At 38.6% G+C, this 120,841-nt stretch overlaps 3 protein-coding genes and 1 pseudogene across 3 annotated transcripts; 2 read left to right on the top strand and 2 right to left on the bottom strand.

Moving 5' to 3' along the window:
- Positions 1-9,282: 9,282 nt before the first annotated feature.
- p4ha3 (prolyl 4-hydroxylase, alpha polypeptide III) lies at positions 9,283-26,455 on the bottom strand. The gene is made up of 13 exons (XM_052107067.1): positions 26,022-26,455; positions 25,490-25,644; positions 25,139-25,362; positions 24,201-24,344; positions 24,056-24,107; positions 23,700-23,854; positions 18,337-18,513; positions 17,034-17,098; positions 14,252-14,411; positions 13,887-13,949; positions 13,673-13,741; positions 12,369-12,465; positions 9,283-11,785 (listed from the first exon to the last, which is right to left on the bottom strand). The coding sequence occupies exons 1-13, from the start codon at positions 26,201-26,203 to the stop codon at positions 11,715-11,717; spliced, it is 1,614 nt and encodes a 537-aa protein (XP_051963027.1). The 5' UTR covers positions 26,204-26,455; the 3' UTR covers positions 9,283-11,714.
- Positions 26,456-33,332: 6,877 nt separating this feature from the next.
- On the bottom strand, positions 33,333-38,580 carry LOC127629525 (odorant receptor 131-2-like; annotated as a pseudogene).
- Positions 38,581-46,241: 7,661 nt separating this feature from the next.
- On the top strand, positions 46,242-49,540 carry LOC127629440 (diablo IAP-binding mitochondrial protein-like). Its single transcript, XM_052106532.1, has 6 exons — positions 46,242-46,478; positions 46,583-46,709; positions 46,982-47,107; positions 47,749-47,859; positions 48,516-48,612; positions 48,711-49,540. The coding sequence occupies exons 1-6, from the start codon at positions 46,351-46,353 to the stop codon at positions 48,914-48,916; spliced, it is 795 nt and encodes a 264-aa protein (XP_051962492.1). The 5' UTR covers positions 46,242-46,350; the 3' UTR covers positions 48,917-49,540.
- A 2,726-nt stretch (positions 49,541-52,266) lies between these two features.
- LOC127630155 (nectin-3-like protein) lies at positions 52,267-111,399 on the top strand. Its single transcript, XM_052107618.1, has 6 exons — positions 52,267-52,540; positions 82,250-82,597; positions 99,786-100,085; positions 104,323-104,440; positions 105,290-105,441; positions 110,267-111,399. The coding sequence occupies exons 1-6, from the start codon at positions 52,450-52,452 to the stop codon at positions 110,896-110,898; spliced, it is 1,641 nt and encodes a 546-aa protein (XP_051963578.1). The 5' UTR covers positions 52,267-52,449; the 3' UTR covers positions 110,899-111,399.
- The last annotated feature ends 9,442 nt before the right edge of the window (positions 111,400-120,841 follow it).

Raw genomic sequence — 120,841 nt, 5'->3', positions numbered from 1 at the left:
CTTTGGAGAAAAACAATTTGTCCAGTTTGTCAAAGGGTCAGTTCTCATAATTTATCATTATTTAATAGTAATATATTTATTTAATAATTTCTTAATTTACTATGGAGAAACCCTCAAGCCTTTTTTCAAACCAAATTCGATGATGGATATTTCTGGTTCCAGCTGACCTAACTAAAGCAGCCTAATTGTGAGTTAATGGATAAATTGGCTAAATGCCTGGCTGAAAAGATCAGCTGAATAGAACTGAGTGAGTGTGTCTGTATCCTGAACACTGTTAGGGAGACTATTCCATGGTTTAGGTGCCAAATATGAAAGGGATCTACATCCTTTTGTGGATATTGATCAGTGGCGGCTGCTGGTCTTTCAAAGAGGGGAAGCTCATTTTCGGCCTACATTATAAACTTATTTAAAAGTAAATTCTGCCCTACTTGTTTGACTGTTTCATTATGTTTAGTCACTTGAATGCGAGCACCTTCATTGATTGCATGCTCAACCTTGATCCTGCCCATGCAACTTAATCTTGCACATGCACTCGCATGTTCATTGCTCTTTTCATGTCTTTTATATGCCCTGTCAAAGTTAGACAGACCTCCAAACCCCACTTTTGACCAAACAACACATCCGTGAGATGGTTTCATCAAGAGGCATGGCCAGCAGTACATTTTATTTGTCACAGCACTTCCAGTCAGCCAGCTAACTTTGTCATACCAGGAGAGCTGAAAAGACATGTTATTTTTCCCTATTTTTTGCACTAAATCAGTCTTAGGTGTTGATCTACCCTGCTGTTTAATTCTAATTTTTTCCTCGTAAGGAAGACTTTCAAATGGCTTCGCCAAAATCAGGTCGACAATATTAGCACCGTCTGCCATCGTGCGCAGTTTCACCCGTACGACGCTAGCCTAGCCTACTGTATGAATGAATGAATGAATGAACGAACGAACGCTCTAAAACAAAATATATTAAACTTGGTAAAACTGAAACAAGGAATGTGGTGTATAATTGTGTGAAATGTATTATGCAAATTGACTAGCAATTTCACCAAACAAATATAAAGAAATAGGTTGCAGCAGTTTGTCTTTCGACTACACTTGAGAAATCCGCGATGGGACTGAGCACGAAATAGCTTCAGTGATTTCTTATAGTACAGATTCGCTGTCAATCAAAAGGAGATGCAGTCTTTCGACAGATCCTCCAATCATCACGCTGAAGCCCGAGTCGGGCCAGCCCACTCCTCATTCACCCCCAGAGACGCTGAGTGTCCGTGGGCGGGACATAATCGCAGCATTTATCCAATGACCGTCTATTTTCGGAGCACTGAAAAGAACTGTTCAGAGCAGCCCCATTGAAGTCAATGGACGCTCGGCTTCAACAGGGAAATGCACTGACGCTACGGGAATGTATGAGAAGTAAATCGAGTCAGCCGACCTGCTATATGTAATGTAGCTCGTCAACTCGTCTTCGAGATGAACGTGTTCTAACGCATTTTTAGTCAATAAATTGTTTACACAATAGTACATATTTGACCATTATTTTTTGACATTATAGGGGAAGCTGAGCTTCCCTTGCAGTCTTAAAGAAATCCCCACTGATTTTGATATTCTAGTAACTATTAACAGGCCAGAATTTTGTGATTGTGATGAATGTGATGGAATATAGCATGCCAAGATGTCACTTAAGTACTGTGGAGCTAGATCCTTCCAAGCTTTGTATGTAGTTAACAGAATTTTTTTAATGAATACGAAATTTAACAGGTAGCCAATGTAACGTCGATAAAATTGGGCTAATATGATCATATTTCTTGGTTATAGTCAGCATTCTGGCACCTGCATTTTGAACAAATTGAATTTTATTGAACTTACTGGACATCCTCCCAGTAAAGCATTACAATAATCTAGTATTGAGGTCATGAACACATTAATACATTTTTCAGCATCAGCAACAGAGCATGTGTTGTAATTTAGCAATATTTCTTAGGTGGAAGAATGCTGTCCTACAAACATTGGAAATTAGATTTTCAAAGGACATATTGGTTACAAACATAAAACCTAAGTTCTTTGCAGAATAAGATGATGTAACATTACATTCATTTAGAGTCAAATAATATATTTATCAGCTTATTTTTAGATGTTTTTGGTCAAATCATTAATACCTCTGTTTTGTCTGAATTGAGTAGAAGGACATTTCTGGACATCCAATCTTTAATTTTATTTATACACTGCTACTTTGGAGATTTGTGAATTTTCATTGGATTTAGAAGAAATATAAAGTTGTATATTGTCAGCATAACAGTGGAAACTTATTCCATGATTCCTGATAATATCTCCCAATGGAACCATGTATAAAGAGAAAAGAAGAGGTCCTAAATCTGATCCCTGTGGCACTCCATACTTAACTTTGGTTTGATTTGACAATTCCTCATTTACACATACAAAGTGTTAGCAATCTGATAAATAGGACCTAAACCATGCTAATGCAAGTCCACTAATGCCAACATAATTCTCCAGCTTATTTAAGAGAATGTTGTGATCTATCATGTCAAAGGCAGCACTAAGATCTAAAAGCACTAGAAGAGAAATGCAGCCGTGATCAGATGATAAGAACAAGTAATTTGTAACTCTGATAAGTGCAGTCTCTGTACTGTGATGGGGCCTAAATCTCGACTGAAATTGTTAATATATTCAATTTCTCTGTAGAAACAAATAAAGTTGGAAGGACATTACATTTTCTAGTATTTTCAACATAAATGGTACATTTGAAATTGGTCTGTAATTAGCCAGTTCTCTATGAAGCTGTGGCTTCTTAATAAGCGGTTTGATAACTGCCTGTGACAGGGCAGAGGGCGGGGCCGGGCCGTGATTCTACACACCCGGCCCCTTATCAGAATAATCAAGCCTCCAAGAGGAATAAAGGCCGACAGCGGACGGTGGTGCGACAGAGAGAGAGAGTGTTTACAGGCAGCTGTCCGTCATATGTGTGTGTTTGTGTCTTTTGGTTTAAGTTCTTAATTAAATATAATTTATATTGTCAAGCCGGTTCTCGCATCCTCCTTTCCATTAATACCTTTACACTGGTGCAGAAAATCCGGGAAGAAGGAGGGATATGCTGTAGTGGAGTTCTTGCCGCTACCATCCACACCAACGGAGCAGCCGCGGCCATCTTCCTGGGGACGGAGTGACAGAGAGAGAGTGTTTATGGGCAGCTGTCCCTCATATGTGTGTGTTTGTGTCTTTTGGTTTAAGTTCTTAATTAAATATAATTTATATTGTCAAGCTGGTTCTCGCCTCATCATTTCCATTAATACCTTTACACTGCCATTTTAAAGTTTATTGGGACATCCTAAGGATAGCAAGGAGTTAATAATATTAAGAAGAGGTTCTGAGATTACTGGGAATACCTCTTTTAAGAGCTTAGTTGGTATTGTATCTAACATATATGTTGTGGCTTTTGATTTTTTTTTAAAGTTTTGTTAGCTCTTCATGATCTATGACAGGATTGAAGTTACTCATGAGCAATATTATGAGACACTGTTTTCTGGTGCTGTGACAGTTTATTGCATAGTTCCAAATTTTATTAGTAAAGAAATTCATAAAGTCATTACAATTGTGCTGCTATGGAATATCTGGTTCAGTCGATGCTTTATTCCTAACCAATTTAGGCACAGTACTGAATAAACACCTAGGATAGTTGTGGTTATTTTCTATGAGCATGCTAAAATATGCTGACTTAGTGCCTGTCTGTAGCTACAGAAACTATCCTTCCATGCACCGCGAAAAACCTCTAATTTTTTTATTCTTCCACTTACACTCCATTTTCTGAGCTGATCTCTTGAGAACATGAGTGTGATCATTGTACCATGGTGTGAGGCTGCTTTGGCTCTACAGTCAGAACCAAAGTGTGTGTGCTGGTTGCTGTTCTACCCACATCCGAAAAAGTATCTACCGGCTTCTCTTTCTTACTGACCTCCACTAGCGTTCGGATGCATGTCTCTAGCTCATTAACTTTCTCTGTCAGCCTGACTAATTCTTTACATTTATCACATGTGAATCCCTCACTGCTGATGGAAAAAGCTATAGTAAACATGTGGCATGTAATGCAGAAATAACATGAGCGGATGACATGATTTACCACAATTGTTTGTTGTTGTTGTTATGGCTCTTCTTGAGCAGCAAGAATTTTAGATCGACGTGGTTCCAGTTTGAGACTGATGTAATAATCCATGTAAAACACAAAAGTTAATTGCACTCCTGTCTCCCTTGCAACATAAGTCAAATACGGGACTGTAAAGATATGCTCATAGATGTCGAGGCTTGCAGATGGTTTTTTTCATATGGTGCTACTACTAATCTTTAAAGTCTTATTTTACAATTTGCATTTGAACATGTCATCTTCACGGATTAAATAGTCATAGGAATAGAATAGGAACATGAATAACAAGGAAACATGAAGCTTCCACAGCGCATGCTTCATGTTTCCTTGTTATTCAGACTGAGAGGAAGACATTGGTTTTCGTGTTAACGGCACCCTTGTGTGTATATACATGTTAAACCCATCAACTTAGCTGTGTGTGTCTTTAATTAAACTTTTGGTTAATTTTTAACCAATAGTATTAGTCAAACAAATCCTTAATTCTGGTTAACAATATGTATGCAATATAATATATGCAATTACAAGACATTGTTTTTATTGATGGAATACATGGAAGTTGTACATTTTTAACAATCTAAAATGTGACCAAAATGTAAAAAAACTAATGATAAAATAGCATTTGTAAAATTAATATTTCATAATGTAGCAAATTAAAAGGTCCCCTGTATAATTAACAGTATTAGCAAAGAGATTTTGTCTTTCATATGTAAGCAAAATGGAAATTATAACTAAAATATTCCTGATTTATAATTTATTATTATCATTAATAATAATCAATATTATGTTAAACTATATAATCTTTGGAACACATCTTTGGTTTTTGTGTCAATGGAAGGGTACTTTCAGCCTTACTGATGGTGCTGTGGGGATAATTATATCAACAGCAATAAAATGGTTTGGGAAACACAGATCTAGAATGTGAAAAATGACTTAAATACACCTCATTATTTTGTGGGTGTTATCTAATAGTTGACATATTAACCTTAAGGTATTTGTCCTGGTTTGGATATTTAGTCATATTTCTTTATCTTTTATTTTGGTTACTGGAAAATGTAAATTCTCAATAATTTGTTCTCCCTTACCTTCATTCATTAGATATGTTACAACATTCTGCATATATGTCTAAAAGAACTGTTTGACTTCAGCTTCATACAGACAGATCCTAACTGCATATGTAGATTCAGATGTATTTGAACTGATAATTTTAACCTTTCTTTACCGGAGTGGCTATATGAACTCAGGTACAAAATAGTCTGGTAGATCCAGACAAATCACAAACTTTTATAATTTGTTTCATTACATATTTCTGTTGGACTTTGGAGCCTGTAGAGATTATCCAGAGTCATCCACAGATGATTATATAGAAGTGCGTAATATTTGTTGCATTACACCTTATAGTCGTGTGTAGTCAAGGGATATGGCCGGAGAACAATGGCCTTTAGAGTTTTGCTATTAAAGGAACAGTTCAGCCCAAAATTTTAATTCTCTCATCATTTACTCTCCCTCATGCCATCCCAGATGCGTATGACTTTCTTTCTTCTGCGGAACACAAACAAAGATTTTTTAGAAGAATAGTTAAGCTCTGTAGGTCCAGGTGGCCAGAATTTGAAGCTCCAAAAAAGCATATAAAGACAGCATAAAAGAAATCCTTATGACTCCAGTGGTTAAATCAGTGTCATCAGAAGTAATCCATATATATTTATCGGTTGACCCTTTATGTCATCGCCATGATATATATTGTAATTTTGTTCAGCCCTAGCCTTTACTATGAGCTGAATCAATACATGAATGAATTATCGTTAAGATATTAGCTTTTATTTACCTTGGAGCAAATGTAGGTATTCTTGTAGATGTTATACATGTTTATTTGGTAATGAGGGCTGACACGGTTTAATCCATAGCATGTTTTTATTAAGATTCATTTAAAGATTTAAAAAAGAAAAAAGAAAATCTCTCCAAGCACCTCGTGTCACTATTACAAGTGTCCCTTCACTCCTGTCTCTTTTGACTATTGTTGAGTTGAATGAAATCAATCGTTAGAATCAAAAAGTAATCGAAGCATTTTAATCATGTGCGTTTATTCAGGTTATGTTATAATTTATGAATAGTACAGGTCATTCATGTATTTGTCCTCTGAGCTGTGACTGAGGGTCTAAGTTACATCAGGAATGCTGGAAACAGATATACATGTACATGTGAGTTGTAATTAATTAAATTGATCATAGATCAAAATTAAGCAAGAGTTTTATTGTATTTAAGTTTTGGTAAAGAATAAACCTTCTGCACCATTTCATCTAGAAATATTCAGGCCCTAAAAAGTGTGTACGTGGGAGCTGTATGTTATCAATGTTTTGTTCTAGCAGAAAAAAAAATAACATTCAGCATGGGTCTCGATGACATTCAACACTAAGAAGATGAGTCTAATCTTCCTCTTAAGATGCACTATTTTCTTTTTCCTTATTTGTATTCCTCAAGCTCTCCTATAGTGTTTATCTAAATCGATTACAGGAATTGTTGAAGTGATCGGGTGAAAATTATCAGTCACCCACTGGCCCCTTGGGTCTAAAAGAAGGAAAGTCCTGTCGGATATACAATTACATTTGACCCTTATTTGCAGACCAACAGAGACTTTGTGATTCCGGCTAATAAATGTTATGTTTCTAAATAGCATCTGCGTAAATCAACAGTTCACCATAATTGGATAGTTTCTGTGAATATATGGTTAACACAGAAGGCTGTAAAGATGACAACAAATCATTTGCATATGCCTATACTTATGGTTGTCTCTGTAATCCAAGTTAGTTCAAGGTTTGAGCCTCAACTCATTTTCTGTTTCTGTCTTTGGAAATCTGGAGAACTTTATCTTCAGTAAACTATCTATTTATTGAAACTTCAACTTTGACTCCTGGGTCCTGATGTATAAACGTTGCATATGCACAAATGGGCATTGAAATGTGCATGAGCAATTTCCCACGAACACATAGTGATTTCTAAAAAATAAACTTCCCGTAAATATCTGTGCACCGTCCGGACACTCTTGACTGTGCGTACACAATCTTTTACTGCTGTGTGTGAATTGGCGACTTCAGCTGGACAAATAATGATCTAAACAGACTGATTATAAACTCTGATTTTGATTTAATTCACATTTAGAATAAAAAAGTATGAAGTTAATCACTTGAAACTAATTGTAAATAATTGAAAAGGCATTCAAATAGAAGCTGTAAAAGGGAAATATTGGTTTGGGAATCGCTGCGTTTGGAAAACATTCGAGAAGGAACATATAGTAACTATAAATGACAGTGAAGATTTCTTAGTTTGAGATATTTTCTGTTCTATTACAATCATGTACTGAGCTAAGTACAGCTTTTGAATAAAGATGATCTGTAATGCAATGTGCACTTGACTCTGACTGACGTGAAATGGCGGACAGTAACTAAAAGACAGTCAGTAGTAGAATAGACCATTGGAGAGACATGTCTCATCAGAAACAGGATTGCACAATCCTGTACAATCCTGCGGGAAGTAATGCATTTTTTAGGCATGGTAGGATATTATAGTAGTTTTTGTTCAAACTTTTCATCAGTTGTAGCTCCTTTAATTGATTTGCTGAAAATGAAAGTCAAATTTGAGTGGTCCTTATTGTGACAACAGGCATTTGAAAATGTTAAGAGATTGCTTAACACTGCACCTGTCCTTGATGCCCCATGCTTTGGGTCACCTTTTCAGATCCAGGCTGGTTCGATGGTCTCTCTTTTTACAGCCTTACGGTTTAGACATTCGGCATATACGGGGGCGTGGATAATGTCCTGGCTGACACCTTGTCCCGTGCTCCTTGTGATTCTTTCTGGGGTTGATAGCCTTAGAAGCTTGGATTTCCCTCACCTTAAATGTTGCTTTTCTTAGGTGCTTTTTCAAGCACTGCAAGAGAGGGAGATACAGGTGTGAGTTGGGAGAGTTGACTCCGACTCTTACGGAGTTATTTTGAACACCTGGTTTGGATGGGCTGTGGGTATTTAAATGCCTGTTTGTCACCTGTGTAGGCCCAGATGCTCTGTTATTTTCTGTCTGTTTACAGGAATGGTGAGGTGGCAGGGGCCATTGGAACTCTACCATCATGAGATCTTCATTTAGTCTCATCTACCTCATAGCCATAGATGATCTGATCAGCGTTTGAATGTCTTGTTTTTGTTCATTTCTTTATGCTTTTCCCCTAGAGTTTTGTAATAAATACATACTTTGTAACCGTATCTATTTTGTAATCGCCTTTTTTGTTGCAGTTACGAGCCGAACTGTAACAAAATATTTTGAACAAGATGTTTCCATTCCCATTCCCGATGAACAGTATTGGGGAAGAGGGGAGAAACACTGTGTTCTTCCCTCAGAATGACGTCAATCCTAGAGCGCAACTTCCAAAGATTCATACCCTCGTAGTGAGGGCAGTCTGTCTCCATGAGAGCTGCTTGTGCAGCTGTCGTGCTCATCAGGCATTGGGATGTAATGTTTGCAAAGAGAACACTTGTGGAATGACATCTTTAAAAAGACATGTATCATGCAAGCAGCTCTAAAGTTAATATTGTATATACGTAGCCTATATATGTAAAGGATATAGCAACTCCAGACGGAGCGCTGTGTGAAGCAGTTAGGGGTTTTGCTGAAGTGCTGCGTTGATCAATGATGAGCATTTGAAGCGAAGAACCACTTCATCAAGAGCGTCTTCAATTTTGATGTGGAGAACTTGTCACCGGAACACACAGGGGAGCAGTAAGTCTCTTGGTGCAGGCACTGAGCATAGGCGACGAGTTGTCCCGTTCGCGTCTTGCCGAGAACTGTCCACTGTAAGTGTATCTCAATGGTGAAGCAGAGAGAGTTCCAAGACGAAGACTAACTTCCCAGTCTTGAAGAAAATTATGAAGAAATGTTGACTGAGCCCACATATATAGGCAGACTGAGCACCTAAATTACTCATTGCCAATCAGAGGACTGGCATGATTGTATAAGGGTTTCAACAAGGTTGTGTAGAAGGACACTCCCTATAGTGCTTACAGCAATGTCGAGTGAACTGATTAAGGAACTGCTTTGGAACACAAGGTGAAGTAAATTATTCAAACAGGTTTCCGGCCAAGAGCTTTATCTTAAGTAATATCTGTTACTAAACAGCGCAGAACATTTTTTATTTGTGGTTCTGCTTGCCACTTACCAACTCAGTAGGGAAAGACAGAAGATAAAAGCTGCTTTAATATATAAAAAATATAATTTATTTTATAATCACAATTACAATAACAACAAGAGAAACTGGAGAGTTTCAGAAAGCAAGGCATGTAACTCTGGGTAGCATATTGAGGAATCTCCAGAGGTGGGAGCAAGTCACCCACGTGCATAGAAGCCCATACCTTGAAGTCCAGAGTCAAGTCTCAAGTAAGCACTGCATACAGTCAAAGAAGAGAAGTCTGTCAGTGGTTCACCTCAAGCAAAACAGTCATGCTAATAGTCGAGTTAAGTCAGTACAAAACAGAATCAAGTATAGAGGTAATACAACTTATGTATTTTCCCCAAAGGACTTGTGGATTCCCTCTATTATACTGTTGTGACGAGGAGGAGGGCGTGGCCGGGCCGTGATGGAGCACGGCCAGTGCTGAATCACCTGATCAGCGGGAGAACGAAATAAAGGGCAGCCGGAGACGCCGGTTCGAGAGAGAAAGACGCATGTGGCCACGTCGCATGTGTATCTGTGTTTGTTTATGTTTGTTTTAAGTTTGACATTGAAACTTTGTTCAGCCGGTTCCTGCCTCCTCCTTGCCCATCCTTGAACTGTTAGAGTGGATCAAACACAGGCACACATGCAACGCGGCCGCATGCACCTCAATCTCACAAACCAGCATCTCTGGCTTCCCTTTATCTCACTCTCCTGCTGATAAACTGATTCAGCGCCGGCTGTGTTCCATCACGGCCCGGCCACGCCCTCCTCATAGTCACAACTGTACATACATATCTTATAACTATATTAATATTTGAAAATGGTTGAAGTGTACCAAATTAACTTTTCTCCCAAAATGCTTGCTGGTTTAATTTTGTACAACATTCCATAAATTGCATCAAAAATTCAGTCTACATTAACATCTACAAAAATTGTATTCTAAATTGTTTTGCTTTTACAGAAGATCAAGTTTGACAAAATGATGTCACCTGAGTTTCCGCTAGAAAAAAACTTCATCCGTCACTATATGACTTAAGTGTTATTTGTTTTCAAATACAGGTTTACTGTTTGGTGGACATGATTTTCCATAGTGTAAAATTACAGGCATTTGTATTTACTATAGATGTACTATGAACATCAGGCTGGACCAGGGTTGGACACCATGCAGGACAAGAGCTGGATCTGGCAGGCTCTTGAAACCTCAGGATATGTATCCCAAATTAAGACAGGGAAACTAACAGAATATTATTAGCACAGATGCCATTCACTTTAAAACAGGATTATAGAATATGAGATGTGTTTCCGGTTCCGACAGACCTGACTAATGCAGCATAACTATGAGTTGATAGATAAATTCAGATAAGGCAAGTGTATGTCTGGCTGAAAAATTAGTCTTTAGTCTAGACTTAAACTGAGAGTGTGTGTCTGAGTCCCGAACCATCTTTGGAAGACTGTTCCATAGTTTAGGAGCCAAATAGGAAAAGGATCCACCTAATTTTGCGAATTGTTAGTGAACGTGATGGAATATAGCGTGATAGAAGTTCACATAAGTACTGTGGAGCCAGACCATCCAAGGCTATGTAAGTAGTTAGAATTATTTTAAAATGAATATGAAATTTAACAGGTAGCCATTGTAGCGACACTAAGATTGGGCTGATATGATCAATGCACTTTGCATGCCATTTTTAAAGATATAATTATCAAGTTGCATCCTGACATTGTGAAAAGGCTGACTCAGAATGAATTATTGCTGATTTTAATTTTGTTTGCTTGCACAGCCACATGTGTAGAATTTTTCTGAGTCAAAAGATACTACAGGATACATACAAGTATACAAACCGCTACACAAATGCTCAAGTGGATGAATTATTGTCTTTTTTCTAAGTTGTATTGTAATTGTAATTATAAGAACAGATTTTAAATAGTTTGTTGTCAGAACACCCGTTCTCTAAAACTACATCAAACAAATCAACATTACACAGTCATGTAAACATCTGTATTATCCATATTCATCATATATCTGGGCACCTGGAAAGAAGGAAAAAGTGGTCAGCTTGCCTTTAGGGCTACTTGCTAAAGGAATCCCCAACACACACACACACACACACACACACACACACACACACACACACACACACACACACACACACACACACACACACACACACACTCCCTCTTTTTCCCAGTGCTCTTTAGACCTCCATGAAAATTATCCATGTAGGGTCTAAAATCACTTATGAAGGACAGTGGCAGCTCTCGACTGCTTTCCCCTTTCATTGTCAGCTTTTAATTCCCCCTCTAGCCTCTGTTGTTCCTTTATGGTGATTGATTCTTGTATTCCAAGTGGTTCAAGACCCTTCTTTTATTCCCTTCACTCCTCAGGATTGAGGCTACAACGTCGCCGGAACTCCTGCCCATACTCATGAACCCACTTATTGGCAACTGTTGGGAAAAACATGGTTGTGTATCAGAATAAAATTTTGGTTTGTAACTTAAGTCACATGTAACACCATGCACAAGGTACAAATGCTAACAATAACACATCAGAGGATTATGCAACAATTCTAATTTGTGATCCACAATATCTTATCCCTACTTGACATTGGATAACAATTGAGCAACAAAAAACATAATCACGTTAATAATTGTGACTTAAAAACAGCAATGTTGAGCAGACTCAAGCTGGGGAAATACAAAACTGAACACACTTCTCCCGAATAAACAGAGATAATGTAAATTTGAATAAAAATGTTTAATATGCCCTGCTTATCTAACTCATTGAGAAAAACTAGGGTAACCAATGAGGGAAAGAATAAGGCAGTTGCAATTTAAAAGTAAATAATTAGTAATGATTTAAAGTTGTTGTTAATGAAAAACTGCGAATTCATTGAAGGTTAAAAATTGTCTGCCAGAATTTCATTGAAATTCATCTCTTTTTAATAATACCCAAATACTAAAAACACTTATTAGCTCAATTCTTTCTTTGGGTTGATAAATAAGAAATCATATAGTACAACAATCATACCCCACTTATCGCCAACAATGACTGGACAGCCAGCATGAAGAGTGTCCTGATTTCCTTGTCCATTTCTATAAAGATTCCACCAGAAGAGAGCAGCATTCTGGGATGGAGGCAGAGGTGATATGGTTAAAAAGAAATCTACCAAAATACAGAAGTACCCTTACAAGATAATTTGGATACTGTGTCAGTAGCTGACACTATGGGAGCACCTCCCAGGGGCAGTGACCTGGAAATCCCATACTATCATGTCAGTTTGATTGCCTGGTTACACCTGACGCTCCGCCCCATGTTTACATCATCATGGGCATAGAAACCAGAGCCCAGCTACACACCATCAGAATTTTCCTCTTTCAAGACATCTGTAGACATCTCTTGTGCTCTGGAACCCTTAACCAGCTTCACTGTTTGTTCTCAGAAAGAACAAGTTTATTCATCTCCCTGCATGCTCCAGCAAAGAAGCACCACTTCGAAAGCACTTCCTTGTTTGCAGTGTGTATACATTGCACTCCAAAATGAGCAAATTGAAGCAAACTAAAAGAGTCACTTGCTGAAACAATGTCTTTTTAAAGACGGCACATATTTTGCAAGTGTTTTCAACCTTCTGAGCGATACATCCCTGTGTCCGATGGACACAAGCTCAGTTTTTTTTATTCTTGGTCCTAGCTCACACTGAAGTGATGTCTGATTGTGTTCATTGCGAAAGCATGAAGCTCAGGACGATGTGCTCGCAGCTCGCTTTCATTAAGAAAGCGAAAGCTGATCCCTCTCCCCCCAATTTTTCTCCTTCTGTGTCTCCCGAGGGACCACATAAAAGAGGGGAGCTTTGAGGAGAATTTTGTCACCGGCTCAAGCCTTGCGCACCTCTGTTACTCATTTAGAGCTTTTTCTCCCATGCAGCTTCCCTTGATGAACTTTGCCTAAAGATTGATGTGCATGGTTTGAGATATATACATATATTCATACACAAACGCACGCACGCACACACACGCACGCGCACATATATATGTGATAATTTTATGTTATTAAAGCAGTAACACACTCAAGGATAGCAGAAAGGGGCATGACATACTGTAATTATCTGTTGGGTACTATTTACATGAAGCAAACTCCGGTCACAGGAATTATGTCAGTAATGTATATCCAGAAGTGGATCCACACCTAGAAAAGTATTGGTACTTCAACTTTAACAAATATATCCCTTTGGAATACTGGTCCCATAGACTTCTATTCTGCACGATTTTGGCTTTAAAAAAAAAATACCCAGGGATGAGAGAAACTTGAGAAGAATAATGTATGGTATCCTCTACCTCCACTACAGGAACACTGAAGTTGGCATAAATAAAGGCTGTGCATCCTCCTGCTTCCACAGAGCTCAGCTATAGAGGATAAGGAAATAGTAATTAAGTTATGAAGCAATGTATTCAAATTACATATCTGTGCTTTCTCTCACACTATACGATAAAGGTGTTCTCTTTGGATTAAGAAAGCCAGCAAGCAAAAGCTGAACTATTATTCACTTACATATAGCATGAACGTAGCCACTCGATTTCCAGTTTTTAGTTTGTACAATGGGCTGGAGTCAGACTGCCAAAAAATAAAATAATAATATTATAAGATTTTTAAAATTACTCTGAATAAAAACAAAAAAGAATGTTTCTGGAATGTTCTGAAAGTTTTGGAAAAATCATAGTGAAAGAAAATCCAATGGGACATTTACTAATGTCACCCTGTTTTTTCATATTTACAGTTGAAAGTATTTTTTTTATCGATTATTAATGAAGATGTATTTAAAAGCATACAAAGAATTCAAGAATCTGACATCACATTGTGCTTGTTACGGTCATACTCTCACTTTTGAGTTTTAAAGAGCAATTAACTGTACTCACTGTGGCATGGTCAAAATGAGGTTCATAGTGTCCCCCAATGCCGTAGTTAACAACTTGGAGGTATTCAGCATAAGGAGGCTGCACATTCAACCCAGTGACCATAGTAATGCGCTGGTCCAACTTGCCCACAACTGCATGAGTTGTCTCTTTAAGCCAAGCACTGAAAGATTATAAACGAAAAATATAATGTGACAGCCACCTCACAATCAAACTAAAGCACAGATAGAGGACAATTTATGTCATGCCATTACTCAAACCTTTTTCCTGCTAAAGAATAACTAATACCTAATATGCTATTTTATTATACAGTCATTTTATAAGTAAACAATGAAATTGTATAGATATTCCAAAGTGTGCTTTCATACATAAATAATAATAAAAAGGTGTTTTTATTGGTGGTCTAAAAAAAAAATAAAAAAATACTTTAGAGGTTAAGTAATTAACGTTTTTCAGGATGAAATAAACAATTAAGAAACAGATAAAGCACGATTTGAAGAAGAGTTACAGTGTTTTCTTACATTTCATCGAAGGAAAATTCACCCAAAAATAAAAATTCTGTCACAATTAACTCAAGAACTTGCATTGTTTTTAGCGATAAACAAACACATTTTTGCTTGAACACGCAAACCTCTGTAAACAAGCTTCTCTCACAGCGCTCATTAACACAACGGAAGTCATGATTTATGCTGGAAAACAACTAACATTTTATGTTCATCATTTGCTTTCGGAAGATTTGGAATATAATGCATGAGTCCCACAGACTACATTTGTGATACTTTTGGGTTCTTTTTTTTTTTTTTACTTAAGTGCAACATGATCACATGGGAACTCAACATGTTGCATCTTAATGTTCCAGTACCCAACCATTGACCATATTCTGCTGAGTTACTGACAAGTGCCACCTCACAGACATATTTGCAGCAACTCATGTGTGTTTACCTTTTCCTGAGGTGCAATTGATAGCATGTTGCGAGTATCCTCAAAGACACAGGTTCTGATCCCATGGACACCATGAATAATTAAGTTCACATGATCAGTGATTAATGTGAGGTTGCATTTTCCCTCTAAGATTACATTTTATCCACTGACAGGTAAGTTTAGTGTTGGGGATTGGATTGGGTTATGGAGTATAGTTAATACAATATCTGTTCTTGTTGCCAGTATTACATAATTTATAACAAAAAACATTGCTTTAGTGCCACTCTATTGACATTTCACCAGGAAACTGGACCTCACATGTGCCCTTACTTTCAACAAAACTTCCCGATTTGGCCACCGGGGATGAGTGGCTTGAATATCGGAAAGTACAGCCCGATTTCAGTTGAACAACTTTTGATCTAACGTCAACTGTGTCGGGGTTCCGGCATTTGTGCCGGCTCATACTGTTGTTTGTTTTTCTCTCTCCCTCGTGTCTCACAGTTGGAGCCCGAACGCTTGATCGCCATTTCCACGGGAACACGGATCATTCCTGGGGAGGTGCTGATCATGGCAATGATGTACTCGCCCATTCCTCCTGCTTCTCTCTGATTGCACTCCCTAATTATTCCTTGTGTTTCCTCTCTTTCTTTGCCAGTTTATTGTTTGCGGTCAAGTGTATGGTGCTCTCTTGTTTAGTTGGAGCTTGCCTAGTTGGAGTGTCTGTTGGTTGCCTGTCTCTAGAGGTGTGGTTACCTTCCCATTTACCGTCGCCTTCACCTGTACTGTTGCCCAATTCCTGTGGAGGAGGATTCCTCTATCTCTGCCCACGTCTCAGGGGAGAATCTCGTCTGGGCTTTGCTTCGCACCACACCAGCTTCAACGGTGCTCACACTTATCATACTAACACACTCTTTCCTTAGCCCATTGAGCTGCTTATGTTTGACTCTGATCTCTGCAGCCAGTGCACCGGCAGTGCAAATGAGGACTGCGCCTGTCCTTATTTGAGTGACTGTCATTAATAAATTAATTGAACTGCTTCCCTCTGCGTTTGGGTCCCTTTGTCTCCCCTCACACTCTGACAGACTGAATTATATTATTTACTATTCATTGAATGAATTATAGTATCTATATATATATATAATTAAAATGTATCTCGCTTTGTCCACTCATCACAATGCATTCTGGGATCGCTTACCCAGGGAAGGATACATATGATGCTCCCTTAGAATTTGCCCAAAATTAGGAATCTTATTAGGCAGAATAAATAAGATTCCATTTTCCCATAAGGGCCACCTATGGACGTTCTTTACCGTGTTCCGTGTCATCTCGCAGTCAGCCTTTCAAAGTATACTCTGCTGACTGAGAGCAAATATGAGCACGTTCGGTGCATTACGACTTCTTTATGATACTCTGATAGTACAGTCAACAGCAAGTGCATTGTGCACAGATGAGGACTGTCTGCGTGTCGAGAAAGTCTGGGCTATACATGGGCTATACGTGTCACGCACGTTCCGATTAAAACACGGGCAACCAAGGTATACTTTGGTCTTAAGTAAGTAAACATGGGTTTAATTCACTTGAAGGTAATATGACAGAATTTACATTCAAATGAATTTCATCAACTCTATGATTGTACTACAGAGTTTCATTTGCCACACTAAATCAACAATCATCATAATCAGTGAGGCAAACAAATTTAAAATTAAAGTGTGGGGCAATACACGTAATTAAGGGGAAAATTTTCCCCCTTTTCTTTTGTCAGCTTTTAGGAGTACACAAGCACATAGATGGCTTCAAAGCAAACATATAAGGAGGACTAAAAGCAAATTTGAATTGAATGGGTCTTTAATACAATTAATTGTACCTCTTGCTGATGCGATATTCTGCAGTTGCCTGATTTACTCCTGATGCCACTACTGATCTTCTTAGCTGAGAGAAATGTGAGGAAATGCAAAAGAAACATGTTCTTTATATTTAATCACAACTGTACACATTTGAAGGGACATACAGTGAGAGACCCAGGTAAAACAAAAAAAAAATATATATATATATATATATATATATATATAAAGATCAAAACAAAATCTCAAAGTTTTTTTAATGAGGGAATTTCATTTGGAAGAACAAAATGAAAGAACTTAACTACTGGCAAGGACAAAGACTTTTAATCCTGCAAAAAATAAAGCAATGATGGAACATATGATTTAATGTTCAGACTTCCCCCACAAAAACAACACTCTGGGTGGAATAACTGACGAGCTGAGAGCACAGCTGATCCTGACCACATTACTTATTCACAAAATGTGCTCTTCATCTTCTTCTCCTTCCAACTCTGTTTTAAGCTGTATTAAATTGTGTGGTTAAATATGTCTGGAAAACAAGCAAAGGCTAGCCCACAAAATTTTGGGACTCTCTCAAGAACATCACTTGATACAGACAATTTGAAGAGTCTCTCCATGTTGTGGCCAGTCAGTAACTGGCAAGCTTAGTTTCCATGAGTTTTAGCAACATGAGATCTGAAAATATGTCTACAGAGGACACACAAAAAAAAAACACTGAAAGCACAACAACCTCAGCCAAGAACTGTCAACAAGAGCTCAAGTCTTTGCCTTTTTTAGCCTTTGCCTTAGTATTTTTTCTTCAATATTTTGTACTTAATTAAATCCAAATCTTACCAAAACAGTCACAGTTATTTGGAGAGTTCTTGTCCAATTTCACACACTCCTGCTTGTTAAAGAAAATTATATGATTCATGCTATGTTGCATTATTTAATCGATTGATTATCAATCATATGAGTCATAAGTCACATTCACACCGCAGCGGTGTGACTTACTCTTCTTTCTCCATAGAGATTTACTCTACCCTACAAAGCCACAACACAGTAACTATGCCAAGACTAAAACGAATGGCTTAATAGTTTTTTTTATTATTATCATTTTTGTGGAGCCAAATGTGGATTACCAAATATTCTTGCTCTATTTTCTCAGAATCTAAGCATAGCTGAGCCAAACCCATCTGTCACAGGACATATCATAGTCTAAGGGACACTTTTCCTGTCATAAATTTGACAAAAAAGTGTAGTTACAGTATTTTACCTGTGCACAGCAGTATCACATTTCCAATTCCATATTTCCACATAAAGGTTTAATGAGAACAGTACACTTACCCCTGGCACTGCAGAGTCTCTGATGCTTTTTGCCTCAGCATGGGTGACAAAACCATGGAAAAGCACAACATAGGGGTCCAGACTGATCAGCTCTCGCTTTATTGGTTGCAGAAGGAGACCAGGATTGCCATTGGTTAAATAGTCACAGAACAACCTGGGGTTCTCATAATGTTTTGGCTGTGAGAAAAAGTGCATCTGAATTGTATTACATTTTTACTCTAACAGAGAAAAACTACACCATCTATCTCCTGTTCTGCAGCAAATCCGTCATAACTGCCAAGCTTATACATGTGTATATGCCATTAAACATGTTACATACTGTAGGTAATGATACTTTATTTTTAAGGATCTAAAACATGTACATATTCCAAAATGGGTATAGAGCATGACTCAGGGCTGAAACAAACACTCTCACAGGACTCCTTAAAAGGATAGTTCACCCAAAAATAAAAATAGTCTCATTTCCTCACCCTCAAGCCATGCCATCAGATGTTTATGACTTTCTTTCTTCTGCAGAACACAGACAAAGATATTTAGAAGAATATCTCAGCTCTGTAGGTCCATACAAAGCAAGTTCATGGTGATCAGCACTTTAAAGCTCCAAAAAGCACAAACAGTCATAGTAAAAGCAATCCATATGACTCAAGTGGTTAAATGATTTCTTCTAAAGCTAAACAAACGATTTAGGTGAAAAAGGTTTAGGGGGGTGAGTGTAACGGGAGCCAGCTGGTAGATAGCTGTGCAGTGTGTAAACCTCACTCTCCTGACCTCAAGAGGTGCACTAGCGACTGAAGCTAGAGGCTGCAGCCTTTAGCCTCCTTGTTAGCGCACCCGCCTCCCACGCCGGAGACGTCGGTTCGAGTCCCGTTCTGAGTGGGGCGATTAGGACCTGTTACACATAGTCCACAGATTTATTTGTAAGGTGTTGTGGACAGTATTTTTATAGAGTCTGTAACTGGTTCTTTATGTTGGGGGTGTCTGACAGAACATTGGATTGCTTTAAAAAACTGATGCAGAAGAGGAAACTGTTGAATGCCGTGAACTACATGTTGCGCACCCACAATAATCTTACATGTACACTTAGGAAGCACTTCGGTTACACTGAATCACATTACTGTGCTCAGGATGAGCATACGTGGTGTCGTGCCCAAGACCGTCTCTTATGAAAGAATATATATGAAGAAGAATTCCAGCAACATGATTTGAATCTATGGAAAAACCCATTCTTTCAGTCTGGAATGTGTCAACATCAAAAATGACAGGCCATCAGCCGGAACCCCCACACAGTTAAACCAGGCTGTTCTGTGTAAGGTTACAAGGACCATCAGATTTGCACAACTCTAAGACATTCCTTAATCCAGAAACATCTCATACAAAGTCACAGTACTTTGCTGAATCAACCTTCCAAAATGTACAGAATGCATTTAAATCCACAGATCATACAATACCTAGTTTTGCAAGGCATTCAGACTATTGCTTTGAACTATGGTAACTTGTATAACTGACAAATTAATGATTATAGCCTGATGTACCCCTTTAAAATGTGTGTAATGTTTCATCCATGTTGTAAAACCCATGAATTAACCAGTATTACTTTGTAACCAGGGATTTTCATGTTTTGTTACATACACATATAACATCCATGAAAATCATGTCATGTTTAGTATGCAAGCGTTTGCTGGAGTATGCAGAGAAATCTGATGACAACGAATATCATGTCTCTTGTACCATTCTCAAGATATATATGATTATGATTAAATATGCACTATTTTTTAGCTGGAAATGTTTAAGACTCTGGAACCATAAATCGACTGTCGGAAAAGACAGTCCAGTTGACCATGTGACTCTGAAAAGTCACTTCTGATTGCCGCAGGACACCTTTGGGGATGCGTCCAATTTCAGTTCAAATATTTCCTAACAGGAATTACACGCTCTTCTCTCTTGCCTCTGCTCCTTGCTCTTCTCTCTTCTGCCTGCACGTGCTGGTCCCTCCGCTGACTGCCAGATCCGTGCCATGTGAGGCCCAAGGAAGCTCGGGACTCGACGTCCCAAGAAAGCTCATCAATCTCTATGGTCTACAAACCCATGAGAAAGCCTCGCTTCAAAGCTAACCCCATAATTCATACAGACAATAACTTAGATCATACAAAGATTAAAAACATTGACGAAACAAACTTTCAACCAAGCGCCAAGAACCAAACAACACAAAGAATGCAAGGAAACACCACAAAGACATGCAAGTACATCTCCAATAATATGCTCGATGTGCTGGTGTATTAATTCAATAATTTGGTAATCCAATAGCAAATCGATGTAGACACAAAGAAGGATGAAATGGTTCTTAAGGTATTGTCAACAGACTCCATAAAGTTCATTTTCACTGTACGGATCATTTATTTCAAATTCTGTCACTTTTCACCATCCTGTCTTATGTATTGGATTAGATTTATGTTTAGAATAGTAATAAAGTTTGCCTGTGTTCAAAGATGACTTGACTGTGGTATATTTTGATAAATAATCTCATCCCTGTTTCTGAAAGATTTAGCTTCAAAGCTGTACCTAAATATGTGTGATATTATTCTCAATAAACCATGAGAATAATATCACTTCTATAAGTTAATTAATCATAATTCACTTATTAAAAGTGAATTCCTTACAGTAGAAATTGTGAGTGGATAATCGTAATGGTGGAGAATCTATTAAGAAAAATAATCTAGTTATTTGTCATTTATCTCATTTATAATGGTTGTCGAAACGACTAATTCTGTTATACATTTCATTACCTAATAAGGTACAATAAGGACAGTTTAATTTAGTCCATAGCTCACATACTTCAAGACCCTAAATTCCATTCTAAATTTAGCCTACCAAATATCCTTACATATAATGGCGTGAGAATGAGGGCAATTTAAATTCACTTCTAAATGTCACATTTCCTTTATTCTCTACACTTATTACCTCCTTTTTTTATTTGTATTTATTTTTTGTGTGATTTTTAATTACAGTTTTCTTATTATAGGGCTTTCCTTAGTGTCCCCATATCCCCAAAAATATGTCTACTTAAGTGTAACGATGCTGGCAATGACAGGCAGATGAAGACGATGATGATGTGAAGAACCAGTGAAGTGCAGTTTATTTATGAATGAATGATCGATCCAAACAATGTGAAATCCAAACGTGAACAAAAACAAAATATGAACTTGACTTGACTAGAAAACTAAACAATTTTACATTAACACACAATACTTGACAAGAGGCATTGGCAAACATGAGGGCTTAAATACATGGACAAGGGTAACATGACAACCAATCAACAGACAAAACTATAAACAAGATAACAAGACTAATAAACTTAAACCAATGAAAATACAAGACTGCTAACAAGATACTTAAATAATGAACCAATGAAAACAAGATGCATGAAAAGTTCACATGAGGGAACAGGAAATCACATGACAAAAAAACAGGAACTAACTTCCTAAATAAATTTTTCTCAGAAGGTAATCTAACCGTCAAAAACTCCATCCCTAGAAGGCGCGATGTGAAGCAGGAGGAGAATTTATGTACCAAAAAGTATTTTGCATATGATGTTCCTGTGCTTCCTCACTCTATCGTACATGGAAAGCTCCCTCTGTCCTCCATCCTCACCTTGTTGTGGTGCATTTAGATAATTAATACGTCCTTAATGATGGCGGACTTTGATCGGTTTCCGAGTCACAGGCTCGAAGACGGAGGAGCGAGGTAACGAGGATGAACAATTTAAGAAATGAGAAGCATCCAAGAGAGCGCTGTTCACAAGCTTCATTGGTTTTGGTTTCATTTAAACATACAGCATGCTTGCATCACGCAAGAGTCCCCTCGTGGACTAGCATTGGAGAGCATCCAGAAGTAAACAATTATAGTGAAAAGGACTTTATATTGATCTGTTTTTCACCCAAAGTGATTGTTTTGCTTTAGAAGACATTCATTTAACTGGAGTCTTATGGATTACTTTTACAATGATTCTTGGTGCTTTTTGGAGCTTTAAAGTGCTGATCACCATCAGCTTGCATTGTATGGACTTACAGAGCTGAGACATTCTTCTAAAAATCTTCATTTTTGTTCTGCTGAAGAAAGAAAGTCACACATCTGGGATGGCATGACGGTGAGTAAATGATGAGATAATTGTTTTTATTTTTGGGTGAATTATCACTTTAAACAAAAGGAGTCCGTACAAACAACTGATATGGCTTTTCGAGTCTATGGCATCAAATTATCATTAAATAAGTTGTTAATAACCACAAGAAATGATCTGACTTATAAAAAATAACTACAGGAGTTTAAAGAGAGGATTAAATTGTTCCTCAATGTCCCTGAATGCAAGTTACTCTAATCAGCAAACAGAACTAATCAGCCAAAGAGGAGGTATGGGGCGATTCACAGTACTTTTCTAAAAAGTCTAAAGCAACCTAAGAAGATTGTTTGTGTGCTTGTAAAAAAACAAAATTATATAACAGAGCAAATGCAAATAAAGTCTCCCTAATTTAATAAACTCAAAATCAACCTAAAAAAAATTTATTAAAACCAATTTATCTGTCCAGTGTGTCCTTATGCTGTAAAACTTTATTTAACATTACAACAAATACGAATACAATTTCCCTTTGTCCTATTTACAGCAGGACATATTTCTGTGTTTTTCTCTATGATCCAAAACTGAAGCATTTTCCTTTTTACACTTCTATGTATTTCTTTTTTTTTTTGTCAGTCCTAGGTGAAATTCTACTAAGCATCATACATGATTGCCACAACCTTTTTTTTTTTTTTTGCATTTTCTCTGATTCCACACACATTCAATTATATTTTTGCACAAAACCGTCCATCTGCCTGACCTCAATGTTTAGAGAAGCTCTCTGAATTGGTCTGAGCATAAACTCAGATATGCTTCAATGACTCATATTCGTTTTAGAAGCCCTCTTTGTGGATGGAGGAATATAATAACGTTCATGTGCTGTCCCACTATAATGCTTTAGAAATGTATTAAGGTAGCCAATTGATTGTGCTTTTATTTTAAGGTTGATCAGATTATTTTACGTAAAATATTTCTGCACTGTTTTAATGCAGTGTAATGATGGTATCCATTTAGGATTAAATGCAGAGGCCAGTGTCTTTGGTTGTGGTTTACTCCATTTAGGATTTGAAATCATACTTACTTTTGAGTGTCAATATCTGAATACTTTACTTTTATACTAACATATAATATTTGTAGAACAAATTATACTAACATCTGCCACAGATAGCATTGAACATCAAAATAAAGCAAAAGATTAAATACTGGTGAATACTACATTGATCATGCTAAGTAGCGTAGCATACTGGTACAGTACCTGAGATCCTTTTGTTTGGCAAAGTTTTTCATAGACAGTCCTGGTTCTGAGATAGGTGGTGTTGGGCCTGTGTGTTGGGCTAGTGATGAGGGGACTTTCAACAAGGAGCTTTTCATACTTGTTGACATTTAAAAGTATCCTTCTGTTCGTGGGATCTTGAAAAAAAGATTGAAAAATTCATTAGGATTAAAAAAAAAATGCTTGAATGTTGTTCTAAAAACAAACTTAATTCGAAATATATTGTAGATAAATTCATCTTTCTTTATCCATCAAAAATAAATGATTCTGTTTAGCAAAGTAAGTTTCTCTCATTGTCTTATTGATGTTGGCTGGTAGTTTTGAATACAGAGGTTTACCATGAAGCAATAGTTCCTGGGAGAGACTGAGGGCGGATGATATGTTTCCTGTCTAAAAAAACATTGAAAAGTTAGCCAACAATTTCACGTTCTACACCAAATTTACCAGATCATGAAAATCTATTCTTTTTAAGAGGTACTAAACCTTGAAATGGGAGAAAGCTAAATGGTCAAGGGCATTTTCAAGTGTCCCTTCATGTTCTGGACTCCATTTAGTTCCTCGTAACTGCTGAACAGCCTCCTCAAACCACTGCGCAGAATGGTAGTAATCTTCCAGATCATACGCCACCTACAAAAGATTTTCATGACATGAGCAATCCACAGCCAAAACATTTAAAGGGATAGTTCACACAGAACTGAAAATTCTGTCATCCTTTAGTCACCCTTAAGTTGTGCCAAACCTATATGACTTTCTTCTGTGGAACACAAAAAAGCTAGCCTCAGACACAATTCTCGCAAAAAAGATGCAATACAAGTGAATGGAGACTGAGAATGAACATTCCGTTTTAAACTACTCTCCATTTGTTGAAGAATAAAAGTCATATTGGTTTGGAACGACTTGAGGGTGACTAAATAATAACAAAATTATCATCAGGCATGATCAGATGTGATCCTTGCCAAATGGTTTAAGCCATTTGGTAGTCGTTAGCCCATTCATTATTCACCACAAAAGAGGGACCAGTAACTAAACAAATTGAGCAGTATGGAATCTCCATCAGGAAGTAAAAGTGTGCTCAAGAGGGAACACACTCTTTATACATTTTTCCAGAGGCTTTCCCAGAAACCTTTGAGAGCATGTGCAGGGTTACTTATCCTCTCATGGAGTCAAGCTTGTGACAAACTAGATTGCTAGAAATCACTATTTTTCATGCTGCATCATTATCTGCACACATATTTATGAGCAGACTTGGATGTGATTAATAAGTGATTAATTCCTATGAGATGAAGATCCAGCCCTTTCAGTCTTCTAGTAAAAGCTGTTTTATTCTACATGTAGGTGCACCTTAATAGCACAGTGTTAAAATAACACATGAAAAAAATACAATGTGCACCTTTAAATAAAATTGTGTACATGCGTCCTACCTTTCCAATCAGGAAGCAATCGTCCCCAGAGAGTGTGTCAGACAAAAGGGGGTTGTAAACGTCAACAGCATTTCCATTTTTCATTTGCTGGAAATGACCTCTCACGAGCCCCTCTACACGAAGATCATACACATCCTGAAGTCGCATCAGCCCCTGTGCTGCTCCCTGAAGGTCCTCCAGCTTGGGTAAGCTGCCTTCCATCGTACTGTAGCCATCCCTAAGGGCTGCAGTAAAACAATAAAATGGGGGTTGCGAAGGGCAGAGACATAAGCACACAGAAGAAAAGTGGATGAAAATCTTGAGAATCTTGAGGCTTGAGATGAAGGTTTTTCTTGAAGATTTACAAATTACCTTGAAGGTTTTCTTTGGCTTCATTGCTGTAAACCACATTGAACCATTCAGACTGAAGTCTTTTGACCACTTTGAATGCAGCAACAGGATTAGCTATTGTAGATGATGGTCCACTGTATATCCCAGTATGTAATGCTGTAACTCTTGAAAAGAACCTGTAAGATTTAATAGAATGGATTATTATTACATTTGTTGGAGTAAGAGCATGTTTTTACATGCTTTAAATGTGACTCAGGTGACACTTAAATGCCCCTTGCAACAACAATTTACTATAGTTGAAGACACAATCCCATACAGTTATTGTATGGCTATAAGGCTACCATTAAGCCTTACAATTATATAAGATATCCTTCAAAGTTTCAGAAGATTAAATACATTATGTTTTCGATATGCTTGTGTCAGTAAAAAAGTTTTCACCGCTTTGGAGTAATAATAATAACTGCAGTAAAGAGATCCTGATTCAAGCTTTTTGGCATCTAACAATAAACGTGGTAAACCGATTATATCAATAGATCATATTCCGTTCTCTTACCTTTTAATATCGTTAAGTCTTCGCTTTTCGTGATCTATATATATTTGTAAAAGATCGACGAGTTGTCTTTCTGAGAAAACAGCTTGATTCACGCTCATCATCGAAGTGAACATTTCACCGAATGATTGGTCAGATAGACTGATTGTGTACAAAAATACAAACAGACTAAAATATGAAGACATTTTCTGTCTAAGTTATTCCACAATATTCATACATCAGCATAGCGCAACACGTTCCCACAGTTCATGATGACTCATTAGCATTAAAGCCTAGCTGAGAGTGTGTGTGTGAGAGAGAGAGAGAGCGAGAGAGAGTGAAAGTGAGTGAGTGAGTGAAAGAGAGAGAGAGAGAGAGAGTGAGAGACAGAGTGAGTGAGAGAGTGAGTGAAAGAGAGAGAGTGAGTGAGTGAGAGAGTGAGTGAGAGACAGAGTGAGTGAGTGAGTGAGTGAGTGAGTGAGTGAGTGAGAGAGAGAGTGAGAGAGTGAGTGAGAGACAGAGTGAGTGAGTGAGTGAGTGAGAGAGCAGAGTGAGTGAGTGAGTGAGTGAGTGAGTGAGTGAGTGAGTGAGTGAGTGAGAGAGAGAGTGAGAGAGTGAGTGAGAGACAGAGTGAGTGAGTGAGTGAGTGAGAGAGAGAGTGCTTGCTTTGTAGATTTTATGAAAGCGTTTGATTCAATCAGGCATGAAATATTATACTTTACATTTATTGACAGTGGTGTGGGGGGTTTTGTTTTTGTAAAGAATTTGTTTTTAAAACATTTTTGCAAAAGCCTTTAGATCAAAATGTTTATAAATAATAGGAAATATGTACCTCCACACATACTGTACTGGTTGAACAGGTTTCCTTACATTTCAGACCCCTGTAGCAATCTAGGTTAGGTATTATGGTCAAGAAATTAAATATAAGATCTGAATAGTAAAAAATCCAATATTAGTTCATCAACAGTGTCCACAAAATATCAGAGTATCCCCACCTAGTGGTAAAACAAGGTATGACAATGTTTGGTGTTTGTTAATCACTTTGATTATGTGTCTTTATTGAAATGGATTGTCATACATAAACTATAGTCAAACTTTAAAGTAAGGCTCTATTTTTCAACATTATTTAACATGAACTAACAATGAACAATACTTGTACAGCATTTAATAATCTTGCTTTATGCTAATTTCAACATAGAGTAATACATTTTTTAAATCAAAAGTTATATATGTTAACATCAGTTAATGCACTATAAACTAACCAACAATGAAACATAGTTTTTTATTAACTAACTTTAACAAATTTTAATAAACGCTGTAAAAAATATATTGTTCATTATTAACTTATGTTAACGAATGGACACATATTGTAAAGAGTTTCAAAAATATTTTGGAATCTTGCTTTCCAAAAGTCTTTAAAAAAAAGATTTTTTTTTAGACATAAATATCACAGAGAAGCCTTTCTTTAATACGGCTGCACTTTTTTTTTTCCAAACTGCACTTATTCATCTCACAAAAATTAAACTGAAATCTGTTTGTAATTGTCCACTGTGTCACAAATGTGGAATCATGGTGCTGGTGATCAGGGGCGTGAAACCTTTGGGCCCCAGGCACAGAATTATTTTAGGGCCACCTGACCAATGTGGGTTTGTGATGGGGATAATATCCACTATAAACATTTTAGATGGATATTTAACAGTGCTAATTCATAATATTGTTTTTTTTTTTCAAACACAAATATTATTTGGATCAAGCAATACATTATTAAAATATATATATATATATATATATATATACAGAGCCTCCTAACAAAATAAATTATACATGTATAAATATGAGATTTCTTGTTGGCAAAGTCACCAAAACATTTCTGAAATGAGAAGAGTGTCAGGTTGTTCAGTCTATCCTGAGACAACTGCTCTCAGGTAGATTTAGAAAGTCTTAACTTGCTAACTGATATTTGTGTTACAATGTCCATGTAACTTAAATATGAACTAAATACTTTCTCAGCTTGTGCTGATAATTATGAAAGGACCTTCTAACCTTCTAGGTCTGTGTTTCCCAACCACTGTGCCACGGAACACTGGTGTGTCATGAAAGATTGTCAGGTGGAAAATTATAAAATTCCACAAAATAAATTAAGTGCATGAATTTTTTTTTTTAAAATAATTTCAGGGATCCAAACTCCTCACCTTTCTGAGAATTTTGCAGTTTTGAATCCGTAATCAGTCACTTGTGATTATGAAGAACAATTATGAATGTGCAAAAGTGAGTGATATTTATACACGTTAAGGGTCTTTCACATGACTCGCTTCACTGCAGAATACATTGAAGTCTATGAAGTGATGTCACTTCACACCACAGTGTTTTTCTTCACCAATAATGTCTTTGAGAGTACTAAGCAACAATATGTTTAAAAACTGCCCACATTTGTGAAGAGACATTGAATGTCTCATAATTTCTTTTAATTAAATATTACCTTATCGTTTACGAATATCAGAGACCCCAGTTATTTAACTAATTTAAATTCACCAAGAAAATGCTTAGACCTAAACATAAACGAGTCCTTTTATTACTTTCTGCTATCAAAGCAACATATATTCTTTTTTTTCTCTCTTCCAAACGTTTTCAATGTTTATTGTGCACACTTCCCACTTTTTTACGGCAGACTCGTAAAATCGCCCCTGTGATGCTTTCTGCAACTCATGTCACGTGGTGGGCGATGCGGCACTTGATGCGGGCGTTGAAGCCTATACTCGACTCATGTGACATGTGCTTTACAATTACGAAAGAACATTATTGAAACTCAAAATTATTATTATTTGTCTATTATTGGGGTCTTTTCTGATAAAAGCCATGCTAAGAAGTTTAAAGAGGCTACTGTAGGAAAATGATACCGTAGATCTGCTTTGTGTTTATAATTCTACTGAAGTCAGTAGATTTGTAGCCATGCAAGATTGAATAAAGGAAAAGGTAAGGACGTTATTGAAACTCACTATATTGTTGTCTTTTTGGATGACAAATAATGCTCAGACTGAAGGAAGACTATAGATCTGTTCTTTTAATGCTTAAACACTATAAAGTCTCTTGGTAGATTTCTACCATGAACGACTCAATATGATTCACTGACTCACTCATAGCACACAAGACTCTCATTTGTCACCACCCAGTGACATATCCACAAGGGGTCACTAAACTAATCAGTTAATAAAATCGAAAACATTTGTGAAACAGAAGCAAGTCTCACCAAAATATTCTTTATTTTGCAGCTAATTCTGCACAATTGTAAACTTGAATCACAAAAATAGCTGGAATTGGTGCTTTTAGCTTTTTCTTTTAAAAAAAAAATCCCAAGAATTTTTTTTTTTTGTGGACCAGTGATTGTCTTACCTTTTTCGGCCCTCATGAGTTTGCATCCCGGTAATTTGTTGTGGCATTGCAAGAACTACAAATTAGAAAATAAGCAAATTAGTTGTTTTTTCATTACCCACTAGTGCTCTTGCCACCTGTGACCTCACACAGTTTAGTCTACCTATATGACTTTTTTTTTTTGTTGTTGTTGTTGTTGATTTTTTTCCATAGCCGAATTTCAAACATTATAAGTAAACACGCTACTAAGATGGACAGAAAACATGAATAAGTTCTTGAAAAAAAAAATATTGACGATGGTTAGCCTATGTGGGATAGTGTTGTGCCGTATAATTGTTTAGTCGTAAAAGTGGCAGAAAAAATGTTCCCCTTCTGTCACTCACTCAAGGTTGTGTTGATTGTAGTGACACAAGGGGTCTCTTCTGAGAGCCTCACATACCTCTGAACTTGAAAAAAGCCAATGTCAAATTGGAAGACAGAATTTGCATGCCCCGCCCCAGACATACGGGTATAAAGGGGAACGGGTGAGCATCTGTCAGACAGATTTTTTCTTTGGAGCCGAACGGTTGTGTGATCAGCCAGCTGTGTGTCACGACTGCTTCACCCACCTATGCAAGAGAGCATTCTGTTTGATCAGACGGCGCATTCCAGCGGCTTTCTCCTCTCTGTAAGCTGTGCAGACTCTGCCCCTGGGCACTTTGAGAGCGCTTCTCTCCTAAAAAAGTTGATTTCTCTAAAATAGTTTTTTCTGGTAAAAGAGCAACATACACATGCGAGTGTTGAAAGTCCTTTTCAGGACGCATCTTTTTAAAGATGTCCTTCCGCCGCTGTGTAGTTCCTGGATGTGGACATTATCTCTCCAGATCCGATGGTCATAGATGCGGCCTCATGCTTGCTCGCTTCATGCCAGGCACAGTGGTTCCTCTCATACAGTTCCAGAGGCTCATGGGTCATATGGCATCCTCGGCCACGGTCTTCCTGGAAATGCATGACGAGCTGACGAGTTTGTGTAGGGCACCTTTCACTGCCTGAAACCAACCTCCTCGTTGGATGGCGGAGCGGTCCACGGGTACACGGAGGTACCTCAGGTGGACAGGGCGGTTGCAATCCACCTGTGTCCCGAGAACTCCACCCACCTGGCGGGACCGGCCAATACTCCCCTCCAAGGCCTGTAGGACAATGTGGTCACTGACTGCGAAAGTCTACAGTTCCACTGGGCAAGCCGCCTCCGCCTTGCATGCCATGGCTCTCCTGCAGGTACACCAAGCCAGGGCACTCAAAGATCTGCATCATGGAAGTCCCGATCCCAATGTGCTGCAGGAACTGCGCAAGCACTGGGGCGAGTTATGGCCACCCACGTGGTCCAGGAACACCACCTGTGGTTGAACTTGGTCAAGATGCACGACATTGACAAAGCCCACTTTCTCAACACCCCCATCTCCCAGATCGGTCTCTTCGGCTACACTGTCGACGAATTGGTCCCGGAAGTTTTCGGCAGTGAAGAAACAGACGGAGGCCATCTCTCACATAATGCCGCGCCGTCGTAGCGCAGGCCGTTCCCCGTCTGCACGCCGTGGGCATCCCCCTGCGAAGAAACCAACACCAGCTCCGCCTCAACCTAGGCCCAGCTCTCAGCCCCAGCACTGAGAGCCCCGCAGGCGACGTACGCCCCCCGTCTCCAGGACATCTTCTAGGGCCCGCAAGACCCTAGAAGACGGTGCACCCAGAAAGCCAGATGTTTGCTTCGGAGCTGGTAGCAAGACCACTCCGTCCTCCGGTGGGCTGGGAGGAGAATCCTCAGTTCTCCCTTTTTCTTTCGCCGCACCCCCTTTAGGCTGCGGTACCCAAATTATCAATAAAAGAGCAATTTCCTCACTTCCTGGGTCATCAGACTGGTGCACGCTGTTCTCACAGGACCCTGGCAGCAAAACTTTGCAGTCCCAGCTCCCCGGATGCGGCCACCTCGTCTCCGGACCCACGACAGGCCAGCCCAGGCAGGCCAGCGCTGATGAGTCTCGAAGACGTCCCTACAGGACCTCATCCTCTGTCTATATCCCGCCCCCTGCCGGGTGCGCGGAGCAACGTAAGTGCTTTAAGTTTTTTCTCAGCACCCAAGCCTCAGGACATGCTTTTACCTCCCAACACACTATTACCTGCTCTGCCAGCAGCGAAGCCCCACCCGGTACATCTAAAACGATTGTCCCGTTAGTGCCCCTCGCACGGAGCTTAAACACATGGCTTGCACTTTCCAGCCCGTCGCGATGGCTGGCCAGGACCATCCGACTCGGCTACGCAATTCAATTCACCAGGCTCCGGCCTCGTTTCAGCGGTATTTGTTCCACCCCATTGCGCGGCAAACACGCCAGCACTTTACAAGCAGAGATTGCCACTCTTCTACTCAAAGATGCGATAGAGCCTGTCCCTCCAGCCGAGATGAAGAAGGGTTTCTACAGCCCTTATTTCATATTACCCAAAAAAGGCAGTGGGTTGTGGCCAATCTTGGACTTGTGAGATCTCAACAGGACTTTACACAGACTCCCATTCAAAATGCTCATGCAGAGGCGAATTCTAACCTGCGTTCGGCATAAAGATTGGTTCGCGGCGGTAGACCTGAAGGACGCGTACTTCCACGTCTCCATTCTGCCTCGACACCATCCCTATTCCCTCGCGTCTTCACCAGCTGGCCCCGGGGGGCTGCGCAAGTATGCATTTCCCCCCAGTGAGCGTTCTTGCACTGGTACTGTTCAAGGTAAGGGAGGACGAGGAACAGGTCACCTTGGTGGCTCCTTATTGGCCCACCCACTCCTCACGACAGCACCTCCCTGTCAAATTCCACCTGAGGAAGGACCTTCTTTCTCAGGCACGGAGCACCCTCTGGCACCTGCGCCCAGACCTCTGGAATCTCCACATCTGGCCCCTGGACAGGACGCAGAAGACCTGCAGTCGTAAACATGATCAACCAAGCCAGAGCTTCCTCTACCAGGCAGCTTTACGCCCTCAAGTAGCGTCTGTTCGCAAATTGGTGTTCTTCCAGATCTGAAGACCCGCAGAGATGCGCAGTTTGGTCATTGCTTTCATTCCTGAAGGAGAGGCTGGAGGGGAGGCTGTCCCCCTCCACCTTGAAGGTGTATGTCACTGGTATCGCAGCCCACTATGATGTAGTAGATGGCAAGTCCCTTGGTAAGCATGACTTGATTATCAGGTTCCTTAGAGGCGCCCGGAGATTGAACCCTTCCCGGCCAAGCCTCTTCCCCTCCTGGGATCTCTCAGTGATCCTCTCAGACCTTCAGAGACCCCCCTTCGAGCCGCTTGATTCAGTCGAGCTCAAAGCCCTCTCCTTGAAGACGGCCCTCCTGATCACGCTCGCTTCCATCAAGAGGGTCGGGGACCTGCAAGCGTTCTCTGTCTGCGACACTTGCCTGGAGTTCGGTCCGGCAGATGCTCACGTCATCCTAAGACCGCCAGGTCATGAACCTGCAAACGCTGCCCCAGAGAGGAGGCAGACCCAGCCTATTCGTTGCTGTGTCCGGCAAGTGCTTTGCGTATCTACATGGACCACACGCATGGGCTTTAGATGTTCTGAGCAGCTCTTTGTCTGCTTTGGCGGATGGCGAAAGGGAACGCCGTCTCCAAACAGAGGTTAGCTTATTGGGTTGTTGATGCTATTTCCCTAGCCTATCACTCCCAGGCTGTGCCCCTTGTGGGTTCGAGCACACTGTTGCATTTCACAAAAAATTCTGTCTCACCCATGGTGGACAATTAAAACTTTTTGATATATACTTATCCATTCAGACATATAAATATGAAACTCTTCACATTGTCTTTTATGTAACACAGTGTACGTGTCAAATATACAACAGAATGCACAATGTTAATAAATGTTTGAGATTCTGTTAAAAATAACACAAAAATCTCTTTGTTGCTGCATTATTATTATGTTGTTTTAACCTCTTTATGTGGGTATATTCATGGACCATTACAAGGTATGGCTTTCTTCATATAGCTTCTGAGGCTTTCATCTCTAAGGCCATAAATGAGTGGACTCAGAAAGCGAGGAAGCAGAAGTAGTAGATAAAAGACATATCTGCTTGAGACAAACTGACACACTGGAGAAGGAAGAGCTCTGTGACAGGCTGGATGAAGGCAATCATGCTGAGGAGCAACTGGAATCCATGAAGCAGCATGGTTTGCAGAGACTTCCTCACTGACGCCTGGTCCTGCCACATCTGACGGGTCTCCAGCAAAATCTGAATGTATGTGAAAAGGATCACAACAGCAACCACAGCAAAGATGATCCCTTTGAGGCTCAGCTTGAACAGAGCCTGAATGGGTGAGGCATTGACTAATGCGGTCTTGCAGAGCACATGGGTAGATTGGACATCTACACCTGGCTTGAGTCACATTAAGATAAAGTCAACATTGGGCAGGATGCAACTGATTACCCACAGACTTTGAATGATGACCCAAATCCAGTCAGGTCTCCAGATGGCAGGGCGATGCCATCTGGAGACTTGACTGGATTTGGATTGAAGATAGCCACGTAACGCTCCAGAAACATGGTGGAAAGGATGAGTGGGCTGTTCAGGAATGTTGCGGTAGACACAAAGAGCAGCGGAGCACAGTAGACAATTGCAAATTGTACACTGCCCATTGCTAACAAGAAAAGGGACACAGAGGACAGCAGCTGCAGGGTGTCGTTTATTAGCATAACTGTAGAGGATATATTGAGACTTATCAAACAACAGCCTGAGAGAAGCAAAGGTGTACAGTGTCAGGAGGATGAAGCACAGGAAGGCAATGAAGAATGGGATGACCACACACACATTCACAATGACAGAGAGATCGGTGCTGGATGTTGTGTTCACTGGGAGCTCTGTCAGATTCTGCATGGTTTCAAGCCCTCTGCAAGGCCATGATACATACAAAGGCTGAAAATAAGTTTGTGTCAAATAATCACAAGGCATTCACAGAATTGAGAAATGTTCATATTAAATATGTGCCCCATGTGGTAACAGCCAAACAAACTGATTTTGTTAAAGTCAATCATATTATTTAACATAATATACAGTACCGCCAAATACGTAAATGTAAAATGATGTGTGAACTAACCTGCATCTGGTTCAATTTCTATTCAAAATATCCAGAAACACTTTCCGGTACAATCACAACATATTTACAGTTCACTCACCAATTTGCATTCGTTAGAAGGGAAATTAAAAGATGAGTAATGATGGGTAGCCCACTTTTATAAAAAAAAATAAATAAATAAAAAAAAAATTGGCAGAAGAGGAATTAACCATTTTTGAGTCTTATGGGACTTGATTCTCATAGGACAGATTAATTTCATGCTATAGTCAGAATGCATCAATATAGTAATTAACAGCCTTGTCCAAGAGCACTTATGATTGGTCAAGTATGCTGTCATTTATCCAGAAATAAATATTTAAATTGATACATTTTTAAGGGTACAAACTTTCAAAGGGTTTTTATAATATATTGTGCAAGATCTTATATCCCTGATATCACATGTACATCTCCCAGATGTCTATATGATGTGTGTATTTAAATCTTTCTTTATTTTTTTGCTGTTTGCTCATCTGCAATCTCATCTGCTCATCAATAAGTATGTCTTCAATATCAATATGTCATTCAGCAGATGTCTATGAAACGTCTTTGATTTAGAATGTTTGTAAAACTGATCTTTTAAAGATGTTTACCAGATGTTTATTAGATTGTGATGGTTTTCAGATGAAAATATCGAAAACAGACATCTCAGAGATGTACGTGTGCTATATGGGATGTAGGCCTACTTTCTTCATCGTGCTAACAACAAACTATGGCAAATCTACTAAACTATCTAATGAGGAAAAAGATATGTAGTTACAAATGAAGTATACTGAAGTACAGTCTAGATACACTTTCTTTTACAGTGATCAATTCTATGTAATATTGTGTAATTTTATTGTTATTATGAAGCTATAACATTAATTCAGCTGTGCAATAGTGAATTCGTTTAAACTAAAGCACAGCTTGTTAAGGGATGTAGTTAAACATGAAGTACACTTAAGTACAGTCAAGATACACTTTAATTTACAGTAATGAATTCTATGTAATATTGTGTAATCTGAGGCTTGAAATGTAATTATGATGATATTACATGTAAAAAGATTTGTCTATTCCATGTATGTAACAAGACTGGCCTGTTAAACATATGTAATAATACTTGTCTATTACATATACATAATTACAATGTGTAAGTACATGCTGTACATAACTTAATTACATATTAAATACATGTTGTTTCAGGCTGTTACATTTTTCAGTACTCTGTACTTACTTGGGTAATTACACTGTAACAGGGACACAGCAAAACAAGTGTTGCCAAAAGTCTTTAAACTGGTTATTTTCTCTGAGTAGGCCTATTTTTCAGATTCTTTCAACTCTTTGTACTTTGGTTACATAAGTTGTCAAATATTCACAACTGAAAATCTTCATGTTATCATTAACAGAGCTATCAATTATTGACTGTGGTGCTCTGCCTCATTTCACCATATTGTTTACTCTGCGGTGTGGCAGACAAAGTTGTACTAAGAGGCGAAAGTACATTGTCAGCTTAATCTAGTGTCATCTGCGTCACTTATAAGGTCCATGAAACACGTAGACCAAAACTGCAGTTCTTTGACCTGGAAATGGTGAGGGAAGAGGAAAACATCAAACAGTAAATAGCAAAGATAACAGCAAGCATACTTTATCAATAAGAACATATGCAGCAGGGGATTAGAAAGACCAGCTGTCTTCTGTCTGCATGTCCAGCAGCTCTCTGGCACTCTTAGTTGGCTTGAATTATGTTCAAAAGACATTAATAAAACAGATGAAACTTTGCTATATTGGCTTGAATATGGAAAGACGATGGCATATTTATTTGCAGGATCATTTTCCCCCTTTTTGTTCAGACATTTATATTTTAATTTATGGTGAAGTCAGTGATTTTTAATTGTTCGATATGGCAGTCGTCTTGGGATTACACTGAAACCTAGCAGAGTGGACTAGTGTCACGGTCCTGTCACTCTGTCAGTCTAGGTTTTGGTCTTACAGGACCTTGGTATTATCATCCCATGTCTGTCTATTGTTTTGTTGTCTGTCTGTATGAGTGTGTGGTTTCGGTTATATTCCCTGTTGAGCACTATTCTTGTCGGGAGCACGGTGTCTGGATTTTTATTGTATTTTTTGGTGGCAAATGGTTCTCTAAAACTGTAGCTTGCACCAATGCACCTCATATGGACAAACCAAATGCCCAATATTAATGCAGCTAAAGAGGACTGATTTTTTTATTTATTTACAAAACATATCAATGATAATGATAATGCCATTTTCTTCAGCTCTTCTTTATGCACTGAGGAGAATATGTCCTAATGCTATCTCCATGTAACTAATTTAGATATAACAATTCAGAAGAGCATAACTAAATCATATAGAAGCATATGTTTATTAGATATGTTTACAAAAAATTGCATAAATGCCCAATCCATTAAAAATGTCCAATCATTTTGTAAAACTATGCAATACAAGTACTAATAGTCCTAATTAATTGCCTCTAAACACATTGATAGAACTAAGAACCTCATCAGACCAGTCTGACCATTTTACACACTGATCTACCACACGATAGATACTGTATGTTATCAGTAAGCCAGTAGTATAGCTTTGTTTGAGGTCAGTTCAATTAGTCTATCAATAGCTTAGGTAAACATGTAACTCTCTGCAAGATATCTGCAAGTTAATATATATATTAAAAACATACTAATTAACACATATCCCCTGTGCTGTACATAAATTCCATGATAAGGACATTTTCTAAATCTGAGAAATTCAAGATTGCATTGAACACTAGCATGTTTATGTGAGTCAGCATTCAGCGTCTTACAGAGAGTGTGAGTTATTGACAAAGAAGCTAGGGTTTTAAGATGTGTTTCTAAAAGCTGAACTACTTTTAACTAGACACAGTGTCTCAAAAACACTTCTCATTTTGCAAGACATTTTCAGTAAAACAACAAAGTTGACCTCAGACCAACTGATTCAATTGCAAAATGGATTGCAGTGGACTATAGTCCAATAATAAGCTAATGTTCAGTGATTATTAGATTATTGATTATTAGATTACAGTAACTAATTACTTTGTATTTGGATTAAACCCAACAGTGTTTACAAAGTTTCTTGCAATTTTGAGTTACTAATTATGTGTTGTGAACGGCCTGGTGCTCTGATTAGGCCCCAGAGTACGACAGTGTTTTAGGGGCAAGAAAAGGAAATCTAAGACCAAGAATAAAGTTATAATATTTTGATAATAAAGTTAAAATTACAAGATTAAAGTCATAATATTTTGAGAATAAATGTAAAATTACAAGATTAAAGTTGTAATATTTTTAGAATAAAGTCACAATTTCGAGAATAAAGTCATAGCATTACGAGATTAAAGTCGTAACATTTCGAGAATAAAGTCCAAATTACCAGAAACAGTGCGTCAATATCACAATGATAGAACGAAGAGCCAGCAGCTTCATCAATGCAAGAAATGGATGTGGATGATTTTGTTAAATCAGACTTTAGTTTAGGATTTATCAACAAATAAATCCTTTTTCATCTTTTGGCACATCAGCACAAGTTATTATTGGGTTCCGGACACTGCAGCAGTTATGAATTGAATTTATTCTGGAGAAAGAACCAAACAGACGTTCGTGCAGTCCCGCTCGGTGTGAGTGATGCTTGGGCTGAGTTTCCCGAAGCTCTAACATAAGTAGCACTTAAATTGTTCTTACTACAGCACGTTTCTAAAAGCATCATTATCTAAGTAGCACATAAAAACACTTATAAATGAACTAGAGCTGTGAACCGCTCTTCAACACATTAAGTGCAACTATGTGTATTGTTCTCAAATCTTTCACAGTTTATCAGGGTTTTATATTTTCAAAATATTATGACTTTATTCTAAAAATCTTAGATTGTTTTTTTTTTTTTTTACATGTCACCAAAACGGCATCGTATCAGGGAGATAACTTCAGCCCACCTCGCATAAAACCTCATTATGGCCAAAAGAGAGAACAACATCCATGGACACTTCCATGGTTTCGTGAAACTTTCTATTTGAAAATTGAAAAAAGTTACAAAATTGCAATGGTTTCTGGACATCACTGGCAAATGAAATGTGTTAAAATTACAGATATAATGAACAGTGGTCAAATTGCAAATATGTGAGCGACATTTGTGGTCCATTTTATCCAGTTTAGTCTGTGCTGTGATATTAACTGCATCTACATTCAGACAAACACATTATTCACATAATGCTTTATGTGAATAATTTAATGCAACTGGAACATTAAAAAGGCATGTTACTGTATGTTTTAAAAATATATCCATCATATTTGCACTGATTTGATTTATATTATGAATTTCTAATTCATATTGAAAGGTTTGGAATCACTAATTCATATATTATTATTATTATTTTAAGTAATAGACACTTTCATTCGCCAGGTGTGCAGATTTTAGCATTCTGTCAGTTTATTAAGATCTTCATCTGAAGATTCATTCCATGTTTTTCACTTCCCATAGGTGTGATTGGCACTTCTCAGTGACCTAACAATGAAAAAATGTTCAATGTTTCCACAACAGCTCATCACATAAAACTTCGATTCATCTGTCCATAATACTTTTTTCTAATCATTTACCATCAGACCATGTGCATTTGCCTATTTTAAAACGTTCTTCTTATTTTCAGGCTTTGAAACTTTAACGGTCTTTGATCCACAGAGTCTTCAGTGTTGCTGAAAAACTGGGGTTTAGTTTACTTAATTAAAAGTTTAGTATAGTTTAGTTAATTGAAATGGCCAGTTTAGGACCTGAAAGTTGGTTAGTTCATCAAACTAGAGATTTTACTCATCCTCTTGCTGTGGCTTTTTTCCCTCAAGACAAGTAGTGCACACTTACATGAGGAACAGCTCTATATCTCCAGTGAAAAATAGACAGATGCATTTCTAGACAAAACTATTTCTTTATACTTTGCAACATTAATGGTGTTTTGAGTTGTATTTAGGGTTAATTAAATGCTACTCCTGTAAACATAAACCATTTTGTTACCATATAAATGTTATTATGCAAATACACCAATTAACTAACAATTAAAAAAAAATTATAAAATGTGTTTGATAAGAAGTTGCAAGTATAAATAATCAAACCAATAAATGAAACAAACAAATAAATAAGTACCGCTTTACATTCGTATAAAAAATGACCAAAGCAATGCAATATATAACTGAATTATTCTTAATACAAATAGAAAGAGAGGTTTAAAGCAAAAGGGAATTATTTACGAATCAAATTGGTTTACTTGTATTTTGTTGCAATCACAGAATTTGCATATGAGAAGGACAAAATGTAAACAATAAACAATGTATTCAAACAATTCACATTTTTTCTAAAACAATGTGCTCACAATGGACAGCCAGAATGCCAGTGCAGATGAGCAAATGCAACTGATACAAACTGACCCCATCCGGAGGAATATATCACTGGCACTGACCCAGATCTTTGTGTGGCCTTTCATCTATCTCACCTTTGTCATACTTTTAACATTTTCTAGAAATGAGACTTTCAGAACAGAGACACATTATATCATGTATGAACATACAAAGTTTGCAAAAAGAGTACATTGCTCGCACGAAACGCTCACACTTTTTCAATAAGGGTTTTCCCACTCCAAAGCCCATATATTTTTCACAACAGCTTCCCAATGGTGGGAAATGAATTACAAAGATTGAAAAAAGATTACAGCGCTCATGCACAAGACGCTCACACTTTATCTATAAAGGGCTTTCCCTCTTCAAAGCCTCACATTATACGTAACCACTTACCAGTGCTGAGCAGCGCATTACATCATGTTATGAACATACCAAATTGCGTGGTGAGCTCCGGTGAGATTCCGATTTGGAGCTAAAAACAATCGAACATGGTTATTCGATCCAATTTGCACGTTGGCTACCCTGTTTCAATGGTGTTCTGTCTTCCACGGTTCCGTCCAAAGATGCGCCAGTGTTATGAGCCAGAATACACAATCGTCTCACAAAAAAAGCGATAGAGGTTGTTTCATATGAATTAATAAGCCTGCCGTCCTCAGGACTTATTTGCATAAATAGATATGAAGGACGAGTACTTCATGTACCAATTGCACTGCATTACAGGAGGCTTTTTAGATTTGCATTCGAGGGAACTGCGTATCAATTTAAAGTCCTGTTAAAAATAAGTCTGTCTGTGGCAGTGAATTACCTTAGTGATTTGTTATTACTAGCCAAAGGTACAACTGAGCGATCACAGAGACTAGCTGCTTTGCCATATGGAAAATCTGGTCTAATGTCAACTGGCGAAAAGCACACTTTTCCCCAGCCAATAAGTCTCCTTTTTTGGAGTTCATGCATGTACACTTGGAAAGTCATGCTGCTTCGACCACAGGCGGTTTTACATGGGACAAGGTGGGTGGCAGGCTTTGCTTGCGATCTTGCCACTTCTCATTTGTACGGGCATTTTTCTTTCACATGAGAAGTGGTGCGAAACACGCCAGTAGAAGTGCAACAATGTCCCCTACTACTTCTGCTATGAGACTGTGTCTCTAAGGTGATTACTGTAAATTTTGTATTAGTTTTCATGTAAGTGATTGCACTTGAATAAAATGCCACTTTTTTCATAAAATGTTTTATAACTTTAAAATGTTATGAGTTCCATATGTGCCCTTTGAATCGTCTTGTCTGGACAGCCACTTCTAGAGAGAGTCCCCACCGGGGTGGACTGGCCATAGGGAGAACAGGAATTTATTTCCAGCCGGATCAGGGCCACGAAACAGGGCCGAACACCCCCCTCACTCCACCAGTCGGTTTTACACAGGACGCATCGCTCTTTCCCTATTCATTTTCAGTGAGAGAGAGGCAGCAGGCAGGCAAAATTATAACAGGTTTCATAACGCAATGAAATCCAGCTTGCGTAGCAAGAGGCATACGGGCCTTAAATCATGTCATAATGCCATGCATGTCAAGTTACATTTGTATATATCATATTCTTTAGAATAGAATTTACTCCAGTTATGGTGGACCAAATACATGCCTTAGGGTGGTTAATAAATATCACATAATGGTTATTATACACAAATAATAAACATCCAAAGCATTTTCTTGCCAACAAGTTGGTCTTGGGAAGGTGCCTCTCACATTAGGTATATGGCTTAAGGGCGACCTCTTTTGGCTTCATTGAACATGACTGGTGGAAATGGTGGAAAAACCACTTACATGGCTTGTTTATACAGTATATTCACTCAAATATAGTTTATTACAGTTTATTTGAACATGACAAACCTTTCCCTAATTTGTTTGCAATTAAAAACACTACTATTGTGAAAAAGATGCAACAATGGAAATATATATATATATTTGCAATAATAATAAAAAATGGTTTAGCATGGAGGGCAGCAAGTGGCTTCTCCTTGTTTGAATCAAGTAAAATCGACTTGGATTAAAAGAATGCCAATGTATTTAACCAATAATGTCAAGTCATGATTTTTGCAGCTGTCAGTTAAATTTTACTGAATAAATCATTCAATAGTAAGTGTAAAGGTGCACTAATCATTAATTTAATCAAAATGCATTTACATTTGGGATCTACTTAGTTGTTTTCTCTTTCTGTAAAGTTGTGATTTTTTTCAGATGTAATATATATTAGACCAGTGATATCAATATTTAGCATAAGCATGCAAAGCTGTTGTTGAAACTGGGACTGGGAAATTATCCAAATAACAAAAAAAAAAAAAAACATCATCTGCAGAACTGAGGAAATATCATCCAATGTAAATGAAATCCTCCTGGCATAACATATTATTATAAACATAATACTATTTAATATAAGAAATAACAACACTGACTGAGTAATGGGCCACAGAGAGTGCGACACTATTCAAAACTAGCCTAAAAAACTCTAAGTTTTGTCACAAACACTATTCAGTCATGAACACTATTCAAGACCTTATGTACACAAGTAACATTTTCAATTCAGTACACTTTATGAGATGTAACATAAACTACAACTACACAGAGACTGTATCACCTACATGTAGATATCACATAGAGACTGTGCCTGTTCCCTGAACTGCCAAACACAAAACTCTCACTAAATCATTTAGAACACATTTTTATTAAGGTAAAATTTGAACAAAACAAAAATATTAAAGATAAACATCATATGAAGGTAGGGCTACTAAACATTAGATGTCTTTCTACCAAAGCTCTAATTGTAAATACAATTTTTACAGATCATATTTTGGATGCACTCTGTTTGACCAAAACCTGGCTTAAACCGGATGAATATATTAGTTGGGTGAATCTATTCCCCAGGATATTGTTATAAACATGAGCCTCGTCTGAAGGGTCAAGGAGGAGGTGTTGCTACAATTTACAGTGGCGTATTTGGTGCTACTGAAAGGACAGGATATACATTTAAGTCTTCTGAACTAATAATGCTTAATGTGACACCGTCAGATATAAATTAAAAAACAAAAAACAGAGGTACTAATTATTGGACCAAAAACCTCTAAAAACAAGCTCCTAAAATATAATTTGACTCTTGATTAATGTACTGTTACATCATCTTCAACAGCAAATAAATTATGTGTTATATTTGATACCAGTCTGTCCTTTGAAAATCAAATTACCAATGTTTGTAGAACAGTATTCTTCCACCTAAGAAATATTGCTAAATTATGACACATGCTCTCTGTTGCTGATGCCAAAAAACGAATTCATGCGTTCATGACCTCAAGACTAGATTATTGTAATGCATTACTGGGAGGATGTCCAGCAAGATCAATAAATAAACTTCAATTGGTTCAAAATACAGCAGCCAGAGTGCTGACTAGAACCAAGAAATATGATCATATTAGCCCCATTTTATCCTCGTTACATTGGCTACCTGTTAAATTTCGTATTAAATAAAAAATTCGGGTAACTACATACAAAGCTTTGAATGGTCTAGCTCCACAGTACTTAAGCGACCTTCTGGCATGCTATATTCCATCACGTTAAGTACGATCGCAAAATTCTGGCCTGTTAATAGTTCCTAGAATATCAAAATCCACAAAACGAGGTAGATCCTTTTCATATTTGGCTCCTAAACTATGGAATAGTCTCCCAAACACTGTTCGAGATGCAGACACACCCCCTCAGTTTAAGTCTAGACTAAAGACTCATCTATTTAGCCAGGCATACACCTAATTTATCCTCCAACAAACAATTAGGCTTCTTTAGTTAGGTCTGCCTGAACCAGCAACCAGAAACATTGATCATGATCCATAACTCTGCAACAAATTGAATGGCATCTATGCTAATATTATTCTATTTTTATTCCTGTCTCAACCTCAGGACTCCTATATTGAGGTTACCAGAACTGGCTGAATCCAGCTCCATTCCTGCTTCGTGTTGGACTCCACTGCTTCGTGTCGCTGATTGATGATGACTAATAGCAGCCGGTGCCAGCCAAACATCACTTCAGTCTATTACGATGGACTTCAGAGGATGAACTGATGCCAACTTCAACCATAAGGCATGGGACACTTCATATGCCATTGCCTGAACCTTGGACTTAGGATAGACCTCACCGAAATTACCGGCCAGGTTGAACTGCGATGCACCTCACTGATCTCTGCCTGCATCACCTCGATATAATGATGGACTACATTCTTGAAATATGACTTCAAAGACATTAGTCATTAATCTTACAGTTCATACAAAATCTTTGTTTAAACACTGACCCTTAACACTTACTTAGTTTAATCATTTTAAAACACAACTTGCACTATACATAATTAAGTAATATTGGCATTATATTCATGATGTTAGCCCCCCCCCCCCAGTGATTCTGGTTTCTCCCAAGATTATTTTTCTCCATTAACCATCATCTTATGGAGTTTTGTGTCCCTTGCCACAGTCACCTTCTGCTTGCTCACTGGGGTTATAAATACAATTATTATTTTTAAACACAATTCACAATCATATTTGATCAAACTACTTAATAATGACTCTAAGACGTTATAGATATTACAGTTTCATTTTATGTTAATGCCTGATCTTCTTAAAGATTCTTTGAAATGATGTGTGTTGTGAAAGGTGCTAAACAAATAAAAATTACTTGAAACTCATTGAATCTCCTTTAAGGCAAACACTTATTACCCATTTACAAATATGATGTTCATCAGCAGGTCATATTATGACATCATTTGTATAATTAAAGCATTTCAAAAGTTTATTGCTGTGTGTATAAATAAATATGTTTTACCTATTAGCATATTTAAATGAGCAACATCAATGCAAATAAAGCTTGTAACTAAACATTTCAATATATTTTGGCAACAATTATGTCTTTGAGAGGAATGGACAAATAATTACGAATAATTGGTAATAAATGCAACAGATGAAACATTCAAAAAATTCAAATTCTCTCATAATTTACTCATGCCATCCCAGATGTGTATAACTTGCTTTCTTCTGCAGAACACAAATAAAGATTTCTAGAAGAATATCTCAGATCTGTAGCTACATACAATTTAAGAGAAGGCATGGGGTCAAAAACTTCAAAAAGCCAAAAAGCACATAAAGACAAAATAAAAGTAATCTCTAAGACTCCAGTTGTTTAATCAATGCCTTCAAAGCGATCCGATTGGTTTTGGTTTAGAACAGACCAAAATGTAAAAAAATGTCACTCTACATCTTGCCAATGAAGTCTCTAGCCACAATCATGATTTAAAGCTTGATTACACTTCCTAGTGCTTGATGCCTGTTAGAAGCAATAAGAACTGTAATAGAGCTGGAAATCACAATCACTAAGGAGATGTCAAGATTTATAGTGAAAAATATGTTACATTTTGTTCTATTCTCACCCAAAACCAAATGAATCATTTCAGACGACATGGATTAAACATCTAGTGTCATATGGATTACTTTTATTCTGCCTTTATGTGGTTTTTGAAGCTTCAAAGTTTTGGTGACCATTCACTTGCATTGAAAGCTGAAATCTTCTAAAAATCTTTGTTTGTGTTCAACAGAAGAAAGAAAGTCATACATATCTGGGATGGCATATAGGTAAGTTAATGATTAGAGAATTTTCATTTATTATTCCTTGAACGAATGAATAAAAAACAAAAGCATACTTCTGGTCTTCTAGTCTAATTTATTGTTAATTTTTATGTCAACATAATAGTACAAATTAATTAACTCTCTCCCATCATGCTGACAGGAAACAGTAGATTTTATTTTTTTTAGATTAATTCACACTGGCTCTTAAAAGCCCATAGATAAGTTACTGGTCAGTAAATAGCACTGCTGTGTTAGAGGTCAATATATGCCTATCAAGAGCATTCTTCTTCTATCAAGAGTGCACATGAAATCAAATTGTATCAGTGATTGAAAAGTTATCTCCAAAATACCTAAGTAAACCCACTGTAGGTACAGCTTTTTATACTATCCTGCTAGAAAGATACTTTCTTGTCCATTTTGTTTGTCATTATCAAGTGGACTTGTATTTTTGCCACACCCTTTTGAGACGTGCAGAACATGCTGCTCATCAATTCCATGTTCAGGAGCATTGTTTACTTGCAGTATGCCACAATGTGCTGCTGTCCCCTATGCTCTCTAGTGTTTACCACAAGCTTTATGCTGACGTAGTGCGCAAACATGCGTCAAACCCTATCTTGCCTTGAACTTAAACCACTAAAATCAAGATTAAAGGTCCGAATAAACCGATCAATAGACCTGTCTGTGCGGGTCAGAGTCTCTTAGCAGTGTATAAATACTTCCGTGCAGCTATTATCACTTCAGACTTTGAAGATACTAAGCGAACGAATCTCAAACCAGGAATAAACACCCGTTTATTTTTCATTTGTGAAAGACTGTACGGTAATATGCAGGCTTTTAAGAACTGCAGCTTGTGTGTTAGAGGGAGTCTTCTTATGTGCCGGACCGATTTCCTGCTTGTGCGGAGAAACATGGCAGCGCTGCGGCTGAGTGCGGCATGTGTCCAGCTCCTCAAGTAAGATTGCACTTAGTTTCTACAATACTTTAAAGTAACGTGATATACAGAACTGTTTTAGAAGGTTATATACCTTCAGTCTAATTTAGTTTGTTATATTAAAGGGACAGGGCAAATGCGCTTTGCAGCAGACCCGTTCACCAGCGTCTCCTGCGTTTGCCCGAGATGGTGCGACCCAAAGCAGTCGCGTTCAGTGTGGGCAGTGGGCTCTGTGCGGTCCCCTTTACAAAGGTAATCATGCTTACTGCATACAAGTGTAGAAGTAGTTGTGTACCTAAGCTATGTGCAAGGTGATATTGCAAGCCGATTTAATTCTTAATATTCCCAGCGTTACTCGTTATGGCATTTTTATTAGCAAGATTGCAAGTATAGTGCTACAATAGCTATTGATGTTTTACTAGAACGAATTCCATTTGAGACTGCAATTGCATTTTTCCATTTTTTGACAGTGTGCATGCGTTCATTGTGACATTAGATGTTAAATCTCGTTGTTTTCTCTCCAGCAAGTGGAAAACCTATCGCACGAATCCCTGATCCGCCGGGCATCCTGTTTGGTCACAGACAGTGCCAACACGTACCTCTCTCAGACCACACTTGCCCTTGTGGATGCCCTCACACAATATGCCAAAGTAAGATAACATTAACACTGCATCTAACCATAAACCAACCAGTTTTAGTTTTGTATATTAAAGGTGCACTGAGCGATTCCTGAGAAACACTGTTGATATTCGAACTCAACTGCCAAAATAAACACACCCCTCCCTTCAGTGCTCCTTTGGAATATCGGCCTCCAAATGCATGCATGCATGCAAATTCATTCCTTTTACCTCTCGGAGGTCTCTCCACCGCTGCTCCTAGCACTCGACTTATCGTAATCCTTCTTTTTTTAGTTTATATGCGTCTGACCTTTTTCTCTTGGTCTGTTTCTCAGCAATTTGTTCTCCTGAAAGTTCACATCAGCCAGATTTGCCATCTCTGCCTGTGCACGTGCTAGAACCACCCCCTGTTGCTGATTGGCTGGAGTGTTGTGTGGATCAGTCTGATCCACTTTATGTTTTGTTCCATTTACAGAGCCAGGGCTGTGTACAAATACTTGATTTTTTTAGCCCATCAACAGAACAGACAGCTAGCAGACTGTGAGGAGATATTTGCAGAATTTTACAGATTGAATTGGATTAGAATTACTGAGTGCACCTTTAAGTGTCGTCATTGCATTACAAGTTTTTCACATATTTAATAAAGTAATTTTATCATCTTGTCTGTTCTTCAGGCACTACATACACTCATTGCTCTTCAGAAACGATATATATCCTCAATAGGAAAACTTACCACTGCTGAAGAGGACAGCATTTGGCAGGTGATCATTGGCCAACGAGTAGAGGTAAATTCTGATTATTCAAATATTTGTTTCCTTTTTTTTTTTTTTTTTAAGAACAAGGACTTCTTTAGTTTTATCTAAGTGTTGTTTATCTTGCAAAAGGACATGGCCTAAATGAGTGGTTCCCAACTGTTGGGTTGTGACCAAAAAGTCTGTCTCAGGTCTGTGCTGATAGGGTTGTGGCAAAAACAAAACTAAATGCATATAATAAAATGCAGCTAACCATATAACCGTGCGTGGTTAGAATAGAAAAATATTGACATACATATTTTTTATATTTTACATAAATGTTTACCACATTTGTTTTTTTGTTGTGTGACATCAAAGGCAGTGCATTTAAAACAACTCGATCATACTCCATACAGTATTTTGGCATATTTAAAATATGACCCAGATTAAAAGGTGTGTGCCAACCACAATGTATTTTATGCAGTAAATTATTTGTTGCTGAGAGCCTTGTAAACAAGGTTTTGGTATTGTGTTGGGATGCCACATGATGTCTAATGTAAAATCTAGGACCTGATGCAAAACCAGTTGAGAACCACTGGCCTACCTCACAGAACTTGTTCATTTTAATTAGCTACTTGAAAAGAACACCAATTGGATTTCAATGAGAATTATATAGCTTTATTTATTTATTTTTTTCTCCATTTTGTCAGGTTGGTGATAGACTGGAAGAATATAAACACTTTGAGTCTAACTGGATGAATGCCATTAACATCTGTGAGTTGTCAGCAGAGGCAGCCTACAATTCAGGTGTGTTTATTAATCATTTATATCAAACTTTGGTACATTTGTTATATTTCCTCTGCAATGTAAACCTGATATAGCCCTAATATTGTTTTTTTTTACAGGAGCTGAGCATGCAGGTACCACAACAAAGACTAATCTGCAGGTGGCACAGTCCAAAGTAGACGAAGTTAGACAGATCTCAAAAGAAGCAGAGAAAAAACTGGCAGAAACTAAAGCAGAAGAAATCCAGAGAATGGCTGAGTATGCCTCCAGTATTAAGATTCAAGACCTGGAGGATCTTCCAGAGGCGTATCTTCGTGAAGATTAAAATAATAGTGAAACGGGCTGTATAAAAAGAACAAATTTTCTTTGAGTATATGATTCTGTAGCAAGCAATAAATCAATTAATCCAGAATGCACCTTGATGTGAAATTGCAGAATATTGGATATGGAATATTCAGACATCATGCTATTAAAAGCTATATTGGATCAAGTTTTGGTTAGTATTTATAGATTGCCATTTTTAGCAAGGCAAATATTGTGTAGGATGACTGACAGACAGTCATTACGATCTCCTTGAAGAACAATAGTGTTTCAATTTTACTGGAAAAGAAATAGATTGATAATGCAGTTTGTAAAACACATGGCAACTACATGTAGAACAGAACCAAAGATCACATTGATTTGATATTTATGTACATGTATATATTTCCCATATTTAATGTTCGTTTACTCTTTGATGTGCGGTTGTCTTGTGTTAATGCAACACTGAAATTGTACTGCAGGATTTTGTGGTATTCAATTGTATATTTCTACAAAGTTGCAGTCTATATCGTTTTATATTTCTAAGAAAACATCTGTTATTTATTACCTTAATTGATAAATGGCACATTTATTCAGATCCGTTTTTGTAAAAAGTGTGAATTCCAATAAATTGTTTTCTTGAGCTGAATTATGCTGTCTGTTGTTGGTGTATGATTGCCTTGTAGAGTGTGCATTTTAAAGTGAATTTGCATTGAATTAATCAGCATTAAATTATAGCTGAAGGCTTTTATTTGGGAACAGTGAATTTCATTAAACCGGCATGCAAAAACTTAATTATGCTAAAACAATAACGGTTTTTGTTTTGTGTATGCAAATTCAAATTTCTTTACTTTTGCTTCTGGCTTCACATTCCCCCAATCCAGATCACATCAGTCAAGACAACGTCAGATGTGTACTGTTCACCAGCAGGTGGCAATGTCATGCTATTTATGTTTTGTTCTACACATGCCAAATTCCAATCACGTTCAATGCCATCAGTGAGGTCTGTCCTTCCTCTTATATATCAGCTATAACCCATAGTAACTTGGTAAACTATTATTTAAAAATGTTGGTAACAATTTACAATAAGGTTTCATTAGTTAAAATTAACAAAAATAAACAATACTTTTACAGCATTTATTAATCTTGGTTAATGTTCATTTCAACATGTAACTTTTTAAATTTAAAAGTTGTATATTTTAACATTATTTAATGCACTATAAGCTAACAATTAACTAATTAGCATTCTGAGATGCTATTCATCTCACCACAGATTTACAGAGTGGTTATCTGAGTTTCCGTAGACTTTGTCAGTTAGATCATCAGTTTCAGAAATACTCAAACCAGCCCGTTTGGCACCAGCCATCATCCATGAGATTATCTATTAGCCAATCATGTGGAAACAGTGTAGTGTATACACTCATGTAGATATGGGTCAGGAGCTTCAGTTAATGTTCACATCAACCATCAGAATGGGGAATGTTTTGATCTCACTGATTTGGAGCGTGGCATGACTGTTGGTGCCAGATGAGCTGGTTTGAGTATTTCTGTAACTGCTGATCTCCTGGGATTTTCACACACAACAGTCTCTAATATTTAATCAGAATGGTGCCAAAAACAAAAAGCATAAAGTGAGCAGCAGTTCTGTGGATGGAAATGCCTTGTTGATGAGAGGTCACCAGAGAATGGCTAGACTGGTTCAAACTGAAAGTCTACAGTAACTCAGATAACTGCTCTGCACGATTGTGATGAGAAGAATAAAATCTCAGAATGTATTCTGAGATACGGGTTGGTGCTGTTTTGGCGTCATGAGGGGGACCAACACGATATTAGGTAGGTGGTTTTAATGTTGTGGCTGATCGGTGTGTGTGTGTGTGTGTGTGTGTGTGTGTGTGTGTGTGTGTATAACTATATTGTTCATTGTTAGCTCATTACCTAAATGTGTTTAGTGTCTTTAAAGGTGCACTCAGTAATTTTTTCCTCATTAAAAAAGTTTAACCCCTAAAGACATGAATTGTAATTTTCAATATATGTAGGAAATCATAACCACTCACATTTAAACGAAGAGTCCAGTTATATCAGTAACCTTATAACCTTATTCTACATGGAGAGGGTCAACATATGGGGGCTGCCATGTTAAAATCACATGACCAGCCAAATACTACTCGCTTTATCTCAGTAACCACCCTGTTATTTGACACTTTCACTCATTGATTAAAGTTGTCATGGCTGACTGTGAATAGTTTATTTCTTCAATGACATCTAAATTGAAAACTATTGATTTGAAAGGATGCTGCATCCAAGCCACTAGATGTCATTGTAAGTCCGAGATTACACAAAAACCTAAGTTACTGAGTGCACCTTTATGAACTAATAATGAACAATTGTATTTTTTTTAACTAACATTAAAAAGATTAATAAATGCTGTAAAACATATATTGTTCATTGTTAGATCATGATAGCTTATACTAGAACCTTGTTGTAAAGTGTGAAGTAATAAGCACTTACAGTAGGTTAATAATCATTTTTTACAGTAAAGGCATGGCATTAAGAACAGGGCTTAAAGAGCTGTCTTCAAAAGTTGAACTTATTTGCAATTTGACACTGTGGTCTACAAAAATGATTTAATGCCAGGTATTTCAAAATTGACATATTCCTTTTGCATGTCTCACAAGAGATATTTTAAAAATGAAAACAACAAACCTGACCTGACTTGACCTCAGTTCGATCATTCCACATCTTTAGCATTACGGATCATTCTCTGTATTAAATGACCCAGTGATGCAACATTAATTCTGATCATTAAAGTTGGGCTTTATTTACACTGACAATCCCGGAAGTCATCAGTGAATAAAATATTTCACTGTGTGCAACACGTCCCAGATGTCTTTGCATTTTAGTGAGACAGAAGTCACAAACATTCAGAAAGGAGCCAATAAAAATGATTGACTGGTGTAAATGGCACCACTCAGCTGGGGATTTATCACTCTCTGGAGGACATAAATAAAACCCAAGGATCATGGAATGCGTGCCCAGCATGGCTTATGCTTTAATCTGAATGAACTGGGCGACATTCACTGAGAGAATATATGTAGCCTCCTGGGATCCCTGAGTCAAGTTGTTATAAAAGATAACTCATTTTGCAATGTTACACAAACTATTGCAGAATATTGAAGAAACTGCATCCTAAAGCATAGCCACATACCGAATTTGAGAAAGCAGCCATTTATTTTCTCTGACAACTTGTGATGATTTATAGATTAAATGAGCTTCAAAACCAAAATATCCCGGGATAGTCTTTCGCTTCTTGTCTTGTGTTTCTGTATAGCCTTATATTTCTTCATCCATTGCATGCAGCTCATGCATTACCCCAACCCTCCGCCTCGGAATGAAAGTAAATCGTATGATTATAATGCATTTCTGCTCTGCATTGTTGACCGTTTATTTTTAGTCGGACTGAACGGTACCGCCCACGCGGGGTCCGGCTGCAGAAGCTTCACACACCGAGTTGATTCAACGAGGAGGAACTCAGTGCTGCTGCGCCTGCAGTCAGAAATCATGGCTAAGGAAGTAAGACACATATTTGGGAATTGCACATTTTTCCTCGGACTGTTACCTTTCCTCTGCGTTCTGTTTTGCATCTTTACTGGTGGGTACTTTTCCTTTTGCAGAATGAAGGTCAATCATTTGAAATGGACTCGTTTTCAAGTTAACATGCAAGTTTGTGGTGGAAGTTTACCTAGTGTGTGGTGATGGGATGTGCAATGCTGAGTAATCATGTGAAATATTCAAAGGATGCTCCGTACAGCTGATTAAGTTATACTGAAGAACTTCCATAATTATTAAACAAGGACTTTTACATAAAGCTAGTGGGCAAGAGTGTCCATCTGTAATACATTTGTGTTTACATTATTCATTCTCTTATACAACTTCAAACGTATAAGTTGTAAAATGCATGCAAAATGTTAGTAGTTCCCCTCTTTGTGTTTTTTATTGGTATCTCTTCAAAGTAAGGTTGTAGCTATTGGTTAACATCAGTTAACTACTCATGAACTAACAATTAACAATACTTTTACAGAACTTATTCATCTTGGTTAATGTTCATTTCAATATATAGTTCTACATTTTTTACATTAAAAGTTGTAGCATTCGTTTTATGAACTAGCATGAACTAACTATGAATGATTGTATTTTCATAAATGAACATTGACCAAGATAAGTGCTGTTTAAAACATTGTTCATTGTTAGTTCATGTTGCTGTATGCAGTTAGAAATGTTAACAAATAGAACCTTATTGTTTAATTGGATGTTGCACATCATTTTATGTAAACCAAGTTTTTTCTATCTGCATTGCAAAAGTTACCTTGATTTGATGAGATGTAATTTTCTGTTATTATCAGACTACCAATCAATGGAAGCAGAGCTTCATATCTCATTAAAGGAATATTCAAAATGCAATACAAGTTAAGATCAATCGATAGCGTTTTTGACATAATTTTGATTACCACAGAAATTAATCTTAGTTCCTCCCTCATTTTCTTTAAAAATACAATATAATCAAGGTTACAGTGAAGCACTTACAATAGAAGTCAATGGGGACAATTTCGGGAAGGTTTAAAGGTTGAAATGTGAAGCTTATAATTTTATTTAAAAAAAAAACACTCATATTAATTCTTCTGTTAAAGCTCATGTATTATCTGAGCTGAACATTTTAAATAATTGTTTTATGGTCATTTTACAGTTTGCAAAAAGTTGTAAAACTAAATATAACTTTAAACAGAAAAGGTTAGTAAGCAGTTTCATCACACTAAATCATGTTAATACACATATTGTTTAAGTATAGCCACAAGACGTAAACAATATGTTAATACACATATTGTTTACGTCTTGTGGCTATACTTTTGAAACTTTTGAGTATTTTAATGTTTACAGATTTGTTTCAAACTATTTTGGTAATAAACATTATGCCACAAATGCTGTTGATTGAGTTTAACTTGTATTGAACCCATAATATTCTTGTAAGTTAACATAATTAGTTGCACAAGTTGTCTCTGAGAAGATTACAATTCCACTGTCTCATGTATAGTGTAAAGTGAAACACACAGACTTATGAACCAGAAACAAAGTGGTGTGCTTGTGTGTGTACATCTGCTTCGAAACTTGTGAAGGTTTGGGTGTGTTTAGGCAAGGGAGTGGAGGGCATACTTCAGCACCCGAGAGAAAAAAAGACTGCAGCCGCAGAGTCTGGAGGTATTGACCTGTTGTTGGGCACTCTGCCAGGGGCTCCCTCCACTTTTGTTGCCTTAAATATTAGGTTAAAATAAGAGAATCTCCATGTCTGCCTCTTAGAAAAACACTGCAAGAGGAAGTGTTCTGAAAAACAGAATGACTATAATCATAACATTTGTAGCCCAATGGGAAGGGTGGAAAAATGGATGCAGCAAGCAACTTTAAGTGTTTAACAACAAAATGGTTGGCAATGTTGATGTCATGGTAGTTTTTTACAGACCAGCTACTAGTGAAGACTTGTACCAGACAAACAATAGAAATGCTGATTAGAAAACTCATAATTAGTAAGCAACATAAGTGAATGTAGAAATTTTTGTGCACGAAATGAATATTTTGGGACAAAGAGTCATTTGTAACTTTCTCACTTTGTGGGTAGTGTTGCACCAGCTGTGAGTAAGATCTTACTCAAGTTTGGCCATTATGTGTAGCTACATAATACAATGTTTACCTTTACAGTATGTACAATAAGCAGCCTTCAAATTTGTAAAAAGTAGTGTTAAAAAGCCATGCATTTCAGTTTTATCTTGTCACAATTGATGTTCAAACATCATCATATACCGTATGTCTAAAGGACTGAAGTCTGTCATGCAAAACATAAGCTTATTAATGTAATTTAATCCAGTTTTAATTTTACTCCAACCTTTACTCCTGGATGGAGGCTTCCGTAAATATTAAGTTTATAAGTAGGGATACATGTCACCTAAGTTTAATAGTGCCATGCTCAAATATTTAGTAGTCCCCATTTATTCCACAACTAGGCTAAGTTGTAGCTTACACACGGGTGGTGCAACCGTTCCCAGGTGAATTGTCTGGATACAGTAGGTGAATGTTTAGCCTTTAAGGCAGTAATTGTGTTCTCATGTGGATGATTGTATCATAAAGTCAAAGTCTATGTCATTTTAAGAGATAATGATACTTAGCCAAAGTTTTTTATAGAAGTGTGGTCAAATCAGCTGTTTAGCTCCAACAGAGTATATGTAAGTCAGCAACAGTGCAGTGGTCATGTGTTTTTTTTCCATGCAAAATGATTGTATGGGGTTATTCAAAAGTATACATTTAGCAGACAGACCATATCATATTGTTTTCACAGCAGTCACTATCATCTAAGGACTTACAGGTTGATCGTGGGTCACATAAGGTCAAAGGGGGCAAAAACTGTGTCTGTGATTGCCATACTATCGTAGACTGAGAGAGAGTTAATTTTATGGAAATACAGTCAGTAAGTGTCACCCTGATCGGGCAAATTAGAGCAAGGTGAAAGCATTTTGCAAGCTCAGCACCTACAAACAGCAACCTTACTTTGAGGGTTACATATCATGGAGGCAATGCATTAAAAGTATATAGTCTAGCCTAGTTGTTTCATTGCTGCATGATAAATGGGTTCGGCAGACTGTGATTTAGAACTGTTTTTCATCACTACTACTATTAATGTCGTCCAACAGCTTATAGGTTTGAAACGACATGAGGGTAAATAAATGATGACAGAATTTTCATTTTTGGTTGAACTAAGTTTTACTGCTTTGTATTGATTTTACTTCCATGATAAATAGCATGATTGTGAAAGGTAAGAGACACGTTTCAGACAGGTCAATAACGATTCAGAATGCAGGCTTACCTTTCCAGACTAATGTAGACTGTCTTAGTCTTTATTATGTGTGCTGTATCATCTACCCCATTTTTGTACTTTATTTTAATCTCACTTAGCCTACATAACTGCAAGCTGAGATCTGCCAATCACATTAAAAGATTCATCAGGAAATGACTATTAGACTTTATTGTGAGCTGAGGCAGCACAGAGGGGTACAAGCTGTGACCGCAGAAGCATTTAGCTGTGAATGCCTTCCATCCTGAAAAATGTGAAAATCAGAGACTCTGTAACTGGGCTGCTCTCCATTAAAGAATATAAAGCAGTAACCTTCTGCCCCAGAAAAGTGCTGTTCTCTGTTATAAATGTATTTAGTGTGAGATTAAAGAGACAGCTAGGATGTAGCACTTCAGGATTTTTCTATCCCAGTGGAAATTAGCAGATACATTTCATTGAATAGTAAATTAGTTTCCCATTGTTGTGGTTGCCAGATACATTGTTTACACAGTGATGTTAGATCAGTGCCTTTTGCAACATAACACATGCATATATAATATTTGAAGGTGGAGTGTGTCAGTTCTGCAACACTAGTATCACCAAGCAAAATAATGACTGTTTTCAAACAGGTTTCCCAAACACTCCCCCATCTTCCACTGGTTGGACAAAAAGATAGTCCCGCCCCATGCCATTGTTTGAGTCAATTTTGCTGTGTTGGGCTGGGGCCTGTACCATAAATCTAGTTGAACAAACCTAAGGTAACAATATTGTTTTCAGAGCAGTGCAAACTGACAGCCTATCTGGAATGCCACGAACACATGTAGAGTGATACAAACAGTGAAGTGTCCCAGAGCTGTTATGCTGAAAATCAGCACTCTTGGAACACCGCATATCCAATCAAATTAGAGGACCAGAACTAACTGCTGAATAATGATTTTTTTTTCTTCTGATTTCCTTCCTTATATGATTGGTTCTGAATGTGCCCTAGTTCTCAGTGATGCGTTTATCCCTTACAGAAGCAAATTTATCTGTTCTCATAGTGCCTCCGAGCCCCATCTGTGTGGGTATTGGAACAAAGAGGGCATTTCATGTGCAATGAGCTTCCATGCTGTCTTTGTATTTGTTAGTCATTGTGGACGTTTTTTTCCATGTGCTGTGATGTTGATGAGACCTGAGATCTTAGAGTTCCTCTGCGTTCTATTTACATGTTGATGTATGATGTAATCACAGAGACAATGGGTAGTGTGATATCCTTATGGCCCTGCAGAGATATAAAGGTTTCAATGGTTTTGCTACATAATATTTATGTTGTAAATTTGACCGCAAACTACTCCATGAGTGCACTAGAAGAAAGTTTTTGCAGTTGCAGGCAGTTGCATTCTAGAACTTATGATTATGAAGCAGTAGTCTTAATAAGGATTTCCTGTTGAACTGTGTTAACTTTTGGGTGGGTGAGTTCTCAGAGAGCAACTCTGAGACTTGACTAAATTGTCCTGTATTACCCAAAGAGGTCTATAATACCTGCATAAAGCTATCTGTGAACCTTCCAGTTCATTTCAATGACAGTTTCTCTGGCGCAGGCTTCCCTGGAAGTACGCAACCTGCCTGCTGCAATCTTTGTTCATGGGCATTCAGTTCTGGGCACAGTTTAGAAGTTTTAAAGCTAATCACCTGAGCCATAAATGCCATGTGACTAATCACACTGGAGATGCAGGAAAGTGATGTCACGATAACGCTGATTAGCTGATGGCGCCATAAGAATGCGCACAGTTCTCCAAGCCCTTCACAGGCGACTATCCTGAGCTGTGACGTAAAATTCTATATCATGCTTTTAAGAAACTTAAAATGGCAAAACAAAATTATTTAAAAAAAATGATTAAATATTTGTTATTTCTATCGGGAAGACACGCAGGCTTGAGTAAGGTTTAAGATGCCATTTATTTTATGAATGTAAAACAGAAAGTAATGTCTCTCTTTGGCATAGGCCCCGTCTGGCGGTCTGAGGGAGTTGTACTCGGAACCGTCATATCCTGCCGGAGATAGGAGGCGGGGCGAGGAGCCTACCCCCGTGTGGGACGAGGCTCAACTGGTGGTGGTGGGGTGGTGGAGGTTGCCGGTTAGCACACCGAAACAGCAATGTGATAGATTGTGAGCAGACTTATAAAGCAATGGCTTACATGCGATTGGCTAGGAATTACCCCGCTAATGAAGCGATGATGTACAGCTGCTAGTCTTCCTGCTAGAACTACACTGCTTACATTTCTAGGAATGGGCATTATCGATTTATTTTGTGGTTGAGTACTCTAACCCCCCCAAAAATGACAAATTCATTAAAAACAATTAATATGAAAGTTAAAAATAAAAGTTGACACCTACGTGAAATTTAATGAACATTATGTATGAATTCAATTCACATTACATTTCATTTCAATTGTCATTGCATTAATGACTTAATTGTAATTGCAAGATTTGCTGAGGCATTCAGAGGAAAAGTACAGTATGATTCAGTGTTGCCTACGGCAGAAAATGTTTAAAGGAAAATCAATTTGCGAAATTTGAGTAGTATTTCACATAATCAATAAGTTGGTGATGAAAGAGTTTAGTTGATCGATTAGTTGATCACTTGATTAGTCGACTTACCGTCAAAGGAGAAATATATTTTGCCCCCTAGAAAAAACAGCACCAAACCAGCTTGCCAAATTTTTGCAGATGAACTGCATAGGTATTAGGAATGGGTATTTAGATTTCCAGATTTTTTAGATTCCAATTCACAAGCTCTCGATTAGATTTTTATTCAATTCATATATAGGCATATTTAAGCTAAAATGTTAATTTTGCTTACATAGGAAAGTAATTATCTCTCAGCTAATGCTATTAATTATAGAGGGGACCTTTTTATAACGTACTTTACAAAAATTTACATTTTACAAATTTTATTTAGCATTCATGTTTTTTATCACATTTAAGCTTTTTAAAATGTATTACATCAATAATATATACTGTATATAAACTGACCAGCTTAAACCAGCCTTGACCAGCATGGAAACTCTTGTAGCTCTTCAGCATGGAAAGAGATTCTCATTGTGGGCTTCCTAATGTCAACAAAGAGTAAATATCGCTGATACATAGATATAGATAAGTAAATATAAAGAGCTAGATATTATAGTCTAGATCAGTATGTTCTGTTCCATAAAACATAGGCTTGGAACTGTTATGTCTAGATAATGGACTGATCACATTGCTTAATCAATGCTGATCTTAAATAGTTTTCTCCTAGAGGTTTGTCCAGATCTGATAGCAAGAAAAAAAACATCATTGGTACTATGTTGTAGGAAAAAACAATGCTTAGATTTGGATATCTTCTGAGCTTAGTCACCTATATTAGGAATGTCCCAGCTAAGTGCAGGATTATTGTAGCCACATTTGCCCCACTTTTGCCAAGATTGTTTGTTGGCTTGTGGACAAACAGGTGGAGAAGTTATTCAATTGATGCAATCTGACATGCAAACAAAACTAAGGACAAAGCCCTCAAGGTGGGTGGTATTGGGTATCAATACCGATAATTGTCTGCGGTTTTATGGACAGGGTGAAGAAGAAAAGTGAGTGTGCCGAGAAAGTAAACCAAGCCTATTGTGTTCCATGTTGACCAAACTGCTGCAATACTTTGCTCTGTAATTCAGTCTTGTTTGTTTGTCCTTTCCTTCGTGACATCTTGAGTGTCTTGTGTCTTTTCTGGCAACATCTCAACTGAAAGCGTTGAGAGCGCCAGGGAACAACATCTCATCCTTTGATTTTTGGCACGTCCTAGGAGATGTTTTTTTCTTTTCTTGCTTTTTTCAGAAGACATGCTTAACGTTTCTGGTATAGAGACATTTTTAAATCACTTTTTCACTCAATCCTTTATTTGCACTTTAAAATAGGTTTTACAGATAAAGTTAGACTTACAGCCCAAACGATGAGATGATATTAGTCTCATATAGCAGACTGTTCACATTCAGAGATTAGTGATGAATACTTTAGTTATTGTGTTTAAAAGCCAAAATAATAATTATAATAAACAATAATAATAACAATAAAAAATTGGATATGCCTATTGGTTATCAGTTAAACATAAAATAATCATTTTCTGTCATAAAAATCTAGTGATATCGATTCAGATACCAGTACCAATACCGATACTGGTATCTGAATCGGGTCCGATATGATGCTCATGTACTTGTACTCATGCTTGTAAAAATGCACCAAAAAATAAATTAATTTGACAAAGGAATGCCGTACCATAAACATTCTTCCTACTAATTAAAATCACGTTATGTCCTAGTGTGATTATTGAAACGCAAAGACTGTGATTTATTCAGATTAATATATAGTTTGCATGTGCTGCGTGCTTCAAAGTGAATGTGTGGAGCCTGTGTTGTGCCAATATACCGGCTGCTCATACCTTTTTGAGGTCCTTGTCTCGTATCCGGAAAACACCATCATGAGCATTGCATGCCCTGTTAGATGACAGTGAGCAGAGCACTATAATTCACTTTGTAGCGCAAGACACATACAGACTGAGACTACATATTTATTTAAAAATCACATTGGGTCACGTAGCAACTTGCTTTTTCGAAGTGAGAAGCTACCGTTTAAAACACACAGAAACGTAAACGTCTTCACTCCAAAATAAAAGCTTCCATGAAAATAAAAGCTCAATTTAAATGGAAAAAATTACAACAGAAGTATATCACTACTATATAGATATGTACAGTAATATTCACCGAAATACTACTACTACTAATAATAATAAATCAATAGTAATTGTATTATATTTAAGCAAGATCGCACACTTGAGATGCACTGTTATGCACCACTTTATTAGACAAAACTCCAATGTTATATTTTGGATTGAGCTGTAAGCAATTCATTTGATTTATAAATTCATAAAAATAATACAAAATGATATTGAAAATCAATTGTTTGATTTTCATGCATTTTAATGAATTCATCTATTTAGACACAATTTTGACGAAAAAATTGAAATAAATTGTTTATAGGGAATTCAGAAAAAACACACACAAAAAAAGGTATTGGTATCGATGAGTACCGAAGAGTAAGTATCAGTACTGGTACTCATACTCAAATAATATTAGTGGGAAATCCTTATAAAAACAATATCAGTTGATCTCTATTGTGGTCATTTTGTTGCATAAATTGTTCTGCTCTTTCTTTCTGTGTTTTGATCAGATTCATTTGAAAAAAATATTCACACTTTTTTTGTTTGAATAGCCTTATCAGTGTTCAATTGAGCTCTCATTTCTGTTAGTGTATGCATGAACACCAGCACTCAGAGGGGAAGGAAAACAGTTCTCAGTGAGTTTGGGAAGGATGTCAAAAACCCAACCTTGTATGCTTCGATAGCGTGCTGCTCTGTGAAGCCTCATTAACAGCTCACATTCCATACCTTATTCACCTTGTTTTGAAAACCACATTTTAATCAGCAGTCGAGAAGAACTGCCAGATGCTTAATGTAGTACATTTAAAATTAATTTCTAGCATGGATTTCAAATTAGGATTAATTTGCAGAACAATGTGGTATTTTGAGGAAATTGTCTACTCCAAACTAGAGAATAGGGCTTTCTTAGAAACTCAGAAAGGAAGTTGTATAGTTCAGGAAGGTGCTAAGTCAGGGGTTTCCGACCATACTGTGAATGAGAGCTTCTTGAACAAATAAAATAATCTGGGCGGCTATTTGTTGGATGTACCTGAAGATTTTCCATTTGCTCTTTCTTTACCTTGTGCTTTAAACAATAACTCACTGCTGCTCTTTTTACTAAACAATAATAAATGATATCTCTTGATTTTTTTTATACAGCTGCATTGTGGAATTCTTGATTCTTGATTCTGAAGTAGTTTCAGGTTTGTTGTCCAGGTCTTTTTTCTGACTTCTGTTCCCCAGCTCCTAAATTTCCCACTGTTCATTCACACAGAAGGATGAATAACACATGCATGGAAGAATTTGCCTCCACTAATAAGCAGTTCACCCTTGCATTGTTTGCCTTTGACCCCTGGCTTTCAGCTCACATAATGCTAATGGCATCTCAAGGAAGGTATTCTTTGTTTTGTTTCTAAAGATGTCAAGATATCCAGATGACAAGTGGAGCGTTGCTTGTGCTTATTGCAGACAAATGAGACTTGGAAAGACTCTCTGTAGTTTAATTGTTTGGTTCTTGAGTTTGGTGTGAAGGGGCGGCTACATGTGACACCTTTAACACTAACATTATTGATTCCTTTCTTCGTTTAAGTGCTGGTCTTTAATCAGATGTGATGGGTGAAAAAAAGTCATGAACTAGAGTGAGAGGAAACATTTCTCAGGAAGAAGGAAATGTTCTGATTCTCTCACTGTGGGGGGAAACTTTCAGAAGCTTTCTGTGCTCTCCAATAATGTGTTCTTTTTTAAAGGAAGACAGTAAAAATGGCTAACAAGAAAATTATTAACAGATACCACTAAATTTCAATAAACACAAATCAAGTGGCTTTGAAAACTTTTATTTGTTCAATCAAGGTCTAAGGAGTGGTGGTGGTGTAGTGGGCTGAAGCACACAACTGTTAATCAGAAGGTTGCTGGTTCGATCCCCATGGCCACCACCATTGTGTCCTTGAGCAAGTACACAGGATTATCCCTGTAGTAACTGCACTGTAAGTTGTTTTGGATAAAAGCGTCTGCCAAATGCATAAATGTAAATGTAAATGTCTACTCTAAAGAGGAAGCAGCTAGCTTAGTTCTTAAAGATTTATAAGAATGTAGCTTGACTAGTTTTGCAGTGTGTTGTTTGTTCAGTGGACTAAGGTTATTCTTATTTCACCAAACAAAGGCCACTGTCCCTTTTTTTGTCTGTCATTAGTTTCACTGCATTTTTTCTATCATTCACTGATTAGGCCAATTCTTGATATAAAGGGTCTTCTTAAGAGCAAACAACACAAATTTAAACAAAGTTAGTTATCACTATTAGCAGTGAACCAAAATAGTTTTTTTGTAGCAACCAATAAAAATAAATAAAAAACATTAAAAAGAAATACATAAAAACAAAATGTTAGTAACGCTTTGCAATAAGGTTTTATTTGTTAATATTTGTTAACATGACCAAACAATGAGCAATACTTTTTCAACACATTAATAGTGGTTGTTGTTCATTTCAACATATACTTTTATTAAAAGTGTTGTACATTAACAAAAGTCCATGCATTATGTACTAATGTGAAATAACAGCAACATTTTGTTTTCATTAATTAACATGAAACTTAATGCATTCTCTAGTGTTAACAAATATAACCTTACTGTAAAGTGTTACCAAAATGTTTATTATCTATGGCCAAGGCTGTCGTTATATATGAGGAGAAGTGCCACATCTGTTAATTGCCAAGCAATTGAATATTTGCGGAGCTAATAATCTTTAAATTGCCAAATATTAGACAATATATTGATCCAGCTTATTTATTTATTTATATTTATCTGTTTAAAACGTATTATAATCAACTTTAATGCATTCAGCATTAGTACTAAGCAAATTGAACTAAGGTTCAGCATTTCCCATTAGGGGTTATGAATTATGTCAACTTTTTTTACCCTTCCTTTTTTTGGCACTCTCCGCATTATATGTGCTAGCTTGCAGTTTTGTATAATTTAACAAATCTTTCTGCATACACCATGAATCTGAGATAATCAGATCACATTTCTCCATGTTTGACAGCGGCAAAACCAATGCTTGAACAGCTTGACAAAGTCGAGACATTTCCAACTGCACATCCGCCATTCTATCATCTCCACATTGTCAACTGTCCCATATTAGCCGTGATTTATGTACAATAAAAAATTTGACAAATCCCATAGACTTACATTGATGGAATGTTCAAACAAGCTAAAGAAATCCTCGTGTGTGTATGAGAGAGAGAAAGAGAGAGAGAGAGAGAGAGAGAGACTGAGCATGTGATTACCTGCATCTGTTAACATTAGTTTAACTCTATTCCTCAGCCAGGGGTGTTATACTTAAGTGAAAGTACGGATACTGAGTGAAAATTTTACTCAATGAAAAGTCCAAGTATCTAGCCAAAAATATACTTGAGTGAAAGTAAAAAAGTATTCACATTCAATTGTACTTATTACTAAAAATTACAAAGTAAAAAATGTTCCTAGCTAGAATGAAATCAAGAGAAGTGATTATGTGAGAGGATGCTGTTTAATTCGATAGGTTTGTTAAGTCTCCGTCAACTGTCATATTTCTCATCCAGTGGCATTTGCAACCTGGTCATCGAATCATGTTACGATAACTAAATTTTTGCAAAATGATTTTTATGTGGCCTGTTGTACGTAATACTTCCACTTCCTGGTGAAATGAACACTAGAAGTGCTAAAATAACAATGACTTTTATCTCCAGTGAAATGGCAGATTATCAGTTCATTGACACTTACTTTTCGGTCTGTTCCTCACACAATGCTATCTTATAACAAATAAACACTTTTACTGTAGCGCATGACTCATTTTAACATGTGCATTACATAACCAACTACATTTTCAAGATTGTTTAAGTGTGATCAAATTGCACAGTAGCTCAAATGCAATACAAAGCACTGGGGTACGAGTCCTCAAGACCATGCGAGTCAGCGTGTTAGCCGAAAGTGTCATAGAAATTGTTTTTCATGACACATTTGCTTTTTATGACACTATCGGTTAAGTTTAAGTTTTAGGGTAGGGAGGTAGGTTTTGTTGATTTAAATCTCGATAGAACATTAACCTTAAAAACATCATCTGTTCGGGAGAACATTTCACTCACTTTTAGAGCCACACAGTGGACAATTCACTTCGGAACTACCTTGAGACGTGTAATGAACCACATCATTTTATTTTGCTAAACATTGCCACAGTCACGCAAAGTTCGTAGCACGGGAGGAGGCACTTACGAATTGCGATGTCTGAGCACCCAGACATAGAGAAAGAAAATTCAAAATAAGCTTTGAAGAAAGTTGGTAATGTTGTTGGTTTTGTGAATAGTTTTTTTTAGGTTTGCTACCAAACCTTGCTGTTGAGCATATGGATGAATTTATAATTCATAATTAATATTTACTCAGATTCCGTTATTTTTATTATCAATATTATCATCATTATCATTGCTGGTTTTATTGTTATTATTATAATTAACAGTTGCCGAACAACAACAATAATTCAGCAAATAGGGAGTAGAAATGAATAGATATGATTTAAATATGTAGGCATGTGTAGAAATACATGACATGTACACATTTCATTACAAAAGCCTTTTGTTCTTAAGAAAAGGCTTTTGTAATTGAATGTGTACATGTCATTTCTACACTTCTACACAGCAGGCGTTTAGAATAAAGTTTAGGACAAAAGCCATCAGTGTTTCTCTCTACGTGCTTATAGTTTTGAATGAATACATCACATTCAGTCGGGTGGTCACATATGGTCCAGTCGAACAAATATTTCAACATTTCCAAAGATCAGATCAGATGTGAAATTCTGCCTCTGCAGATGGTCGGAACTCCACACAGCCTCCGTGCGACACTCCGTTTGAAATGATTGACCTCTGGTCTGTCATCTGTCGTTTGTTGGATGCAATGAAAAGGCAACTTCAGTCCAGTAAGACAAAAGAAAGTGATCTGCAAAAATGTAGCGATTACTTTTCAAGTTTAAATAAAATTGTAAAGAGTAAAAAGTAAAACATTTTCTTTGGAAATGTAATTAAGTAAAAGTATTTCATTTAAATTGCACTCGAGTAAACTACAAATCCCCCAAAATTATACTTAAGTATTTTTACTCCATTATTTTACACCCTTACTCAATTTATTCACACCTGCAGTGTGATAGTAATCCACTCTGATCATGGAGTGATGCTTCCATACGTGCTATCTTTACATTTACATTTATGCATTTGGCAGACGCTTTTATCCAAAGAGACTTACAGAGCCGTTATTACAGGGACAATCCCCCCGGAGCAACCTGGAGTTAAGTGCCTTGCTCAAGGACACAATGGTGGTGACTGTGGGGCTCAAACCAGCATCCTTCTGATTACCAGATTACCAGTTATATGCTTAGACCACTACACCACCACCACTCCAGATTACTATCTGAATTATTCTACGACTATTTCACAATCGTTCAAGTGTTTTGTTGTCAGAAAGAAAACATGGAGAACACCAGTTTCATTCTTGTATATTTAATGGGGGACTTTTATTTTGACATTGACACAGAAAGTCTTCTCTGCCATTTTGAAAGTTTACATCTCCCAACTTGGAAACTTGTATCAGATAGGGGCCCTGAGCATCTTTGATTACTTTGTCTGTTGCGAATCTCTAAATGCTGAAGTTAAGTAATCTCTATTTCTCTGTCTCTATAGCTATTGTGTGGTAGTAATCCGAGTGATCACAGAGTGAGAGACAATTCCGGATGTCTTCATCCTGACTGTTGTCAACATACTTAATCATCAAATCAATTTGTTCTCCATTTACCTATCATTATCTACATAAGTATCTGGCTCCTGCAAAATTCATTATATTTGCAAGACAAGGAAAGCTCATTTTTCCCTCACTGAATGGGAGGACATTTTCCTAAACTCTGTCAGACAAACTGCTGAGTTTTAAAGAGATAGTTCACCAAAAATGACAGTTCTTGATTCTTCATTTTCTCAACCTCATGTCATTCCAAATCTGTATGTTTTTCTTGCTTCCATAGAATACGAATGATGAGAGATTTTAAGCAAAAAATTCAGGCCGCTCTTTTCCATATAATTAAAGTGAATGGGAACGGGAGATCAAATAAAAAAAAAATACTGAAAAAATAACAACAACATAAAAGCATCATATAAGTAGTCCTAAAGCAATACAATAACTTTATGTGAAGAACAGACAGAAATCTACATCACTATTTCCAAAAATCTTCTCTTCAAGATGTGATATGATGTGAAATTGGTCTTTGTTATCCCCAATTGCTTTCACTTTATAGAAAAAAGCAGCGTGAATATTCAACTTAACATCTCTTTTTTGAGATCCATGATCTCATACTGGTTTGGAACGACATGAGGGTGAATAAACGGTGACAGAATATTTTATATTTGTGTAAACTTCTACTTTAAGGATTCAGACAAGATCAATTTGCTTACCCATAAAGTTCCTTATAATTGTGTACTTCCTTTGACTTTTAGCACTGCTTCACTGCCATTATAACATTAACAGTTTTCATTTAAAATCCGCTCATTGGTCCATCCTTCCACACAACCGTCCACATCACTGAGACCTTTAAAAACAACTGGAATCTGAATGAGCTTTTGCGTGCAAAAGAGGAGTTTGGGCTCAGATGTTTCCTGCTTTTTTCTTAAATGTGAAAGTGTGGGATGCATCAACCCATTCTCACCTCCCTGTGACCTTATCCAAAGACCAGGGGCTGTGGGACAAGTCTCACCACACCGAAATGAAGTTAATATGTTTCAGGAGAGGGTGAGGTCAGGTTCGGAACTCGGTTCACACTGAGGCATTTGGCTTGTCAGACAAGAAGTGGAATGCATAGTGGAGGGCTCAGATATACAGTTGGACCCTGTGAACAGCTTGTAGCAATTAGTGATGTCAGGAGAGAGAAAAACAAACACAGGGAACACTTCAAAGACTGAACAGATCTCTTTCATTAATTCATTTCTGATTTGGTTCCCCTCGTTTCCTTTTTGTTTTCACTCATCTTCACCTTCCTTGTGCAGTGACCTTTCGATTTGTTCCTCGTAACCTTTGCCAAATGATTTGGTTTAATGCAGTCACACTATACCTCTCATCTCCAATTGAACTTGTTAAAAAAAAGAAAAGAAATATAATTAGCAGAGCTGGGCATGCTTTCAGAAAGCTTTGGCCAGGACCTTTTTTTTCTCCCCTTTTCTCCCCAATTTGGCATGCCCAATCCCAATGAGCTCTATGTCCTCATGGAGGTGTAGTGAATCACCTCAATCCGGGTGGTGGCGGACGAATCTCAGTTGCCTCCACGTCTGAGACCGTCAATCCGCGCATCTTATCACGTGACTTTTGAGCGCATTACCGCAGAGACCTAGTGCATGTGGAGGCTTCACACTATTCTCTGCGGCATCCACGCACAACTCATCACACGCCCCACTGAGAGCGAGAACCACATTTTAGCAACCACAAGGAGGTTACCCCATGTGACTTTACCCTTCCTAGCAACCGGGCCAATTTGGTTGCTTATGAGACCTGTTCACACTCCTGGAGTTCCAACTCGCGACTGAGCTACCCAGGCCCCCCGGACCTACAGCTGTGGCCAAAAGTATTGGCAGTGACATTAATTCTGTGTTTTGCAGAAGTTTTCTGCTTCAGTTGTGGTTTTGATTCACATTGTTTCTAGATTATTGTGCTGAGTGATCAGATGCATTTTAAATAATTGCAAAAAGCTTCATTGACCAAAAAAAAATACTTTATCACAAAAACTCAAATATCACAGTTTTTTGGCACTGGCACAAAATGACCAGCTAACATCATTTCACTAATCATATCAGCAGCACCTGGGAAAGTGTGAACGAGTACTAGTCAGGTGAAATCGTCCAATCAAGATTTTCAATCAAGTGCTTCCAATCATTGTGTTCTTGTTAGCAATGGTTTCCTCTAAAGAAAGACGTGCAGCCATCATCACTTTGCTTCAAAATGGCCTCACATGCAAGGAAATTGCTGCAAAGAATATTGCACCTGAGAGAACCATTTACCGGATCATCAAGAACTTCAAGGAGAGAGGTTCAACTGCTGTGAAGAAGGCTTTAGGATGTCCCAGAGTGTCCAGCAGGCACCAGGACCTCCTGAGGAGTCAGCTACGGAATCGTGTCACCACCAGTGCTCAATATTGGCAGCAGGTTGGTGTGAGTTCATCTGCACGCACAGTGAGGCGAAGACTTTTGGACAATGGCCTGGTGTCAAGAAGGGCAGCAAAGAAGCCACTTCTCTCCAAGAAAAACTTCAAGGACAGTCTGAAATTCTGCAGGAAGTACAAGGATTGAACAGCAGAAGACTGGTGCAAAGATATGTTCTCTGATGAAGCCCCCTTCCGACTGTTTTGACATCTGAAAAATCGATAGTCCGGAGAAGAAAAGGTGAACGCTACCATGATTCCTGTGTCGTGCCAGCAGTGAAGTATCCTGAGACCATCCATGTGTGGGGTTGCTTTACATCCAAGGGAGTGGGCTCTCTCACAATTCTGCCCAAAAAGTCTGCCATGAATAAATAATGGTATCAAAACATCCTGCAAGAGCAACTTCTCCAAACAATCCAGTAGCAATTTGGTGATGATCCGTGCCTTTTCCAGCATGATGGAGCACCGTGTCACAAAGCAAGAGTGATAATGAAGTGGCTCGGAGATCATTACATTGAAATTTTGGATCAGTGGCCAGGCAACTCCCCGGATCTTAATCCCATAGAGGCGAGTGGACAAGCAGAAGCCTACAAATTGTGGTCAACTCCGAGCGCTAAGGCAAGAATGGATAGCCATCAGTCAGGATTTGGCCCTGAAGCAGATATCCAGCATGCAAGAGTGAACTGCAGAGGTTATGAAGAACAAGGGTCAACACTGTAAATATTGACTCTTTGCATAAATTGAGTGTTTTTGCCAATAAAAGCCTTTAAAATTCATGAAATGCTTATCATTATTTTACAGTATAATAGAAACTTATAAAAAATAATCTACAAATACTGAAGTAGCAAACTTTGCAAAACACAAAATGTATGTCACTGACAATACTTTTGGCCACGGTTGTACATGCTTTTTGAAGTTTTACATATTTTTAAGACATGCCTGGTTTGAGGTAATGATAGAACCCCTTTAGATTATAATAGATTATTTTCAAGGAAAGTTTACATGCTTGCGAAGGAATGGTGGTAACTGTATCTACATAGCTCTTTCAGTGCACTCAATGGCAAACCAAATTGTTTCAGTTTAGCTGGAGTTTAAAATCAAAGCCGTGTCGTGTCATTACTTATGTCATTGTGTGTACACGTTTACAGCAAATGCAATGGGCACCAATTTGCTTGTCTGGCTTTGATTCAGATATCTGAGGCAGAGGCCATCTGTTCACCTCTACAGAAAACAGGGACTATATTCTTCTACACTTGCTGAACAAAAGATGGAATTAAGCTGCAATTATAGAGCTTTGTACCAGAATGTTCTGGGTTCAATACATGCCAAAGGAATAGTACACTCATAAATGAAAATATTGTCATAATTTACCCATGTGTCATTCCAAAACTGTGACTTTCTGTGCAGAACACAAAATTAGATGTTTTAATGAATACCATGGCTCATCTCTTTAATACAATGCCTCACTTTAAAGCCTAAAAACGACTCAAAGGTGTCAAAAGTAGTCCATGTGATTCATGTGTCATATTCCATGTCTTCGGAAGGTATTAGTAACACCATGAAATGTAAGTAATTTTTCTTTTCTTGATGTCTGTTGCACATTAATGAGTGCATGAGAGAAGCTTGTACAAAGTGGTTAGTTTTTAGCACAAAAAAGAAATGGGAAAAATATGAAATCACACTGTTCTGAATGACAGAATCACATACTAGCATTCTTTCAACTCATGTCATGACCATGTAAAGCTAGTAAACCTTGTAACGTTCACGTATATGCAAGAAGTCCAATCAGGATTTTGCTTGTTACCTGATCAGCCGATATCGATCAGATCACCTTTTATCAGGATATCTGTCATAACTGGCTATAAGGCTTTTTTGGTAACACTTTACAATAAGGTACCATTCGTTCATATTAGTTAATGCATTAGGTATCACTAACTAACAATTAACAATATATTTGTTACACAATTTATTAATCTATGTTAATGTTTGTTAATAAATATACAATTGTTCATTGTTAGTTCATGCTAGTTCATTGTGCATTAAGAAATGTTAACAAAAGCAACTTTTGATAAAAAAAATTATTTGTATATGTTGAAAGTAACATTAATTAAGATTAATAAATGCTTAATAAGTATTGTTCATTTAAGTCTTAGTTCATGTTAACTAATATTGTTAACTAATGTTAACAAATGAAACCTTATTGTAAAGTGTTGCCGCTTTTTTAAATATATTTTTAAATAAAAGTAGATTCTAACAAAATATTCTCTATATTTAGATAGATGGTCCTATAAAAGATGAAGCTTAGAGTCAAACTGAAGTCAAACTGATAACCCATAGGTGCAATTAAACTTAATGTGACTTTTTCAGTTATTGATTCATTGTTATTGATCCATAAAATTATTATTATTCCTCATTTTATTTGTAGTTTATTTTTGCATTATATTTAATACATTATATTATAGTATATATATAAATTCCTTCCCTGACTTTTTGTTTAGTTGGATGATTTAAATAGTTCATTTCTCACTTGTTGCTGCTTGAACTTTAATGAGCAGAATGTGTGCTCATTAAAAAACAGCGCATGTTTCTGGACTCTACGGGTCCACCTACAAAACCTTCCAGATCAAATCTTTTTTTTATTTTATATATATATATAATTTGCATAAGGCCTTCTTAAAAATAAGAGCATCACATTTCTGCTTTTAAATCCTCCGGTGTGATATTCAAAATTATTTTCTGCTGGATAATGCCAAATATTCCTTTAATGCTAGCATAATCACTGAGGTTTTGTGGCAGGATTCAGGTTCACTTTTCTACGCAGATTCTAGATGTGCCAAGATGGAACATGTGTCATTTTTAGATGTCCAAACGGTGAAGCATAGTGGTGTGTATAGGTTTGGGGAGTTGATTTCACAGCCGACTGCAGGCTGATATTTTTGCCAGTGTGTGTTTGTTATCCTCCCCCGATGACCACAGTAGGATGTGTTTGTAGAATGTATGTGTGTACGTGACATGGAAGGGTTGGGAGGTCAGTGGTGGACTGGCTGGCAGACAGGTGACAGCTGCTCCCACAGCTCAGACTGCAGTAAAGTGGAGACAGCACAGGCTGTGTTGTTCTGCCCTAAACACAACAAACATGCACAGGGCAACCATAAACATAAAGCATAAATAACTTGCCAAACCTTTTTATTTTAAATGCTAATTGAGCCTAATTTGCAAAATCACATGACAGCCATTGTTAAGTAAGTAAATGGGAAACGTGATAACCCTGTAATATTACAGTAATTACTGCTAGGAGAGTATCTAATAAATCTCAAAATTGGTTTTGTAATGTATTTAAAAAAAGAATAAACAATTAAACCAGATTTATGTTTCAAGTGCTTGCCAGGCATCAAAAAATAGATGTTAAAGTTGCAGGTATGGTAAGTTTAGGGTCTTTTGTTCTCTGTAAATGAAACGCAGAGCTGCTTTGCCATTGTCATGACCAGTATTGAGTAAGTTTCTCAAAAAACAAATCCACTACAAATTACTTTGTAATCCTCTAAAGTTGTAATCAGACTACTTTACTCATTTCTTCATGTGCAAAGTAATCACATTGCTAATGACTTCACTTTTAAGTTACTTTCTAAAACCCTATTCACAGGAATGCTTTTGTATTTCCACTCAATGATTTCAAAATAATGTTTATATTTCCTCCTTTTTTATTGAGTCTTTAGAGGGTGCACACTCCTCTGCTGTCACAGAAATGCAAATAGATGTTCATATGAACATAATTCATGTTGTATTTTACCTAAATAATATTATTTAGAAATGTACTTAAACATAATTAAATGAACCTCAACTGTAACTGTAATCTGATCAGTAATTTACATGTAATGAGTTTCACTACTTTTTATAAAGTAATTTGTTTACAGTAACTAATTACTTTTTAATCAGATTACACCCAACACTGTTCATGACACATCTTGTTTTCTGTGGACTGTGCACAAAATCAAATCAACCCCTTTTTTTGCAGTGTAAAGGTGATATAGATGGTTAAAGAGATCCAAGAAAGAAAAGACCAATCAAAATTCATTATGCATTAATAGATATGCAATAGAAGATGATCAATGACAATTCAGTATGAAATCAGCTATCAGAAAATAGTAATCTCAATGCTGTCGGTTAGATTATGAATGGTGAAAATGCCCAATTGGGTGAATTTTACAAAAGATATAAATGTTGCAGCCTTACGCTAAAATGCTTTCAATATTTTTTTTTTCACATCAAGCTACACACCATACCCCATAATGACAACCAGATTTTTGATAACTTTGCAAATGTATTTAAAATAAAATATCACATTTAAATGTAAAACAATAATAATATTTAAAGCTTTTTAGCATAAGGCTGCAACATAACAAAATGTGAAAACAATTAAGGGGTCACTCTGAATACTTTATGAATGCACTGTGTGTGTGTGTGTGTGTGTGTGTGTGCGTGCGTGCGTGCGTGCGTGTGTGCGTGCGTGCATGCATGTGTGTGTGAAATTATCACTTTGTGGGGACCAAATGTTCCCATAAGGATTGTAAAACCCTGAATGTTTGACCTTGTGGGGACATTTTGTCGGTTCCCATGAGGAAAACAGCTTATAAATCATTCTAAATTATGTTTTTTGAAAATGTAAAAATGCAGAACGTTTTCTGTGAGGGTTAGGTTCAGGGGTAGGGTTAGGGTTAGGGGATAGAATATATAGTTTGTACAGTATAAAAACCATTATGCCTATGGAAAGTCCCCATAAAACATGGAAACCCAACATGTGTGTGTGTGTGTGTGTGTGTGTGTGTGTGTGTGTGTAGCATCATCTAAAGCTAAAATTATACAAAACTTAAGAGGCTATATATTAATTAATTTCAGACATTTGCAGAGAAGAATTAATGCAGAGGAATTATGGCAAGCTCTATTCATACAATAAATAAATACATTGATGCCCTTTATGTCAGGTCATACAGCCTGGTGTAAATATATTTTTCTTCATTAACTTGTGTTCCATGAGTACAAGACTGTTGGAGTAAAAATGCTGGCTCCTCATGCAGTCTGGTAAGAACTCGGAATCCCTCTGTGTTTACCTAAGTTTTGATGTGGCAGCCCAACATCAAACATCAGACCACATCTGAAGTTTGCCAGATCATAAGTTTTGTTGATAGTTGAGCACAATTTCAAGCTATTTTCTCACAGAGGTAGTTATTATAACTCTGGGTAAAAGGAGATTTCCTCCCACTGGCTGTTTACGGACTGTCTGATGCATACTTCTCTCAAAAATGGCAAAGTCTGGTTAAAATCACAACCAGTCACAATCTCATTGGCTTACTGCTATTGTATTTAGCTGGATAGTTTTTGGCCAGAATAAGATAAAATGTGAACCAGACTTTTTGCTGATAATCAAAAGACTAGCTCTGCATGACTAGGTGTTTATCAATCCACCAGGAGTTATTTGTTTAAAAGTTTTACAATGAGCTGCACTTCTGATGAAGAATTAAGCTGGAAATATAGATCTAGTGTAATCAAAGAAAGAATGGGTGTGTTCTGTACAGTGGTTCAAAACAGCTTGCCAGCACAAACTTTCAGAAGAATTTCATGCTAGCTGTTAAACACCTTTTGCCATTGGTCCACATAATAGGTACAGTTGGTATGACCCAACGCTCCACTTACTTTGACGGCAACATGTTTTTCTGGTTAATTTCTTCACTTAATCGAGATCAGCCAACTAGAACACAATGGTGTGCAGAGTTGCAACCCTAATATACACCCATTTTTGCAGTAGTATCAGTGACGTTAAATGTATGACAATATCTTTTTTGTTACGTGGATTCTTTTCACAAAATTCATCATACAATAACAGTAGATATTATGCATATTATGACCACATATAGAGTGCTAGCGTTAGCATTAGCGCCATGAATGTAGAATATAAATATGACAAATTACACCATATCTACTTCATTTATATGGTTAAATATTATGGTTAAAACAGCTTTCTTTTACTGATCTCATATAGATTCTAAACATAGAATGATGCATGTAGTCATTGATAACACATTTTAATGTCACATTGGTTTTACATGTAATCTGTTGTCATGAAAGCACATGTCTCATATTTAAATGCTCCTCTAAAAGCAGTCCCCAGCAGTGTGGGTAGTGTTCTAATGTTCGCAAACAATATACCGATGCTCGACTGTTTCAACCTTCTTTCTACCTCTAAAGGAAGAACAAAGAAGAACTTTGTCATGTGTGTATTGGAGTCTTTAGTCGCTGCATTTGACAAATTTCATGGAATCAAATCTTTGAAATGGTTTTGAAATGGAGAGATCTTTGTTTGAGGTAGTTTGTTTCAAGCAAGTTAACAAGTTATTATTCCGGCTAATCTATTTTTAATTGTGGCATCGAGTTCAGATTTATCTAGCCCGATAAGTCACATAAAAGATGGAAGTATTGTACTGAAGGTGGTTTTACTCCTCGGTCAGATTACCCTTTTCTAATGCTGCCTTCACATGCTATTGGAATTATCTATATTATATTATATGAGTACACAAGTTTCACACTTGGAAGTTGCACATGAACTACCCCTCAAGTTGTAATTACGACTGGGAATTTTGATCATTTTGATACCTGAGTTTCCAAGTTGGGAGGAGACATAAACTTTCAACATGGTGGAGGACAGAACAGTTTCTGTAGAGAATGACAGCTAATTCAGCTAATTGTTAGCACTTGCCATTTAGGTAATGTACATTTATTCAAATCAGCAACAATTTGATGTACACGCATGTTGTAAATTTTTATACTGTGAAAATAGCTTGTATTTGACCAAAATTCTATTATTGTCAGCTAGCTGAGTAATATGTATTATGGTGTCAAAATAAAAGTTCCTCTAGAAATGTGCATGAACAAACATGGCATCATCGTTTCTGTTTTTCTTTCCGACAACAAGCCACTTGAACGCGACATACTCGTAATTACCAGAAGTGGGAAGAATGATAATTCCAAAAACACATGAAGGCAGCATAAGTGAGCAGTTCTTTACCAAAATAAGCTATTGTATACACCAGACTTGTGAGACTGGGTTATATAATAATTGTACACTCACTAAACAGTTTATTAGTTACACCTGAACACCTGGTTATTCATGTGAATATCTATTCAGCCAATTGTGTGGCTAAAGTGCAATGCATAAAATCATTCAGATACAGGTCAAGAGCTTAAGTTAATGTTATCATCAACCATCAAAATTGGGGAAAAATGTGATCTCAGTGATTTTGACCATTGCTTAGCTGTTGGTGCCAGACAGTCTGGTGTGAAAGACTCTACAACACTAGGGAAGTAGGACACAGGGAAGCTGGTTTTCCAGACTCAGTTAAGATTTTTAATCACCACGTCAATGCTTTACAACTTTCAAAGACTCAACAGTTTCAGAGGCTAGTAGACATTCAAACTCATTTAGCTTCCCAACATAAACTTATTAGCTTCACAACATAAAATCATTAGCTTCACAAGCATTGTAGGCTTCGTTGTGCCAGACTCACTCTGCCTCTGCTGGTGGCGTGGTCATTTATAGGGCTCTCCCCATGCTCTCTGGAATTAGAGACAGGTGTAATCTAGCTCAAGTGTAAGCACCCCTACTGCTTTCCCTCACTCTGGACGGACGTTTGACCACGGCCCCGCTGCCACATATCCCTACCACCCGACTCAGGCCAGGGAACCTTCAGGCTTGTCTACCACTTGTCACCACCCCCCCCCCCCCCCATTTCTGGAAAGACATATACAGCCCCAGTCTGTGGACCACCTTGAGTTCCAGGTGTTCCGCGCGTTGGTATCCTTCATGCGGTGGAGCCATTGGAATGTGGTTTGATCCGAGCAGAGGGTGAAGGCATACCCCAGAAGATAGTAACAGAGAGTGAGGACTGCCCACTCGATGGCCAGACAATCTTTCTCCATGGTGCTGTAATTTGTTTCCCTCAAGGAGAGCTTGCGGCTTATGTATAGCACCAGGCGCTCTTCACCCTCCATCACCTGTGCGAGTATGGCCTCCGGCCCTCTGTCTGTAGCGTCTGTCTGCAATACGAAAGGGAGAGAGAAATTAGGTGCATGTAAAAGTGCCCCGCCACAAGGTGTGGCTTTAATCTGCTTAAATGCCTGTTGAAACTGCTCCGTCCACTGGACCGGTCTGGAGCTCCCTTTTTAGTGAGATCAGTCAGCGGGCTGGTGATGTCCGAATAATTAGGCACAAACCTCTTATAATAGCCAGCCAGCCCCAGGAACTGTCTCACCCACTTATTGGGTCTTGGTTCTCTGGCAGGTCGCAATCACTGCAGTCTTGTCAATTTGGGGACACACCTGGGCGTGGCCCTAGTGGCCCCGCCCATCTCAGAACCACCCTCAGATTCTGCAAATGCCACTGCCAATCATTACTGTAAATGATGATGTCATCTAAATAGGCAGCAGCTTACGCCAAATGCGGTCTGAGGATTCAGTCCATGAGGCGCTGAAAAGTGGCTGGGGCACTAAACAAACTGAACGGTAGTGTCACAAATTGGTGTAATCCAATGTCCAGTGTGGAGAAGGCTGTTTTCTAACAGGAAATTGGTTTCAAGGGGATCTGCCAATAACCCTTTGTCAAATCCAGTGTCGAATAAAATTGAGCAGTGCCCAACTGATCGAGAAACTCGATCTGTGAGGCATTGGGTATGTGTTAAATTTAGACACGGCGTTGACTTTTCTATAATCCACATAGAACCATACAGACCCGACGCTCTTAGGAACTAGAACAACCAGGCTGGACCAATCGCTGTGGGATTCCTCTATTACCCCCATATTGAGCATTGCATCCAAAATACCGAACTATTTTATTTTTTGTGCTCGGGCAATCGGTAGGGATGGCTACGTACCACCACCCCTGGCTCGGTCTCAATGTGGTGCTGGATGATATTGATATGATTAGGTCTTCACCTCCGGCCCGAGCTCCGCCCTCTCCGTAACTACCGTAGCCAAGGTCACAGGGACCAACTCCCTCCATAATTTCAGAAGATTGAGGTAATATATTGTTAGTTGCATCTATCGGTTCGCTTTACCTCATAATCAAGATCCCCCACTTGTCATGTGACCTCAAAGAGTCCTTGTCAATTGGCGAGTAATTTTGAGGCTGATGTGGTGAGCAATACATGTACCTTATCTCCCGAGTTCCCCTATTATACAGTCGGCTCTGTCATTCTTGAGCTAGGAGCAAATTCTCCTGTGTTAGTTGCCCCAAGGTGTGGAGTTTTGCTCTAAGATCAAAAATGTATTGAATTTCAATTTTACTGGTTGAAGGTCCCTCCTCCCAAGCTTTACGTATGACATTAAGCACGCAGCGTGGGCACCGCCCATACAGTAGCTCATACAATACCCACCCGGGAGATTATTTTGAAGAGTGCCTCCGCAACACTACAAACCCCTTCGGGAATACCCCTGAGGATGGGAGTGGCCGCAGGCTCAAACTTCCCCCCCATGTCCAGGAACCAGGACATGTTGTCCTGGTTCCGTCTCGTCTGCCAGAGCATCTCACATTTCACATCCCGTCGCTTTTGTGCAGGACCCATTTGCGCCCATTCCCTTTAATACATTTCTGAATTTGGGCTCCCCAAAATTAGCAGATGGGTGAGGTTGGAACTAAACGCAGCCTCCACTCTATGCTTTGTTCCCCGGAATTTAATCACAAGGGTCACCATATGGTAGTTGTGAATATACCTATGCACAAACTTCACCAGCATCCCCAGATCCATCACAGGGCATTGATCCTGGAAGTGTCCTGGATCCCCGCAACTCCAGCAGGCTGGCCCAGGCACCACGCCCACACCTGCGTTGGCGGACACTTTCACCTAAGGGGGAGGGCAGCAGGGAACTATAGATACTGGGGGCAGTACAAACCCCCGCACATGGGGAACGGGCCTCGGTGGTAGGGCTCCTTGCCTCCACGGGGCAGGTGAGATGGAAGAGGGGAGGGGGAAGAGAACGGGGAAAACATAGAGGGAGGGGAGAGAGGAGGGCTCTTCTCCTCAGGTACACCGCCATATTGTCTAATGCCAGTCGGACAGCTTCCACCATCAACGCAAGGCGGCGGCACTAGACCCACTCTGCTGTGCTTTTTTTAGTTGATGGATTAGCTGATCCAGCACCACTTGGTCGATCACTCCCATGACGTCGCGAGCCCCTGCCAGTAGCCATTTCTGGCATGCGTCTCGGAGCCGTTGGGTGAAAACAAACGGCAGCCGGACATCTCCAGCTTCATGGAATGAAACAGCTGGCAGCACTGCTCTGGACTGTGGACAACCCATTGCAGGATGGCCATCTTCAGGTCCTCATAAGGTTAGCTGCCAACAGCTGTTGAGCAGCAAGCTGGGCTTCCCCGGACAGCAACGGGAATAGCCTTGCCACCCACTGGTCACGCGGCCAGCCCCCACATCTCCACTGTCCGCTCAAGTAAGTCGAGGAAGTTAGCGCCCTTACCGCTTTCCCTCATTCTCACGCTTGACCATGTCCCCGTTGCCACAGCTGGTTTCAGTATTTCTGTAACTGCTGATTTCCTGGGATTTTTAAGCACAACAGTTTACAGTTTACACAGAATGGTGCCAACAGCAAAAAAACATCCAGTGAATGGTAGTTCTGTGGACGGAAAAGCCTTGTTGATGAGAGAGGTCAACAGAGAATGGCCAGACTGGTTCGAGCTGACAGAAAGGCTATGGTAACTCACATAACCACAATTGTAGTGAGCAGAATAGCATCTTAGAATGTACAACATGCTGAACCTTGAGGCGGATGGGCTACAACAGCAGAAGATCACACCGGGCACTTTATTGGGACCATAGTGTTCCTTTAATAAAGTGCTCAGTGAGAGTATTTACAGTTGTACTAGTTGTAAAGCAATTTGTTTGCTAGTACCTTCTGCAATAGCTAAATGGTCACATGAGGGCCTTACAGGTACTGTGAGTGACATAAATGACTCTTTAACAATCTTTTCAGTGTGAATTGAAATGTGTGATCCATTTGATATTTGAGAAGTCAGCCAGATTGCATTGTACTCTCTCTCTCTCTCTCTCTCTCTCTCTCTCTCTCTCTCTCTCCCTCTCTCTCCCCCTCTCTATGACACACACCCTCCCTTCTCCCTCTTTGTGTGTGTGGTGGTATTCTTGCAATTACTGGGTGGGCAGGGGAACAGGCACAGGGAGAGCCTGCACCCATACAGGCAAGACATAATAGCAGAGGTTTACCTCTAGTATGCAGCTGCCAAGGTTTCAAAATATCAGTCACTATTTAGTGCCTCCATAGACACATTTTTTATGATATGGTCTTGTATACCCAGCCTATGTATTTTAACTTGTACAGCTTTACCTTTTTGACTGTTTTGAAGATTTAAATAGTTAGTTTGTACATGCAGCATGTTTTGAATGCTGTCAATATTTTTTAAAGGGTGAAAAGATTAGTGTCCCGATTAATAGTTTTTCCATCTGAAATGCAGCAGTTTGTAAGCTTTAATGACTAAGGACAATTATATTTTGACTGCTCAGTGTTTCTCTCAGAATGTGTTTTGCACAACTCCTTTTCTATAGCCTATAATTTTTCTGTTTTCCAGTGATCACAATGGAGACGTGCTCTTTTGTTTTGCTTTACGAACACTATGATTTCCTGCACGAGACTAAGCTGCAGACTAGTGTGTTGTTTACTATTTAAGATAAACTTTTAACCCCTTTAAGCCTTTATCTGTGCCGAGAAATGCTGGAGATTATTAGTAAATTTGCCTTGAGGAATTTGTCTAGATTAAGTTTGAAATTAACATGATTGATTCATAAATTAACATTAAAATCCAAAGCCAAAGTGTATACCAAATAATACAAAATACAGAATATAATGTTGATTCTATAAAAACAAATGAAATATTCTTGAACAGTAATACACTTTGAATCATAGACCAGCAGGTAAGCTGGTGCAAATCACATTGCTCAATCAGATATACCATTGGTGGAGCCAGGCTGGTTGGAAAGCTCAAACAAACAGAGAAATGTTTTGAATTTGAATTTTGATTTCTAAAAAAATCTACATTTGAATGGCTTTAAAGCTTAATGGGACCCCTGATTTGAGTGGGAATGTCATCTCCATCTCTTCCCTCCACATTTATTTAATCAGTCTTGTCTATTGTAACCGTAACTGCTAGCTTGTCAGAAAATCATGTTTACTTGTTTCAGCAAATAACTCCAGTGTGTTCAAATAAACATGCACAAGGGCACAGATGCAGAATAAAGACACCCATTAAACAGTAAAAAATGCTCCCAAATTGGCTGTTGGTGTTTTTCATCTTGTTCCAGAGGCTTTTATTAGGAAGGTGCTCAGAAGGTTAACAGAGAAGATGGAGCATCCTGCGGTGTGACGCGGGGGTCTGTATGCTGCTAATAAATGTGAATCATGGGCTGTGTAGCACAGCACTCCCTGACTGCAGCCATTCAGAAGGAAGGCCTCCTGCACGGGGTGTAATTACGGCTGGGGAAAACACAAGCCCTCATTATCTGCCTTACTAGATCTTCCACTACCTTACTTCAGTTATGACCTTTCAAGGGTTCCTCTGATGGAAGCGATGTCAGCAAGATTAGACAGATGGAGCTGGTTAATCCCACATAAAGTTTTGAACTGATTTACAATATAATATAAAAGGATTTTTTTAATGAGATTTTCCTTTTTAGGGCTGGGTGGTGTGGTGATATATATACCTTGCGATGCTAGAAATGTGTCAACTGGTCAAGATTCAGACTTTTTGTCTAGCCTACTTCGGGGAATTCCCGCTATGCGACAACACAAAATCCAACAGTGTAGCTTTGAGTGTGTACAGCTTCCTTGATTATAATGGGATGGATTTTGTTTAGACACATTGCTATGCGACGTTCATGTCCTATGTAGAAACAGGTTGTTTGAGGTTGTCAAGTGAAGTCACAACTTGGTGCAATGAAGACCAAGTGAATTCGATTGATTAGTGCAGTTTTTTTCCTGTGTTTGTTTATGTATTTCCTATATATTGAAATGGTTTTCCCATAACTTTATCTAGAAGCCACAAAACTCTCATTTTGATTTCATGCGCTCTTCAGTTTATAATTCAACTGATGTTGGTTACAGGTGTTTGTATAGTGGCTATTTTACAATGGCTTCAAACATGGCTTATCTAACCAATCATATGTATAACGGATTACTATTTTGAGTGTTTTTAAATGAAGTGTTAAATAATGTAAAGTTGTTTTTGCATGGATGCCAGACACTATAATTCCTTTGATCAGAATAATTTAATTTTTTGGTTTATGTCCATCAACTTCCAATTAAGAAATAAATAAAGAACTTCCTTTAATTTGTACATTATTTAATTCATTGGATTATCTAAAAGGGAAAAAAAGCATTACTACAGATTCAGGAAATATATAGAACATTTTAAGTTGAATTTCCAGAAAAAATAATAATAATAATAATATTTATATATAAATAATATAATATCTATTCACGGTTTATCTATTTCCTGTATCATTGTTTCTAATTATGTGTATCACTCCAGGTTTGTGGGCCAATGATGTGCTGGTTCCAGAGCATGCGACTGCAGTGCTGGGGAAGAACGTCACTTTGACCTGTAGGGTGGAGGTGAGCACAAACCTCAGCCTGACCCAGAGTTCCTGGGAGCGCCGGCTGCCCTCTGGCACCGTCACTTTGGCCGTCTACAACCCCCAGTATGGGACCTCCATAGCTGAGGAGTACAGAAAACGAGTGCACTTCCTCAATCCTTCAGTGCATGATGTATCCATTGTCCTGGAGGGTGTGGGTTTTGCAGACATTGGGACCTACACTTGCAAGGTTGTTACCTTCCAAATTGGAAACATGCAGGCCTCCACAATTGTGGACATTATGGGTGGGTACATCTTTGCGGTCTATGGTCATTTCAGCAGTTAATACATTCCTTGCTTTTTCAAGCAACACTATAGACTAACATAAAATAAATTAGATAAGCTATTTGAGAATAATAGAGAGTTATTTCAATCTAATTAGTTTGCAAATAACTTAAAGTTGTAAACTTTGGCACCTAACTCATCCTGCACCATTTGTCTTATGAACTGCTTGTTGAGGGAATTTGTGCTATTACTTTTCTAAGACCCTGTTTCCACATGATATTAAGATGTGTTTCGAGTGATCTGATCACATGTGGTCAGCCCTAAATACAGGTCTAAACCTGGTCTAAGCCATTTTAGATCACAAAAAAACACATACGAATGTGGTCAAAAATAAGTTTCTACATCACATTTGAGGTTTAAACGCTAAACCATCCTGTATGCATCTCGGCAGCAGTGAAGCACCACCCCTCACCTGTCAATCAGTTTCAACTTTGCCATTTATGAGCAGCTTTAAATGAAAATATCCACCTGATTGGAAAATTTAAAAAAAGCGGATACAGTACATACACAATCACAAGAGCTTCATGGATCTTCTTTGGTGTGTCTGATATCAACACAGATGACAAGCATGAACACCTCAAGCTCCTTCATTACAGGTAACCCAACTGCATCTGGAAGAACCACCGCTCCATTTATTTTTTACTACTTCTTTGTCTTTTCTTAATTTGTTGCAATTTATTATCATGCAGTATCACACTGACATAGTGATTGATGTATGTCATCATGAAACAGAGACCCACCCCTCCAAATCTGAACACGAGTGGTCACAGGAGACGCATTTAAGTGACCAGGTGTAAACAGTGACATCACATGTCTCACCAGAACACATGTGATCGGATCACCTGAGACACATCGTAATACCAGGTGGAAACGGGGCCTAAGTGATCACTTTTAGACTAATGACTTTTGACCTGTCAGACATTGCAAAACAATTTGTCTTTCCATTGCTTTGTGTTCATAACTTGGTCATAAAATTATGTTTTAATTACTTTCATGATCCGGTTCTTTTAATGAATCAGTTCTAACGACTCATCAACTGAAAATGTATTGGTTTTAATCAGTCTGATTAATCCTTTACTGAATGAACTCAATGAATCAGTCAGAGCACAGAATTAATAGTGGCTCACTTGTGGAACCGCATGTTTACATCAGTCACATCCGAATCAAGAACTGTTTTATTTACATAAATATTCTTGAAACGTAAACCAGTACACATTTTTGCATTTATTAAAAAAATAACTTTAAACCTTAACCTTCTGAGACCTGAGCATGATTGCCGTGTGCAATTTCCCTTGTAGCTCCTAAAAAATATGAAAAAAAAATTCTAGAGCAAATAGTTTTCCGCCCTGCGATGGACTGGCGACCTGTCCAGGGTGTCCCACGCCTTTCGCCCAATGTTAGCTGGAATAGGCTCCAGCCCCCCACGACCCTGTACACAGGATAAGCGGTTGACGATGGATGGATGGATGGAAATAGTTTTCCTAAAAATAGATGGCAACATATAGTACATGGACAGCAGGACTAAGTTTTTAAATAATTTTAAATAATAAAAAGATATAGAAAGGGAGATTTTTGATTATTCGTTTTTTTTAATTTATTTTTTTATCCCTTTTTCTCCCAATTTAAAATGCCCAATTCCCACTACTTAGTAGGTCCTCATGGTGGTGCGGATTATTCACCTCTATCTGGGTGGCGGAGGACATGTTCATCTTATCACTTGGCTCATTGTGCATGGCACCGCAGAGACTCACAGCATGTGGAGGCTCATGCTATTCTCCGAGATCTACACACAAATTACCACATTCCCCATTGAGAGCGAGAACCACTAATTGCTACCACGAGGAGGTTACCCCATGTATCTCTACCCTCCCTAGCAACCGGGCCAATTTGGTTGCTTAGGAGACCTGGCTGGAGTCACTCAGCACACCCTGGATTCGAACTCGTGACTCCAGGAATTGTGGTCAGCATCAATACTCGCTGAGCTACCCAAGCCCCCTGATTGTTAAAGTTTTTGAGACATTACAGACGTTACAGAAATTACATCAGAGATTAGCATAATTCATTCTGATTCAAAGTAATGACCAGCATCTTTCAATCACTGCCAACCATGTTAAAATAAAATTATACTGAAATATATTCTGAATCTATGTCCTGATTAACATTGTCCCATGTCTGCCAAACATATTGAGTCATCAAACATCATCTATAGCCTGTAACTAAACTTTTGACTATGTTTGGATGAATGCACTTAGCTGTATAGAGAGATATAGGATGCTCCCTTGCTCCCTATTTAGTAAATGACTTAATCTCCAATGTGCTGTCTGTCTGCACTGGTCTAAGAACAGTTTTTTTACTGGCAGCACAGAGTCTCCTGAACTGAGATCAGTCTAAATAAATTTTAATTGAGTTGCGTATAGCAAAACCAAAATACTAAAAATGTGTACACGTGGTCGTATGAGGTTAAAAAAATTGTTTAACATTAAAATGTTACCAAAATTTTATATATACTGTGTGTGTGTGTGTGTATATATATATATATATACACACATACACACACACACACACACTAGCAGCCAAAAGTTTCGAATAATCAACAGATTTTGATATTTCGGAAGGGAATTGGTACTTTAATTCAGCAAAGTGGCATTCAACTGATCACAAAATATAGTCAGGATATTACTAATGTAAAAAAACAGCACCATCACTATTTGAAAAAATATATTTTTGATCAAATCTAGACAGGTCCCATTTCCAGCAGCCATCACTCCAACACCTTATCCCTGAGTAATCATGCTAAATTGCTAATTTGGTACTAGAAAATCACCTGCCATTATATCAAACACAATTGAAAACTATTTGGTTCATTAAATGAAGCTTAACATTGTCTTTCTGCTTGTTTTTGAGTTGCCACAATGCAATAGACTGGTCTTAAGGTCAATATTAGGTCAAATAAGGCAAAAAAATAAACAGATTTCTCTAAAAACTCATCATTCAATTATTGTTTTGAGGAATGAAGGCTATACAATGCTTGAAATTGCCCAAAAACGTTTGGTTACGTATGTAACCTCCGTTCCCCGAGGGAGGGAACGACACGTTGTGTCGGAGAGCGACACTAGGGGTCTCTCTTGAGCGCCGATATCCACCTCTGATCTATGAAAAAAGGCCAATGAGAGTTGGCAGCCAGTATTTGCATGTCCCGCCCCCGGACATACGGGTATTTAAGCGGCGCAAATACAGGAGTTCATTCATTTTTCTGAGGAGCCGGAAATGGTCCGGCCACAACAGTGGCTCGGTTCAGCGACATGGCGGAGGAAAGACACAACGTGTCGTTCCCTCCCTCGGGGAACGGAGGTTACATATGTAACTAAACGTTCCCCTTCTGTCGCTCTCTCCACGTTGTGTCGGAGAAGCGACACTAGGGGACCCATTCCAATCTTGCCATGTGCTGAACCGTGTACGTGGACTGCCGATACAGAGGCGGGCAGGGATTCATCCAGTGCCGCGCATCATCTGTACCTGGCTGCACGTACCCTTCCCCAATGCCCCATACGAACATCGGGATCCTTCTAGTTACCCTGAGAGGGGAACAAGGCGATGTTTGCCAACATGGGAACGGGCCAGCCTGGCTGGGCCTCTTTTCTCTCTATGTTTCTCGCATAGAGCAATCACGGCCGGAGCCCTTACACGCATATAGGGAAGGGGGTCTTACCCAGACCCTGCGGAGACCACACCTGCCCTTTTTCTTGGGGAGGAAAAGTGGTAGACACGTCACACGGCCGTCTTAGGACTCGTGTGGAAAGTATGGTGCGGTGGTAGATCTAGCCTCAAAAGGGGGGAGTTGCTACAGCATGGCGACCGGGGCAGCTGTAACTGCCTAAGGGAGACACGGGGGTCCGCTCGTAAGGGGACAGAACTGTGGAATTACACACAGGGGGAGTCCGAGCAGGAGGCCTTACCTGTGGAGCACCTATACCAGTACAGGGTAGCCATCAGGGTACCCGCAGTGGCTTGGGTCGGCGAGTTCCTCCAATGAATCGCGGACCCGGAGGGCTGGGGAGGAATCGACCAGGGTCCCGACTCGGAGTGGGGAGCCCTGGGAAAAAAAGGCGCACTACTTAACCTTGACGTCAGGAAAAGGGCGCAGGGCGCAAGCGATCCACCCGGCCGGTCAGTCTACGTGTTACCGAGTTCTACGGGCTCGGACCTGAGAAAACACGAGACACAACCGACTCAACGCGGAGGTTGTAAAACCTCGCGAAGGTGTTGGGTGTTGCCCAACCCACGGCTCTACAGATGTCTGCTAGGGAGGTGCCCTTGGCCAGTGCCCACGAGGACGCAACACCCCTTGTTGAGTGAGCTCGGACCCGCAATGGTAGGGGCACGGCCTGGGTGTGATAAGCCAGTGTGATGTCGTCAACAACCCAGTGGGCGAGCCTCTGTTTGGAGACGGCATTCCCTTTCTGCCGTCCTCCAAAGCAGACAAAGAGCTGCTCAGAGCGTCTGGTGCTCTGTGTGCGGTCCAGGTAAATGCGCAGGGTGCGCACTGGACATAGCAACGAAAGGGCTGGGTCTGCCTCCTCCCGGGGCAGCGCTTGCAGGTTCACTACCTGATCTCGGAATGGTGTGGTAGGAACCTTGGGCACATAGCCCGGTCGCGGCCTTAGGATCACAGACGTATCCGCCGGACCGAACTCCAGGCAAGTGTCGCTGACAGAGAACGCTTGCAGGTCCCCAACCCTCTTGATAGAGGCGGCGCGATCAGCAGGGCCGTCTTAAGAGAGAGGGCCCTGAGTCCAATTGATTCAAGCGGCTCGAAGGGGGGGTCTCTGGAGTCCTGCCAAGACTACCGAGAGATCCCAGGAGGGAACTAGGCCTGGCCAGGAGGGATTCAACCTCCTCTCAGGAACCTGAGGATCAGGTCGTGCTTACCCAAAGACTTGCCGTCTACAGGATCGTGGTGGGCGGCAATGGCGGCAACATACACCTTGAGGGTGGATGGGGACAGCCTCCTGTCCAGCCTCTCCTGTAGGAACAGGAGCACTGACTTGATCGCGCATCTCTGCGGGTCTTCGGTTCGGGAAGAACACCAATCTGCGAATGAGCGCCACTTTAGGGCGTAAAGGTGCCTGGTAGAGGGGGCTCTGGCTTGGTTGATTGTATTCACAACGGTCGCCGGTAAGCCGGCTAGCTCTTCCGCATCCCGTCCAGGGACCAGACGTGGAGGTTCCAGAGGTCTGGGCGCGGGTGCCAGAGCGTGCCCCGTCCCTGAGAGGGGAGGTCCTTTCTCAGGGGAATTCGCCAGGGAGGAGCTGTCGCGAGAAGCCTGAGTTCCGAGAACCAAGTCCGAGTGGGCCAGTAGGGGGCCACTAGTGTGACTTGCTCCTCGTCCTCCCTGACCTTGCACAGCACCGGTGCAAGAAGGCTCACTGGGGAAATGCGTGCTTGCGCAGCCCGAGGGCCAGCTGTGTGCCAGCCGTCTGTCCCGAGGGAGCCTCTGTTAGGGCGTACCAGAGCGGGCAGTGGGAGGTTTCCTGGGAGGCGAACAGGTCTACCTGGGCCTTGCCAAACCGTTCCCAAATCAGCTTGACTGACTGGGGTGAAGCCTCCACTCCCGCCGGGCAGGCGTTGTCGTGATAGCGCGTCCGCTACGACGTTGAGCTTGCCGGGGATGTGAGTGGCACGCAGCGACCTGAGTCGCTGCTGGCTCCATAGGAGGAGACGGCGGGCGAGTTGTGACATGTGGCGGAGGCGTCACGCCGCCTTGGCGATTTATGTACGCCACCACCGTGGTGCTGTCCGATCTCACGAGGACGTGTTTGTCCCGAACTAACGGGAGGAACTTCCTGAGGGCAAGAAGGACGGTCAGCAACTCCAGGCAGTTGATGTGCCAACGCAGCGGGCCCCTTTCCAACGGCCCGCTGCTGCGTGCCCGCTGCACACGGCACCCCACCGGACCGGAGGCGTCGGTTGTGACCAGAACGCGTCGGGACACCTGCTGCAGGGGCACTCCTGCCCGTAAAAAGCAGAGGTCTGTCCAGGGTCGGAGTGTTTTGAGGCAGGCGGGGGTGATCCTTACCCGATGCGTGCCGTGATGCCATGCTTGTCTTGGGACTCGAGTCTGGAGCCAGTGCTAGAGTGGTCTCATATGCATCAACCCCAGCGGCGCGACCGCCGCGGAGGACGCCATATGCCCCAGGAGCCTCTGGAAAAGTTTTAGACGGACCACTGTGCCTGGCTTGAAGGAAGCGAGGCAGTCCAGCACCGACTGAGCACGCTCGCTCGTGAGACATGCTGTCATTGAGACTGAGTCTAACTCCAACCCGAGAAAAGAGATGCTCTGAACCGGAGTGAGCTTGCTCTTTTCCCAGTTGACCTGAAGCCCCAAGCGGCTGAGGTGCCGGAGCACCTGGTCTCTGTGTGTGCATAATAACTCTCGAGAGTGTGCTAGGATGAGCCAGTCGTCGAGGTAGTTGAGAACACGGATGCCGGCTACTCGTAGCGGGGCAAGGGCCGCCTCTGCGACCTTCGTGAAGACGCGAGGGACAGAGACAGGCCGAAGGGAGGACTTTGTACTGAAACGCCTGGCCGTCGAGCGTGAACCGTAAGAAGGGTCGGTGTCATGGCAGAATTGAGGCGTGGAAGTACGGCGTCCTTCAGGTCTACCGCTGCGAACCAATCTAGATGCTGAACACCAGCCAGAATATTTCTCTGTGTGAGCATTTTGAGCGGGAGTTTTAACAAGGCCCGATTGAAAACTTCGCGAGGTCCAGGATTGGTCGTAAGCCGCCGCCTTTCTTGGGTACAATGAAGTAAGGGCTGTAGAAACCCTTCCTCATTTCGGTTGGAGGGAAGGTGCTGTACCGCGCCCTTGGCTAAGAGGGTCGCGATTTCCGTCGCGCAGGGAACTGGCATGCTCGCCGTGTACTGTGGAAGCGGACGCCCTGAAGGGGGCGGAGCCGGGCAAACTGAATTGCGTAACCGAGTCGAATGGTCGGTGCAGCCAGCGTGATGCGTTGGGAAGCGAAAACCACGCTTCCCGCTCTGCGCTAGGGGCACCAAAGGGACGAGTATTTTGGACGTACCGGCGGGGCCTCGCAGCGGGTGGAACAGGTAATGCAGCATCGGGCGGCTTCGTTGCGGCCTGAGGCTGAGGTGCTGAGAATAGACTCAAAGCACTTACCTTGCTCCGAGCGCCCGGCAGGGGGCGGGTTCGTGACTGAGGAGGAGGTCTGATGTTGGCATCCTCTGGACTCGTCTGAACCGGCCGGCCGGGGGACAGTCGTGGGTAGGCGGAAGGCGGGATCGCCGCGTCTGGTGTACCGGGACTGTCGTAATCTGAAAGCAGATTGCCGTGAGAACGGCATTTGCGGGCCAGGTGACCCAGAGGCAAAGGAAATAGCTCTTTTATTGAGAATGTGGGTACCACAGCCCCCGTCAGGGGGTGTGGCAAATGAAAAACAAAGGATTCTCCTCCCGGCCCTCCACTGGGGGACGGAGCGGTCTTACCACCTCTGGAGCTAACGTCTTCGGCTCTGGGTCGGCTGTCTCAGGAACGCTTGGGAGCCTTCCGGGTCCCAGAGGGGGTTCGTGAGACAGGGGGCGTGCGCCGCCTGCGGGGTGCTTGACGCTGGGGCTGAGAGCTGGGCCCGGGTTGAGGCGGAGCAGGAGCTGGTTTCTCCGCCGCAGGGGGACGCCCTCGGCGAGCAGACGGGGCAGGGCCCGTAGCGGCAGGTGTGCGGCGGGGCATGATGTGAGATATGGCCTCCGTCTGCTTCTTCACCGTGGAGAACTGTTGGGCGAAGTCCTCGACAGTGTCGCCGAAAAGGCCAATCTGGGAGACAGGTGTGTCTAGGAAGCGGTTCTTGTTGGCCTCACGCATCTCGACCAGGTTGAGCCAGAGATGGCGTTCCTGGACCACTAGGGTGGCCATCGCCTGTCTGAGTGCCTGCGCTGTGGCCTTCGTCGCTCTCAGGGCGAGGTCGGTCGCTGAGCGCAGTTCCTGCAGCACATCAGGATCAGGTCCACCCCCGTGCATGTTTCTGAGTGCTTTGGCCTGGTGGACTTGCAGGAGGGCCATCGCATGCAGGCGGAGGCAGCGTGTCCAGCCGCACTGTAGGCCTTCGCGTTGAGCGAGGATGTTGTCCTACAGGGCTTGGATGGGAGTACGGGGCGGCCACCACAGGAGGTAGGGCTACCGGGGCATAGATGGTACGCAACTGCCCTATCGACCTGGGGAATCGCCCCGTATCCGTGGCGCTCTCCGCCATCGAGGGTGGTGAGAGTGGAGCGGGTGGCACCTAGACGAGCGGAGAGCGGGGCTCTCCACGTAGACGTCAGCTCGTCATGCACCTCCGGGAAAAACGGGAGGTTCGCGGGGAGCTACCCGGCGAAACTGCACCCGCTGCCGCCCCCAAATCGCCCCCAGCGCCAATCGCATCGTCCTCAATCCCGTGGGAAGAAGGAACAATGCGGGGTGCAGCTGGGGTGGCTTGCTTTCTGTTGAAAGCAAGCCGCGACCACTAACGTGGTCATGGTCATGTTCTCGCAGTGAGAACATGAACCATCCACAAGCGCTGCCTCGGTGTGATCGCGGCCCAAACACACGAGACAGCGCCTGTGGCCGTCTGAAGCAGAGAGGCTTCTACGCATCCAGGAACAACACAGGGGCGGAAGGGCATCTTGAAAAAGACGCGTCCTGAAAAGGACATTCAACGCTGCTGTGCTTTGCTCTTTTAGAGAAATTCACTCTTTTAAGGGAAATAACTCTTTTAATACACAGTATGTGTGTGTGTCTGCACTGTCGAAGCGCTCAGGGGCAACAATGCACGCCGTGCAAGTAGGAGAAAGCCGCTGTTGTGCGCCATCAAATCCAACAGCATGCAGATCATCAGAGGAAACAGGAACGTAGTGGTGTGTAACTGAAGATTTCATACAAAGGTGTACACTACAGTCTTCAAAGACAAAGGACAACTGGCTCTAACAAGGAATGAATGACATGTGGAAGGCCCAGGTGTAAAACTAAACAAGAGGATAAGTACATCAGAGTCTCTAGTTTGAGAAATAGACGGCTCACATGTCCTCAGCTGACAGCTTCATTGAATTCTACCCACTCAACACCAGTTTCATGTACAACAGTAAAGAGAAGACTCGGGTGCAAAATGAATGCATTAATGTTCCTTGTGAGTGCTGAACACTGCTTTGAATAGGCCAGAATATTTGCGATGTGTCCGGCAGGAACATTTCACTGATGCTCACACCAGAAACACACAACATCGATTCCATGCCAAAGACCAAGCAATGGAGAAAGGACCTCTTACAGAGCAAACCCAGATGGGACTTGTGACAAAAATCAAGTACTTCACGTCCTTTGTAAGTCAGAATTTTACCACAGCAGCACGTCAAGTCTTAACTATCAACTACAATCCAAACACGATATAGACACTGATGAGGGGCCGCTGCGTAGCTTGTTGGAGTTCTCCCATTGAGGGTCTGTCGACGCTCTGCTCAAAGTTCATGTAATTTCAACTTTGTACCCATTTCTGCTAAGCTATTTAAGTGCTAATGAATAACAAACAATTCGGATGAAGTATCATTATTTGGGCAGTGCATTGTTTTTTTCATAATGGCATACTACGGTTATACATAGAAATGATAGAAGCTGTAAGAGTAGTATGGGTAGTATGACATTTTGGACACAGCCACTGTCTGTATGTGGAGTTCAAAGTGCCGCTTGATGCACTGACGAGAATCATGTGATTTGCATATCCAAAGTGGATAGTCGCAACCTGCCGGCCGATTAATATTGTGGAGGATGAGAGTTTTAAAGATTTAGTGCCCATTGCAATGGAAATGCATCCTGTGGGGACTAGTTCTTTCAATTAATCAAATTCCAGTTAGATTTTGAGGAACGTCAATGTTACTTGCATTAATGCTATTTTAGTGCATTTCTATAATTCTACATATACTGTGGAAGGCTTTGTTTGGAAAATGTTAATAAAGCATTATTGTTCTATTTTGTTTTGCTTTCTTTCCTAAAAGGAAATAAATGCATTTTGACAGGAAAATAATTATATATAGTCAAATTTCAGCACTTTCAAAATCTGTTATTAATCACGATTAACTATGAAATTTTGCAATTAATCACGATTAAAACAATTAATCGACTGACAGCACTAATATAAATATATACACACATGGGGAGCTCACCTACTGCAAAACCAGAATTCTCTAGAAACACTGGAAGGAGGTGCCCAAGTCATGTTTAGGGACCAGAATTGCATGTGCTGGCTCTATTGATATGGGCCAGTAAGCAGCCCTCTATTAACCAACAAGAACACCCTAGCTGCCACGTAGCAACCCCTGGCAACTACCAACAACACCCTAGCATTATGGCGCCGACATTTTCATGGGCAAGCACAACTCACATTTTAGTTAATTAGTTATATTTATCATTTCTAATTATACAAGGCGCTCAAAACATGATTAACCAGCATTCCAGAAACTCTATTGAAAACAAGACTAAAATTGCAGGGAAGTCGTGATTTAGTAAAACTTGTGTTGGAATGGCTTATTTTTGTACATTGTAATTATAGAAAGTGGTGGAAACACCCTTAACAGAGCCCCTTTTTGCTTTAGGGAAATGAAGAGTAAAACAGTTACTGAGATGACAAATATATTTGTCACACACTGGCATGATAGTACATTCCTGGTTCTATTTTCAATTGTGGGGAGTTGCTTTGTCAGTTCCCTGTTTATTTTATGCATTCCAGCAAAGCATGAATGACAAAGGCTAATTTAATGTTTCTCCTTTTTGTAGTAAACTTGACAGTGTAAGAATCGATTGAATGCAATAACTGATACAAAGGTTTTGTAGGGAGTTTTGGAAAGTGAAGCTATTATTCCTGTGCCATTTCACACAAAAAGGAAAAATATATTCAATCCCCTAAAACTGTAAAAAAGAGAGAGAGTGTGTGTGTGTGAGAGAGAGAGAGAGAGAGAGAAAGAGAGAGAGAAAAAAATGGAACTAGCCAATCAGCTTGTTTCAAACTTGTCTGCGTTTTGCACACTAGCTTGAAGCAGCCACCCTCATTCCTGTAAATTTAACAATGATGAATCATTGCAGGAATTCTCAATAACCGAATGAATTTGTATAATAAAACACATCAGATGTGGCATGCTGGCTAAGCTGTATAATTTGTACCCACAATTCACATTCTTCTTTTTCTAACATAAATGCCATTACTTGCTGGAATCTATTATAATGATTATATGGTTTTGAGAGCATCCGTTTTAATGCAATTTGCATCCCAAAGAAAAATAGGGAGGCATTTAGAGCTTATTATTGATGGGTCACAATGGTCAAAAAGTTGTCCAACAACTGACTAGTCTACTAGTGTGGTTGAATAATTTATCTTAAAAAAAATGTGTTACTGTCATGATGGAATATTTATTTGCAGAATATATTTTTCTAGCATTTTTCCATCAAATGCAACTGCATAATAACTTCACATTGTGTCAACATTGTCTGTAGAAGCACTAAACCCATTGCTAGATCGGCCTAGAATGGAATATAGGGAAGCATATAGAAAGTTAGATAGTATTAAAAGAGGAATTCACTATGCCCCCACATAAATATAAATAACGTATTTTTGTGCTTTGGTTTTTAGACAGTTTGCCCAGTAAAAACTTCTCTGGAAAGTTGTGTATTTAAATTATCCGCCTTTAAAGCATCTGGCCATCGCCACTACAGCCATACACATGCAGACAGACATCTCTGGCTATTGAGTCACATCTCACACTGGTTTTTGGGTGTTAGACGATGTGTCAAGTTAAAAATAGGACAACTTTTAAACCCCTTCATTGTTTTCCATTCAAGGAAGTCTATAATACAGTTTCAAAACGTTTCGCTCTATCTAGCTGTTTTGCACATAAACATGGGTCTTATGTAAACATGTCTTATCTCGCAGAAATTCTTCTGTTCGTGGTCAGGTTAACCCTAGACCAGCCTATTTATATAGGACTGATTATTTCTTTATATTTGTAAAAATATGCCATTTTGCACGTCCTAAGAGTGTAAAACACGAGTCTGTCTTAATTCGTCAGTTTGAAATGAAAGCATGAATGTTTTGGGATCTGTGGAGGATTTGTGTGGGCTAAAGTGACCCAGCCCTGATTCTAACACTCTCTGATGTGAAATCAATACCCTTGCCCTTTCCACACTTGTGCCTTTGCCTGACCCAACCTGCACCATCTAGTCAACCAGCCATCATTTTTTTTCTTCTCTCAAAGGGGCTGGATGTGAATGGGTTGCTAAGATGCCCCTGCAAGCCCTGAGTCAGCAGAGCTCCAGCGTGATACAGATGTCAGGGTTTAGGTTAGGCCTGATCTTGGCAGTCAAATGTCATTTCTCACTGATGCAGTGGGTCCCCATGTGCAGGTGCCACGAGGCTATGTTTAGCATTAATCTGTTTACAGAGTTGAACAGGTGTGTGGAGTTGACGGCCTTGTGTTTAGGATTAAGTGGACATTTCTTACCCACATGGTAAAACGGTTTGTTATGAGCAGGAGTGCAGCTGTTGCAGTTCTCTATAGAGAGAGAGAGAGAGATGGATGGAGATAAGAAGAAGGGAACAGGGCACATTAAAAGGGTTCATACTTGTATTATAATAAAAGAGACTGAGGCTCCTGCGATGGACTGGCGACCTGTCCAGGGTGTCCCCCGCCTTTCGCCCAATGTTAGCTGGGATAGGCTCCAGCCCCCCGCGACCCTGTACACAGGATATGCGGTTGACGATGGATGGATGGATGGATGGATGGATGGAGACTGAGGCTATGTTTATTCAATCATACAACAGTGGCCAAATTCTGATCTGATTCCAAATCACATTTTCAATTATTATCTGCATCACATTGCATCTTTGCAATGTGACTTGTGAACAGTCAGATTGGAATTCATTTTCTTTTGTTTTCATTTATCATAGTTAAATGCTTGATTTAACCTGGGAGTGAGTTCGAAAATAGTTTATGAATTGCATTATATTTACTGCACTACAATGTATTGCTCAAATATTATGCAGAACGGTGGAAAAATATATTTCATGAGTTCACCGGTTCATATAGTCCTGGAGTGCATTAAGATTAACAGATCTGGCGTAACGTTCATAATGGAGGGGGTTCGGGTTAGGGTTAAGCTCTGAGATCTGAGATCCCTGCGCTTTCTGACTAAAGCAAAAAAATAGAAAGACAATTTAAAATAATAATTGTTATAGGCATCATGAAATTTAAAGGTAGAGATGGGGAGGTCGGGGATGCTGGAAGAATTGTCACTGGTGCAAGGAAAACAGCCGCTTATATATCCTTGGGATTGGCTGGCCTAGATGAACAAGCTCCACTCCATTTGCTTAAAATATTGTTTAATTAAGTAGCTGAAACTTTGCTTTGAACAGTGACAATAAAAAGTGACAATAGAAATATTTATGGTCTTAAGAAAAAAAATCAGTCTGGTCTCATGAAAATTATGCGACCGTAACATTTTTGCTAAATAAAATGATGTGCCTTATTACACGTTTAGCTGCAGTTTCCCAGTGATATGTCCAGCTTATATGCACAAGCTAATCACATTGTATTAAGTGTGTAAATGTAGTTGAGTCTGTAATTCAAATTAAAAAGTATCGCTTACAGAATTTCATTCAAATTATGCATTAGAGTAAAAGTGATACCAAAACAAAGCAGGATGTGTGTAATAGAGCAAGAAATAATTGTTTATAAAGTCATAATCAGCCATTGTAGTCATTATTTGTGTGAAAGTGAATAAAACGCACACAGTTGTTGTAGCACCTCTAGTGTTCATTTTATCAGAAAACTGCCCTAATGTAGAAAGTCTGTTTGCAAAATTTTAGTTAATTTTATGAGACTAGGTTTCAAAGGTTCCAAAGTTCTTCTAGTTTCATATAATGAGAAAATGATTTGTATAATAATTTATTATTTATAAATAATGTATTATTATATAATGAGAAATTATTATTTATACTTAGAAAATTATGTTTTGATGTTTCTTGATGATAAACATGCCTTTTTCCATCTTTTCTTAATCAGTATTTTTGTTAATATCAAAATATCAAAACATACTTAAAGTTGCACTCAGTAACTTATGCGTTTTTGTCATTTTGGACCTACACTGACACCTAGTGGCTTGGATGCAGCATCATGTAAAATCAGTAGTTTTCAGTTTCAGATGCCATTTGTTATAAATGTGGGAAGTCAGGAGAAGGCAGACGGGAGATGCGGATCCAAATGCGGTTTTTATTGCAAGCATAGACAGATTAACAAACACGGGAACAAAAGAAAAGTCCACGATGGGAAAATAAACTAAAACACTGAAGAACACAAAGGAGCTACACAGGTTGGGGAAATATCCACAAAGGGCAGAACGAACACGACTAGACATCCACAGGAGACCTCGAACGAACATGAAACGTCAACATTAGACATACAACGATCGACAAAGGAAATGGAAAACAAGCGGGTTTAAATAGACAGGACACGGTGATAACAAAATCACGAACAGGTGCGGACAATAACACTGTGCTGGCAGAGAGAGCCGGGAAAGATGGGAAATGTAGTTTTAACAAAGACAGTGAAACACGGGGCGGACAACAAGGAAAACGTGACATGGAACGTGAGCAGTGACGAGTGAAACGGAAAACCCGGGGCAGACAACAAGGGATCGAAACATGAAACACGGTGCAGACGACACGGGATCGTAACACCATTGTAGAAATTCACTATACACGTCAGCCATTATAAATGTAATCCAAGAGTGAAAGTGTCCAATAACAAGATGGTTACTGAGAGTAATTGCATAAGGTATTGAGACTTGTTTTTAATAATTTTCAGAATATGTTTTCAATTTAATGTATTTGATACAGTAAATGTACATTTTGTAAATGTACAGCTGAAGTCAGAAGTTTACATACACTTAGGTTGAAGTCATTAAAACTCATTTTTTAACCACTCCAAAGATTTAAAATTAGCAAACTATAGTTTTGGCAAGTCTATTATGACATCTACTTTGAGCATGACACAAGTAATTTTCCCAACAATTGTTTACAGACAGATTGTTTCACTTTTAATTGACTATATCACAATTCAAGTGGGTCCGAAGTTTACATACACCAAGTTAACTGTGTCTTTAAGCAATTTGGAAAATTCCAGAAAATGATGTCAAGCCTTTAGACAATTAGCCAATTAGCTTCTGATTGGAGGTGTACCTGTGGATGTATTTTAAGGCCTACTATCAAACTCAGTTCCTCTTTGTTTGACATCATGTGAAAATCAAAAGAAATCAGAACAAGTCTGGTTCTTACTTGGGAGCAATTTACAAATAGGTAGACAGGTATATATATCCACAATAAAGCAAACCCTATAGCGACATAACCTGAAAGGCTGCTCAGCAAGGAAGAAGCCACTGCTCCAAACCCGCCATAAAAAAGCCAGACTGCAGGTTGCAAGTGCACAGGGGTACAAAGATCTTACTTTTTGGAGAAATTTTCTCTGGTCTAATGAAACACCATTTTTTTGGCCATAATGACCATTGTTATGTTTGGAGGAAAAAGGGTGAGGCTTGCAAGCCGAAGATCACCATCCCAACTGTGAAGCATGGGGGTGGCAGCATCATGTTGTGGGGTGCTTTGCTGCAGGAGGGAGTTTTTGCTCACAAAAGAGATGGCATCTTAAGGAAGGAAAATGATGTGGATATATTGAAGCAACATCTCAAGACATCAGCCAGGAAGTTAAAGCAAAGGAACATTGACACCAAGCATACCTCCAAAGTTGTGGCAAAATGGCTTAAGGAAACAAAGTGAAGGCATTGGAGTGGCCATCACAAAGCCCTGACCTCAATCTTAAATAAATTTGTGGGCAGAACTAAAAATGCATGTGCGAGCAAGGTCTCCAAACCTGACTCAGTTACACCAGTTCTGTCTGGAAGAATGGGCCAAAATTCCAGCAACTTATTGTGAGATGCTTGTGGAAGGCTACCCAAAATTCAAGTTAAACAATTTAAAGGCAATGCTACGAAATACTAACAAATTGTATGTAAACTTCTGACCCACTGGGAATGTGATTAAAAAAATACAAATAAATAATAAATCATTCTCTCTACTATTATTCTGATATTTCACATTCTTTAAATAAATTAGTGATCCTAACTGACCTAAGACAGGGAATGTTTTCTACGATTAAATGTCAGGAATTGTGAAAAACTTGTTTTAAGTTTGTTTAGATATTTTTTTACTGGAAAACAAGACTAAAATACTGATTATGACTATATGTCTTTATAGTGTATTTAAAAGGTCATGTGACTTGGTCACTTTGGCTTTGGTGTGAATGTAGCCTTTGAGGTGAATGGTCTCTCAGTTAATGTTATTTCAAAAAGAAAAACAGTCGAAACTGAGTCAGTGTTTTTAATTCAATCAGTGTTTGGTTTTGTTGCTCAGGGCAGCTGAACAAATTATGGCAGCAAAACTGACATTTCACAATGACTGCTTCAGCTGTAATTCATAATTGATCTTGCCTTTGTTCTCTTGAAAATCCATGTAGAGTCTCACAATAATCCCATTTTTCTGAAGAGACTGAAGCCACTCTGACACACTCCTACCTCAGCAAACGTTTCAGATTACTGGAAAAGTTTCAGATTACTGGCATCATCCAATTTTAATGTGAATTTGTAGAGTTGGGGTAATCAATACAATTCATTTCCTGATTATACCAAGGCCCATTTTTCCTATTTTGTTTTCTGATGTTCATTATTTATGAATCTTGTTGTACAGTATCCTCTAGGTTTAATATCAATAACTCATTATGTAATATACAGAAGCCCAAAAAGTAATATGACACTTAGTTCACAATTAAACATGTTTGAATGCATTTGCATTAGATGAAAAATATCGAAGCAAGTGGTGTCTGCAAATAAATTATGCTTTTATGAGCAAATTTTGCAATTACTTTCAACCAAATGTGGCTTAGGTGTTCAAATGTTTTGGTAGCACTGCATAATTCATCCTGACCATTTTTTCCTTTTTTTCATTTGTATTTATTTCTTGTTTCCTCTGTTTAATTCTGTTCTTTTCTCTTTCTTGGCTTCTTCAGTGGAGCCAAAAGTCTATGTGTCTCCTGGCTCCTTGACCCTGACGGATGGAGATGGTGAAACTCTGGTGGCCACATGTACAGCTGAAAGGGGTCGCCCAGCAGCAGAGGTGTTCTGGGAATCAGGCCTGTTGGGTCGCACAGAGGTCATTGCACAGAAGGAGTCTGATGGCACCTCCACCACTTCAGTGCACTACGTGTGGGCCCCCACCCGTGACGAGTTTAACCACGCCCTCAGCTGCATTGTTCGTCATCCGGCACTATCCACGGAATTCCGCATTCCCTATCGGCTCAATGTGCTTTGTAAGTGTGAATGTAAACTGCTTTCATCAAAGGTCCCCTTGTAGAAGAATTGTTCTCCTGTTGCCACCTCTGTCTTGTTTTGTATTTAGATTTAGTGTTCCCACTCTCCACAGACAGTGAAAACCTGTAAATATCGGGAAATAAAAAAATTCAATTTACAGACCTTGAAAAGGCCATTCTCATTGAAAGCTCTTTGCACTAAAAAAGCTAGATAAAGCAGCACGAATAAAACAATGAATAGAAAAAAATGGATAGTTCACCAAGCATTTAAATTCCCTCATAATTTTCTCACCCTCATACCATGCCATATGTGTATGAGTTTCTTTCTTCTGCTGAACACAAACGTAGATTTTTTGAAGAATATCTCAGCTCTGTAGGTCAATACAATCCAAGTGAATCGCTCATGAGCTCACTTTTGTGACTCTCAAACTCTCATAAAACATCAGTATAGGAGTCATTGTAACATCTTAATCCTAAATATGCTTTCCTTTGTCATCTTGAACTGTTGGCTGCTGTCTGTTTGTACAGAGCGCTTCTTAATGGAAGTTCTTTAAGAAATATTGATCTGAGCACAACAAGGGCAGCTACAAGAGCGGAAACACAAGTGGGAGAGGTCCATACTGACAGAGGGAGGCTTTAGTACTCAATAAATAACAGTATGCCCTCCAAAGTGTTTAAAAGTGAGAAAACTGCTTTTAAGCCTGAAAACCCCATTCATATGTCAATACTAATTATTTCATTAAAGTTGGCACGAAATGAAAATTCACCCTATCTATTTTCTACATGCATGTTATTGATCTTATTGCTAACAATTCATCCATGCATATATTTTACTTGAATAAAACATTTTGGACCTCGTAATCTTTAATCAAAATGTAATAACTCGAACTTCCGACAGTGTAACGTATGCAAGACTTCTCCGATCATTTAGTTTACACTTCCTGGTAACGTATGCAGGACTTCTCCAATCATTTAGTCAGCTTAAACCCTCCCCCTTTCTTATAAATACCACAACCTTGCGTAGAGTTGAACGAAGCTTCAATCGCATGTTGGTGAAGATGGCAAGGTGTTTGTTTGTCTGTTTTCCTTCTAAACTCTCATTCCTTAACCCTAACTTCCTTGGTTACGGGTCAGCTGGCTTGAATTTACATTTCGAATGAGGAGGAATTACGGTGAATTTGCGGTTGTGTTTGAGAAATTTCACTCCTGAATTGCTGAGGTGATCACTAATGAATATAACGCTTCGGATGTTTATATTCTTGAATGTAGTTATCTTGGGATAAAGAGCACAAGTACGTTTTTTTCCCTGTGTATTTAGTGTATTTTGATTCAAAACGATAAAATATCGTTATCTTTTACTCACTGGTTTTTCAGCGGCTACAGCCTTATTACATCTAGTTAAAAAGGGCATAATAGTAAATACAGTAAGCAAAGACTGCGATGTGCTTGTGCATTTATGTTGTCAGTTTGATCATTAATGTGTTGAGATCGCTGCTTAATTTCACATATAACCAGCTCTGACTTGAGCAGCACGGTTTAGGGGTGTGTGTGTGTCCTCTGCAAACTCGCATTCAGATCTGCCTCCGCTCCGCTATGCAATGCCCATATTTTCACAATTCAACCAACAACCAATGAATAAAAATGTTTTTGTTTTACTCAGAAATACGTCACAATTCGGAAGTCTGTCGCAACTTACATTGAAGGATTTTACATGGCAACTAGCCCAAAAGTTGAGTGGGGGGGTGTTCGCTGTCCTATTCTGCATATTGCATCACCATTTTGTGGTCCGTTCTGCATAATGCAGTGGCTCATTTTAGCTTATCGTGGCCCATTCAGTACGTTTCGCGGCCGACCCACCAGCCCGCTTCGCTCTAACGGTGGCCAGTCCGCCCCTGATCGGCCCCAAAGTGCGTTGGCCCACTGTGAAAATGCCAGTATGCCAGATTACCAGTCCATCTTGTCCACTGCGTCTTCAGTGGCTCTGATGCCGGGAGTACATGAAGACTCTTATTTTCACTTTTACAGCCAACAACAGAACAATTATGATGAATCTGAGACATTATTCTTCTCACTGTATCTGCTACAGCGGGGAAAGAAATGTCAGACTGTGTGTAAATCACTCAGGGGAGGAGGGTGGAGACCGTCACCAGTCGTGGGCGAGGCCTGCTCTAACGTGACATCACTTTAGAGCAGAAACGTAAACCGTTCATTTTGACACACTGTTTTTGATTAATAGAAAAATAAGAGGAGTGGGTGGACTTTTAACATTGTAGGGTGGTTGTGTACACACACTGCCGACTCACGTTTATGTACAAACACCAATTTTGCATAATATGTCCCCTTTAAATGTGTCATTTCGTACAGTTATTTAAAAAATTATATATTTTCTTGAGGTCCACTTATAATGTTAATCAAGGTTTTTGCAGTCTTATTTAACAGTCATTTTTGTCTTCCTTGCCTACAAGTTTTGGCAGACTTTCCGTCTTTATTTAGGAATAATATTATCTATCCTACTTGCTCCTTATTTCCTCATCGACTGAGTGTCTTAAAACTGAATGGGCCTTGTTAATGTGTAAAATGTGGGCTGTCACCATGTATCCATCTCAGTTCAGAATTAAATATTTTGTAGCTTATTTTCAACTGAGGAGAAAGTTCTGGAAGTTTCAGTATTATATATTTATATGATATAAACCCTTTAACCCTTGAATGGTCTTAACGATCAAGTCCACTGTTGATCTCAGTGGGTCAAATTGACCCAGCTCAGTTCAAAACCCAAATAATTGTTTTATCATCTATAACTAAAGTTTTATAATCTTTCACTAATTTGCATATGTAGCAAAAAAATAATTAGAAAAAGCTAATTAGATCAGGAGTTGGAAAACCTGGCATCCACTCAAACATTTGCAAGAAGCATCTGCTGGTGTGGACCATGCCTCACAAAAGAGATCTCAGAAGACCTACGATCAAGAATTGTTGTTTTGTATAAAGCTGAAAAGGGTTAAAAATGTATCACAAAATGAATAGAATTCTTCTGTCCACAGTTAGACAAACTGTCTATAAATGGAGACAATTTAGTTCTGTGGCTACTCTCCCTAGAATTGGCTGACCAGCCAATATGACTCAAAGGACACACCACAGAATGCTCAATGAGGTAAAGAAGAACCCTAGAGTGACAGCTAAAGACAAGAAGGAATCACTGGAACTGGTGAACATCTCTGTTCATGAGTCTACTATACAGAAAACATTAAACAGGCATGGTGTTCATGGCAGGACACCACAAAGGAAACTGCTGCTTTCCAACAAAAACATTGGTGTGTCTTTACACTCCACAATGCTACTGGGAATATGTTTGGTAAACTGATGAAACTAAGTTGGAATTTTTTGGGAAAAACATGCAGCACTATGTATGGTGTATAATATCATGACAATGTTTTTTATAGCTTTGCAATACATACATGCAATTTAAAAATAGATAAATTACATTGCCAGATTCGGAACACCTCTATCGAGGATGTCATGAAGTTACAATTTAAGTTAAAGTTAAGCTGATGTAAATCTGTTTTAATGGTTAAAACGGGTCAAATTGACCTGTAAGTCCATTCAAGGGTTAAAGGCAAAGTTGACTGCTTTATGCATAAGTTTAAAACATTTGGACTTATTGAGGAGTTCAGGTATATGCAGATACTGTGGTTTGTATTGTTCAGTAAGTAAGTTGAGCACTGCCCATGTTGATAAGAATTTGATCATGTTGTTTTGTATAGACTGCTGGGGTTGGATCTCAGCGCTCTCAGTTTCACTCCTGGATCTTTCTTCCATATCACACTTGAGTTTATTTTCTCAGCCCCAGCTAAGCCTCAGTATCCTGATGTTTCTGTTTAATTGAGTTAGCCAATCACATCCCCCTTGCAGTCTCTGGGACCGTACAGTATTGTTTTCATTATGGCATTTTCAGGTTTCTGTGTTATTGTTGCATTGTGTCTTGATAAAAACATTAATGTAACAAAACAAAAAAAGACAGTAGGAGCTCAACAGCCCCAGTTCACTTTCAGAAAGGACATTATGCAAAATATGTTCAGTGGAAGAAAGTCAAACATGTTTGAAACGACATAAGGGTGAATAAGTTATGACAGTTTACATTTTGGGTTTGAACACTTTTGCCAAGCTCAAAATATTCTTTAAGCCATGTAATATTCCGATGTTTTAGTCAAATGGAACAATTGTCTAAATTATGTTACAGTTGCTCCAGATGTTATGGTGTTGGGTCAGGAGGAGGTGTGGTATGTGGGACAAGAAAATGTAAAGCTGGACTGTAGAGCCAGCGCCAACCCACCTGCTAATTTCTTCCTCTGGACCAGGTATGTGCTTTCAGCTATACTAAAGTTTGCTACATCTAATGTTTGTAGATACCATGTCCATCATCCTTCAAATACGATGAGAAGACTAAAGATTCCCTGACCAAAAGTATGTTTGAATTTCAACTTTGTACTAAAGTACAAGATCAGGGTGTTACAAAGGGGAAAGTAAGATATCTATAGATTTGCCTGGTATTATGGAATATATGTATAGATGATCCAGCAGATTTAGTTGCCATTATAGGTCAGGGGTTGTTAAAAATGGTACTTCATGTGAAAAATGTTACATATTTGAACACTTGTAGGGCCAAAATGGCTTTGTTTACATTAATAGACCAATTGGCATTTTTTGGCATGTCCAGATAAAATCTGTTTAGCTTTTTGGAGTCTGAAAAGGGAAACTAAAATCATCAAAAATCAATCAAATTTGATCTGATTCAGATGCCTAAAATCATTCAATCCAATCCAATCCACAAAAAGATCATTCTGAGACACCTTCAAATGTGGTTTGAAATATATTTGAATTTTCTAATTGGGTTTTTGAAAATATGTTATTCAGTCGTTCAGAAATCAAGACCTTTTTTTGCCTGAACAGATGGATAAAATTGAATCACTTGCAAAATGCAGTGATAGTGCAGTGATAGACAGTGATAGCAGAGAGTTAGTCCTTAAGATTGGATTAAAAAATAATAAAAATAATTGTGTGCTATGTAAACAAAGTCTGTGTGAACTGTTGAGATTCTGTGTCACCTCATTCTGTATCATGTTCCTATGAGCAAGGCACCTGCAGAAAAAACAGCAACCTTGTCAACAAGTTTTAAACTGACCGTCCTGTCTTCTGTCATCCCCTAGGCTGGATGCACCAATGCCTGCAGGTGTGGACACATCTAATGACAGCCTAGTGTTTACTCGTCCTGTAGAGCAGAGTGACTCTGGACAATACAGGTGTGAAGTTCAGAACGATATTGGGCAGCGCTTTCAGGATGTGAGCCTCTTGGTATTAGGTGAGAGATCTCTTGTAACCTTAGCAGTTCACAGATGCCAGTGATGATGTTAACTCCATTGATGGCTGAAGTTTAATGGAGGAACTTTAGGTGATAGATTATGTTGTGACATTCTAACCTTCAGACAACATTCATACATATCCACACTCAGTTTTTATTTTCTCATGTGAGGAATTGAGAAACAACCAACCAAAAATACACCAAGTTGGCAATTTGGTTGAACAGTAGTGTTTTTTATTTGGGGGAGACTGGGGCTTGTTGTCACAAGGGCTATATCTCAGTAACCATAAGGTGAAAAGTCCAATTACATAAATGAGTGATTTCTCTAACAGTGGTTTCGATGTTGTTTTGAAACGCCTAGTTGAAGGTCCCTCTTTAACTAGTTTAACTTTTGAGAATTCTTAAAAACATAAATTTTTGAAAACTTCTATATCCAATTATATTTAACAAGTGAACATAATAAAACCACAAAATCATACATTCAGGCAAGTGCGGCAGTTAACTATATTATTACAGTACATTTTAACCCAAATGTTCTCAGAACAAAGGCGTTTTTATAAATGTCAGGTTGGGGCAAATTGTCAAATGTTTTTTAAATGGGACCCACTTTCTATTAAGTGTCTTTCAAATTCACAATTGCTGCTTCTGAGGTTGAGGCACGTTTAGGGGTTAGGATTGGGTTTGAGTTAAGGTTAGGTTAGGGTTAATAGTGAAACTACAGATATCATTAATTGCATGTACTTTCAATGTAAGTATAATGCAACAACATGTATTTGCATATTAAGTACATTGTATGAAATGCTTAATTTTTTTAAAAACATAGTAGTTAAATACACCTAATATAAAATGGGTCCTTTCAAGGTTATAAACGTATACAGTTTATTATTTACAATATTTGTTGTCCAAAACAATGGTTTGATAATTTGAAAATTTATACTTTTAATTTTTTATATAGTTTTATACTTCAATTGTTTCATAATTGTTTTACAGTTTAGATTTAGCGGTAAAGCCTAATATATGTTTTAATGAAAGGTTCCATTATGCTTTCATTCAACATGACATTGTGTCGTAAAAGGTCAACTAGCCCCATTGTCTTCCTTTTTATTATTATTCTTAAACACACTGTACAATATGGTTACTGTTAGAGCTCATTTTGTTTTCTTTTTTTTTTTTTTTACTTTTGAAAATTCTTTCCAGCTGGATGTCCACAGTGTGTTGAAAGTTTTCTCCTTGCATGTGCATGACAACATGCAACCTTTTTTTTTTCACAATTTATACAATCTCTCAATTCATAAGTGTTTTTACAAATCATCTTTTATTAAAATTATAGTCATGGACAAAGCAACTCCTTTGTGAAATAATTCACAGGATCTTTTGCTGTGTTTTTTATTGTGTTGTCTTATAAACAAGTGCGTGTTTGACTTTATCTAAATGTTCTGTTGATGAATATGTGCATTTGTGAATCCCTTACTGAAAACTGTTTATATGATGCTTTTTTGAGTTTTGGCTAAACACAGCAAACAGTCCACACTCGACCCGGGATGTTTCTGGAATGATGTAAATAAAGTTTGTATCAATGCTCACACAATTTGTTCCATTCAACCAGCTATTTGCTGTTGTGCTTTTTATTAGGCGTTTGGACATCGGGCCTTTCCACCGGCCAGTGTTATTATCATAATGTAACCTAAATGACAATATTTCCATTAAAGCTATTCTATGGAATTCTGGACTCTCTATCAAGATATGTTGAAACATAGTGAAACATAAAATTGCAAGTTACTTGCGGAGGAACACAGTTTTTTTTTTAATGCAAGTTTTTCTTCGACACTGCTCTTCTGCGTGTATTAACTTGATGGATAAATGTATAATCATGGCTGTCTGTTATCACTATATCTGATCGGATCTGACTGGCTACACCAAGAGTTAGTGAAAGTAAGAAGAAAGTCCTGTTGTCTAAGCAATTAAGTAGGAATTCGTAGCTGCACCTTTTTTTTATTTTTTTTATTCTCCTCAATTTGGAATGGCCAATTCCCAATGCGCTCTAAGTCCTCTTGGTGGCGTAGTGACTCGCCTCAATCTGTGTGGCAGAGTACGAATCTCAGTTGCCTCCACGTCTGAGACATCAATCTGCGCATCTTATCACGTGGCTTGTTGAGTGCGTTACCGCGGAGACCTTTTTCCGTGGCATCCATGCACAACTCACCACTTGCCCCACCGAGAGCAAGAACCACACATTATGGAGACCACAAGGAGGTTACCCCATGTGACTCTACCCTCCCTAGCAACTGGGCCAATTTGGTTGCTTAGGAGACCTGGCTTGAGTCACTCAGTACACTCTGGTTCGAACTTGCGACTCCAGGGGTGGTAGTCAGCATCAATAGTCGCTGAGCTACCCAGGCCCCCAGCTGCACCTTCTTTTCTTTGTTTATTGACATGGCATAAACAAGCAAGGACGAATGACCAAAGCCTGAAATGTCCTGCTAAATCGAACCCGATAGCTCTGAATGTAAAATCATTATTGTAGGCTTATAGTGACTTGAATATGGTTACGTATATGAATACGACCATTGTGGGGTTTTCAAAGGTCGATGGTGATACCGATATCTAGAGAGCAGGATGGCCAATAGAAATACAGATAAACACAATACAATTTAACAACAGCAAATTACATGTACACAAAATTTATAAAGTAAAACAAACACATATTTTATGTAATATCTACAAAAATTAGCAAAAAGTTGAAAAGGAAAAACCTTGAAAACAAAAAGTTGAATATCCATTAACAAATCTATTGGTAGATTTTAAAATGAACACAAGGGGAAGTTAACACTTCTGGTAATCTTTCAAGCGAACATGTTTATTGGATGGTGACATTAATTGCTAAATGGTCAAATATCGACCGATTAATCTGCCTGGCCCATATACTGGTCTATCACTAGTTTTAAACACAGATATGTTCAGTATGGGTGGGCGATATACCGGTAGACGCGATAAACCAGTAGAATTGACAATCGATATACATTTTGGATTATCGTCTCTATTGCGGTTAAATGTGCACTTCATTCTATTCACTTTACATGTACGTGCTGCGGTACACATTCTGTTGGAGAAATAGAGGAGGAATGTGGAGCTGCTTCACGTGAGACTGCAAGAATTGAAGAAAAAGGGTTTCTCAGATACTGAAAATTCTTCAGTGGCCACCCCAGTGAAATTTCTGACAGACTAAGAAAATTCACTGAGATTCATCTTGTATTCTAAATATGCTTCTTATCTGACATGCACAGCGGCGTTTCACATGATTGTCACGCATGCTATCTCTGGAGCATGCAAGTGCTCCATGCTCCTGAGTTTTTTTTTTTTGTTTTTTTTAAGTCAAACAGCTCAAATGGCGAGAGAGAAATGGCCTGACAATCTAACCAACACTAATGAGGAAAACAGCTAAATGTTTTCATGCGGCAACAATGATGTGCCATGCGGGTCTTTAAAATTACACAAACACAAACTAAACTATCATCACCCTTAAAAAAATTCAGGAAATAAAAAGAAATGTAATAAAATTCGAAAAAAGAAAAACTAAATAAAAAAATTTAGAACCATGCCTCAGAAAAATAAACACTATCGGGCCAGTGCGAGCCAGGACTATCAACCAGGTCAGCCTGGGCCAATAGCCTCAAGCTGCGAGACCAAAATTGATCCGCATTCCCACCATATGGCCAATAGCTCAAGAGTTACCATAAAACTTGCCTGTGACAGGGCGGAGGGCGGGGCCGGGGGGTGATTCTACACACCCATTCCCTTATCAGGCTAATCAAGCCTCCGAGATGGATAAAGGCCGACTGCGGAAGGTGGTGCAGGAGAGAGATTGTTTACGGCAGCTGACCGTTGTGTGTTTATGCTTGTGTCTTTGTGTTTTGGTTTATTTCTACATTAATTAAACTATTATTTATATTGTCAAGCCGGTTCTCGCCTCCTCCTTTCCATTAATCCCTTTGCACTGCCCTTAATAAGTCCCCCTAGTGCCAACTTCATCAACGAGGTATCAGACTTTGGAGACGAAATGAACACAGATTTGTATTGTGTCCCCAATTATTTTTATTTTTGTTTCCGAACCTGTACTGTTGTGCGCTGGATACACAACCTGGCAAGTTCGGCGACAATATATTTAATCAAACCTTTGTTTCTGTAGATGCCCCCAACCTGACAATTCACATTTTCATCAGCCCATATATTCAGAAGAGCCCTGATTTCATCTGCTGACCAGTACTGATGATTTTCAATTCTCCGATGATCTGTTGAGTTAAGCTGGTAGCTAGATATGAAAGATTGGGAAATGAGTATCTTGGTGCTGAAATCTCTGACCTGACTCAGTGAATCTCTGCCTTTGACGTTGACCCCACCTTAATCCCCAGTTGACCTTCTTTAACACAAGGGTAGTCGGTGGGCCAGGGCGCTTGGCTGTTGATGAAGTCCCGGAAGTGACAGTGGGATAGGAACTGGCCCTGGCACGCACTAGCATGCCATCATTTGGCCAGATAGTTGAAACTACTGTGGCCCTTGTTACCTGAATTTGCAGTTGAGTTAGATTTAGTATTTTGGTTTGTAATGGCAAATTCTCTCCTTTTTATCTTGAATGATAACCTTTAAATAACCACCAACCTATAAAAATACTTTTTCGTTATGAGTAAAACAGCATATTATGATGCAAACAGCAAATCTCTTGCAGAATGATTATTCTGTTAGATATAATGGTGAGTTGATATTATATGGGGCACTGTATAGTTATATCTGTCTTCTTATATTTTCATGTTTGCCCTCTCCCTTTCAGAGCCGCCATCTACCACTGCAGTCCCCACCACCACCAAGACCATCCTGCCTGACACCAGTGTAACCATCACTGCTCCTATCAAGCATCATGCTCACTTCACCTCCCCGACTCAGGCTCCTTCACCAGATAGCAGCCTGGGAACCATTGTAGGTGGCGCTGTTGGTGGGATCTTGGTCCTGGTGTTGCTTATGGCATTGGTGGGAGTTTTCTACATGCGTCAGAGGAGAACATTTAGAGGAGACTACTACACCAAACAATACATAGGCCCATCCGACATGCAGAAAGAGTCACAACTGGACGTACTTGAACCCCATGAGCTGCAGGACGTTTACGGTGATGACTCAGGCAATGGCAGCCAGGACTTGAAGCCCAAACCCGATGGAGGCATTATCTATCCCGATTATGCCAATGACCATAAAGACATTGAGGGCTGGGGTGACAATCTTAGCCTTCAGAGAGAAGGCACGTATTATTCTGACCAACACAACCATCACAACGTAAACCCAAGCGGGCCTCCGCTAAACAATGGCTCTCTTTACCTGCAGGACGACTGCTATGACAACGGCACAGACAGCGATTATGTGTCCCATGTAGATGGATCTGTGATTTCACGCAGGGAATGGTATGTTTGAAAACAAAGCTGGGGAACATTACTGGACAACAATAATTTAAAAAACAATGGAGAAAGTATTATTTAACTCAGAAAAGTGTGAGAAAGTGTACATTGTTAACAAAAATGTAACCTTCTAGCTCAGTTTTTGATTTTATCCTTACGTTTTGTACGTAGCGAACGGCTGTAATTTACTGCAAATCTGTTTAGAATGGGATTTCATTCAGTGGACTGCTGTGAGACTTCGGGACGTAAAGGGAGAGGTTTACATGGTTTATGATCACAGGGTGGACTTACACAAAGAAAACAAATCTGCTAAAATTAAGCTGCACTCTGTGCGTAACCATTCCAGTTACCACATTGCACATGACTGTTAGCTTTAAAACCAGGTGCAGCATAAATTTGGTTCTTTCCACTCTGTTTTTTAAGATTTATTTGACTTCTCCATTAATAGGAGCAAAGTGTCACTTTAGTTTCATATTAAGACACATTTACTGAGTTTGAAAGTCTTGTGTTTTTACTGCAGGGAAAATGCTGTGTATGTGTAACATATATATATATATATATATATATATATATATATATATATATATATATATATATATATATATATATACGAATAAACAGCAAAAATTATTTCTTAATCAGAATGTATTATTGTTTTATGGTTAAAACATCTAAACATTCTTAAAGCAAGATAAATTAACTTGAGAAGTAAAATTGTGTAAGATATGTTTATTATTGGTTCTCAATTGGTAATTTTTTGTTTTGTTTTGTTTAATTAAACGTTTTGTTTTGTTTTGTTTTACTTTTGTTTTGTGTTTTGTTCTGTTTTGTTTTACTTTTGGTTTGTTTTGTTTTTGTGTTTTGTTCTGTTTTGTTTTACTTTTGGTTTGTTTTGTTTTTGTGTTTTGTTCTGTTTTGTTTTACTTTTGGTTTGTTTTGTGTTTTGTTCTGTTTTGTTTTACTTTTGGTTTGTTTAGTTTTTGTGTTTTGTTTTACTTTTGGTTTGTTTTGTGTTTTGTTCTGTTTTGTTTTACTTTTGGTTTGTTTAGTTTTTGTGTTTTGTTTTACTTTTGGTTTGTTTTGTGTTTTGTTCTGTTTTGTTTTACTTTTGGTTTGTTTAGTTTTTGTGTTTTGTTTTACTTTTGGTTTGTTTTGTGTTTTGTTCTGTTTTGTTTTACTTTTGGTTTGTTTAGTTTTTGTGTTTTGTTTTACTTTTGGTTTGTTTAGTTTTTGTGTTTTGTTTTACTTTTGGTTTGTTTTGTGTTTTGTTCTGTTTTGTTTTTACTTTTGGTTTGTTTTAGTGTTCTGTGTTTTGTTTTACTTTTGGTTTGTTTTGTGTTTTGTTCTGTTTTGTTTTACTTTTGGTTTGTTTAGTTTTTGTGTTTTGTTTTACTTTTGGTTTGTTTTGTCTTTGTGTTTTGTTTTGTTTTTTATTCCTAAATAAAACCTAATTTAGAAAAGTGTATCCTTAAAACAAGAGAACTATTTGCCAGTTGGTAAAGAAAAAAAAAATATTCTTATTATAAGTAATAAGTATATTACTTATATAATATACAATAATAATATATAATAATACTTATTATCGTACACAAATTTGCTTCTCAATTAAATGTATTAAATGCAATTAAGACATTTTATATTTTATGGCAAATAAGTTAAACATATTGATTAAGAAAATGATTTTTTTGCGTTGTAGAACTATACTGCAAGTTTCACTTAACACATGCATTTTATTTTTAACCCAGCTGGTCTATATTGTCTCATATTTCAACACACACCCTTCTTATAGCATATCTCTTTTCATAACTGAACAAGTTAGTGAGCAATCAGAGTAGTCCTGAAAGAACGGTTTAATGTGGCTGTGTTGATGTCCTGTCATAAGGGGCGAATGGGGGTTAACGATTACATAGACAGATCAAAAGGACCACGGTCTGCCCCTGAGGTTTCAACGAAGCCTTGTGGCATTTGCCAATTTAGTGCACTCCTTTTAATTTTGTGCTGATTTCTTTTTTTCTCTCCCTTTACCCACCCTTGCTACTCATACACTCCTTGTGCGAGACATCCAGATTTCCTAGAATAAACTGTCTGGCAGTACATCTGCTGTGTGTGCTTCCTTTAGCATGCTGCACCTCAAAGATCGAACTTTGTAATTAATATTTTCTGCCCTCCTCCAAACAGACCTTATTTTATTTGATCTCAGAGATGTACTGAGCATCTGTTTGCAAGCACGCAAGGTTGTTTTTCTTTCTAGGTCTCAATGGTCAGGCGCTGCATGCCTGTTGAAAAAGATACGGCAGTTGCTATTTCTTTGATTCATTGTTCATAAATCCACAGCACTGTTTCTACAGCTGTGCTCCTGTCTATATTAAGTTTTCCAACATATTGCTTTGTTTCTCTTCTTTAGACTGTATCACTAACAATTAACATAATTGTTAAAAAAGCCATATCTGTAGCACGAGTTAGAGTTTAACTTTTCAATAAATCTTCATTGCCTTTTGTTGTCATTTAGTCCAGAATGTGTTCATGAAACACATGAAACACAATAAATATGTTGTTTTCAGACATGTCAGACTATTGCATGCATATCCATGTAATGATTAAGTTGCAGAAACTGGTGAAAACTGAGTGAAAGTGGACACAGTTTGGTTTCAGTGTTTCTTTTTTTATTATAAAGTATATATTAACAAGCATAGTGCCTTTGGCTGAACAAATATGCATCAGATTTTTGTCAATATTTAATGAAGACACACTTTGTTCACAAAGTGTTATCTGTTTTTGACATTTATTGTTTGTTGGAATTTATTTTTCTTATGTTTTATTTGCCATTTAATGTTCAAAAGCACCTGAAATGAAAATGTATAACATTAGCACCTTTGAGTGTTAGGTTGGACAGCTGCAGGACATATATTATAATTTTTTTGTTTGTAAATATTCTGGTGGGAGATATTTGTCTATGGAATAAACATATTTTTATATGAGGCTAGACAACATTGTGCGGATAATGTTCACACTTTATTCCAATGTGCTTTTTCCTCTCATGTTCCTTTATGTGTATATATATATATATAGTTCTCAGGAGTTTGAAAGATTATTTTGTGCATATTAGAGGTATACGAATGATTGATGGCTTGAATGATTTAGAAAATAAGGGACAGAGGTTGCTTTTTTTATTGCCTTCTAGTTTATAATAATAAAAAAAAATTATTTGAACATGTTAGTATGCTTGTGATTTAGACCATGTGGCATAAGACACTAATGCGGTAAAATCTTGAATACCATGTATGCACTTTGATCCATCCTGGCCATTATTTCTATTTGATAAGGCCACTGAAATGAAGATGCTCTTTGAAGTAGTTCTTGAAAAGAAATAGTTCTCCTGAAAATGAAAATACTCATTGTTTATCATTTATGTTGTTCCAAACATAATGGATTTGATTCTAAAAACGTTGTCATTAAAGTACAATAAGAGTAGTCTATATGACTTGTGAACTATTTTCCAAGTGTTCTGAAGCCATACGATAGCTGATAATCTGCTTTTAAATCTCATTTGTGCTGCTGTTCAATTCAAAGCATTCAAATGGATTGCATTACGCTGGTAGTGAGACATGTGAGAACAAATTATGTTTGATTTTAAACCTGGTGCGATTAATCTTAAATTCTTCCTTTTCCTTACTCAAAGCTATTGTATGGCTTTAGAAGACATGTTAAATAGCACACTAATCGTATGTACAGTTTATGTGATATTTCAATTTTGCTTCTGGTAAACAGAAGAATTTGCTTTACAAACCCATTCACTTATATGGAAAAGGTTAGCCTAGACATTCTTCAAAACTTGTCCTTTTTTATGTTCCACAGGAAAAAAGATTAGAAGTCATATGGTTTGGGGCAACATGAGGGTGAGTAAATAATGAAAGAATTTTCGTTTTGGGGTGAACTATTCCTTTTAAACCTTCCAACAAGAAGCTGTCAGTGGCAGAAATGCAAAAATTATCAGTTTTCAAACAGATTCCAGAAAACTACTTCTCCCATCTTCAGTTGGCTGTACAAACTGATAGTCCCACCCCAAACTCTCACCATTGGTTGAGCCATTGTTGCTGTGTTAGGCTTGATGGGTCGCTCAACAAACAGAGGAATGTTTTAATAGCATCACAAAGCTCCACTTTTAATTTTAGGTAAAAAAATAAAATAAGAAAAAACGTAAAATGTTATGTGTAATCAACCTACAAATGGCTTACTTATTGTTTACTTTGCATATTAAGCTGCAATACAAGAAATGTTAACATCTAAAAAAGTACATCTGCTTTAAAGCTCAGATCAGGTAGCTCCTTAAGGGGTCCCACTTTATATTAGGTGTCTTTAACTACTCACATGTAAAACACACGCACTACAATGTGTTTAGTGTGTAACTACATGCTGTTCTGCAAAATTCTCACATGATTCACTTTTGCTGCTACATAAGTTGAGGTTTAGGAGTTGGGTTGGGTTAGATTTAGGGTTAGGGTACTATGTTATTAATTGCATGTACTTTAAATGTTAGTATACAGTTACACATTACAGGTACATTGTATCAAATGCTTAAGTACAAAGTAGTTAAAGACACCTAAACTAAAGTGGGCCCTATTAAGGCAACAGCTCCACAGTTTCACTTTTTACACTGTATCAAGCTTTTGTTCTCACTACCATTCATGGGAGCTGACTAGATTTCAAAAATGAACTTTACCATAAAATGGGACCCAAGAGCCACGTCCCCAAAAACCCTATATAAAAGCACTCCTCACACCTGCGATTATTGTCTACTGACTTGACGCATCACCTTCCATTAGGTCCAACTCAGCACCCTGTCCATTACTGCTAGGGAAATTGATTTTTGGCAGTGAGAGGTAATCGATCACATCAACACAGCCCTGATACATGATGCTGTCTATTCTTCTTTGTATTGACCAACCACACAAAAACACAGACACAACAAACAAACCAAGCCAGCTATGGATACTTGAGTAATTCTCTGTGCTGTTGAGTGATCTTTCAATGTGATCCTAGTAAACTGAAACCCCCTCTGGATATTGTGAATGAGACACTTCAGGCTTGTTCCCGTGACATTTGACAGGGTTTTTAAGGAGATTGCATAAAACACATCCTTGAACAACATGCCTGATAACCTTAGTGGTAACACTTTACAAGAAGGGCTAGGGTTAGAGTTAGGGTTATCTTTTCTGTATTATAATAGTGAATGAGGACTTGACCAAAAAACTAAAAAAAAAAACATTACATTTTCCAAAAATGTGTCTATATGACACATGCACTACATATCCCAAGTGTTCTGAGCCATACAGTTGAGATTGAAAATTGAAATGCACTAAGTTTAGAGACTGAAATTCTGGATATGTTCCATTATCTTTGATGGTTAATGTGTAAATGAACACTTACGCATAAACTAAATCTAATGTGCTATACAAGGAAGAATATAAAGTGGCAAATCTAACTCATTGATCTGAATAAAACATGCACAATTTGAATTAATTAGCACGCCTTTAATTTATTATCTGCAATTTTATTTAGAACATCATTGGATGGAGCTTGATTATCGCACCTCATCATCATTTACATGGATAATCCAGAGAGATAATAAACATTATTATTATTAGAATTATCATTCATATGTGTGTATGTACAGCACTGGGCCTTCAAACATACAAACAATACATTCAATCACAACAGAACATGAGGACGGATAATTCAGAACACTTTCACAGTAAATTCATTCTTATACTGTAGTTGATCAGCAACTTTCCAGTTTTTGTTCAGGGAAAGCCACAGAAGGCAACCAGACTCTCAGTCACCCCTCTTGTCCTACCCGCTGTCATGTTTTCAACACTCAAGTGGCTTTAGTGTCTTCTCTTCAGTGGGACAGCTTTTGTGCTGTCTTGTTGTCTCACCGCAGTGGCCCCAATCCCATCCATCACTGCTTTCAGCAGCAGGTTCATCCAGTTTGTGTATAAATATCTCTCTGCTGGTGGGCTTGTGTTACCTTCTTCCTACTTCTCTAATCTATCTTGCAAAAGCTTCACCTCCTATTCTTTTATAAACACTTGATGAATCTTAAGTAAACTAGTTTGCCTCTATTTTATGCTATTCTATTCTATTAGTCTTACTCTTGTGATAATGTTATCTCGTCTGTGTACAGTACGGTGGAGTCTGAGGTCTGAGACCGCTAGTTTCTTTTTTTATTTTGGCATTTCGTAATTCATACATTTTATACATGGCAAATTTAATACACATTTTGTCCTTATACAGTAATATTCTAAATAATATTATCAGCTTAATTCATCAAGAGCAATGCTCTGGCGGTGCAAGCAAAAAGTCATTATAGGGAGAGAGTGTAAAACAATTTGAGAGAAGTTGAATTGAAAAATGACGATGAGTTTCAGAATTTCTTATGCCCTCTTTTATATTAATGACAGCGTGCACTCGACCTGGTATGTACTTCACACAAGTTTGTACAAAAACTGATGATCCATGTTATTCCAGCATGATCTGAGATCCAAAGAGCATCTTGTCTGCTTTAATGAAAGCAAGGAAATATTGCATTTTCAAGCTAACATGGTCAAATTTACAAATGCACTTGCATTTGATTGCTGGTCTAGAAATAGTTCAGAATCTTGAAGAGTTCTCATTTATTTGATGTAATTGTTTTATGTTCAGAATCCTTAAACTTTCTGTTTAATCCCAGGTTTCAATTTTGGGCTAATTTACATTTATTAATTTTGCAGACACCTTTCAACAAAGCGTCTTACAAATGAGGAGAGCAATAGAAGCGATTCATCCAACATCTCACATAGCTTAGAGCAGTACACATAGCAAGGAAAGTTTTTTTGTTTAGTTTTTTGTATGTTTTTTAAAGAACATGAACTAGTAAGGTGTTCACGAAAAAGATGTGTCTTTAGCTGTTTTTTGAAGGAGGCTAAAGACACAAGCGCTCAGGTAGAATTAGGCAGGTCATTCCACCAGCGGGAACAGTCAAGGTAACGGTCCGGGACAGTGATTGTCGACTATTTCTCTTAATACTGTAATTGCGATTAATAGAATTGGCATTTCAATAAATATTTCTCTTTTATGTCATCTAAAATCCCAAACAAGCTGAGAACTGTGTTCCTGAATGAATTTATTGCAGTTTTATACTTTAGTAAATCAAGACTAGTTGCCTAAATGGTCACCTTCACATTGGCCCTTTTAGCAGCATAAAATACAAAGCTGTTATTTAAAATTTGGAATAAATTATACACAGATGTGAGCAACAGATTTGTCAATGGTCATCCACTGCACAAAAACACATTAAATAGAAAGTTCAATAGAAAATTTTGATGCAACATGAGACCTACATGGACTGCTATTCTGTACTTTTCACAATTGGTTAATTGTGGCAGCTGTTATTGTCATCTGGATTATTTATTGCATTTATTGTACAGCCTTATTAAATTTGATTTTGAATCCCAGATTTTCAGTGTGATCTCAGGCTTTTGGACCACACAGTATCTGCTCTCAAAATATAAGTTACCCCATTTAACCCACCGTAACTCTTTGGGTCATATTTGACACATCTGATTTTTGCTCTACTTCCCATCTGAAAACACACAGACAGACAGACAGACAGACAGACAGACACACACACACACACACACACACACACACACACACACATAAACAAACACATACACACAGAAATTAATTTATGTGTCTACAACGCAGAGCAATTTTTCATTTTCTCAAATAAAAGCAATCAGCCACATTGCAGCATGCACACACACACACATACACGCACATACAGATCAGATCAGTCTTCTGTTTGTATACAAAAATTATTATCACTATTCATTGATGTTCACATCTGTTTATAATATTTATTTATTTTCTCTACTGAGTTATTGAATTTTGATGTGTGAAATAAATAACAGGTAATAGTCTTTGATGATGTCTAAGTATATATCCAAATACATAACTAGTGAAATACATCTTAAAAAATAAGTTTGTTTCAACATTGGGTTACAGTGGCTATGCCCATCTAAATCAATGGATCACTATAGATAATTTAAAAAAAGAATTTTAAAAATCCAACTAAGTCTAAATACCATCAGATTCCAGATGAAATGCTGACGTTTAATATCATGCATTTATTGAAATTTGTTTCCTTTATAAAAATAAAAAAATTCAATTCAACATATGATCAACGTGTCGGCCTGTAATGAACAGTAATCAGGGGTTAATACCAGGATGTTTCGCACCATGCACTCCTGTAACTTCTTAAGTGTTGTTCAAATTAGCTCTGGTGAAAACTCCTGCTGGGTTCCAGTAACCAGGATTTAAAAGTTATAGTGCAGGCCTCCCTCATTCTCTTGTTCTTCCTGGAAAAAAAGGAGCGATCCCACCATTGTTGACTAATGAACACAACCCAAGCACTGGGTAGTTCACATCAAAGGCCAGAACTGACACAGCAGAGCAGACAAATTGTTTGAGCTCATGGATTTGGAAATAATGAAATGCTTCAGAGGGTTAGCGAGTGCATAATAGTTAAAACACAAAGTTACGTCCTATGCAAAGACTGCCTTTTTAAAGTTCAACCAGAAAACAATATCTTTGGGTGACAAATTTGTTAGAGTTGAGTTACACTCTAGTACTGTCTTGACGAGGTGTTCTCTCACCAGTTTTGGGTCAATGCTTCATTTCTATGTGAGTGACTTTTGGAGGGAGCAGAATGGGGGAATGTGGGGGGTTTGAAGAGTGTCCTCTACATCAGCAGAAATATGCTGTCTCCATAGAAACTTGGCTTGCTGCACTCTGTGAATGGGGCAAGGCATTGAAAAGGACAGGCATAGGTGCTCAATTGCTCTCCAGTATTTACTAAATGACTCCCACAACTGTTTATTGTTTAGAGTTTATTTGCACTGAGAGAGAAACTGTGGCCAAATGCATGCTCATGCATATCAGTAACATGTCTGTGCAATTAATTTACAGTAAAAAGATAAAATGGTGTGGTGGCCAGAACCATACAATTAAAAATGCAAACACTATGTTTTTCAGGCTTTACGGATGTCATTTTTTTGACTGTATTCTTGTCACAGTCTGTCTCCCTCATGCTCTTCAAGAACTCTTATTTTGAAGTTTTCATCCGGACTACATCTCCCATAGTGCACTGCCCTTCTCACTTCCATCTGCTCGTCATCATCCTCACCTGTATTCCATTCCCTCATTTAGCTCCTTGTGTGTAAATATACCCTCTAGTTTTGTTCATTACATTTTCATTCAAACTTTTGCATGTTGAGCTTTATTGTTTGTGCCACTCCAGCAATTGTTATTAAAGGATTTAATGTATTTACTCCTGCGTCCGCTTTCTTCTTCCACTCCAAGAACCCAACGTTACAATTCTAGAGTTCATAACCCTATCATTACAGTAATTTATATACTGTAATGTTAACCTACCAAACTATTTGAACTGAAGAAATCTTATTTTATTTCACATAAATATGAATAAACAATACTGCAAATAATTTGTTTATACCATAAACAGGCTAAGAAATTCATAACAACATAGTCTCATGACAATTATTAATCATTCTTACGAGATGGAGAAATTACAATATATCGGATGGCTTGGCTCGTATGAAAAGGTTCAAAATGTTATCTAGCCTCCTATCCAACACTTTATTTTGAACACAAAGATTTTTAGAAGAATATTTCAGCTTTGCAGGTCCATACAAATAAAGTGAATGGAGGTCAGAACACTGAAGCTCAAAAAAGCATATAAAGCAGTAAAAATTGAAACCACACAACTCCAGTGGTTAAATCCATGTCTTTAGAAGTGATATTATAGGTGAGGTTGAGAAACAGATCAACATTAAAAGGTATAGTTCACCAAAACATTTAAATACTCTCATTATTTACTCTCCCTAATGCCATCCCATATG

Source organism: Xyrauchen texanus, chromosome 36 (genome assembly GCF_025860055.1).
Source record: "Xyrauchen texanus isolate HMW12.3.18 chromosome 36, RBS_HiC_50CHRs, whole genome shotgun sequence".
Lineage (NCBI taxonomy): Eukaryota > Metazoa > Chordata > Actinopteri > Cypriniformes > Catostomidae > Xyrauchen > Xyrauchen texanus.
Note: the sequence above shows the minus strand (reverse complement) of the source record. Positions and strands in the feature narration are given on the sequence as shown.

What these genes read in the sequence shown, in the direction of transcription:
- p4ha3 (XM_052107067.1), bottom strand. Translation starts at nt 26,203, where the DNA reads ATGTCTTCATATTTTAGTCTGTTTGTATTTTTGTACACAATCAGTCTA. An exon ending in GCCAAACAAAAGGATCTCAG is followed by an intron (nt 18,514 to 23,699) that starts GTACTGTACCAG and finishes TTTTTCTCACAG; the next exon opens with CCAAAACATTATGAGAACCC. An exon ending in CATTGTTGGCGATAAGTGGG is followed by an intron (nt 11,786 to 12,368) that starts GTATGATTGTTG and finishes TTTTCCCAACAG; the next exon opens with TTGCCAATAAGTGGGTTCAT.
- LOC127629440 (XM_052106532.1), top strand. Translation starts at nt 46,351, where the DNA reads ATGCAGGCTTTTAAGAACTGCAGCTTGTGTGTTAGAGGGAGTCTTCTT. An exon ending in GCATGTGTCCAGCTCCTCAA is followed by an intron (nt 46,479 to 46,582) that starts GTAAGATTGCAC and finishes GTTATATTAAAG; the next exon opens with GGACAGGGCAAATGCGCTTT. An exon ending in GTGCGGTCCCCTTTACAAAG is followed by an intron (nt 46,710 to 46,981) that starts GTAATCATGCTT and finishes TTTTCTCTCCAG; the next exon opens with CAAGTGGAAAACCTATCGCA.
- LOC127630155 (XM_052107618.1), top strand. Translation starts at nt 52,450, where the DNA reads ATGGCTAAGGAAGTAAGACACATATTTGGGAATTGCACATTTTTCCTC. An exon ending in CTATCGGCTCAATGTGCTTT is followed by an intron (nt 100,086 to 104,322) that starts GTAAGTGTGAAT and finishes ATTATGTTACAG; the next exon opens with TTGCTCCAGATGTTATGGTG. An exon ending in AATTTCTTCCTCTGGACCAG is followed by an intron (nt 104,441 to 105,289) that starts GTATGTGCTTTC and finishes GTCATCCCCTAG; the next exon opens with GCTGGATGCACCAATGCCTG.